The 128,498-nt window shown below is 44.5% G+C and overlaps 5 protein-coding genes across 18 annotated transcripts; 3 read left to right on the top strand and 2 right to left on the bottom strand.

Annotated features, from left to right (window-relative positions):
* Positions 1-15,089: 15,089 nt before the first annotated feature.
* LOC110521200 (ATP-dependent clpX-like chaperone, mitochondrial) lies at positions 15,090-57,460 on the top strand. Of its 8 annotated transcripts, none has more exons than XM_036968451.2 (15): positions 15,090-15,495; positions 15,954-16,022; positions 18,048-18,214; positions 19,409-19,526; positions 19,703-19,857; positions 21,347-21,503; positions 29,025-29,066; positions 31,535-31,711; positions 33,126-33,290; positions 34,316-34,404; positions 41,729-41,893; positions 47,687-47,986; positions 53,041-53,133; positions 53,392-53,498; positions 55,338-57,460. In XM_036968451.2, exons 2-15 carry the CDS (start codon positions 15,968-15,970, stop codon positions 55,417-55,419), a joined length of 1,872 nt encoding a protein of 623 aa, XP_036824346.1. In that variant the 5' UTR covers positions 15,090-15,495; positions 15,954-15,967; the 3' UTR covers positions 55,420-57,460. The 8 variants fall into 8 exon arrangements, with proteins under 8 accessions (XP_036824346.1, XP_090087138.1, XP_036824348.1 ...); XM_090231012.1 differs by having other exon boundaries at positions 15,138-15,495; positions 19,703-19,935; XM_036968453.2 differs by having other exon boundaries at positions 15,172-15,508.
* A 1,599-nt stretch (positions 57,461-59,059) lies between these two features.
* On the top strand, positions 59,060-77,604 carry LOC110522705 (uncharacterized). The gene is made up of 6 exons (XM_036968710.2): positions 59,060-59,311; positions 59,781-59,917; positions 60,096-61,137; positions 61,529-61,699; positions 62,194-62,295; positions 76,638-77,604. Exons 1-6 carry the CDS (start codon positions 59,123-59,125, stop codon positions 76,770-76,772), a joined length of 1,776 nt encoding a protein of 591 aa, XP_036824605.2. The 5' UTR covers positions 59,060-59,122; the 3' UTR covers positions 76,773-77,604.
* A 70-nt stretch (positions 77,605-77,674) lies between these two features.
* On the bottom strand, positions 77,675-93,895 carry LOC110521199 (protein regulator of cytokinesis 1). 6 transcript variants are annotated; one of them, XM_036968705.2, is made up of 16 exons: positions 93,703-93,860; positions 92,857-92,989; positions 92,497-92,619; positions 91,840-92,073; positions 89,147-89,317; positions 85,585-85,734; positions 85,028-85,175; positions 84,600-84,736; positions 84,308-84,403; positions 83,964-84,110; positions 82,684-82,794; positions 82,070-82,183; positions 81,209-81,367; positions 79,845-79,882; positions 79,684-79,741; positions 78,860-79,350 (listed from the first exon to the last, which is right to left on the bottom strand). In XM_036968705.2, the coding sequence occupies exons 1-15, from the start codon at positions 93,711-93,713 to the stop codon at positions 79,732-79,734; spliced, it is 1,782 nt and encodes a 593-aa protein (XP_036824600.2). In that variant the 5' UTR covers positions 93,714-93,860; the 3' UTR covers positions 78,860-79,350; positions 79,684-79,731. The 6 variants fall into 6 exon arrangements, 5 of the variants coding, with proteins under 5 accessions (XP_036824597.2, XP_036824598.2, XP_036824601.2 ...); XR_005040870.2 differs by having other exon boundaries at positions 79,254-79,350; positions 81,286-81,367; XM_036968702.2 differs by lacking the exon at positions 79,684-79,741 and having other exon boundaries at positions 77,675-79,350; positions 93,703-93,877.
* A 4,043-nt stretch (positions 93,896-97,938) lies between these two features.
* LOC110521197 (transcription factor PU.1) lies at positions 97,939-110,590 on the bottom strand. 2 transcript variants are annotated; one of them, XM_090231010.1, is made up of 5 exons: positions 109,954-110,590; positions 106,257-106,350; positions 105,789-105,988; positions 100,885-101,047; positions 97,939-99,463 (listed from the first exon to the last, which is right to left on the bottom strand). In XM_090231010.1, exons 1-5 carry the CDS (start codon positions 109,984-109,986, stop codon positions 99,144-99,146), a joined length of 810 nt encoding a protein of 269 aa, XP_090087136.1. In that variant the 5' UTR covers positions 109,987-110,590; the 3' UTR covers positions 97,939-99,143. The 2 variants fall into 2 exon arrangements, with proteins under 2 accessions (XP_090087136.1, XP_090087137.1); XM_090231011.1 differs by lacking the exon at positions 106,257-106,350 and having other exon boundaries at positions 109,954-110,292.
* Positions 110,591-112,745: 2,155 nt separating this feature from the next.
* On the top strand, positions 112,746-120,299 carry LOC110521191 (transmembrane protein 178B). The gene is made up of 4 exons (XM_021598631.3): positions 112,746-114,010; positions 114,924-115,037; positions 116,107-116,244; positions 119,122-120,299. The coding sequence occupies exons 1-4, from the start codon at positions 113,614-113,616 to the stop codon at positions 119,382-119,384; spliced, it is 912 nt and encodes a 303-aa protein (XP_021454306.1). The 5' UTR covers positions 112,746-113,613; the 3' UTR covers positions 119,385-120,299.
* Positions 120,300-128,498: the final 8,199 nt, after the last annotated feature.

Raw genomic sequence — 128,498 nt, 5'->3', positions numbered from 1 at the left:
ATTTACAACAGAATAAATGTTAATACATTTGCCCCTGTCTGTCAATAAGTTGGAGAAGGGAAAGACCTAGTCAGTTATACAACTGAATGCATCTTGAACCCAAACCCTGTGGGTCAGAAAGGTGCAGGGGGTGTCTTTCAGCACCCAGAGAACATTGGGTTAACTACAGAACTACAGATTTTTTACCTTGTCAGCTCCGGGATTTGATCCAGCAACCTTTCAGTTACAGGCCCCAATGCTCTAACCACTAGGCTACCTGCCGCCCTTAGATGTTGATAGTTACTCAGCGGTGATATACAAGCTATATACAGCAGGGCACAGAGACAGTCAATTGAAAGTAAAACACAGTTAAACAGAGAGCGAGAGAGACAGAGAAATCCATGTAGTCTAACCTGCAGGGTCATTCCAGTTCACTCCCTCTGAATGCCTGATTCTGTCACTGATTAAGACATGGTCTTAATGATGCTGGAGGCTTTTGTGTCATGGCCAGACATGGCACAATGGTGGAGAGGGAAAAGGTATTTGGCATCTTCCTGGTTGCCATAGAGACTAGGCATCAACTTAGAGAGGGCTTCTTGAGAGAATACACTTAAGAATGTTCCTATAGTTCTTGGCCCGTATTCACAAAACTTCTCAAAGGTAGGAGTGCTGATATAATCGTATTTAATATAATCTGAGGCTAAATTGATCATATCACATGTCATATTTTGTGATATAACAAAATAGAACTTCTACAATCCATAACCAAATTGCTTCAGAAGATAGTCATTTTTTTCACAACTTGTTTCTATTACTTTCTAGCATGTCAAGCTAACTTACAGAGTAGCTATAGCTAACTAGCCAGCTAGCTTTCTAGCCGTTCACCTTACATTGTTTAGCTTAGTAGCTAGCTGGTTGATGTTTTCCTTTGGTTACCAGAGCAGATGAAATCAACATTCACCTCCACAATTGCTGTTTACATTGATATCCATGCTGAATGAAGGAGTTATGGGACCTCATTGGCACCCTTAACTTTTTCACTTAATTTAAGAGGGAAAATTCACATCTAAATGCTTTGTGCAACTGACTTAGAGTTAAGGAAACTTTAAGGGAAAAGATAAGAGGAAAATGAACTTACGGTGTTTTATGCAACCTGGGCCATGATCCCGTATTGATGTCACTTTTTAAATCCACTTCAATCCGTGTTGATGAAGGGGAGGAGACATGTTAAAGAAGGATTTTTAAGCCTTGAGAAAGTTGAGACATGGATTGTGGTGGGGGTGGGGGGGTGGCATTCAGAGGGTGAATGGACAAGACAAAAGATTTAAGTGCTTTTGAACAGGGTATGGTAGTAGGTGCCAGGTGCACTGTTTTTTCACGGTCAACAGTTTCCTGTGTGTATCAAGAATGGTCCACCATCCAAGGGACATCCAAACAACTTGACACAACTGTGGGAAGCATTGGAGTCAACATGGGACAGTATTCCTGTGGAACGCTTTCGACAACAGAGTCCATGCCCTGACAAATTGAGGCTGTTCAGAGGGCAAAAAAGTGGGTGGGTGCAACTCAATATTAGGAAGGTGTTCCTAATGTTTTGTACATTCAGTGTAGCATACTAGACAACACAAATCATCTAAAAACACTGAGAAGGTGTTCCTAATGTTTTGTACATTCAGTGTAGCATACTAGACAACACAAATCATCTAAAAACACTGAGAAGGTGTTCAAATACAGCAAACACGTGTTCCAACCATTACTATGAGCCGTCCTTCCATCACCAGCCTCCACTGATATATATCACACCTCCAGGCTGTGTAAAGGCTATTTGACCAAGAAGGAGAGTGATGGAGTGCTGCATCAGATGACCTGGCCTCCACAATCACCCAATCTAAACCCAATTTAGATGGTTTGGGATAAGTTGGATCACAGAGTGAAGGAAAAGCCGCCAACAAGTGCTCAGCATATGTGGGAACTCCTTCAAGAATGTTGGAAAAGCATTCCAGGTAAAGCTGGTTGAGAGAATGCAATGAGTGTGCAAAGCTGTCATCAAGGCAAAGGGTGACTACTTTGAAGAATCTAAAATCTAAAATATATTCTGACACTTTTTTGGGGTTACTCCATGATTACATATGTGTTATTTCACAGTTTTGATGTCTTCACTATTATTCTACGGTGTAGAACATAGTAAAAATTAAGAAAACCCCTTGAATGAGTAGGTCTGTCCAAACTTTTGACTGATATTGTATATACAGTATCTTGGGAAAGTATTCAGACCCCTTTGAGTTTTTCACATTTTGTTAGGTTACAGCTTTTTCTAAAATTGATTAAATCGTTTTCTTTCCTCATCAATCTACACACAATACCCCATAATTTATTTTTTATTTTTTTTATTTTACCTTTATTTAACCAGGTAGGCAAGTTGAGAACAAGTTCTCATTTACAATTGCGACCTGGCCAAGATAAAGCAAAGCAGTTCGACAGATACAACAACACAGAGTTACACATGGAGTAAAACAAACATACAGTCAATAATAAAGTATAAACAAGTCTATATACAATGTGAGCAAATGAGGTGAGAAGGGAGGTAAAGGCAAAAAAAGGCCTTGGTGGCAAGGTAAATACAATATAGCAAGTAAAACACTGGAATGGTAGTTTTGCAATGGAAGAATGTGCAAAGTAGAAATAAAAATAATGGGGTGCAAAGGAGCAAAATAAATAAATAAATTAAATACAGTTGGGAAAGAGGTAGTTGATAGGGCTAAATTATATGTGGGCTATGTACAGGTGCAGTAATCTGTGAGCTGCTCTGACAGTTGGTGCTTAAAGCTAGTGAGGGAGATAAGTGTTTCCAGTTTCAGAGATTTTTGTAGTTCGTTCCAGTCATTGGCAGCAGAGAACTGGAAAGAGAGGCGGCCAAAGAAAGAATTGGTTTTGGGGGTGACTAGAGAGATATACCTGCTGGAGCGTGTGCTACAGGTGGGAGATGCTATGGTGACCAGCGAGCTGAGATAAGGGGGGACTTTACCTAGCAGGGTCTTGTAGATGACATGGAGCCAGTGGGTTTGGCGACGAGTATGAAGCGAGGGCCAGCCAACGAGAGCGTACAGGTCGCAATGGTGGGTAGTGTATGGGGCTTTGGTGACAAAACGGATTGCACTGTGATAGACTGCATCCAGTTTGTTGAGTAGGGTATTGGAGGCTATTTTGTAAATTACATCGCCAAGGTCGAGGATTGGTAGGATGGTCAGTTTTACAAGGGTATGTTTGGCAGCATGAGTGAAGGATGCTTTGTTGCGAAATAGGAAGCCAATTCTAGATTTAACTTTGGATTGGAGATGTTTGATATGGGTCTGGAAGGAGAGTTTACAGTCTAACCAGACACCTAAGTATTTGTAGTTGTCCACGTATTCTAAGTCAGAGCCGTCCAGAGTAGTGATGTTGGACAGGCGGGTAGGTGCAGGTAGTGATCGGTTGAAGAGCATGCATTTAGTTTTACTTGTATTTAAGAGCAGTTGGAGGCCACGGAAGGAGAGTTGTATGGCATTGAAGCTTGCCTGGAGGGTTGTTAACACAGTGTCCAAAGAAGGGCCGGAAGTATACAGAATGGTGTCGTCTGCGTAGAGGTGGATCAGAGACTCACCAGCAGCAAGAGCGACCTCATTGATGTATACAGAGAAGAGAGTCGGTCCAAGAATTGAACCCTGTGGCACCCCCATAGAGACTGCCAGAGGTCCGGACAACAGACCCTCAGATTTGACACACTGAACTCTATCAGAGAAGTAGTTGGTGAACCAGGCGAGGCAATCATTTGAGAAACCAAGGCTGTTGAGTCTGCCGATGAGGATGTGGTGATTGACAGAGTCGAAAGCCTTGGCCAGATCAATGAATACGGCTGCACAGTAATGTTTCTTATCGATGGCGGTTAAGATATCGTTTAGGACCTTGAGCGTGGCTGAGGTGCACCCATGACCAGCTCTGAAACCAGATTGCATAGCAGAGAAGGTATGGTGAGATTCAAAATGGTCGGTAATCTGTTTGTTGACTTGGCTTTCGAAGACCTTAGAAAGGCATGGTAGGATAGATATAGGTCTGTAGCAGTTTGGGTCAAGAGTGTCCCCCCCTTTGAAGAGGGGGATGACCGCAGCTGCTTTCCAATCTTTGGGAATCTCAGACGACACGAAAGAGAGGTTGAACAGGCTAGTAATAGGGGTGGCAACAATTTCGGCAGATAATTTTAGAAAGAAAGGGTCCAGATTGTCTAGCCCGGCTGATTTGTAGGGGTCCAGATTTTGCAGCTCTTTCAGAACATCAGCTGAATGGATTTGGGAGAAGGAGAAATGGGGAAGGCTTGGGCGAGTTGCTGTTGGGGGTGCAGTGCTGTTGACAGGGGTAGGAGTAGCCAGGTGGAAAGCATGGCCAGCAGTAGAAAAATGCTTATTGAAATTTTCAATTATGGTGGATTTATCAGTGGTGACAGTGTTTCCTATCTTCAGTGCAGTGGGCAGCTGGGAGGAGGTGTTCTTATTCTCCATGGACTTTACAGTGTCCCAGAACTTTTTTGAGTTAGTGTTGCAAGAAGCAAATTTCTGCTTGAAAAAGCTAGCCTTGGCTTTTCTAACTGCCTGTGTATAATGGTTTCTAGCTTCCCTGAACAGCTGCATATCACGGGGGCTGTTCGATGCTAATGCAGAACGCCATAGGACGTTTTTGTGTTGATTAAGGGCAGTCAGGTCTGGGGAGAACCAAGGGCTATATCTGTTCCTGGTTCTAAATTTCTTGAATGGGGCATGTTTATTTAAGATGGTTAGGAAGGCATTTTTAAAAAATATCCAGGCATCCTCTACTGACGGGATGAGGTCAATATCATTCCAGGATACCCCGGCCAGGTCGATTAGAAAGGCCTGCTCGCTGAAGTGTTTCAGGGAGCGTTTTACAGTGATGAGAGGAGGTCGTTTGACCGCTGACCCATTACGGATGCAGGCAATGAGGCAGTGATCGCTGAGATCTTGGTTGAAGACAGCAGAGGTGTATTTAGAGGGGAAGTTGGTTAGGATGATATCTATGAGGGTGCCCGTGTTTAAGGCTTTGGGGAGGTACCTGGTAGGTTCATTGATAATTTGTGTGAGATTGAGGGCATCAAGTTTAGATTGTAGGATGGCTGGGGTGTTAAGCATGTTCCAGTTTAGGTCGCCTAGCAGCACGAGCTCTGAAGATAGATGGGGGGCAATCAGTTCACATATGGTGTCCAGAGCACAGCTGGGGGCAGAGGGTGGTCTATAGCAGGCGGCAACGGTGAGAGACTTGCTTTTAGAAAGGTGGATTTTTAAAAGTAGAAGTTCAAATTGTTTGGGTACAGACCTGGATAGTAGGACAGAACTCTGCAGGCTATCTTTGCAGTAAATTGCAACACCGCCCCCTTTGGCAGTTCTATCTTGTCTGAAAATGTTGTAGTTTGGAATTAAAATGTCTGAATTTTTGGTGGTCTTCCTAAGCCAGGATTCAGACACAGCTAGAACATCCGGGTTGGCAGAGTGTGCTAAAGCAGTGAATAGAACAAACTTAGGGAGGAGGCTTCTAATGTTAACATGCATGAAACCAAGGCTATTACGGTTACAGAAGTCGTCAAAAGAGAGCGCCTGGGGAATAGGAGTGGAGCTAGGCACTGCAGGGCCTGGATTCACCTCTACATCGCCAGAGGAACATAGGAGGAGTAGAATAAGGGTGCGACTAAAAGCAATAAGAATTGGTCGTCTAGAACGTCTGGAACAGAGAGTAAAAGGACAAAGCAAAAACTGAATTTTTGACATTTTTGCTGATTTATTACCAAATAACCCTGGAAATATTACATTTACATAAGTATTCAGACCCTTTACTCGGTACTTTGTTGAAGCACATTTAGCAGCGATTACAGCCTCCAGTCTTCTTGGGTATGATGCTACATGCTTGGCACACCTGTATTTGGGGAGTTTCCCCCATTCTTCTCTGCAAATCCTCTCAAGCTCTGTCAGGCTGGATGGGGAGCGATGCTGCACAGCTATTTTCAGGTCTCTCCAGAGATGATTGATCGGGTTCAAGTCCTGGCTGGGCCACTCATGGACATTCAGAGACTTGTCCCGAAGCCACTCCTGCGTTGTCTTGGCTTTGTGCTTAGGGTCGTTGTCCCATTGGAAGGTGAACCTTCACACCAGTTTGAGGTCCTGATCGTTCTGGAGCAGGTTTTCATTAAATATCTCTCTGTACTTTGCTCAATCTTGGTTTCATCAGACCAGAGAATCTTGTTTCTCATGGTCTGAAACTCCAAGAGCGCTGTCATGTGCCTTTTACGGAGGATTGGCTTTCAATTTGATGTTATGGTGTGTAGATTGATGAGATTTTTTTTTATTTCATCCATTTTCAAATAAGGCTGTAGCGTAACAAAATGTGGGAAAAGGCAAGGGGTCGGAATACTTCCTGAATGCACTGTATATATATATATGTATATATATATATATATATATATATATATATATATATATATATATATATATATATATATATATATATATATATATATATATATATATAAATATATATATATATATATATATAAATAATGGTGTGTATGGACAGTATATGAATAGGAAAGGTGTGTACAGTACAGAAGTAGTATTTATATAGGATGAGCCTTGACTAGAATACAGTACATATGAAGTGGGTAAACCAGTACAGTGGGGCAAAAAGGTTCTCCCACTTAAAAAGATGAGAGAGGCCTGTAATTTTCATCTTAGGTACACTTCAACTATGACAGGCAAATTGAGAAAGAGAAATCCAGAAAATCACATTGTAGGATTTTTAATGAATTTATTTGCAAATTATGGTGGAAAATAAGTATTTGGTCAATAACAAACGTTCATCTCAATACTTTGTTATATACCCTTTGTTGGCAATGACATGAGGTCAAACGTTTTCCATAAGTCTTCACTTAAAGGTTTTCACACACTGTTACTGGTATTTTGGCCCATTCCTCCATGCAGATCTCCTCTAGAGCAGTGATGTTTTGGGGCTGTTGCTGGGCAACACGGACTTTCAACTCCCTCCAAAGATTTTCTATGGGGTTGAGATCTGGAGACTGGCTAGGCCACTCCAGGCCCTTGAAATGCTTATTACGAAGCCACTCCTTCGTTGCCCAGGCAGTGTGTTTGGGATCATTGTCATGCTGAAAGACCCAGCCAAGTTTCATCTTCAATGCCCTTGCTGATGGAAGGAGGTTTTCACTCAAAATCTCACGATACATGGCCCCATTCATTCTTTCCTTTACACGGATCAGTTGTCCTGGTCCCTTTGCAGAAAAACAGCCCCAATGCATGATGTTTCCACCCCATGCTTCACAGTAGGAATGGTGTTCTTTGGATGCAACTCAACATTCTTTGTCCTCCAAACACAAAGAGTTGAGTTTTTACCAAAAAGTTATTTTTTGGTTTCATCTGATCATATGACATTATCCCAATCTTCTTCTGGATCATCCAAATGCTCTCTAGCAAACTTCAGACGGGCCTGGACCTGTACTGGCTTAAGCAGGGGGACACGTCTGGCACTGCAGGATTTGAGTCCCTGGCGGCAGAGTGTGTTACTGATGGTAGGCTTTGTTACTTTGGTCCCAGCTCTCTGCAGGTCATTCACTAGGCCCCCCCCCGTGTGGTTCTGGGATTTTTGCTCACCGTTCTTGTGATCATTTTGACCCCACGGGGTGAGATCTTGCGTGGAGCCCCAGATCGAGGGAGATTATCAGTGGTCTTGTATGTCTTCCATTTCCTAATAATTGCTCCCACAGTTGATTTCTTCAAACCAAGCTGCTTACCTATTGCAGATTCAGTCTTCCCAGCCTGGTGCAGGTCTACAATTCTGTTTCTGGTGTCCTTTGACAGCTCTTTGGTCTTGGCCATAGTGGAGTTTGGAGTGTGACTGTTTGAGGTTGTGGACAGGTGTCTTTTATACTGATAACAAGTTCAAACAGGTGCCATTAATACAGGTAATGAGTGGAGAACAGAGGAGCCTCTTAAAGAAGAAGTTACAGGTCTGTGAGAGCCAGAAATCTTGCTTGTTTGTAGGTGACCAAATACTTATTTTCCACCATAATTTGCAAATAAATTCATTAAAAATCCTACAATGTGATTTTCTGGATTTTTTTTCTCATTTTGTCTGTCATAGTTGAAGTGTACCTATGATGAAAATTACAGGCCTCTCTCATCTTTTTTAAGTGGGAGAACTTGCACAATTGGTGGCTGACTAAATACTTTTTTGCCCCACTGTATATATACATATAATGGTGTGTATGGACAGTATATGAATAGAAAGGTGTGTACAGTACAGAAGTAGTATTTATATAGGATGAGCCTTGACTAGAATACAGTACATATGAAGTGGGTAAACCAGTATGTAAACATTATTAAAGTGACTAGTGTTCAATGACTCTATGCAAATAGGTCAGCAGTCTCTAAGGTGCAAGGTAGAGTACCGTGTGGTAGCCGTCTAGTAACAGTGACTAAGGTTCAGGGTAGAGTACCGTGTGGTAGCCGTCTAGTAACAGTGACTAAGGTTCAGGGCAGGGTACTGGGTGATAGCCGTCTAGTAACAGTGACTAAGGTTCAGGGCAGAGTACTGGGTGATAGCAGGCTAGTAACAGTGTCTAAGGTTCAGGGTAGAGTACCGTGTGGTAGCCGTCTAGTAACAGTGACTAAGGTTCAGGGTACAGTACCGTGTGGTAGCCGTCTAGTAACAGTGACTAAGGTTCAGGGTACAGTACCGTGTGGTAGCCGTCTAGTAACAGTGACTAAGGTTCAGGGCAGGGTACTTGGTGATAGCAGACTAGTTACAGTAACTAAGGTTCAGGGCAGGGTACTGGGTGATAGCAGACTAGTAACAGTAACTAAGGTTCAGGGCAGGGCACTGGGTGATAGCAGGCTAGTAACAGTGACTAAGGTTCATGGCAGGGCACTGGGTGATAGCAGACTAGTAACAGTAACTAAGGTTCATGGGGTGGGGGGGGTTCATGGATTGAGTATAGGATTTTCTCATGTGTGTAGATCATCTATGTCCAACTGTGAATGCAAATGAAAAGGATAGGAGATCAGGAAATTTCAAACTAATTACCGAACTTCCAGTTATTATAGAGTTGTCCAGCCTATATAAATGTCCGGGCCTATGCCAAGAGTAATCTCAATCCAAATTGCACTATAGGAAGTAGGGTTCCATTCACAGCCGGAGCGTTTTTCTAGACGGTATGTCATGGGGAAACTATGTGCAGTGGTGCTCAATGACACCCTACTTCATAAATAGTGCACTACTTTTGATCAGGGTCCATAGGGCTCTGGTCAAAAGTAGTGCCCTATATAGGGAGTAGGGTGTCATTTGGGACTCCTTCAGTGGCTTGGTTCTCTCTGCCATACTCATATCCTATCCCCTGGGCCTTGGCTCAACTACAGAGGGACCTACTTGGCTGAAGAAATGTAAAGTGACTCAGGAAATTAAAGTCAAACCACTAATTGGGTTTAGATTCAAAGCTCAATGAAAGAAAGACAAAATGTCCTTACGTTGATTACTTTTTGCAAATCTAATCAGTTTTCCACATTGATTCAACGTCATCACATAGATTTTTGGGGGTTGAAATGACGTGGAAACAACATTGATTCAACGTCATCACATAGATTTTTGGGGGTTGAAATGACGTGGAAACAACATTGATTCAACCAGTTTTTGCCTAGTGGGAACTGATTACCCTTAGAAAGTGAACTGAAGCTAATGGTTAAGTTGTTATTGTAATTTGATCCCACTTTTCCTCTTTTCTTTCTGTCTTTTAGATCAAGTTCCTGTTGGATCTACAGTATGCAACAGAACAAACGGAATTGGGTCCAGTTGGATCTACAGTATGTAACAGAACACAATGAATTGGGTCCAGTTGGATCAACAGTATGCAACAGAACAAACGGAATTGGGTCCTGTTGGATCTACAGAATGTAACAGAACACAATGAATTGGGTCCAGTTGGATCTACAGAATGTAACAGAACAAAAGATTATTTCTCATTGGACAGTTGGTGTTAAAAAATTAAAATATTCACATCGCCCCAGAAATATGTTTCCCTATTTTCATCAGATACCTTATCCAACATTTCACAAATTCCATCAAAATATTTAACATCAGCACTAGGTGGCTTATAGCAGAAACCAACTAGTATTGGTTTTGAATGTGGTCAATGCACCTATACCCATAGTGCCTCTAATCCATTAAACATTGAGTCCTTACATTGTTTAGCTGGAGTATGATGCTGGATGTAAACTGCAACTCCACCCCCCATATCTATTTCTGTCCCTCCTGAACAAATTGTATCCATGTATAGAGATCTCGGTATCTTCAAAAGTAGAGTCCAAGCGAGTCTCTGATATTGCCAATACATGAATATTGTTTGACTGCCCTAGACAGCATATGTCTTGTATTTTGTTCCTTAAACTGCATATATTCAAGTGAGTAATGAACACACCTTTCTTTGGTAAATATAAGTATTTATATATCCAAACATGAATCGGCAGTTGTAATCTGAGAGAGACAAACTCAGGCTGTGTGTGTGTGTGTGTGTGGGGGGGGGGGCTGGAATGACTTGTGTCTGTCGCTCCTCCTAACTCCTTGGGAGGGACAGTGAACAATCAATTTGTCATACCTCAGATATACAATGTCACCTCGTTCTCTTGTAGCCTTCGTGGCTGGTATTAGTTCCTTTCTTCTTTGACGGACTGAATCAGAGAAATCCTCATTGATGAAGATGAAAGACCCCTTTAAGGCGATTGGATTTTTCAAGGACTGCAAGCTTATCCTTGAACCTGAAGAATTTCACTACAATTGGCCCGGGTCTGGTTCCATTGGCACCACTATTGGCACCACTAGTGCCCCCTGGTTTCCCAGACCGGTGAGAACATTCCAGCTCAACCTGTCGATCCAATTGTAGCTCCTCAGAAAACAGCTTTCGAACTTTGTCCTCTGATTCAGCACGTCTCACTATTGGCTCTCCTGGATACCATCTATTACAAGATAATTTCTCATTGATTCTCCATCCAGGTAATCAGTCTTCCCAGACATGTTCTGTAGGCCCTCCCTGACTGTGGTGACCTAGTTCTGTAGGCCCTCCCTGACTGTGGTGACCTAGTTCTGTAGGCCCTCCCTGACTGTGGTGACCTAATTCTGTAGGCCCTCCCTGACTGTGGTGACCTTGTTCAGTAGGCCCTCCCTGACTGTGGTGACCTTGTTCTAGAGGCCCTCCCTGACTGTGCTGACCTAGTTCTGTAGGCCCTCCCTGACTGTGGTGACCTAGTTCAGTAGGCCCTCCCTGACTGTGGGGACCTAGTTCTGTAGGCCCTCCCTGACTGTGTTGACCTAGTTCTGTAGGCCCTCCCTGACTGTGGGGACCTAGTTCTGTAGGCCCTCCCTGACTGTGGTGACCTAGTTCTGTAGGCCCTCCCTGACTGTGGTGACCTAGTTCTGTAGGCCCTCCCTGACTGTGGCGACCTTGTTCTGTAGGCCCTCCCTGACTGTGGTGACCTTGTTCAGTAGTTCCTCCCTGACTGCCCTTAACCAACACAAAAACATCCTATGGCGTTCTGCATTAGCATCGAACAGCCCCTGTGATATGCAGCTTTTCAGGGAAGCTAGAAACCATTATACACAGGCAGTTAGAAAAGCCAAGGCTAGCTTTTTCAAGCAGAAATTTGCTTCCTGCAACACTAAGTCAAAAAAGTTCTGGGACACTGTAAAGTCCATGGAGAATAAGAAAACCTCCTCCCAGCTGCCCACTGCACTGAAGAAACACTGTCACCACTGATAAATCATCATTGAGCCAGTCAACACTGCCCCCTGAATTACAAACTTGGTCATCGCAACCAAAAAGTCTGGTGGAATCCGGACCTGTGTGGATCTCTGTGCCGTGAACAAGGCTGTTGTCCCAGATAAGTCACCCTTGCCTACAGCCGAGGAGCTGACCTCACAATTTCATGGCTCCACAGTCTCCACCAAGCTCGACCTGCGTCAGGGTTATCTTCAGGTGCCCCTCCACCCAGCCAGCAGAGACCTCACAGCCTTTGTCAAACATGCTGGTGTGTTCAGATACACACGCATCCCTTTTGGACTTAGCTCCGCCCCCAGCTGCTTCCAGAAGGTGATGAGCACCATCCTCGCTGGAATACCCGGGGTGGGTATTAAAAATCCTACAATGTGATTTTCTGTCTGTCATAGTTGAAGTGTACCTATGATGAAAATTTACAGGCCTCTCTCATCTTTTTAAGTGGGAGAACTTGCACAATTGGTGGCTGACTAAATACTTTTTGCACCATTGTATATCACTATATCTCCCCTCCCCCCAAAAAATAAAATCTAAATTAAGATTTACCAAAGGTACCTGAAAAGTGTTCAGCCATCCAAATATGGTAATCATTCACCTGGACTGCATCTTTCATCCAAACACCCAAATGTAGTTTCCATTTTAGTTACATTTCTAGAGCATGTTATGTTATGTTACCTTGTTCTGTAGTCCCTCCCTGACTGTGGTGACCTAGTTCTGTAGGCCCTCCCTGACTGTGGTGACCTTGTTCTGTAGGCCCTCCCTGACTGTGGTGACCTTTTTCAGTAGGCCCTCCCTGACTGTGGTGACCTTGTTCAGTAGGCCCTCCCTGACTGTGGTGACCTAGTTCTGTAGGCCCTCCCTGACTGTGGTGACCTTGTTCTAGAGGCCCTCCCTGACTGTGGTGACCTTGTTCAGTAGGCCCTCCCTGACTGTGGTGACCTTGTTCAGTAGGCCATCCCTGACTGTGGTGACCTAGTTCTGTAGGCCCTCCCTGACTGTGGTGACCTTGTTCTAGAGGCCCTCCCTGACTGTGGTGACCTTGTTCAGTAGGCCCTCCCTGACTGTGGTGACCTTGTTCTGTAGGCCCTCCCTGACTGTGGTGACCTTGTTCAGTAGGCCCTCCCTGACTGTGGTGACCTAGTTCTGTAGGCCCTCCCTGACTGTGGTGACCTTGTTCAGTAGGCCCTCCCTGACTGTGGTGACCTAATTCTGTAGGCCCTCCCTGACTGTGGTGACCTTGTTCAGTAGGCCCTCCCTGACTGTGGTGACCTAGTTCAGTAGGCCCTCCCTGACTGTGGTGACCTAGTTCAGTAGGCCCTCCCTGACTGTGGTGACCTAGTTCTGTAGGCCCTCCCTGACTGTGGTGACCTAGTTCTGTAGGCCCTCCTTGACTGTGGTGACCTTGTTCAGTAGGCCCTCCCTGACTGTGGTGACCTAGTTCAGTAGGCCCTCCCTGACTGTGGTGACCTAGTTCAGTAGGCCCTCCCTGACTGTGGTGACCTAGTTCTGTAGGCCCTCCCTGACTGTGGTGACCTAGTTCTGTAGGCCCTCCTTGACTGTGGTGACCTTGTTCTGACTGTGGTGACCCTGTTCTGTAGGCCCTCCCTGACTGCACTAGTTTGTGTTTACCTTGAAACTTTTGCTCACGAGCACCCCCCCCCCCCCCCCCCAGCAGAAAATATTGAAGTGTATATTTAAAGGTGTTTCATGCCATTTCAAACATTGCATCTAAATTGTAGTTCTATTCTATCCATATTTTCATTTCATACCCATAGAATGCATTATCAAAAACATAACATGCTCTAGAAATGTAACTAAAATGGAAACTACATTTGGGTGTTTGGATGCAAGATGCAGTCCAGGTGAATGATTACCATATTTGGATGGCTGAACACTTTTCAGGTACCTTTGGTAAATCTTAATTTAGATTTTATTTTTTGGGGGGAGGGGAGATATAGTGATATACAGTGGTGCAAAAAAGTATTTAGTCAGCCACCAATTGTGCAAGTTCTCCCACTTAAAAAGATGAGAGAGGCCTGTAAATGTTCATCATAGGTACACTTCAACTATGACAGACAGAAAATCACATTGTAGGATTTTTAATACCCACCCCGGGTATTCCAGCGAGGATGGTGCTCATCACCTTCTGGAAGCAGCTGTGGGCGGAGCTAAGTCCAAAAGGGATGCGTGTGTATCTGAACACACCAGCATGTTTGACAAAGGCTGTGAGGTCTCTGCTGGCTGGGTGGAGGGGCACCTGAAGATAACCCTGACGCAGGTCGAGCTTGGAGCCATGAAATTGTGAGGTCAGCTCCTCGGCTGTAGGCAAGGGTGACTTATCTGGGACAACAGCCTTGTTCACGGCACAGAGATCCACACAGGTCTGGATTCCACCAGACTTTTTGGTTGCGATGACCAAGTTTGTAATTCAGGGGGCAGCGTTGACTGGCTCAATGATGATTTATCAGTGGTGACAGTGTTTCTTCAGTGCAGTGGGCAGCTGGGAGGAGGTTTTCTTATTCTCCATGGACTTTACAGTGTCCCAGAACTTTTTTGAGATAGTGTTGCAGGAAGCAAATTTCTGCTTGAAAAAGCTAGCCTTGGCTTTTCTAACTGCCTGTGTATAATGGTTTCTAGCTTCCCTGAAAAGCTGCATATCACGGGGGCTGTTCGATGCTAATGCAGAACGCCATAGGATGTTTTTGTGTTGGTTAAGGGCAGTCAGGTCTGGGGAGAACCAAGGGCTATATATGTTCCTGGTTCTACATTTCTTGAATGAGGCATGCTTATTTAAGATGGTTAGGAAGGCATTTAAAAAAAATAACCAGGCATCCTCTACTGACGGGATGAGATCAATATCCTTCCAGGATACCCCGGCCAGGTCGATTAGAAAGGCCTGCTCGCTGAAGTGTTTCAGGGAGCGTTTGACAGTGATGAGTGGAGGTCGTTTGACCGCTGACCCATTATGGATGCAAGCAATGAGGCAGTGATCGCTGAGATCTTGGTTGAAGACAGCAGAGGTGTAATGAGAAATGTCACCATAAGCATGTTTCATGCAGACAGAGTACTACAATCCCTTTAGGCTCAGCTGATAGTGTGCACCACAACAGCACAGTAGTCTTCCACATTTATTTCCTCTACAATTCAGAATAGAACGCACTACATAGTACATTATAGAAGAGAGTAGGCCTAGAATGTTACGGTCCCGTCCTGAAACTGGTAAGTTAATAATCACCTTCACGGTAGATGGCAGCAGATGACCCTATGTGACGAAATGACCTCAAACCAATCCAAGGGAATAATCATTTTACACTTCCCCTCGACTTGGATTTATCTGACGCAGACAGACAACAACACTGTTCTGAAATACGTAATAACACAGGGGGGTTGCTGGCCTCGGTCTTGCAATTTGCCTGACCTACTAACATCAAACGTTATATCACACAGGGGTCCAGTCGTCCAACCTGTATCGGGACGGGGGGTAATATCGGTACGAGTTGAAGAGGGTTACACATGCTATCTGGACAGTGACATTGGTATGACACCGTTGACCTGCGACCATACACAGTTACAGTGTCAACGGAATTGTACTCCGGAAGAAACTGTCAAGACTTGTTTTGGTTCCATCGTGCTCTTTTACGAGTCGACAGGTAACGTTAGCTGGTTAGCAAACCATATATATTTTTTAAATTGTCAAGACACATTTTTTTGCGTCTTAAACATGTCACATAGTTTGCCAGTTTAACGGTTTAGTTCTCTTTGACCTGCTAACTATACCTCTCTTCCGGAATGCTCACTTGTTTTTCTATCGCTAGCCCGTTTGCTAAGTTGCTAGCTGCCCCACTCCAATCCAAATCAGACATTGCCAGGCCTACCAGCTCTAGGGGGTGTTCATTTTGTTTAAAAAATAGCTAGTTAGCACGTATCTACGTCAGCTACCTGTTGACAGGTGAACTTGAATGGCTAGCTAACTGTATTGTAAGTAAGGAGTTTAGTTTGTCAGATTTGTTTAACTTTGCTAGGTACTGTAGCTGTGGCCTGTGAAATCTAGCAGCTGTCCGAGATGATCCATGCTAGCTAATCCTGCTTCATTGTTTTTATTTGCTAGACCTTGACTAAAGTATGTCTTGCCCATGCACATCGGCCGCGAGGATATTCTTGAATTCAGCACAGAGAGGTAAGAACAGATTGCAATCTTGAGAAATTGTAATAACTACAGCTACTTATTCGCATTACATTTTAAACGCTTCTGCTAGCTAGCTAGCTAACTTGCTAACCAGCAAATTACAGTGCCTTCGCAAAGTATTCACACCACTTGACTTTTTCCACAATCTGTTGTTACAATGTGAGATTAAAATGGATTGAATTGTCCGTTTTTTTTGTCAACTATCTACACAAAATAGAAAGAACAATTCTAACTTGTTTTATTTTTTTTTAAAAAATAAAACACTAACCTTGATTAGATTCAAGTATTCAACCCCCTTAGTCAATACGTGTTAGAATCACCTTTGACAGCGATTACAGCTGTGTCTTTCTGGGTAAGTCTCCAAGAGCTTTTCACACCTGGATTGTACAATATTTGTCCATTATTCTTTAAAAATATATTTAAGCTCTGTCAAGTAGTTTGTTGATTATCTCTAGACAGCCATTTTTATGTCTTGCCATAGATTTTAAAGACCATTTAAGTCTAAACTGTAACTAGGCCCCTCAGAAACATTCAATGTTGTGTTGGTAAGCAACTCCAGTGTATATTTGGCCTTGTGTTTTAGGTTATTGTCCTGCTGAAAGTTGAATTTGTCTCCCAGTGTCTGTTTGCCTGTGCTTAGCTCTATTCTGTTTCTTTTTATCCTAAAAAAAAAAACTCCCTAGTCCTTGCCGATGACAAGCATACCCATAACATGATGCAGCTACCACCAGGCTTGAAAATATGAAGAGTGGATGTGTTGTGTTGGATTTGCCCCAAACATGATGCTTTGTATTCAGGACATAAAGTTAATTTCTTTGCTACATGTTTTTGCAGTTTTACCTTAATGTCTTTTTGCAAACATGATGCACTCTTTATTTTCACTCTGTCATTTATGTTAGTATTGTGCAGTAACTACAGTGTTTTTGTTACATCCTCAATTATCTCATATCACAGCCTTAAACTCTAACTGTTTTAAAATCACCATTGGCCTCTTGGTGAAATCCCTGAGTGGTTTCCTTCCTTTCTGGAAACTGTGTTAGGAAGGGCGTCTGTAACTTTGTAGTGACTGGGTATATTGATGCACCATCCAACGTATAGTTAATAACTTCACCATGCTCAAAGGGACATTCAATGTGTGCTATTTTGTTTTTGCGAACCATTGGAAAACCTCCCGGGTCTTTGTGGTTGAATCTGTGCTTGAAATTCACTGCTCGACTGAGGGACCTTACAGATAATTGTATGTGTGGGGTATAGAGATGGGGATGTCATTTAAAAATCACGTTAAACGCTATTATTGCACACAGAGTGGGCCCATGCAACTTATGTTACTTGTTAAGCACATTTTTACGCCTGAACTTATTTAGGTTTATCATAACAAAGGGGTTGAAAAGTACTTATTGACTCAAGACATTTCAGCTTTTCATTTTTAAAATATTTAAAAAAATGTCTAAACTTAATTCCACCCTGACATTGTGGGGTATTGAGTGTATATCAGTGACACAAAATATCAATGTAATGTAATTTTAAATTCATGCTGTAACAACAATGTGGAAAAAGTTATGGCGTGAAGGCACTGTAGCTAGCTCTATTTCAGTGGATAAGCTAAAGTTATGTGACGTTGACCTCGTGAACTATGCCGTGTTCATGTGATAGTCGGGAACTCGTGAACTGAATTCTCCCGACTTGATAACTGGTTGAACGCGGCACGTTGCATAACTACAACCAGTTAGCAAGTCGGAAATGTCAGACTTTCCTAGTTCCGACTAGCACGTGGACGCAGCACAAGTTTTGAAAACGGGTCACCTGTTGCATCCATTTATGATACATGTGGTGTGAGAAAATGTAGTGCGATGTCACAAATGCAGCGTTCATGAGGTGGCAGCTAGCTAGCTATATTTCCATAATACCAATGGTTGATGTTGACATTTTGGGGCGGGTTTGTTTTTTGAAATGTCAAAGTGAATGGATTATAACACTGGCCAAAACATTTGGTTGCCTGGTGTTTTTGTTGTACAGGGCTGTCTTGTTCTCGGGTTCAGCTCTATGCTTTGAGCAGACCTGGTTGGGGTTTTCGTGAAGCTCCTCTACCTCGCATAGTCCGAGTGAGATCCTTCCATGAAACTGCAGTATGTTTTGCCTCTAAAGATGGAACGACTAAGGATGGATCCGGTGATGGGGGAAAGGTAAACCTGATTCCACTGGATTGTGACATGTCTGTTTGACACCTTTTTCTTTCTTTCTGGTGACTAGCTTGGACCCAGATCAGTTTGTGCTGTCTTTCATTGCCAAACATGGCATAACAACGTGGAAGGACGGCATAAACAGATCTGGGAACAAGCTAAGTGATGACAGCCATAATTTTAATGACTGAACTGAAATGGAATTAAACCCTAAACCCTGACAAGACACAAGAATAGACTTTCTAATAAATCAAAATGTGCCGAATACAACAACTGTAGACTTTACCGTGAAATGCTTACTTAGGAGCCTTTTCCCAACAGTGCAGTGTTTAAAAGTAAGAAAATTAGCAAAATAAAAAAGGAAATAGGAACACAATAACACGGTAATATACAACGAGTACCAGTACCGAGTCAATGGGCAGGGACACAACAACAATAACAAGGTAATATACAAGGAGTACCAGTACCGAGCCAATGGGCAGGGACACGACAACAATAACAAGGTAATATACAAGGAGTACCAGTACCGAGTCAATGGGTAGGGACACGACAACAATAACACGGTAATATACAACGAGTACCAGTACCGAGTCAATGGGCAGGGACACAACAACAATAACAAGGTAATATACAAGGAGTACCAGTACCGAGTCAATGGGTAGGGACACGACAACAATAACAAGGTAATATACAAGGAGTACCAGTACCGAGTCAATGGGTAGGGACACGACAACAATAACACGGTAATATACAACGAGTACCAGTACCGAGTCAATGGGCAGGGACACAACAACAATAACAAGGTAATATACAAGGAGTACCAGTACCGAGTCAATGGGTAGGGACACGACAACAATAACAAGGTAATATACAACGAGTACCAGTACCGAGTCAATGGGCAGGGACAATACAACAATAACAAGGTAATATACAAGGAGTACCAGTACCGAGTCAATGGGCAGGGACACAAAGTGATTGCAGTAATATGTAAAGTCAGAGTAATGTAGAGTCAGTGTAATACATGCTATAACCCCAGTGGTTTCAATAAGTGATAGCTACTGTCCATAGAAACAAGTTTCCCCTGTGTCTAAATTATGTTTTTCTGCTGTGTTGCATTCATGATACAATCTCTCTCTCCCTCTCTCTCTCCCTCCCTCCCCCCCCCCCCCCCCCCCTTTGTGTCCATCATATATGCAGAAGAGCATCAGTGAAGGAAAGAGATTGGCGGGCTCTTCTGGTGGATCAGGGAAGGGGGGTAACCAGCTGCACTGTCCCAAATGTGGAGACCCATGTACACATGTGGAGACCTTTGTATGTGAGGACCTAAAAAATACTCCATTCACATGGGCTGTGTTTTCTAAAGACTCCAGTTGCAGAAAAAGCAGCCGTATAAAATGATCGACTTGTCACACAGTCACTACTGTTTTTATTAAATCAGAAACGCGATAAAGAAACATTTCAATATTCTCACTTTTGTTTGTTTCTCTTCAGCGTCGACACGTTTTGTGAAGTGTGAGAAATGCCATCACTTCTTCGTGGTTCTCTCTGAGACGGACTCTAAGAAGGGTCTGAATAAAGAAGCAGAGTCGCCCGCCGAGGCTGTCAAAATGGCCTTCGCACAGAAACCTCCCCCGCCACCCAAAAAGGTACGAGCACAGAAACCTCCCCCTGCCACACAGAAACCTCCCCCCGCCACACAGAAACCTCCCCCGCCACCCAAAAAGGTACGAGCACAGAAACCTCCCCCCGCCACACAGAAACCTCCTCCCGCCACACAGAAAACCTCCCCCCGCCACCCAAAAAGGTACGAGCACAGAAACCTCCCCCCGCCACACAGAAAACCTCCCCCCGCCACCCAAAAAGGTAAGAGCACAGAAACCTCCCCCCGCCACACAGAAAACCTCCCCCCGCCACCCAAAAAGGTACGAGCACAGAAACCTCCTCCCGCCACACAGAAAACCTCCCCCCGCCACCCAAAAAGGTACGAGCACAGAAACCTCCCCCCGCCACACAGAAACCTCCTCCCGCCACACAGAAACCTCCCCGCCACCCAAAAAGGTACGAGCACAGAAACCTCCCCCCGCCACACAGAAAACCTCCCCCCGCCACCCAAAAAGGTACGAGCACAGAAACCTCCCCCCGCCACACAGAAAACCTCCCCCCGCCACCCAAAAAGGTACGAGCACAGAAACCTCCTCCCGCCACACAGAAAACCTCCCCCTGCCACCCAAAAAGGTACGAGCACAGAAACCTCCTCCCGCCACACAGAAACCTCCTCCCGCCACACAGGAACCTCCCCGCCACCCAAAAAGGTACGAGCACAGAAACCTCCCCCCGCCACACAGAAAACCTCCCCCCGCCACCCAAAAAGGTACGAGCACAGAAACCTCCCCCCGCCACACAGAAAACCTCCCCCCGCCACCCAAAAAGGTACGAGCACAGAAACCTCCTCCCGCCACACAGAAAACCTCCCCCCGCCACCCAAAAAGGTACGAGCACAGAAACCTCCCCCCGCCACACAGAAACCTCCCCGCCACCCAAAAAGGTACGAGCACAGAAACCTCCTCCCGCCACACAGAAAACCTCCCCCCGCCACCCAAAAAGGTACGAGCACAGAAACCTCCCCCCGCCACCCAAAAAGGTACGAGCACAGAAACCTCCCCCCGCCACACAGAAACCTCCCCCCGCCACTCAAAAAGGTACGAGCACCAACGACAACAAACAACAACTGGTTCTAGTTTCTATGATGTAATGATTATCCTTAAACAGAAACTAGTATGGTAATGCTGCAGGTATACCTGGTGCTGTCATTAAGCAATAAGTTCAGAGTAGGTGTGGTGTATGGCCAATATACCACGGCTAAGGGCTGTTCTTAGGCACGACGACGCAAAGTGGAGTACATTGGCTATATACCACAAACCCCCGAGGTGCCTTATTGCTTTTATTAACTGGTTACCAACTTAATTAGAGTGGTATACGGTCTGATATACCACAGCAGTCAGCCAATCAGCATTCAGTGCTCGAACCACCCAGTTTATAATGCATTGTGATACAGTTCATGTATTGTTAGACTTGTCATGAAGAACAAGTATGACCACGTAATATTGTCTTATAGTCGATGAACCTGCCTTTCAGATCTATGCCTACCTGGACAAGTACGTAGTGGGACAGTCCTATGCTAAGAAAGTGCTGGCGGTAGCTGTGTATAATCACTACAAGAGAATCTACAACAACATCCCTGCTGGGAGCAGACAGGTGGAGGTGGAGAAACAGGCCTCGCTCACTCCACGAGGTCAGTAGTACAGTCTACTGTTAGTTAGAAACAGGCCTCGTTCACTCCGAGGTCAGTAGTACAGTCTACTGTTAGTTAGAAACAGGCCTCGGTCACCCCGAGGTCAGTAGTACAGTCTACTGTTAGTTAGAAACAGGCCTTGTTCACCCGGAGGTCAGTAGTACAGTCTACTGTTAGTTAGAAACGGGCCTCGTTCACCCCGAGGTCAGTAGTACAGTCTACTGTTAGTTAGAAACGGGCCTTGTTCACCCCGAGGTCAGTAGTACAGTCTACTGTTAGTTAGAAACAGGCCTCGGTCACCCCGAGGTCAGTAGTACAGTCTACTGTTACTTAGAAACAGGCCTCGTTCACCCCGAGGTCAGTAGTACAGTCTACTGTTAGTTAGAAACAGGCCTCGGTCACCCCGAGGTCAGTAGTACAGTCTACTGTTAGTTAGAAACAGGCCTTGTTCACCCCGAGGTCAGTAGTACAGTCTACTGTTAGTTAGAAACAGGCCTCGTTCACCCCAAGGTCAGTAGTACAGTCTACTGTTAGTTAGAAACAGGCCTCGCTCACCCCGAGGTCAGTAGTACAGTCTACTGTTAGTTAGAAACAGGCCTCACTCACCCCAAGGTCAGTAGTACAGTCTACTGTTAGTTAGAAACAGGCCTCACTCACCCGGAGGTCAGTAGTACAGTCTACTGTTAGTTAGAAACAGGCCTCACTCACCCCGAGGTCAGTAGTACAGTCTACTGTTAGTTAGAAACAGGCCTCGTTCACCCCGAGGTCAGTAGTACAGTCTACTGTTAGTTAGAAACAGGCCTCGTTCACGCCGAGGTCAGTAGTACAGTCTACTGTTAGTTAGAAACGGGCCTCGTTCACCCCGAGGTCAGTAGTACAGTCTACTGTTAGTTAGAAACAGGCCTCGTTCACCCCGAGGTCAGTAGTACAGTCTACTGTTAGTTAGAAACAGGCCTCGTTCACCCCGAGGTCAGTAGTACAGTCTACTGTTAGTTAGAAACAGGCCTCGTTCACCCCGAGGTCAGTAGTACAGTCTACTGTTAGTTAGAAACAGGCCTCGTTCACCCCGAGTTCAGTAGTACAGTCTACTGTTAGTTAGAAACAGGCCTCGGTCACCCCGAGGTCAGTAGTACAGTCTACTGTTAGTTAGAAACAGGCCTCGTTCACCCCGAGGTCAGTAGTACAGTCTACTGTTAGTTAGAAACAGGCCTCGTTCACCCCGAGGTCAGTAGTACAGTCTACTGTTAGTTAGAAACAGGCCTCGCTCACCCCGAGGTCAGTAGTACAGTCTACTGTTAGTTAGAAACAGGCCTCGTTCACCCCGAGGTCAGTAGTACAGTCTACTGTTAGTTAGAAACAGGCCTCGTTCACCCCGAGGTCAGTAGTACAGTTTACTGTTAGTTAGAAACAGGCCTCGCTCACCCCGAGGTCAGTAGTACAGTCTACTGTTAGTTAGAAACAGGCCTCGTTCACCCCGAGGTCAGTAGTACAGTCTACTGTTACTTAGAAACAGGCCTCGTTCACCCCGAGGTCAGTAGTACAGTCTACTGTTAGTTAGAAACAGGCCTCGTTCACCCCGAGGTCAGTAGTACAGTCTACTGTTAGTTAGAAACAGGCCTCGTTCACCCCGAGGTCAGTAGTACAGTCTACTGTTAGTTAGAAACAGGCCTCGTTCACCCCGAGGTCAGTAGTACAGTCTACTGTTAGTTAGAAACAGGCCTTGTTCACCCCGAGGTCAGTAGTACAGTCTACTGTTAGTTAGAAACAGGCCTCGTTCACCCCGAGGTCAGTAGTACAGTCTACTGTTAGTTAGAAACAGGCCTCACTCACCCCGAGGTCAGTAGTACAGTCTACTGTTAGTTAGAAACAGGCCTCGCTCACCCCGAGGTCAGTAGTACAGTCTACTGTTAGTTAGAAACAGGCCTCGTTCACCCCGAGGTCAGTAGTACAGTCTACTGTTAGTTAGAAACGGGCCTCGTTCACCCCGAGGTCAGTAGTACAGTCTACTGTTAGTTAGAAACAGGCCTTGTTCACCCGGAGGTCAGTAGTACAGTCTACTGTTAGTTAGAAACAGGCCTCGTTCACCCCGAGTTCAGTAGTACAGTCTACTGTTAGTTAGAAACAGGCCTCGGTCACCCCGAGGTCAGTAGTACAGTCTACTGTTAGTTAGAAACAGGCCTCGTTCACCCCGAGGTCAGTAGTACAGTCTACTGTTAGTTAGAAACAGGCCTCGTTCACCCCGAGGTCAGTAGTACAGTCTACTGTTAGTTAGAAACAGGCCTCGCTCACCCCGAGGTCAGTAGTACAGTCTACTGTTAGTTAGAAACAGGCCTCGTTCACCCCGAGGTCAGTAGTACAGTCTACTGTTAGTTAGAAACAGGCCTCGTTCACCCCGAGGTCAGTAGTACAGTCTACTGTTAGTTAGAAACAGGCCTCACTCACCCCGAGGTCAGTAGTACAGTCTACTGTTAGTTAGAAACAGGCCTCACTCACCCCGAGGTCAGTAGTACAGTCTACTGTTAGTTAGAAACAGGCCTCACTCACCCCGAGGTCAGTAGTACAGTCTACTGTTAGTTAGAAACGGGCCTCACTCACCCCGAGGTCAGTAGTACAGTCTACTGTTAGTTAGAAACAGGCCTCGGTCACCCCGAGGTCAGTAGTACAGTCTACTGTTAGTTAGAAACAGGCCTCATTCACCCCGAGGTCAGTAGTACAGTCTACTGTTAGTTAGAAACAGGCCTCGCTCACTCCACGAGGTCATTAGTACAGTCTACTGTTAGTTAGAAACAGGCCTCGCTCACCCGGAGGTCAGTAGTACAGTCTACTGTTAGTTAGAAACAGGCCTCGGTCACCCCGAGGTCAGTAGTACAGTCTACTGTTAGTTAGAAACAGGCCTCGCTCACCCCGAGGTCAGTAGTACAGTCTACTGTTAGTTAGAAACAGGCCTCGTTCACCCCGAGGTCAGTAGTACAGTCTACTGTTAGTTAGAAACAGGCCTCGTTCACCCCGAGGTCAGTAGTACAGTCTACTGTTAGTTAGAAACAGGCCTCGTTCACCCCGAGGTCAGTAGTACAGTCTACTGTTAGTTAGAAACAGGCCTCGTTCACCCGGAGGTCAGTAGTACAGTCTACTGTTAGTTAGAAACAGGCCTCGTTCACCCCGAGGTCAGTAGTACAGTCTACTGTTAGTTAGAAACAGGCCTCGTTCACCCGGAGGTCAGTAGTACAGTCTACTGTTAGTTAGAAACAGGCCTCGGTCACCCGGAGGTCAGTAGTACAGTCTACTGTTAGTTAGAAACAGGCCTCGGTCACCCGGAGGTCAGTAGTACAGTCTACTGTTAGTTAGAAACGGGCCTCGTTCACCCCGAGGTCAGTAGTACAGTCTACTGTTAGTTAGAAACAGGCCTCGTTCACCCCGAGGTCAGTAGTACAGTCTACTGTTAGTTAGAAACAGGCCTCGCTCACCCCGAGGTCAGTAGTACAGTCTACTGTTAGTTAGAAACAGGCCTCGTTCACTCCGAGGTCAGTAGTACAGTCTACTGTTAGTTAGAAACAGGCCTCGGTCACCCCGAGGTCAGTAGTACAGTCTACTGTTAGTTAGAAACAGGCCTTGTTCACCCGGAGGTCAGTAGTACAGTCTACTGTTAGTTAGAAACGGGCCTCGTTCACCCCGAGGTCAGTAGTACAGTCTACTGTTAGTTAGAAACGGGCCTTGTTCACCCCGAGGTCAGTAGTACAGTCTACTGTTAGTTAGAAACAGGCCTCGGTCACCCCGAGGTCAGTAGTACAGTCTACTGTTACTTAGAAACAGGCCTCGTTCACCCCGAGGTCAGTAGTACAGTCTACTGTTAGTTAGAAACAGGCCTCGGTCACCCCGAGGTCAGTAGTACAGTCTACTGTTAGTTAGAAACAGGCCTTGTTCACCCCGAGGTCAGTAGTACAGTCTACTGTTAGTTAGAAACAGGCCTCGTTCACCCCAAGGTCAGTAGTACAGTCTACTGTTAGTTAGAAACAGGCCTCGCTCACCCCGAGGTCAGTAGTACAGTCTACTGTTAGTTAGAAACAGGCCTCACTCACCCCAAGGTCAGTAGTACAGTCTACTGTTAGTTAGAAACAGGCCTCACTCACCCGGAGGTCAGTAGTACAGTCTACTGTTAGTTAGAAACAGGCCTCACTCACCCCGAGGTCAGTAGTACAGTCTACTGTTAGTTAGAAACAGGCCTCGTTCACCCCGAGGTCAGTAGTACAGTCTACTGTTAGTTAGAAACAGGCCTCGTTCACGCCGAGGTCAGTAGTACAGTCTACTGTTAGTTAGAAACGGGCCTCGTTCACCCCGAGGTCAGTAGTACAGTCTACTGTTAGTTAGAAACAGGCCTCGTTCACCCCGAGGTCAGTAGTACAGTCTACTGTTAGTTAGAAACAGGCCTCGTTCACCCCGAGGTCAGTAGTACAGTCTACTGTTAGTTAGAAACAGGCCTCGTTCACCCCGAGGTCAGTAGTACAGTCTACTGTTAGTTAGAAACAGGCCTCGTTCACCCCGAGTTCAGTAGTACAGTCTACTGTTAGTTAGAAACAGGCCTCGGTCACCCCGAGGTCAGTAGTACAGTCTACTGTTAGTTAGAAACAGGCCTCGTTCACCCCGAGGTCAGTAGTACAGTCTACTGTTAGTTAGAAACAGGCCTCGTTCACCCCGAGGTCAGTAGTACAGTCTACTGTTAGTTAGAAACAGGCCTCGCTCACCCCGAGGTCAGTAGTACAGTCTACTGTTAGTTAGAAACAGGCCTCGTTCACCCCGAGGTCAGTAGTACAGTCTACTGTTAGTTAGAAACAGGCCTCGTTCACCCCGAGGTCAGTAGTACAGTTTACTGTTAGTTAGAAACAGGCCTCGCTCACCCCGAGGTCAGTAGTACAGTCTACTGTTAGTTAGAAACAGGCCTCGTTCACCCCGAGGTCAGTAGTACAGTCTACTGTTACTTAGAAACAGGCCTCGTTCACCCCGAGGTCAGTAGTACAGTCTACTGTTAGTTAGAAACAGGCCTCGTTCACCCCGAGGTCAGTAGTACAGTCTACTGTTAGTTAGAAACAGGCCTCGTTCACCCCGAGGTCAGTAGTACAGTCTACTGTTAGTTAGAAACAGGCCTCGTTCACCCCGAGGTCAGTAGTACAGTCTACTGTTAGTTAGAAACAGGCCTTGTTCACCCCGAGGTCAGTAGTACAGTCTACTGTTAGTTAGAAACAGGCCTCGTTCACCCCGAGGTCAGTAGTACAGTCTACTGTTAGTTAGAAACAGGCCTCACTCACCCCGAGGTCAGTAGTACAGTCTACTGTTAGTTAGAAACAGGCCTCGCTCACCCCGAGGTCAGTAGTACAGTCTACTGTTAGTTAGAAACAGGCCTCGTTCACCCCGAGGTCAGTAGTACAGTCTACTGTTAGTTAGAAACGGGCCTCGTTCACCCCGAGGTCAGTAGTACAGTCTACTGTTAGTTAGAAACAGGCCTTGTTCACCCGGAGGTCAGTAGTACAGTCTACTGTTAGTTAGAAACAGGCCTCGTTCACCCCGAGTTCAGTAGTACAGTCTACTGTTAGTTAGAAACAGGCCTCGGTCACCCCGAGGTCAGTAGTACAGTCTACTGTTAGTTAGAAACAGGCCTCGTTCACCCCGAGGTCAGTAGTACAGTCTACTGTTAGTTAGAAACAGGCCTCGTTCACCCCGAGGTCAGTAGTACAGTCTACTGTTAGTTAGAAACAGGCCTCGCTCACCCCGAGGTCAGTAGTACAGTCTACTGTTAGTTAGAAACAGGCCTCGTTCACCCCGAGGTCAGTAGTACAGTCTACTGTTAGTTAGAAACAGGCCTCGTTCACCCCGAGGTCAGTAGTACAGTCTACTGTTAGTTAGAAACAGGCCTCACTCACCCCGAGGTCAGTAGTACAGTCTACTGTTAGTTAGAAACAGGCCTCACTCACCCCGAGGTCAGTAGTACAGTCTACTGTTAGTTAGAAACAGGCCTCACTCACCCCGAGGTCAGTAGTACAGTCTACTGTTAGTTAGAAACGGGCCTCACTCACCCCGAGGTCAGTAGTACAGTCTACTGTTAGTTAGAAACAGGCCTCGGTCACCCCGAGGTCAGTAGTACAGTCTACTGTTAGTTAGAAACAGGCCTCATTCACCCCGAGGTCAGTAGTACAGTCTACTGTTAGTTAGAAACAGGCCTCGCTCACTCCACGAGGTCATTAGTACAGTCTACTGTTAGTTAGAAACAGGCCTCGCTCACCCGGAGGTCAGTAGTACAGTCTACTGTTAGTTAGAAACAGGCCTCGGTCACCCCGAGGTCAGTAGTACAGTCTACTGTTAGTTAGAAACAGGCCTCGCTCACCCCGAGGTCAGTAGTACAGTCTACTGTTAGTTAGAAACAGGCCTCGTTCACCCCGAGGTCAGTAGTACAGTCTACTGTTAGTTAGAAACAGGCCTCGTTCACCCCGAGGTCAGTAGTACAGTCTACTGTTAGTTAGAAACAGGCCTCGTTCACCCCGAGGTCAGTAGTACAGTCTACTGTTAGTTAGAAACAGGCCTCGTTCACCCGGAGGTCAGTAGTACAGTCTACTGTTAGTTAGAAACAGGCCTCGTTCACCCCGAGGTCAGTAGTACAGTCTACTGTTAGTTAGAAACAGGCCTCGTTCACCCGGAGGTCAGTAGTACAGTCTACTGTTAGTTAGAAACAGGCCTCGGTCACCCGGAGGTCAGTAGTACAGTCTACTGTTAGTTAGAAACAGGCCTCGGTCACCCGGAGGTCAGTAGTACAGTCTACTGTTAGTTAGAAACGGGCCTCGTTCACCCCGAGGTCAGTAGTACAGTCTACTGTTAGTTAGAAACAGGCCTCGTTCACCCCGAGGTCAGTAGTACAGTCTACTGTTAGTTAGAAACAGGCCTCGCTCACCCCGAGGTCAGTAGTACAGTCTACTGTTAGTTAGAAACAGGCCTCACTCACCCCGAGGTCAGTAGTACAGTCTACTGTTAGTTAGAAACGGGCCTCGCTCACCCCGAGGTCAGTAGTACAGTCTACTGTTAGTTAGAAACAGGCCTCGTTCACCCCGAGGTCAGTAGTACAGTCTACTGTTAGTTAGAAACAGGCCTCGTTCACCCCGAGGTCAGTACAGTTAGTCATTTGGTTGAACACTTTTTAAAAATGTAGCTTACTTCAGAATAGTAGAATTTCATTAGGCAACAGTGTTATACTTTCATTATTATGACCAAAGAACTAACCACTGTTTTACTAGAATGTTCTGAAACTCCTGTTCAGATGTCAGTCACCTCCAAGGTGCTCTCGTCTGTATCATTTGGCATTTGCTCAATGATTTACTTTTACCCCCACGGTCAACATCTTAAATGGACGATGATAATGGATTTAAACAAGATGATAATGGATTTCAACAAGATGATAATGACAAGAATCCACAGTGGAATCTGATACTCTCTTACAAGGCTGCAGTGATAATAATAATGATGATGTCATCCTCTCTATAGAACTAGAGACGAGAAGACGGGAGGATGAGTACAGATTCACAAGTAAGTGATTTGATTGGTCCTCCTTGCCTGGCTTTCTCCGTATCATTGGCTATTTTAAACATGTCACTTTTTTTTAGATTTTCAAGAATTTGCTCAAATGCCAAAGTTTACCGACAGAACTCATAGTATCTTGTTGTCAATGACTTCGTCGTTTTGCGGGTGTGTTAGATTAATTATTTTAGAAATAATTTGCCATTTATGATTTTAAGTGTAATAAATAGTGGAGGTGGAAAAAATCGATAGTTACATATCAGGATATTATTTTGATGATATATTATATCTTATCGTTTTTTTTTTTTTTTACAAAATCGCAATATTATTTTTGCACTAGTTGGCTGTACCTGCACCAACACTTCATCATTTGTTCTCCATCTTTTGAAATGGGGAGCCAATTAGATTTCCGCACTGTTATTTCCATGACTGATCAAAACTCGGTCTTCTCATGACTCTCTCTTGTCTCTCTGCAGCAGACATAATATGATGACCAATATGTTTGGAACATCGAAGCACAGTATAATCACAGTGTCGAATCGAAATGCATATAGAATGGTGTGGTGATAATATGGTATGGTGATAATATGGTGTGGTGATAATATGGTATGGTGATAATATGGTATGGTGATAATATGGTATGGTGATAATATGGTATGGTGAGGTCCCTCAGTATGGTGATAATATGGTGTGGTGATAATATGGTATGGTGATAATATGGTATGGTGATAATATGGTATGGTGAGGTCCCTCAGTATGGTGATAATATGGTATGGTGATAGTATGGTATGGTGATAATATGGTATGGTGAGGTCCCTCAGTATGGTGATAATATGGTATGGTGATAATATGGTATGGTGATAATATGGTATGGTGAGGTCCCTCAGTATGGTGATAATATGGTATGGTGATAATATGGTATGGTGAGGTCCCTCAGTATGGTGATAATATGGTATGGTGATAATATGGTATGGTGATAGTATGGTATGGTATGGTTATAATATGGTATGGTGATAGTATGGTATGGTGATAATATGGTATGGTGATAGTATGGTATGGTATGGTTATAATATGGTATGGTGATAATATGGTGTGGTGATAATATGGTATGGTGAGGTCCCTCAGTATGGTGATAATATGGTATGGTGATAATATGGTATGGTGATAGTATGGTATGGTATGGTTATAATATGGTATGGTGATAGTATGGTATGGTGATAATATGGTATGGTGATAGTATGGTATGGTATGGTTATAATATGGTATGGTGATAATATGGTATGGCGAGGTCCCTCAGTATGGTTATAATATGGTATGGTGATAGTATGGTATGGTATGGTTATAATATGGTATGGTGATAATATGGTATGGTGAGGTCCCTCAGTATGGTGATAATATGGTATGGTGATAATATGGTATGGTGAGGTCCCTAAGTATGGTGATAATATGGTATGGTGATAATATAGTATGGTGATAATATGGTATGGTGAGGTCCCTCAGTATGGTTATAATATGGTATGGTGATAGTATGGTATGGTGATAATATGGTATGGTGATAATATGGTGTGGTGATAATATGGTATGGTGATAATATGGTATGGTGATAATATGGTATGGTGAGGTCCCTCAGTATGGTGATAATATAGTGTTGTGAGGTCCCTGGCAATTCCCAGCCCCAGTAATAAATAATCTGTGTGCACGTTGTGAACTCGATGTAGCTAGTCGCCATGCTGGACAGATAAGGTGTCCCAATGACCCAGAAAATACATTTGTAGTCAAATCAAATAAAATGTATTTATATAGCCCTTCGTACATCAGCTGATATCTAAGTGCTGTACAGAAACACAGCCTAAAACCCCAAACAGCAAGCAATGCAGGTGTAGAAGCACGGTGGCTAGTCTTGCTATCTATCCCAGCCTTCGGCCCTGCTCAGTGCAGGGTGCATGTATTTTTAGATTGAACTTGGACCTATTGCTGCAATGGCAGCAGGCAGCACCACAGATACCGATACTTCACATTATAACTAGAGAGCCTAGATTATGCAATATCATGCCTGGAAAAAAACACACAAAAAAACAAGACACAAACTTGTTATAAATATATAACACAATTCATTAATACATTACATACTTTTAATACAACTCAAGTTGCCAGATCACAGAGAGTAAGCCAACATTGCATAGCCTGTTTGGAAAAGTTACCTTTTATTGCCTGGTCATTGCTATGAGGGATGGGAAACATTGACCCAAAATGGATTCCCCTTAGCCTGGGTGCCAGTCTTTTTTTTTCTGCCCTCTCGCCAACTCCTTTATGGAATCGGTCATGTAGAAGAAGCTTGACAAGGATGGCAGTGGAGTTGACATTTGGCAAGGGATCAAACCGATCTGGGACCAGGCTAGAATTCACCACTGTCCTGCTGCCAAATCTGAACCCAAATATACAATACGACTGTTTTTTGTTTACGTTTGTCATCATAGAACTCCTTCAAATAGCAGGGATCAGTCCCCATGGCAACGCCCTGGGAGCCTCCATGCAGCAACAGGCCACTCAGCAGGCTCCTCAGGAGAGGAGGGGCGGAGACGTGTTAGACTCCACACACACCGACATCAAACTGGAGAAGAGCAACATCGTGCTGCTAGGCCCCACCGGATCAGGTTAGTAGACTACTCGTGACGTCATCAAACCGGTTCTGGCATCACTCGTGACGTCATCAAACCGGTTCTGGCATCACTCGTGACGTCATCAAACCGGTTCTGGCATCACTCGTGACGTCATCAAACCAGTTCTGGCATCACTCGTGACGTCATCAAACCGGTTCTGGCATCACTCGTGACGTCATCAAACCAGTTCTGGCATCACTCGTCACGTCATCAAACCGGTTCTGGCGTCACTCGTGATGTCATCAAAGCAGTTCTGGCATCACTCGTGACGTCATCAAACCAGTTCTGGCATCACTCATGACGTCATCAAACCAGTTCTGGCATCACTCGTGACGTCATCAAACCAGTTCTGGCATCAGTGTGAGACGAACTAAATGCGTTGTGGCTCGTACCTTCAATGTCCTGGGACAAAAAGCCAAGGCACTTCTAATTCATTTTTGGTGCCATTTTATTTTAGTTACAAACAGGGTACATTTCTATATACTGTACTCTATACCATCTACTGCATATTGTCTATGCCGTTCGGCTATCGCTCATCCATATATTTATATGTACATATTCTCATTCCCCCCTTTAGATGTGTGTGTATTAGGTAGTTGTTGGGGAATTGTTAGATTACTTGTTAGATATTACTGCACGGTCGGAACTAGAAGCACAAGCATTTCGCTACACTCGCGTTAACATCTGCTAACCATGTGTATGTGACCAATAACATTTGATTTTATTTGGGTAGTGTTCATCATTTTGAGGACCTTAAGCGAGATTTGGTTGGGGGGGGTCTGTCACAGACAAAGGCAGGACAGTTGAAACTGGATCAGTAGCGCGACCAGGTGGACTGGGGACAGCCATGGTCAGGCCAGGTAGTCCTGAGACATGGTCCTAGGGAGAGAGAAAGAATTAGAGGGAGCATACTTAAATTCACACAGGACACCAGATAAGACAGGAGAATTTCACCAGCTGTATCGGACTGACCCTAGCCCCCCGGCACATAGGCTATTGCAGCATAGATACTGGAGGCTGAGACAGGGGGAGTCGGGGGACATAGTGGCCACGTCCAAAGATACCCCCGGACAGGGCCAACCAGGCAGGACGTTATATGTGTAATCTGCTTGAAACATTAAAGTGACTTACCTTACAAGGCAGCCATTTTCCACTCCATTCAAATGCAAATCATTTGATTCATGCACTGGGTTGTCTGGCTGTCGTGGTTTTATTTAAACTTGCCCTTCCCTCATCTACACTGATATTATTTCAGTAGAACTCGAGTATGATAAAAAAAAATGATCTCCCATATCTATCTATCTATCTATCTATCTATCTATCTATCTATTTATTTACTAACAAACAAATAAACAGCAGTGAAATACATCCTTACTGTCCTTACACATTCTTTACTGTACTTTCCCAGGCAAGACATTGTTGGCCCAGACCCTGGCCAAGTGTCTAGATGTACCTTTTGCCATCTGTGATTGTACCACCCTGACCCAGGCTGGCTACGTGGGGGAGGATATCGAGTCTGTTATCGCCAAGCTGCTGCAGGATGCAAACTACTCTGTGGATAAAGCACAGCAAGGTGGGTGAATCACAAACTCTGTTTTCTGGGTTATTTTACGACTGTTTAAAGACATGCTCCGGTACTATGGCGACTAAGAAAATATTTGGCTTCTGGGGCTGAATGTGTCAATGTGCAGTTCATGGATAATCTATGAGGAGTTTTACCTCAATTAGCCACCAAATCAGTTAAAGTAACTGTATTCTTGGAGATGTGCCGTGCCATTTTCCCTACATTTCCCCCCGCATGGGCCAGCCCCCTAACAATTCAAGTTCTAGCCAATGAGCTTCAGCCCTTCGCATTTGAGTGAGCAAGAGGCCTGTGTTATCTAATGACGTTGCACGGCGAGCCCAACAGCTCAGTGGACACAGCAGAGAGAGAGCGAGAGAGCGCAATGACGTGGTGCATTTTTCTGTACATGATGTGACGTAGTACACCATTTTGGGGGACCAAAATGTGCTCGTGAGCACTACTTTCAGAACTACTGGCTAAAAACTATACAAAGTACCGGAGAATCTCTTTAATAGTCCTGTTTTACAAGCCCCAGTATTATGAAAATAGAACTGCATTTGGACTGTGTTCTGCAATTTTATTCTGCAACTTCCTAATTACATAAGCCCCTTTGAACAATATATGGTTTTGTCCTTACCCCTCCGAAAGACACCCAGGTTGGAGAGTTTCTGGGTGCCCAGTTTCTGGGTTGGAGCAGTTGTTGTGGTGGGTGCCTTGCTCAATGGACACAATGGCAGGCAATGGCATCTATGAGTTGATACCAGCAACCCTTCGGTTGCCAGCTCACTTCCCGACAGATTTTTCAACTACTTGTTTACTGAGCTAACCTGCTCCAGCGTGCTGTTCCACAGCTGACCCTGTGCTGTTTCCTGCCTCTTGTACTCTCTCTGTGTCTCTGTCTCTGTGTGTCTGTCTCTGTGTGTGATGTATAGAGAGAGGTTGGGAATAACCTAGGACAGAAAAAAAAGACCCATTTCTGATTCCCATTAGACGATAAAGTTGTCATTTTTTTCTGTGGTTTCCCTGTACAATAGGCATAGTGTTTCTGGATGAGGTGGACAAGATCGGCAGTGTTCCTGGGATCCACCAGCTCAGAGATGTAGGAGGAGAGGGTGTACAACAGGTCAGTACTGTTCTACGCTGTCCACAAGTCTAGTAGATGCCTCTAGTGTGTAGAGGGAGGTATTCAACTCTATCTTTAACACTACACTACCTCTAATAATGATACTTTAGTTAATGTTCAAACACTCGCCCTGTCATCTACGTACCTCTAATAATGATCAAGGATGCAAACTAGTCACCTTTAGCAGAAATTTGACATTTTTAATACAAAATAGGTGACCTACCTGATTCGTGTAGAGCCGATGGAGGGGGGGTGCTTTGGATCACTACTGGCTGTAAGTGAACAAGTGATGCGTGTTTACCGCTATACTGTCTGTATCCAAGTCTCAGCCAATCGTCCACATAACAACAGAATGCAGCACGCTACTGAAGAGGGAAGAGACAACCAATTTGATAGTTACAGCATCAGCGTGCACCTTGGGAAGACAGCAGAGAGTAGAAAGGCAGTTTGACAGTTACAGCATCAGCGTGCACCCTGGGAAGACAGCAGAGAGTAGGAAGGCAGTTTGACAGTTACAGCATCAGCGTGCACCCTGGGAAGACAGCAGAGAGTAGGAAGGCAGTTTGACAGTTACAGCATCAGCGTGCACCCTGGGAAGACAGCAGAGAGTAGGAAGGCAGTTTGACAGTTACAGCATCAGCGTGCACCCTGGGAAGACAGCAGAGAGTAGGAAGGCAGTTTGACAGTTACAGCATCAGCGTGCACCCTGGGAAGACAGCAGAGAGTAGAAAGGCAGTTTGACAGTTACAGCATCAGCGTGCACCCTGGGAAGACAGCAGAGAGTAGAAAGGCAGTTTGACAGTTACAGCATCAGCGTGCACCCTGGGAAGACAGCAGAGAGTAGAAAGGCAGTTTGACAGTTACAGCATCAGCGTGCACCCTGGGAAGACAGCAGAGAGTAGAAAGGCAGTTTGACAGTTACAGCAGCGCGTCCCCTGGACGGTAACGAAGAGGTAGGTGAGAAGCCTGACCACGGAGATGGGGGTGAGAAGGTGAGGAAGCGTACTTCATGAGCTGTAACCGAAAAGAAAAGAAAAAAAAAACTGCCATTTGGAAAGTTTGAGGTGAGGGAGAAAGTGTGGTGGGACAAGTATTGTTAGCATTTTTAATTAAGTAACGTTATCTTGTTAGCTGGGTCGAATTCTCCATTAGCTAGCCAGAGAAATGTTGAGCAACATCTGATCAAATAATTTAGTTTATAGTGTGAAAATGAACTGGCTAATAAAGTCACAGCTAGCGTTAGCTAGCTATCGTTACGACACCAGATAAGCTAACATTAATAACCTAACCAATTCACTATAGTATTAACTGGTATACGACTCCTTGCCCTTCCAAGTTATAACGCGTTAGTTGCTTACTGGACCCTGGCAATCTGTGTGAAATGTTGACTAGATAACTAGCTAACAAACTAACTACTATCTATGAACCAGTGTTTTCCCTCTACAGTGTGTGGTTAATTTTCAGAATGAGAGAATTAGGGTGAAAATGAGGCGTTGCTTGTTAAACAAGTGGATTCAGGGATGAAGTGTAGCTGGAGCTGGGCCTGGTTTAAACTGGTTGCCACTGTAGAGGTGAAAAGAACACCACACACTTTCCCTCTTTCTCACTTCTTCAATACAGTGGATACAAATGGGTATGTCAGGTGTTACTCTCTGCCTGAAAGAGATCAATTATGCCACAAAAGGGTATCATGCTCTGCTGGCACGTTGTAGAACAGATGTCCACAGGCAGAAAGTGTACAGTGTAATAATGTGCAGTGTGTAGCCCTATGATATTGCTTTAGTTGTGTTGAACATGACAGTAACACTTGTCTGTGAGTGAGGGGGAACTATTACATTTTTAACTCGGTGAATGTTATTTTTGCACACATGTAGCCTTGTGCACTTGATCGATGTCTACTATAGTGGCCAAATATTTTGAGTTAAAAATAGAATGCCTGTTTGTTTTATTCTATTTCTACTTTAAGATGAGTCGTCTTCGTCCCCCCCCCCCCCCCCCCCCAGTGCAAAATTTAGATGGGTGTGGCCACAAGCCTTCTATTGTAAAGGCTGTCATGGCTAACTGCAATATTAGTGTATTGTTTGGCTAACTGCAATATGAGTGTATTGTTTGGCTAACTGCAAAATGAGTGTATTGTTTGATTTGAGTGTCGTTTGCAGTAAAGTCTTGGCAACAAATAACATTGGATTGCTTTCTTTAAAAAAGTCCGATCATCATTCTGTGTTGTTTAAATAGTTAAAGCTCACATTTCCCCCTAGCAGGGATTTTTTTTTGCGTGTTTTGATGCAACAAAAACGTTTTTAGGCCCTCACCATTTTGCATCCCTGTATGACACTTTATTTAATGTTCAAACAGACGGCAGGTCTGATACATACCTCAAATGATTTTGGGGCGGCAGGTAGCCTAGTGGTTAGAGGGTAGGGGCGGCAGGTAACCTAGTGGTTAGAGGGTAGGAGCGGCAGGTAGCCTAGTGGTTAGAGGGTAGGAGCGGCAGGTAGCCTAGTGGTTAGAGGGTAGGTGCGGCAGGTAGCCTAGTGGTTAGAGGGTAGGGGCGGCAGGTAGCCTAGTGGTTAGAGGGTAGAGGCGGCAGGTAGCCTAGTGGTTAGAGTGTAGAGGCGGCAGGTAGCCTAGTGGTTAGAGGGTAGAGGCGGCAGGTAGCCTAGTGGTTAGAGTGTAGAGGTGGCAGGTAGCCTAGTGGTTAGAGTGTAGAGGTGGCAGGTAGCCTAGTGGTTAGAGTGTAGGGGCGGCAGGTAGCCTAGTGGTTAGAGGGTAGAGGCGGCAGGTAGCCTAGTGGTTAGAGTGTAGAGGTGGCAGGTAGCCTAGTGGTTAGAGGGTAGGGGCGGCAGGTAGCCTAGTGGTTAGAGTGTAGGGGCGGCAGGTAGCCTAGTGGTTAGAGTGTAGGGGCGGCAGGTAGCCTAGTGGTTAGAGTGTAGAGGTGGCAGGTAGCCTAGTGGTTAGAGTGTAGAGGTGGCAGGTAGCCTAGTGGTTAGAGGGTAGGGGCGGCAGGTAGCCTAGTGGTTAGAGTGTAGGGGCGGCAGGTAGCCTAGTGGTTAGAGGGTAGGGGCGGCAGGGTAGCCTAGTGGTTAGAGGGTAGGAGCGGCAGGTAGCCTAGTGGTTAGAGGGTAGGGGCGGCAGGGTAGCCTAGTGGTTAGAGGGTAGGGGCGGCAGGGTAGCCTAGTGGTTAGAGGGTAGGGGCGGCAGGTAGCCTAGTGGTTAGAGGGTAGGGGCGGCAGGTAGCCTAGTGGTTAGAGGGTAGGGGCGGCAGGTAGCCTAGTGGTTAGAGGGTAGGGGCGGCAGGTAGCCTAGTGGTTAGAGGGTAGGGGCGGCAGGTAGCCTAGTGGTTAGAGGGTAGGGGCGGCAGGTAGCCTAGTGGTTAGAGGGTAGGGGCGGCAGGTAGCCTAGTGGTTAGAGGGTAGGGGCGGCAGGTAGCCTAGTGGTTAGAGGGTAGGGGCGGCAGGGTAGCCTAGTGGTTAGAGGGTAGGGGCGGCAGGTAGCCTAGTGGTTAGAGGGTAGGGGCGGCAGGTAGCCTAGTGGTTAGAGGGTAGGGGCGGCAGGTAGCCTAGTGGTTAGAGTGTAGAGGAGGCAGGCAGCCTAGTGGTTAGAGTGTAGAGGTGGCAGGTAGCCTAGTGGTTAGAGTGTAGAGGTGGCAGGTAGCCTAGTGGTTAGAGTGTAGAGGTGGCAGGTAGCCTAGTGGTTAGAGGGTAGGGGCGGCAGGGTAGCCTAGTGGTTAGAGGGTAGGGGCGGCAGGTAGCCTAGTGGTTAGAGGGTAGGGGCGGCAGGTAGCCTAGTGGTTAGAGGGTAGGGGCGGCAGGTAGCCTAGTGGTTAGAGGGTAGGGGCGGCAGGTAGCCTAGTGGTTAGAGGGTAGGGGCGGCAGGTAGCCTAGTGGTTAGAGGGTAGGGGCGGCAGGTAGCCTAGTGGTTAGAGGGTAGGGGCGGCAGGTAGCCTAGTGGTTAGAGTGTAGAGGTGGCAGGTAGCCTAGTGGTTAGAGTGTAGAGGTGGCAGGTAGCCTAGTGGTTAGAGTGTAGAGGTGGCAGGGTAGCCTAGTGGTTAGAGTGTAGAGGTGGCAGGTAGCCTAGTGGTTAGAGTGTAGAGGTGGCAGGTAGCCTAGTGGTTAGAGTGTAGAGGTGGCAGGTAACCTAGTGGTTAGAGTGTAGAGGTGGCAGGTAGCCTAGTGGTTAGAGGGTAGGGGCGGCAGGTAGCCTAGTGGTTAGAGGGTAGGGGCGGCAGGTAGCCTAGTGGTTAGAGGGTAGGGGCGGCAGGGTAGACTAGTGGTTAGAGTGTAGGGGCGGCAGGTAGCCTAGTGGTTAGAGGGTAGGGGCGGCAGGTAGCCTAGTGGTTAGAGGGTAGGGGCGGCAGGTAGCCTAGTGGTTAGAGGGTAGGGGCGGCAGGTAGACTAGTGGTTAGAGGGTAGGGGCGGCAGGTAGCCTAGTGGTTAGAGGGTAGGGGCGGCAGGTAGCCTAGTGGTTAGAGGGTAGGGGCGGCAGGTAGCCTAGTGGTTAGAGGGTAGGGGCGGCAGGTAGCCTAGTGGTTAGAGGGTAGGGGCGGCAGGGTAGCCTAGTGGTTAGAGGGTAGGGGCGGCAGGGTAGCCTAGTGGTTAGAGGGTAGGGGCGGCAGGTAGCCTAGTGGTTAGAGGGTAGGGGCGGCAGGTAGCCTAGTGGTTAGAGGGTAGGGGCGGCAGGTAGCCTAGTGGTTAGAGGGTAGGGGCGGCAGGTAGCCTAGTGGTTAGAGTGTAGAGGTGGCAGGTAGCCTAGTGGTTAGAGGGTAGGGGCGGCAGGTAGCCTAGTGGTTAGAGTGTAGAGGCGGCAGGGTAGCCTAGTGGTTAGAGTGTAGAGGTGGCAGGGTAGCCTAGTGGTTAGAGTGTAGAGGTGGCAGGTAGCCTAGTGGTTAGAGTGTAGAGGTGGCAGGTAGCCTAGTGGTTAGAGGGTAGGGGCGGCAGGTAGCCTAGTGGTTAGAGGGTAGGGGCGGCAGGTAGCCTAGTGGTTAGAGGGTAGGGGCGGCAGGGTAGCCTAGTGGTTAGAGGGTAGGGGCGGCAGGTAGCCTAGTGGTTAGAGTGTAGGGGCGGCAGGTAGCCTAGTGGTTAGAGGGTAGGGGCGGCAGGTAGCCTAGTGGTTAGAGGGTAGGGGCGGCAGGTAGACTAGTGGTTAGAGGGTAGGGGCGGCAGGTAGACTAGTGGTTAGAGGGTAGGGGCGGCAGGTAGCCTAGTGGTTAGAGGGTAGGGGCGGCAGGTAGCCTAGTGGTTAGAGGGTAGGGGCGGCAGGTAGCCTAGTGGTTAGAGGGTAGGGGCGGCAGGTAGCCTAGTGGTTAGAGGGTAGGGGCGGCAGGTAGACTAGTGGTTAGAGGGTAGGGGCGGCAGGTAGCCTAGTGGTTAGAGTGTAGAGGTGGCAGGTAGCCTAGTGGTTAGAGGGTAGGGGCGGCAGGTAGCCTAGTGGTTAGAGTGTAGAGGCGGCAGGGTAGCCTAGTGGTTAGAGTGTAGAGGTGGCAGGGTAGCCTAGTGGTTAGAGTGTAGAGGTGGCAGGTAGCCTAGTGGTTAGAGTGTAGAGGTGGCAGGTAGCCTAGTGGTTAGAGGGTAGGGGCGGCAGGTAGCCTAGTGGTTAGAGGGTAGGGGCGGCAGGTAGCCTAGTGGTTAGAGGGTAGGGGCGGCAGGGTAGACTAGTGGTTAGAGTGTAGGGGCGGCAGGTAGCCTAGTGGTTAGAGGGTAGGGGCGGCAGGTAGCCTAGTGGTTAGAGGGTAGGGGCGGCAGGTAGCCTAGTGGTTAGAGGGTAGGGGCGGCAGGTAGACTAGTGGTTAGAGGGTAGGGGCGGCAGGTAGCCTAGTGGTTAGAGGGTAGGGGCGGCAGGTAGCCTAGTGGTTAGAGGGTAGGGGCGGCAGGTAGCCTAGTGGTTAGAGGGTAGGGGCGGCAGGTAGACTAGTGGTTAGAGGGTAGGGGCGGCAGGTAGCCTAGTGGTTAGAGGGTAGGGGCGGCAGGTAGCCTAGTGGTTAGAGGGTAGGGGCGGCAGGTAGCCTAGTGGTTAGAGGGTAGGGGCGGCAGGGTAGCCTAGTGGTTAGAGGGTAGGGGCGGCAGGTAGCCTAGTGGTTAGAGGGTAGGGGCGGCAGGTAGCCTAGTGGTTAGAGGGTAGGGGCGGCAGGTAGCCTAGTGGTTAGAGGGTAGGGGCGGCAGGGTAGCCTAGTGGTTAGAGGGTAGGGGCGGCAGGGTAGACTAGTGGTTAGAGTGTAGGGGCGGCAGGTAGCCTAGTGGTTAGAGGGTAGGGGCGGCAGGTAGCCTAGTGGTTAGAGTGTAGAGGTGGCAGGGTAGCCTAGTGGTTAGAGTGTAGAGGTGGCAGGTAGCCTAGTGGTTAGAGGGTAGGGGCGGCAGGTAGCCTAGTGGTTAGAGGGTAGGGGCGGCAGGTAGCCTAGTGGTTAGAGGGTAGGGGCGGCAGGTAGCCTAGTGGTTAGAGGGTAGGGGCGGCAGGTAGCCTAGTGGTTAGAGGGTAGGGGCGGCAGGTAGCCTAGTGGTTAGAGGGTAGGGGCGGCAGGTAGCCTAGTGGTTAGAGGGTAGGGGCGGCAGGTAGCCTAGTGGTTAGAGGGTAGGGGCGGCAGGGTAGCCTAGTGGTTAGAGTGTAGGGGTGGCAGGGTAGCCTAGTGGTTAGAGGGTAGGGGCGGCAGGGTAGCCTAGTGGTTAGAGTGTAGAGGTGGCAGGTAGCCTAGTGGTTAGAGGGTAGGGGCGGCAGGTAGCCTAGTGGTTAGAGGGTAGGGGCGGCAGGTAGCCTAGTGGCTGGAGGGTTGGACTTGGAACCGAAAGGTTGCAAGATCGTATCGCCCGAGCTGACAAGGCACAAATCTGTCATTCTGCCCCCTGAACAAGGCAGTTAACCCACTGTTCCCCGGTAGGCCGTCATTGAAAATAATAATTTGTTCTTAACTGACTTGCCTAGTTAAATAAAGGTCAAATAAACAAGGATACTTTAGTTAATGTTTTAAACACTGCCGTCCTCTACATACCTCTGATAATGATGCTTTATTTGTGTCCATTAGGAAAGTTTTTCTGTGTCTCTCCCTAACTCCCTCTGTCTCAGCTGTAATCGCTGCCAAAGGTGATTCTAACATGTATTAAATACTTACCTTATCAAGATATGAGTTTTTTTATTTTCCATTCATTAAAAAAAAATAATAATAATAATTATATATAATTTTGTTGATAGTTGACAACAACAACAAAATTACAAATCCATTTGAATCTCCTCACTTTGGTAACATAACAAAAAGTCAAGAGGTGTGAAATGCTTTCTGAATGCATTGTGTATGGTATGGGAGGCGTTAAGTGTTAGACAAGCGTTTTGTTTGTAGGGTCTGCTCAAACTCCTGGAGGGCACGATAGTGAACGTTCCAGAGAAGAACTCCAGGAAGTTGAGGGGAGAGACGGTGCAGGTGGACACCACTAACATCCTGTTCGTAGCGTCAGGGGCCTTCAACGGACTCGACAGAATCGTCAGCAGACGGAAGAATGAAAAGGTGAGTAAGAAATATAATTATTATTTTCCCTCTGTGTATCCACCCTGACCTGTAATAAGGCTGTAGTCCTCTGTGTATCCACCCAGACCTGTAATAAAGCTGTAGTCCTCTGTGTATCCACCCAGACCTGTAAAGGGCTGTAGTCCTCTGTGTATCCACCCAGACCTGTAAAAGGCTGTAGTCCTCTGTGTATCCACCCAGACCTGTAATAAGGCTGTAGTCCTCTGTGTATCCACCCTGACCTGTAATAAGGCTGTAGTCCTCTGTGTATCCACCCTGACCTGTAATAAGGCTGTAGTCCTCTGTGCATCCACCCTGACCTGTAAAAGGCTGTAGTCCTCTGTGTATCCACCCAGACCTGTAATAAGGCTGTAGTCCTCTGTGTATCCACCCAGACCTGTAAAGGGCTGTAGTCCTCTGTGTATCCACCCAGACCTGTAATAAGGCTGTAGTCCTCTGTGTATCCACCCAGACCTGTAAAAGGCTGTAGTCCTCTGTGAATCCACCCAGACCTGTAATAAGGCTGTAGTCCTCTGTGTATCCACCCAGACCTGTAAAGGGCTGTAGTCCTCTGTGTATCCATCCAGACCTGTAAAGGGCTGTAGTCCTCTGTGTATCCACCCAGACCTGTAAAGGGCTGTAGTCCTCTGTGTATCCACCCAGACCTGTAATAAGGCTGTAGTCCTCTGTGTATCCACCCTGACCTGTAAAGGGCTGTAGTCCTCTGTGTATCAACCCAGACCTGTAATAAGGCTGTAGTCCTCTGTGTATCGACCCTGACCTGTAATAAGGCTGTAGTCCTCTGTGTATCCACCCTGTCCTGTAATAAGGCTGTAGTCCTCTGTGTATCCACCCTGACCTGTAATAAGGCTGTAGTCCTCTGTGTATCCACCCAGACCTGTAAAAGGCTGTAGTCCTCTGTGTATCCACCCAGACCTGTAATAAGGCTGTAGTCCTCTGTGTATCCACCCTGACATGTAAACGGGCTGTAGTCCTCTGTGTATCCACCCAGACCTGTAAACGAGCTGTAGTCCTCTGTGTATCCACCCAGACCTGTAAACGGGCTGTAGTCCTCTGTGTATCCACCCAGACCAGTAATAAGGCTGTAGTCCTCTGTGTATCCACCCAGACCTGTAAACGGGCTGTAGTCCTCTGTGTATCCACCCAGACCTGTAAACGGGCTGTAGTCCTCTGTGTATCCACCCAGACCTGTAAACGGGCTGTAGTCCTCTGTGTATCCACCCAGACCTGTAAAAGGCTGTAGTCCTCTGTGTATCCACCCAGACCTGGAAACGGGCTGTAGTCCTCTGTGTATCCACCCAGACCTGTAAAAGGCTGTAGTCCTCTGTGTATCCACCCAGACCTGTAAAGGGCTGTAGTCCTCTGTGTATCCACCCAGACCTGTAATAAGGCTGTAGTCCTCTGTGTATCCACCCAGACCTGTAAAGGGCTGTAGTCCTCTGTGTATCCACCCAGACCTGTAATAAGGCTGTAGTCCTCTGTGTATCCACCCAGACCTGTAAAAGGCTGTAGTCCTCTGTGAATCCACCCAGACCTGTAATAAGGCTGTAGTCCTCTGTGTATCCACCCAGACCTGTAAAGGGCTGTAGTCCTCTGTGTATCCATCCAGACCTGTAAAGGGCTGTAGTCCTCTGTGTATCCACCCAGACCTGTAAAGGGCTGTAGTCCTCTGTGTATCCACCCAGACCTGTAATAAGGCTGTAGTCCTCTGTGTATCCACCCTGACCTGTAAAGGGCTGTAGTCCTCTGTGTATCAACCCAGACCTGTAATAAGGCTGTAGTCCTCTGTGTATCCACCCTGACCTGTAATAAGGCTGTAGTCCTCTGTGTATCCACCCTGTCCTGTAATAAGGCTGTAGTCCTCTGTGTATCCACCCTGACCTTTAATAAGGCTGTAGTCCTCTGTGTATCCACCAAGACCTGTAAAAGGCTGTAGTCCTCTGTGTATCCACCCAGACCTGTAATAAGGCTGTAGTCCTCTGTGTATCCACCCTGACATGTAAACGGGCTGTAGTCCTCTGTGTATCCACCCAGACCTGTAAACGAGCTGTAGTCCTCTGTGTATCCACCCAGACCTGTAAACGGGCTGTAGTCCTCTGTGTATCCACCCAGACCAGTAATAAGGCTGTAGTCCTCTGTGTATCCACCCAGACCTGTAAACGGGCTGTAGTCCTCTGTGTATCCACCCAGACCTGTAAACGGGCTGTAGTCCTCTGTGTATCCACCCAGACCTGTAAACGGGCTGTAGTCCTCTGTGTATCCACCCAGACCTGTAAAAGGCTGTAGTCCTCTGTGTATCCACCCAGACCTGGAAACGGGCTGTAGTCCTCTGTGTATCCACCCAGACCTGTAAAAGGCTGTAGTCCTCTGTGTATCCACCCAGACCTGTAAAGGGCTGTAGTCCTCTGTGTATCCACCCAGACCTGTAATAAGGCTGTAGTCCTCTGTGTATCCACCCAGACCTGTAATAATGCTGTAGTCCTCTGTGTATCCACCCAGACCTGTAAAAGGCTGTAGTCCTCTGTGTATCCACCCAGACCTGTAAACGGGCTGTAGTCCTCTGTGTATCCACCCAGACCTGTAATAAGGCTGTAGTCCTCTGTGTATCCACCCAGACCTGTAAACGGGCTGTAGTCCTCTGTGTATCCACCCAGACCTGTAAACGGGCTGTAGTCCTCTGTGTATCCACCCAGACCTGTAAAGGGCTGTAGTCCTCTGTGTATCCACCCAGACCTGTAAACGGGCTGTAGTCCTCTGTGTATCCACCCAGACCTGTAAAGGGCTGTAGTCCTCTGTGTATCCACCCAGACCTGTAAAGGGCTGTAGTCCTCTGTGTATCCACCCAGACCTGTAAAGGGCTGTAGTCCTCTGTGTATCCACCCAGACCTGTAATAATGCTGTAGTCCTCTGTGTATCCACCCAGACTTGTAAAAGGCTGTAGTCCTCTGTGTATCCACCCAGACTTGTAAAAGGCTGTAGTCCTCTGTGTATCCACCCAGACCTGTAAAGGGCTGTAGTCCTCTGTGTATCCACCCAGACCTGTAATAAGGCTGTAGTCCTCTGTGTATCCACCCAGACCTGTAATAATGCTGTAGTCCTCTGTGTATCCACCCAGACCTGTAAAAGGCTGTAGTCCTCTGTGTATCCACCCAGACCTGTAAAAAGGGCTATAGTCCTCTGTGTATCCACCCAGACCTGTAATAATGCTGTAGTCCTCTGTGTATCCACCCAGACCTGTAATAAGGCTGTAGTCCTCTGTGTATCCACCCAGACCAGTAAACGGGCTGTAGTCCTCTGTGTATCCACCCAGACCAGTAAACGGGCTGTAGTCCTCTGTGTATCCACCCAGACCAGTAAACGGGCTGTAGTCCTCTGTGTATCCACCCAGACCTGTAATAATGCTGTAGTCCTCTGTGTATCCACCCAGACCTGTAAAAAGGGCTTTAGTCCTCTGTGTATCCACCCAGACCTGTAAAAGGGCTTTAGTCCTCTGTGTATCCACCCAGACCTGTAAAAGGGCTGTAGTCCTCTGTGTATCCACCCAGACCTGTAAACGGGCTGTAGTCCTCTGTGTATCCACCCAGACCTGTAAACGGGCTGTAGTCCTCTGTGTATCCACCCAGACCTGTAATAAGGCTGTAGTCCTCTGTGTATCCACCCAGACCTGTAAACGGGCTGTAGTCCTCTGTGTATCCACCCAGACCTGGAAACGGGCTGTAGTCCTCTGTGTATCCACCCAGACCTGTAAAAGGCTGTAGTCCTCTGTGTATCCACCCAGACCTGTAAAGGGCTGTAGTCCTCTGTGTATCCACCCAGACCTGTAATAAGGCTGTAGTCCTCTGTGTATCCACCCAGACCTGTAATAATGCTGTAGTCCTCTGTGTATCCACCCAGACCTGTAAAAGGCTGTAGTCCTCTGTGTATCCACCCAGACCTGTAAACGGGCTGTAGTCCTCTGTGTATCCACCCAGACCTGTAATAAGGCTGTAGTCCTCTGTGTATCCACCCAGACCTGTAAACGGGCTGTAGTCCTCTGTGTATCCACCCAGACCTGTAAACGGGCTGTAGTCCTCTGTGTATCCACCCAGACCTGTAAAGGGCTGTAGTCCTCTGTGTATCCACCCAGACCTGTAAACGGGCTGTAGTCCTCTGTGTATCCACCCAGACCTGTAAAGGGCTGTAGTCCTCTGTGTATCCACCCAGACCTGTAAAGGGCTGTAGTCCTCTGTGTATCCACCCAGACCTGTAAAGGGCTGTAGTCCTCTGTGTATCCACCCAGACCTGTAATAATGCTGTAGTCCTCTGTGTATCCACCCAGACTTGTAAAAGGCTGTAGTCCTCTGTGTATCCACCCAGACTTGTAAAAGGCTGTAGTCCTCTGTGTATCCACCCAGACCTGTAAAGGGCTGTAGTCCTCTGTGTATCCACCCAGACCTGTAATAAGGCTGTAGTCCTCTGTGTATCCACCCAGACCTGTAATAATGCTGTAGTCCTCTGTGTATCCACCCAGACCTGTAAAAGGCTGTAGTCCTCTGTGTATCCACCCAGACCTGTAATAATGCTGTAGTCCTCTGTGTATCCACCCAGACCTGTAATAAGGCTGTAGTCCTCTGTGTATCCACCCAGACCAGTAAACGGGCTGTAGTCCTCTGTGTATCCACCCAGACCTGTAAAAAGGGCTATAGTCCTCTGTGTATCCACCCAGACCTGTAAAAGGCTGTAGTCCTCTGTGTATCCACCCAGACCAGTAAGCGGGCTGTAGTCCTCTGTGTATCCACCCTGACCTGTAATAAGGCTGTAGTCCTCTGTGTATCCACCCAGACCTGTAATAAGGCTGTAGTCCTCTGTGTATCCACCCAGACCTGTAATAAGGCTGTAGTCCTCTGTGTATCCACCCAGACCTGTAAAAAGGCTGTAGTCCTCTGTGTATCCACCCAGACCTGTAATAAGGCTGTAGTCCTCTGTGTATCCACCCAGACCTGTAATAAGGCTGTAGTCCTCTGTGTATCCACCCAGACCTGTAAAAAGGCTGTAGTCCTCTGTGTATCCACCCAGACCTGTAATAAGGCTGTAGTCCTCTGTGTATCCACCCAGACCTGTAAAGGGCTGTAGTCCTCTGTGTATCCACCCAGACCTGTAAAAGGCTGTAGTCCTCTGTGTATCCACCCAGACCTGTAAAAGGCTGTAGTCCTCTGTGTATCCACCCAGACCTGTAATAAGGCTGTAGTCCTCTGTGTATCCACCCAGACCTGTAATAAGGCTGTAGTCCTCTGTGTATCCACCCAGACCTGTAAACGGGCTGTAGTCCTCTGTGTATCCACCCAGACCTGTAAACGGGCTGTAGTCCTCTGTGTATCCACCCAGACCTGTAAAGGGCTGTAGTCCTCTGTGTATCCACCCAGACCTGTAAACGGGCTGTAGTCCTCTGTGTATCCACCCAGACCTGTAAAGGGCTGTAGTCCTCTGTGTATCCACCCAGACCTGTAAAGGGCTGTAGTCCTCTGTGTATCCACCCAGACCTGTAAACGGGCTGTAGTCCTTTGATTATTTCCTCTCTAAAATACTTGGTCAACAAAGAGTGTCTCTTATCTGAGCAGTTTAGTTATTTGTCCCTTTTTAATGTATTATTTTCAGGAATGTAACATGAATGTCTAGACCTGGCGATCTTCTCCAGACGTCTAATTTCTTCAGTGTTTTAGTGTTATCACTTTCTGTAGTTTTTGTCTAGTAGCTGGACTTCAACACACCCGCTAATCTTCTTCTCCTTTATAGTACCTGGGCTTTGGCACGCCCTCCAACATGGGTAAGGGCCGTCGTGCGGCGGCAGCAGCCGACCTGGCTAACAGTAGTGAACAGACCGACATGGTGGCAGAGATGGAGGAGAAGGACCGGCTGCTGAAGCTCGTGGAGGCCCGGGACCTCATTGAGTTTGGGATGATCCCGGAGTTTGTCGGGCGTCTGCCTGTGGTGGTGCCTCTACACAGTCTGGATGAAGAGACGCTGGTCCGCATCCTGACAGAACCACGCAACGCCGTCATACCCCAGTACCAGGCCCTGTTCAGCATGGACAAGGTAATTATTAGTAGAACCACTCAACACTGTCATACCACAGTACCAGGCCCAGTTCAGTACGGACAAGGTAATTATTAGTAGAACCACCCAACACTGTCATACCACAGTACCAGGCCCGGTTCAGCATGGACAAGGTAATTATTAGTAGAACCACCCAACACTGTCATACCACAGTACCAGGCCCAGTTCAGTACGGACAAGGTAATTATTAGTAGAACCACCCAACACTGTCATACCCCAGTACCAGGCCCTGTTCAGCATGGACAAGGTAATTATTAGTAGAACCACTCAACACTGTCATACCACAGTACCAGGCCCAGTTCAGTACGGACAAGGTAATTATTAGTAGAACCACCCAACACTGTCATACCACAGTACCAGGCCCGGTTCAACATGGACAAGGTAATTATTAGTAGAACCACCCAACACTGTCATACCACAGTACCAGGCCCGGTTCAGCATGGACAAGGTAATTATTAGTAGAACCACCCAACACTGTCATACCACAGTACCAGGCCCGGTTCAGCATGGACAAGGTCATTAGTAGTAGAACCACCCAACACTGTCATACCACAGTACCAGGCCCAGTTCAGTACGGACAAGGTAATTATTAGTAGAACCACCCAACACTGTCATACCACAGTACCAGGCCCGGTTCAGCATGGACAAGGTAATTATTCGTAGAACCACCCAACACTGTCATACCACAGTACCAGGCCCGGTTCAACATGGACAAGGTAATTATTAGTAGAACCACCCAACACTGTCATACCACAGTACCAGGCCCGGTTCAGCATGGACAAGGTAATTATTAGTAGAACCACCCAACACTGTCATACCACAGTACCAGGCCCGGTTCAACATGGACAAGGTAATTATTAGTAGAACCACCCAACACTGTCATACCACAGTACCAGGCCCGGTTCAGTACGGACAAGGTAATTATTCGTAGAACCACCCAACACTGTCATACCACAGTACCAGGCCCGGTTCAACATGGACAAGGTAATTATTAGTAGAACCACCCAACACTGTCATACCACAGTACCAGGCCCGGTTCAGCATGGACAAGGTAATTATTAGTAGAACCACCCAACACTGTCATACCACAGTACCAGGCCCGGTTCAGCATGGACAAGGTAATTAGTAGTAGAACCACCCAACACTGTCATACCACAGTACCAGGCCCAGTTCAGTACGGACAAGGTAATTAGGAGTAGAACCACCCAACACTGTCATACCCCAATACCAGGCCCGGTTCAGCATGGACAAGGTAATTAGTAGTACTTAGGGCTGGCACAATTAACGTATAACTGTGTAACCCATGATTAGGGATGAAGACTGTCATGAAACTAAAATAACTGTCATAACCGTAAAAAAATATATACACAAATGTATCTGGACACCCCTTCAAATGAGTGGATTCGGCTATTTCAGGTCTCGAGCACATACAGCCATGCAATGTCCGTAAACACTGGCAGTAAAATGGCCCTACTGAAGAGCTCAGTGACTTTCAACGTGCCACCGTCACCAACAAGTCAGTTTGTCAAATTTCTGCCCTGTTAGAGCTGCCCTGGTCAGCTGTAAGTGCTGTCATTGTAAAGTGGAAACGTCTAGGAGCAACAACGGCTCAGCCGCGAAGTGGTAGGCCACACAAGCTCACAGAAAGGGACTGCCGAGTGCTGGAGCACGTAGCGCGCCGAAATCATCTGTCCTCGGTTGCAACACTCCCTACCGAGTTCCAAACTGTCTCTGGAAGCAACGTCAGCGCGACAACTGTTCGTCGGGAGCTTCCACACAGAAGCCTAAGATCACCATGCGCAATGCCAAGTGTCAGTGAAAGTGGTGTAAAGCTCACCGCTATTGGACTCTGGAGCAGTGGAAATCTGTTCTCTGGAGTGATGAATCACGCTTCACCATCTGGCAGTCCGACGGCCGAATCTGGGTTTGGCGGATGCCAAGAGAACGCTACCTGCCCCAATGCATAGTGCAAAATGTAAAGTTTGGTGGAGGTCTGGGGCTGTTTTTTTTTCATAGTTTGGGCTTGTGTAAAAGCTTTGCTTCCGTCCCTCTCCTCGCCCCTACCTGGGCTCGAACCAGGGACCCTCTGCACACATCAACAACAGTCACCCTCGAAGCACCGTTACCCATCGCTCCACAAAAGCCGCGGCCCTTGTACAGCAAGGGGAACTACTACACTGTCGTTCAAAAGTTTGGGGTCACTTAGAAATCTCATAGAAATAACATAAAATAGATGAGAAATACAGTGTAGACATGGTTAATGTTGTAAATGACTATTGTAGCTGGAAACGGCAGATTTTTAAAAATGGAATATCTACATAGGCGTACAGAGAGAGGCCCATTATCAGCAGCCATCACTCCTGTGTTCTAATGGCACATTGTGTTAGCTAATCCAAGTTTATAATTTTAAAGGGCTAATTGATCATTAGAAAACCCTTTTTTTTTTCAATTATGTTAGCACAGCTAAAAACTGATTTTAAAGAAGCATTAAAACTGGCCTTCTTTAGACTAGTTGAGTATCTGGAGCGTCAGTATTTGTGTGTGTCCGTGTTCTTTTGGAAGGGGGAAAAAGTATAATAATTCTTAACCCTGCATTATAATTATATAAAAGCCCCTTAGATATTCTGTTTTTATTTACAGTAGTGATGGACAGCTGGAGGCATTTTGTTAAATAAAGGTTATATTTACGTTTTTTTTTTGTTAAACTCATCCAGCGAGGGTATCGTTTTCTTAGCAAGGGAGGAGAATTCCCCACGTGGGCGGACTGGGAAAGGCTCACGTTCAAACGCTATGATATCCTTGGGCAGACATGCTGTAGTCTTCCAATCTGGTGGAGAAGATGTCCCTCAGCTGCTTGATGAAATGTTCCATCAGCTCTGTGACGAGGCTGTGGCCTGGTCCCTCTGCCTGTCGTTTCTTCAGTGTTCTGAAGTCTTCCATCAGCTCTGTGACGATGCTGCGGCCTGGTCCCTCTGCCTGTCGTTTCTTCAGTGTGCTGAAGTCTTCCATCAGCTCTGTGACTATGCTGCGGCCTGGTCCCTCTGCCTGTCGTTTCTTCAGTGTGTTGAAGTCTTCCATCAGCTCTGTGACGATGCTGCGGCCTGGTCCCTCTGCCTGTCGTTTCTTCAGTGTGCTGAAGTCTTCCATCAGCTCTGTGACGATGCTGCGGCCTGGTCCCTCTGCCTGTCGTTTCTTCAGTGTGCTGAAGTCTTCCATCAGCTCTGTGACGATGCTGCGGCCTGGTCCCTCAGCCTGTCGTTTCTTCAGTGTGCTGAAGTCTTCCATCAGCTCTGTGACGATGCTGCGGCCTGGTCCCTCTGCCTGTCGTTTCTTCAGTGTGCTGAAGTCTTCCATCAGCTCTGTGACGATGCTGCGGCCTGGTCCCTCCGCCTGTCGTTTCTTCAGTGTGCTGAAGTGCAGTAACCTTCCAGAGGACAAGTCCAAATCCAACAACTCAAGCTTCCTAGTAAAGGCCTTTGCACCATGTCCACGACTGTTTTCCCTCTCCCTTGTAAACTGCAGATTTAACCCGTTTTAAGTTACGGAATATGTCCGCAAAAAAAAAGTGGTGTGTGCAGCTCTCAATTACCAATTCAATGTTTCTGCGTCGGGCCTCTATATGGGGCGGGAAGGCCACTGAAAGTTTCTGCGTCGGGCCTCTAAATGGGGCGGGAAGGCCACTGAAAGTTCTATGCTTCGATTCCTAATTAGTTTGAGATTGGAATTGTTTGCAAACAGCGATATTTTCATTGCTAATAAGACGCACTGGCTTGGCATTGGGAAAGATGAAGAGATGAACGCATATCTCTCTCTATACAGTCTTCTCTGAAACTTCGGTTTTCATTATCCGCCTTTCTTCTTGATACTTTTTGAGAGCGACATGATCTCTTGCCATCAAGCTAATTGTTCTGAACGAATGTTTACATTAAAAAAAGTAGTGGACTACAGTAGGCTATGTAGACGTGTTTATCCCCACCAATTAACGCACCGAGAAATAAACAACAAATTATAATAATTTGATAGAGACAGTGGTTTTGAGTGTAATCAGATAAATTCGGTGACAATAAGATAATTTATTATGTACCAATCATATGTGTTAAATCAATGAGATGTGTTATTTTCACTGAATCTTCATTTGGGTATTGGTTAGCCTACAATTGGAGTTTGGAAACAGTCACGTTGTACAGCGCCATATTTTCCTAACAGAAACCCTGAGGGTTTTGTTTTTCTAGAACCACCATAATATTAATCAAATTAATTAAGCTACATTTCTTAATCAATCCCATATACTATGTTCTTACTAAAAAAGGTTTTAAATTCTCTAGTACAGCCAATATTACAAAAAGTCAAATGCTTCTCAAAGATGCCCTCTGGTGGTCAAACTAGCACTAACGGCAACAATGGCTGACAATTAAATAACGTGCAATAGAATTCTGCGGCAGCCCGCAAGGTGTGCTGTAGTATGACGCAACTTTTACAGGAAGAATCACTGTAGTAGTAACACAAGGTAATAGCAGCAGCAGGCCCTGTTCAGCATGAACAAGGTGAGGAAGGAAAGGCCTTCTTTCTCGGGACTGGAACCACATCTCCCCTGCTGAGAATCTACTGGCTACCTACAGCTCACATACAAGTACTGCTGGCTACTACTTAGCAAACACACAGATAATATTGTCAATAATCAAGGATGTGTTTTTGTCATGTTTAGTCTAGTGTAGCAGGTATCCTAGTGGTTAGAGCATTGGACCAGTAACTGAAAGGTCGCTGGTTCGAATACCCAAGGTGACAAGGGGAAAAATCAGCCGATGCACCGTTGAGCAAGGCACTTAACCCTAATTTGCTCCAGGGGTGCCGTACTACTATGGCTGACGCTGTAAAACAACACATTTCACTGCACCTGTCCAGTGTATGTGACAATGAAACATAATCTTTTTTTTTTTTTGTCTTTTAGATGTGCGTATCACATTCACTCTTCCTGTGTCTCGGTTCCTGTTTTAACCCTCCAGTGTATTCCTCTCTCTGTCATTGTGTTCCAGTGTGAACTGAACGTAACCACAGATGCTCTGAGGGCCATCGCCAGACTGGCTCTGGAGAGAAAGACTGGAGCCCGAGGCCTGAGGTCCATCATGGTCAGTCAGTACAGAAAATGATGCACGATGACAATATGCTCAATACCTATAAGTTGGGTATTTGAGTATTTTATCAGCTGTCACAATATACACACAATGGCTTCAATTGATGACGATAAATATGAGTGATATTTCTATTATGGTGAGTGATTTCTGTGACCATGAAGGTTCATTTTAATTCATTAATATCCATGTCCTGTTTCAGTTTGCTGTGTGAAATGTCTCTCTTTTAAAAAATTTAAAAAAAAAATATTACAGGAGAAGCTTCTTCTGGAGCCCATGTTCGAGGTGCCATGTTCAGACATCATGTCTGTGGAGTTAACCAAGGACGTCGTCTTGGGCAAATCAGAACCACAATACGTCAGGTTAGTCAGCACCTGTTTGGTTCTAATTCTCACTTCTCAAATCATATTATACCATGGCAAGTGATTTATTTGTGGTAGGCTGAAAAAAAGAAGAGAGAAACACACTTTACACTAAAGAACGTAGGGGAAAAAAACAGGCCGTCATTGGAAATAACAATGATTCGCTGACTCGCCTGGTGGAAGAAGTATACAACAACCCCATCAGGCATGCAGGTCCTACCTGTTGGTTTCATCATGTCAGAACAGAACCCTGACCTGAAGTTCCCGTGTTATGGTCCCATGTGATGTGCCAAAGTGAAAACGCATCTCATCAAACCCTACCTCGGCTCCCCTACCACTAACTAGCAGTTATCCAGAGCGACTCACAGTAGTGAGTTCATACATTTTCATACTGGTCCCCCCTGTGGGAATCAAACCCACAACCCTGGCGTTGCAAGCACCATGCTCTACCAACTGAGCCACACAGGACCAAATAACTAACCCTGCCACTAATCCTGACCATAATCCTGACCCTGACTATAATCCTGACCCTGCCACTAATCCTGACCCTGCCACTAATCCTGACCCTGCCACTAATCCTGACCCTGCCACTAATCCTGACCATAATCCTGACCCTGCCACTAATCCTGACCCTGCCACTAATCCTGACCCTGCCACTAATCCTGACCCTGCCACTAATCCTGACCATAATCCTGACCCTGCCACTAATCCTGACCCTGCCACTAATCCTGACCCTGCCACTAATCCTGACCATAATCCTGACCCTGCCACTAATCCTGACCATAATCCTGACCCTGCCACTAATCCTGACCCTGCCACTAATCCTGACCATAATCCTGACCCTGCCACTAATCCTGACCATAATCCTGACCCTGCCACTAATCCTGACCCTGCCACTAATCCTGACCATAATCCTGACCCTGCCACTAATCCTGACCCTGCCACTAATCCTGACCCTGCAACTAATCCTGACCATAATCCTGACCCTGCCACTAATCCTGACCATAATCCTGACCCTGCCACTAATCCTGACCCTGCCACTAATCCTGACCATAATCCTGACCCTGCCACTAATCCTGACCCTGCCACTAATCCTGACCATAATCCTGACCCTGCCACTAATCCTGACCCTGCCACTAATCCTGACCCTGCCACTAATCCTGACCATAATCCTGACCCTGCCACTAATCCTGACCCTGCCACTAATCCTGACCATAATCCTGACCCTGCCACTAATACTGACCCTGCCACTAATCCTGACCCTGCCACTAATCCTGACCCTGCCACTAATCCTGACCCTGCCACTAATACTGACCCTGCCACTAATACTGACCCTGCCACTAATAGTGACCCTCCTACTAATATTGACCCTCTCTCTCTCTCTCTGCATAACTGACCCTGCCACTAATCCTGACTCTGCCACTAATACTGACCCTCCTACTAATACTGACCCTCTCTCTCTCTGCATAACTGACCCTGCCACTAATTTTGACCCTGCCACTAATTTTGACCCTGCCACTAATTTTGACCCTGCCACTAATACTGACCCTGCCACTAATACTGACCCTGCCACTAATACTGACCCTCTCTCTCTCTCTGCATAACTGACCCTGCCACTAATACTGACCCTGCCACTAATACTGACCCTCTCTCTCTCTCTCTCTCTGCATAACTGACCCTGCCACTAATACTGACCCTGCCACTAATACTGACCCTGCCACTAATACTGACCCTCTTTCTCTCTCTGCATAACTAACCCTACCTCGCTCTCGCTCTCAGTTTTAGTTATGCGCAGAGAATCTCCTAAATGACTCAATTGTGATGTAAATATATTTCCAGGGCTCCAGCAGAGGAGGACTACGACTCTGGTATTGAAGAGGAGAACTGGCCCAGACAGGTGGATGCGGCAGCTAACAACTGATCGGATATCCCTCCCCCTGTCCAGTCATTCATTTCAACAACTGTCACATCTACAATCATTTAGAACACATTCTAGAACATTTGGAAGCCAACTGTAGGTTCCTGGAATTCCAGCCCCTGAGCCATCTAAACAGACCTCCGTCAGGCTCTGTAGACCACTACTAAAACCACACGATAAAACCCTTTCTCTGAGGAAGTGTTTTCATAATGAACAACACGGATTTGAGCTCTAGAAGTACCTTCTTTTTTTTTTTGGTCCTGTGAATTGGACAGTAGGCTAATTCTTTAAGTTGTTAGAAAATGAAAATGGACCTGCTATAGTGTATATATTTAAAAATGGTTGGGGTAGGTAGTGTAATTTGTCTGTTCTCTCTCCTCTTGTGTTGTGGCGATTACAGATTGAAATGACAATGGAAACAAATTTAACATGACTGGGATCATATTTTACACTTGAAGACTTAACCAGGGCTAGGAATGTTCTGTTTTACTATCAAATCAAAGTTTATTTGTCACGTGCGCTGAATACAACACAATACAGTGAAATGCTTACTTACAGGCTCTAACCAATAGTGCAGAAAAAGGTATTAGGTGAACAATAGGTTAGTAAAGAAATAAAACAACAGTAAAAAGACAGGCTATATACAGTAAGTAGCGAGGCTACATACAGACACCGGTTAGTCAGGCTGATTGAGGTAGTATGTACATGTAGATATGGTTATCGTCAATGTTACATAACAATATACAACTAATGCCCTGACTGTCACCAGCAGACCGGGGTTCAAATACTATTTGAAATGGTTCACATGCATACATGCATACATACATACATACATACATACATACTTTGGAGTGTTTTCTCTGGCCTGCTTAAGAGTATCAGGTGGGTGAGATTTGTACTTTTGGTAATATGCTGTTAGTTCCATTGCAACAGTGAAGTTCAATTGAGCCCAGCTAAAGTATTTGATATGATTTCAAGTAGTATTTGAACCCAGCTCTCTAGATGTATGATATTCCATAATGAGCACGTCATCATTGTGATGTTTTTTTTTCTATGGAGTTAAATTGGTGCCAAAAGTTTTCTGTCAGTAATTTAACTCCGTATTTCGTCCTATCCGCTATTTTAACGGAATTTATAATGAACATAACTGGCCTGTACATTGTCGGTATTAAAGCTTCAGTTTAGAATCCGTTTGTATCACAGCAACACACCTGTCGTTAGGGGAAACATCATAACAGCGTACTACACACTACTCCAGCACACTAAACAGAGTGGAGATGCGTTCAAAATGGCACCCTATTCGACCAGGACCTCTGGTTAAAAATAGGGCACTATATAAGGAATAGGCTGCTTTTTCAGACGCTGACCGTTTGACTTTTTAGTGACTAGTGACTCTTTCTTTTTTTACGTTGAGAATGTTTATTTCTGCAGTGTTGTATCCTCCCCACCCCCCACCCCCTTCTAGAAACCCGCTCTCTAGGGAGTGTACCTGTCAGCTCTCTTTAACCTCACAGGGTTACCTACTGTTAGATCGTTATCAAGCCCTTGATATTCAAAAAGGTTTCAGAGTTGCTGACCTAGGATCAGGTGCTCCCGGTCCATACAATAGTATTCATTCTGATCTAAAAAGGATAAACTGATCCTAGATTCTTACTCTGATATTCTTTCTGAATGTTTTACTTTGCTCTGTCTGGGTCAAGCTTCACACCCGCCACCCCCACCCCCACCCGCCACCTCACCTGTAGTAATGCTCCAGTATGTCGTGTTACTAAAATGGTCCCTCAATCACTAGGCACTTCTTCTGCAATTAAGCCTTTTTAACTATTTCTCTCCACACTGAACCATGGCTGTTCCATGTCGTGTAATGCTGGTATGTGCTATTATAATACAATCATCATCACCATAATAATACAATTGTTTGTGTTCCTTTTCAGTTCCTTTTATGCTTCTCTTCTCAACGGGCAATCATAATAACATGTAAAATCTAAATTTATTGATGTGATTGTTTAAATATTATAAATAAAATGTATATCTCTGTACAGAATGATTTGTTGTCTTACATGTTTATAACACTCTCAATGTAGATTGTGTCAAAGCTTCTTCGCATTGTTTTGTTCAAACTCCATTTTGCAATGCAATGTGATACCACTGAGGGGCACCATGACTACCATTGCTATGGCACCATGACTACCATCGTTTACCTCCATGTTAGAGAGCAGAACGGGCCATGTAGTACCATGACTACCATCGCTATGGCACCACTGAGGGGCACCATGACTACCATCGCTATGGCACCACTGAGGGGCACCATGACTACCATCGCTATGGCACCACTGAGGGGCACCATGACTACCATTGTTTACCGCCACGTTAGAGAGCAGAACTGGCCATGTAGCTCATAAGCAGCTCATGTGTAATCTGTGTTGAAAGTGTGTTGTACAACATGTTCCTGTTTCTCAACACATCAGCATTTCTCTAATCCTCTCCTTCCCTCGGACTCCCTGTTACTTTCCAGGAAGACATTGCCAAGAACTGGAGGTTGGGTAAATCGATGGGGTTGGTTTCCCAGACTTGCCTTTTCGTTCTAGACTAAACAACATGTTAAATGGAGATTACAGGAAGTTTTGCTGAGAAGGAATTCAAAATCCCTTTTTAAACCTATGTTGATAAATCTCTCAAATGGTCACATAATGCACACATACTGTTACCAGGCTGGTTAAATAAGAATAGTTAAAGAGATCCTGTATACCCCTCCCCCCCAGGCCAACGTCATGACACCCCTCCCTGGAAAATAAACCATCATAGATATATACATCCTGGGTTCCAACCCAAAACGATCTGAATACTTATGTAAATATGATTATATATATATTTTTTTTTAGAAATTAGCAATTAAAAAAAAATCTAAACCTGTTTTTGCTTTGTCATAATGGGGTATTGTGATGTCATAATGGGGTATTGTGATGTCATAATGGGTTATTGTGTGTAGATTGATGAAGGGAAAAAAACAATTTAATCAATTTTAGAATAAGGCTGTAACATAACAAAATGTGTAAAAAGGGAAGGAGTCTGAATACTTTCCGAATGCACTGTACATCATTAAGACACATTTCAGTTGAATACGTTCAGGTTTACAACTGACCAGGTATCCTCATCTCCCTTCGTGGTTTCCACTCCATCCAAGGGTAGTTCTCAGTAATGAGGGTGTCAACAACAGCACATCTGATGATGTCAGACAGGACAGGGGCTTATAAGTGATCAAGAGAATTAGCTCGTGTGTTGATACTTAGGCTATTTATCCAGATATAAGTCATTCAGCGTACACCTGTCCTGTCAACACTTTACACACACACGGTGGACTGGCCAGACAACACTTTTCAAAAGGGGAGGTGAGTGAGTACTGCCTGTGAAAAATGTGTGTGATCAATAATTTAAGATAACTGCCATCGATTACTATTGATTGCTGCCTTCACTGGCATCATAACATTCACCTGACAGAATTTGCTATTTCAATTAATTTCACCAAGGAATTGAGTACTACTCTAGCTTTGCCCTATGCTGTGTGTGTGTGTGTGCGTGCATCTTTGTGTGCGTGCGTGCCTGTGACTGTGTGTGTTGTTTTATTTAAATGTGTGTTTGTGTGTTGTATATTTAAATGTGTGTGTGTGTGTGTGCCTTCATGTTGTTCCCTGAGTTTTCTGTGTAAATGTCTGTGTGTGTGTGGGGGTTTTCTTGTTCTGGGTATACAGACAGGATGACCAGTCTAGAGGAGGTTCCCTTTAAGAGCCCTCTGGGGCCACTACAGGAGCTGGGGCCCCTGGGAGGAGAGATAGAGCTGGTTACGGCCCCAGAGTTCACCATACCAGACCACCTCCAAATACTACAAGACACTGAGGTTAGTTATATGGCTATGGCGGGCTATGTGATATTGTTTTGTGATAATGCTGGCAGGTACCCTAGATATTGGGGCTTGGGGCTCCCCAATGGCGCAGCGGTCTAAGGCACTGCATCTCAGTGCTAGAGGCGTCATTACAGATTTCAGGCTGTATCACAACCGGCCGAAATTGGGAGTCCCATAAGGTGGCTCACAATTTGCCCAGTGTCGTCCGGGTTAGGGTTTTGCCGGGGTAGGCTGTCATTGTAAATAAGAATTTGTTCTTACCTGAGTTGCCTAGTTAAATAAATCAATAAAAAATATTATAGTTAGGCCAGCAACTGAAGCGCAGGGTTCGATTGCCGAGTCCAACAAAAACATATTTGGTGGGATTCTAGGTAGCCTATTTTAAAAATGTCCTGCCATTGTACCTTTTGAGCAAGACACTTAAACTGACAACAATGGACCAAAAAAAAGTGTTCTTCTTCAGTATGAGTTCACCTTAGAGAACTGGGTGATGTCTGCGCTCCATGGAGGATGCTGCCGACCCTGGGATGCCCCGCCCCCATCCTGTCCTCCGTACTGGCTCATGTTCTCTAGTCCCCAGGAGAGGCGCTCGGCCAGCAGGTGTTTTTGTGTTCTTCTTATATCTATTTTTCTTGTCTAAAATAATTAAAAGTATGTTTAATCACACGAATTTAGCCTGGGTCCCAGATTTGTTTGTGCTGTCTTAATTTATATCGTTTTACTGTAAAGTGTGTTGTAGTTTTAAATGCACTGTAAATAAAGTTTTATTTTATTTAAGGTGGAACAGTGATCTGCGGGGCTCTGCTCTCCGACCAAGGAGCCACAGCCTAAGCTCTGTGGACACACGTCACCTTAACCACCACCCTCAACCCCACCCCCACCACCGCTGCCAGCATAGCCACCGAAAAATCAAGTTAATGGTCTCCGACTCGGAAGACGAAGCTGGCTACTCAGAAGATGACGAGGGCTCCTCCACTGAAGATAACGCCTCAGACTCAAAGACACACCGTGGAGCCTATCACGGTGGTGAACGGCCTCGGTCGCAAAGCTCTGCACCAAAACACCCATTATCCAGAGTCAAAGACCACCATCTTGGATCTTCAGGATCTTCCTCGGCTCATCACCACTCTAACCAGCCTTCCACTGGTGGTGAACGACCACGGTCGCAAAGCTCTGCACCAAAACACCCATTATCCAGAGTCAAAGACCACCATCTTGGATCTTCAGGCTCTTCCTTGGCTCATCACCACTCTAACCAGCCTTCCACTGGAGGTCGAGGCTACCAGGGTCGCAACAGGAGGGCCAACTCTTCCTCCGTCCTGGACTGCAGAAGGCAAGGGTCATTCACCGGGCTCAAACAGGAGCAGGGGCGTACCATCAGCCCACTTTGCCATGGTCAGGACAGCAGTCCCCAGTGCCATGGCGATCAGAGGCCCTGCAGGAAGGATTTCAGAAGCCAGCAGCAGGTGTCATCGTCCTCTGGCCTGGAAGAGTCTTTTGTGCGGGCCGGTAGCCCTCAGTGCCATGGTCAGGCCAGCAGTCCCCAGTGCCATGGTCAGGCCAGCAGTCCCCAGTGCCATGGTCAGGCTAGCAGTCCCCAGTGTCATGGTCAGGCTAGCAGTCCCCAGTGCCATGGTCAGGCCAGCAGTCCCCAGTGCCATGGTCAGGCTAGCAGTCCCCAGTGCCATGGCGATCAGAGGCACTATAGCAGAAAGAGGCAGCGTTCTTTGTGGTCAACGGGAAGGAAAAACTCTGTGACCCCACAGCAGCCACAACGACCCGCTTCAGCTGGCCCTGAAATCAAGAACAACAGGCAGACTGTAAGTATAGCCTATTCCCAGGTCTGTGTGGCTAGTGTTGTTGTTAGGTCAAAACATGACATCCCTCTGCTCTGTGATAGACAGACACAGACACCTTATACGGTTGTATTAGGGGATAGGATTCCATTCCAATTCCATTTCAATTACACCTTGGGCTACATTTGACATTTTGGCAGACGTTCTTATCCAGATGGTTATCAACATACATGTAACATATCACACTTATAGTAAGTACTTTTTCCCTCAATAAAATAGTTAACATCAGTCAGTGCTATTATGGAAAGACAAGTGTGAGTGTTTTTTTTTGTTTGTTGGTCAATTCAGGAAGTAAACTAAAACCCCACCCGGGCTACTTAACCTTACTCTAGCCTGTCACTCTTCTTCCTTTTAGACTCTGCGTCCGCGTACCTCACACGGCATTGGCTGTGACTCATCTGCAGAGTTGCTGACGGCCCTAAGTCAGGAAGAGAGAGAGCTACTGGAGGCCATCACTGAGCAGGGCTACCCTCTACACACTGCCATCCTGGCTTTGCAGAAGACTGGCCACCGCAACCCACAACAGGTAGTTTTACTTACCCATGCTGTGACATGACAACAACCCTAGTGGTCTTGGAGGGAGGGGGGGGGGGGGGGGGGGGGTCAGTCTTGAGGTCAGAGAGTAATCAGATGGTTGAATTCCAGGGCTGACAGGAAAAATCTTGGCGGTGCCGCCTACCTACCCACCCACCCACCCACCTACCTACCTATTGCCCTATTGCGGTGCTACCTACCTAACTACCTGTTGCGGTGCTACCTACCTAACTACCTGTTGCGGTGCCACCTACCTATTGCCCTATTGCGGTGCCACCTACCTACCTATTGCCCTATTGCGGTGCCACCTACCTACCTATTGCCCTATTGATATCTGCCACCTACCTACCTATTGCCCTATTGCGGTGCCACCTACCTACCTATTGCATTTAACCCAGAGATAGATTTAAGAAGACCATGTTTTTATATTGTACTTGTTCACCCCTTCTGTCATATTCACCTCTAAGGTCCTGTTTTCCTTCACAGATCCTGAGTTACCTGGTTGCCAGTGACCGTCTGTGTGCGCTGGGCTACGAAGAGGCTCAGGTGGAGGAGGCCATGGAGATGTTCCAGAACTGTGAGAGCAAGGTGAGCTTGTCAATACATAGAACAAGGTGAGCTTGTCAATACATAGAACAAGGTGAGCTTGTCAATACATAGAGCAAGGTGAGCTTGTCAATACGTAGAACAAGGTGAGCTTGTCAATACATAGAACAAGGTGAGCTTGTCAATACATAGAACAAGGTGAGCTTGTCAATACATAGAACAAGGTGAGCTTGTCAATACATAGAGCAAGGTGAGCTTGTCAATACATAGAACAAGGTGAGCTTGTCAATACATAGAACAAGGTGAACTTGTCAATACATATTCTAAAGGATTCTACACATTCTAAATTATTGAATTTGAATTCCATTTCTGTTGCTGCTAATATCACTCCATAATATCAAAGCAACTGCAATTTCTTGCTGTGAAAGTATTGGGCCAGGTTTGCCTGACACAGATGAAGGGCTCTATTTATTATTATTTATGTTTTTACCTTTATTTAACTAGGCAGGTCAGTTAAGAATCAATTCTTATTTTCAATGATGGCCTAGGAAAAGTGGGTTAACTGCCTTGTTCAGGGGGAGAACGACAGATTTTTACCTTGTCAGCTGGGGGGGATTCGATCTTGCAGCCTTTCGGTTACTTGTCCAACGCTCTAACCACTAGGCTACTTGCCGCCCCTATTCAAGCTGAAGCATTACAGATTCCATGATATAAATGTAAAGGTAGTTTTCCGATTGCGCGCCGACATAAGCAGCGTTTACCTTGAATGCAGTCTCCGCTAAAGCGGGAACACTGCCTTTACATTTCCAACACGCCGTAGAGCTGAACGTCTGCGATGTGGATTGAATAGGGCTTGATTCAATCAAATCAAATTGTATTTTGTCACATGCTCTGAATACCATGAAATGCTTACTTTACAAGCCCTTAACCAACAATGCTTAAAAGAGTTTTAAGAAAAAAATAAGTGTTAAGTACAAAATTTGAAATAAAAGTAACAAATAATTAAACAGCAGTAGTACAATAACAATAGTGAGGCTATATAGAGTCGTGGCCAAAAGTTTTGAGAATGACACAAATATTCATTTTCACAAAGTTTGCTGCTTCAAGTGTCTTTAGATATTTTTTGTCAGATGTTACTATGGAATACGGAAGTATAATTACAAGCATTTCATAAGTGTCAATAGACAATTACATGAAGTTGATGCAAAGAGTCAATATTTGCAGTGTTTTCAAGACCTCTGCAATCCGCCCTGGCATGCTGTCAATTAACTTCTGGGCCACATCCTGACTGATGGCAGCCCATTCTTGCATAATCCATGCTTGGAGTTTTTCAGAGTTTGTGGGTTTTTGTTTGTCCACCCGCCTCCTGAAGATTGACCACAAGTTCTCAATGGGATTAAGGTCTGGGGAGTTTCCTGGCCATGGACCCAAAATATCGATGTTTTGCTCCCAGAGCCACTTAGTTATCACTTTTGCCTTATGGCAAGGTGCTCCATCATGCCACAAAAGGCATTGTTCGTTCTTTAAGAGGAGCCTCTTAAAGAAGAAGTTACAGGTCTGTGAGAGCCAGAAATCTTGCTTGTTTGTAGGTGACCAAATACTTATTTTCCACCATAATTTGCTAATAAATTCATTAAAAATCCTACAATGTGATTTTCTGGATTTTTTTTCTAATTTTGTCTGTCATAGTTGAAGTGTACCTATGATGAAAATTACAGGCCTCTATCATCTTTTTAAGTGGGAGAACTTGCACAATTGGTGGCTGACTAAATACTTTTTTTGCACCAATGTACATGTAGGTAGAGATATTAAAGTAACTTTTGCATAGATAATAACAGAGAGTAGCAGCAGCGTAAAGTGGGAGGGGGGGGGGGGGCAATGCAAATAGTCTGGGTAGTCATTTGATTAGATGTACAGGAGTCTTATGGCTTGTGGGTAGAAGCTGTTTAGAAGCCTCTTGGACCTGGACGTGGCACTCTGGTACAGCTTGCCGTGCGGTAGCAGAGAGAACAGTCTATGACTAGGGTGGCTGGAGTCTTTGACAATTTTTAGGGCCTTCCTCTGACACCGCCTGGTATAGAGGTCCAAGACAGCAGGAAGCTTGGCCCCAGTGATGTACTGGGCCGTTCGCACTACCCTCTGTAGTGCCTTGGTGCAGCTGTAGAACCTTTTGAGGATCTGAGGACCCATGCCAAATCTTCTCCTGAGGAGGAATAGGTTTTGTTGTGCCCTCTTCACGACTGTCTTTGTGTGCTTGGACTATGTTAGTTTGTTGGTGATGTGGACACCAAGGAACTTGAAGCTCTCAACCTGCTCTACTACAGCCCTGTCGATAAAAATGGGGATGTGCTCTGTCCTCCTTTTCCTGTAGTCCACAATTATCTCCTTAGTCTTGATCACGTTGAGGGAGAGGTTGTTGTCCTGGCACCACATGGCCAGGTCTCTGACCTCCTCATTTAATGCTGTCTCGTCGTTGTTGGTGATCAGGCCTACCACTATTGTGTCATCGGCAAACTTAATGATAGTGTTGGAGTCTAGCCATACCTGGCCGTGCATTCATGAGTGAACAGGGAGTACAGGAGGGGACTGAGCATGCCCCCCAGAGGGGACCCCATGTTGAGGATCAGCGTGGCAGATGTTTTGTTACCTACCCTAACCACCTGGGGGCGGCCTGTCAGGAAGTCCAGGATCCAGTTGCAGAGGGAGGTGTTTCATCCCAGGGTCCTTAGCTTAGTTATAAGCTTTGAGGGCACTAGGGTGTTGAACGCTAAGCTGTAGTCAATGAATAGCATTTCTCACATAGGTGTTCCTTTTTGTCCATGTGTGAAAGGGCAGTGTGGAGTGCAATATAGATTGCATCATCTGTGGATCTGTTGGAGCGGTATGCAAATTGGAGTGGGTCTAGGGTTTATGGGATAATGGTGTTGATGTTAGCCACGACCAGCCTTTCTAAGCACTTCATGGCTACAGATGTGAGTGATACGGGTCGGTAGTCATTTAGGCAGGTTACCTTAGTGTTCTTGGGCACAGGGACTATGGTGGTCTGCTTGAAACATGTTGGTAGTCAGTGTAGTGAGTCAAAACTTTTGGTTCTTGTCAAGATTCTAGCCGCCGTACTTAGCACCAACTGAAGTTTATTTAGTGCTTTATCCAGGTAGCCCAGAGAGTATAGCATTGTAGTAGTCTAATCTAAAAGTGATAATAGCATTGATTAGCTTTTCTGCATCAAAACGTTTCAGGTTTTAGCAATGTTACGAAGATGGAAAAAAACTGCCCTTGAAATATTATTGATATGTTCGTTAAAATATAGATCAGGGTCCAGAGTAATGCTGAGGTCCTTCAAAGTTTTATTTGAAACGACTGCATAACCATCAAGATGAATTGTCAGGTCAAACAGCAGATCTCTTTGTTTCTTGGAACCTAGAACTAACATCTCTGTTTTGTCCCGAGTTTAAAAGTAAAACATTTGCCACCATCCACTTCCTTATGTCTGAAACACAGGCTTCCAGGGCAGGCAATTTTGGGGCTTCACCATGTTTCATCGAAATGCACAGCTGTGTGTCGTCCGAATAGCTGTAAAAGTTGTCATTGTGTTTCCGAATGACATCACAAAGAGGTAGAATGTATAGTGAAGACAATAGTGTTCCTAAAACGGAACTTTGTCAGAAGACAAACCATTCACAGAGACAAACTGATATCTTTCCGACAGATAAGATCTAAACCGGGCCCAGAACTTGTCCGTGTAGACCAATTTGGGTTTCCAATCTCTCCAAAAGAATGTGGTGATCGATGGTATCAAAAGCAGCACTAAGGTCTAGGAGCACGAGGACAGATCCAGATCCTTGGTCTGATGCCATTAAAAGGTAATTTACCACCTTCACGAGTGTGGTCTCAGTACTATGATGAGGTCTAAAACCAGACTGGAGAGTTTCGTATACATTAGTTGTCTTCAGGAAGGCAGTGAGTTGCTGTGCAACAGATTTTTCTAAACATTTTGAGAGGAATGGGAGATTCGATATAGGCCAATAGTTTGAAAAAAAGATCTGGGTCAAGGTTTGGCTTTTTCAGGAGAGGCTTTTATTACTTCCACTTTTAGTGAGTTTGGTACACATCCAGAGGATAGGGAGCCATTTATTATGTTCAACATATGAGGGCCAAGCACAGGAAGCAGCTCTTTCAGTAGTTTAGTTGGAATAGGGTCCAGTAGGCAGCTGGAAGGTTTAAAGGCCATGATTATTTTTGTGAATGTGTCGAGAGATACAGGATTAAAAAACGTCTCCATTGCAGACTCAGGTCAACTGAGTTTTTGAGAAATATTTCAATTCAAAGAGGAGTCCATAATTTGCATTCTAATGATGATGATCTTTCTGTCGAAGAAGTTCATGAATATATCACTGCTGAATTGAAAGCTATTCTCTCTTGGGGAATGCTGCTTTTTAGTTACAGTGCCTTGCGAAAGTATTCGGGCCCCCTTGAACTTTGCGACCTTTTGCCACATTTCAGGCTTCAAACATAAAGATATAAAACTGTATTTTTTTGTGAAGAATCAACAACAAGTGGGACACAATCATGAAGTGGAACGACATTTATTGGATATTTCAAACTTTTTTAACAAATCAAAAACTGAAAAATTGGGCGTGCAAAATTATTCAGCCCCCTTAAGTTAATACTTTGTAGCGCCACCTTTTGCTGCGATTACAGCTGTAAGTCGCTTGGGGTATGTCTCTATCAGTTTTGCACATCGAGAGACTGAAATTTGTTCCCGTTCCTCCTTGCAAAACAGCTCGAGCTCAGTGAGGTTGGATGGAGAGCATTTGTGAACAGCAGTTTTCGGTTCTTTCCACAGATTCTCGATTGGATTCAGGTCTGGACTTTGACTTGGCCAATCTAACACCTGGATATGTTTATTTTTGAACCATTCCATTGTAGATTTTGCTTTATGTTTTGGATCATTGTCTTGTTGGAAGACAAATCTCCGTCCCAGTCTCAGGTCTTTTGCAGACTCCATCAGGTTTTCTTCCAGAATGGTCCTGTATTTGGCTCCATCCATCTTCCCATCAATTTTAACCATCTTCCCTGTCCCTGCTGAAGAAAAGCAGGCCCAAACCATGATGCTGCCACCACCATGTTTGACAGTGGGGATGGTGTGTTCAGCTGTGTTGCTTTTACGCCAAACATAACGTTTTGCATTGTTGCCAAAAAGTTCAATTTTGGTTTCATCTGACCAGAGCACCTTCTTCCACATGTTTGGTGTGTCTCCCAGGTGGCTTGTGGCAAACTTTAAACAACACTTTTTATGGATATCTTTAAGAAATGGCTTTCTTCTTGCCACTCTTCCATAAAGGCCAGATTTGTGCAATATACGACTGATTGTTGTCCTATGGACAGAGTCTCCCACCTCAGCTGTAGATCTCTGCAGTTCATCCAGAGTGACCATGGGCCTCTTGGCTGCATCTCTGATCAGTCTTCTTCTTTATGAGCTGAAAGTTTAGAGGGACGGCCAGGTCTTGGTAGATTTGCAGTGGTCTGATACTCCTTCCATTTCAATATTATCACTTGCACAGTGCTCCTTGGGATGTTTAAAGCTTGGGAAATCTTTTTGTATCCAAATCCGGCTTTAAACTTCTTCACAACAGTATCTCGGACCTGCCTGGTGTGTTCCTTGTTCTTCATGATGCTCTCTGCGCTTTTAACGGACCTCTGAGACTATCACAGTGCAGGTGCATTTATACGGAGACTTGATTACACACAGGTGGATTGTATTTATCATCATTAGTCATTTAGGTCAACATTGGATCATTCAGAGATCCTCACTGAACTTCTGGAGAGAGTTTGCTGCACTGAAAGTAAAGGGGCTGAATAATTTTGCACGCCCAATTCTTCAGTTTTTGATTTGTTAAAAAAGTTTGAAATATCCAATAAATGTCGTTCCACTTCATGATTGTGTCCCACTTGTTGTTGATTCTTCACAAAAAAATACAGTTTTATATCTTTATGTTTGAAGCCTGAAATGTGGCAAAAGGTCGCAAAGTTCAAGGGGGCCGAATACTTTCGCAAGGCACTGTAGCTTTGAGACAGTATCAAAAAATACATGTTGGATTGTTTTTATCCTCCATCAGGTTGGAAAAGTAGGCTGATCGAGCAGCAGTGAGGGCTCTTCGATATTGCACGGAACTGTCTTTCCAAGCTAGTCAGAAGACTTCCATTTTGGTGGAGCGCAATTTCCAGTCCAAGTTTTTGGAAGCTTGCTTCAGTGCTCGGGTATTTTCTGTATAGGATTTCTGTATTTCTTTTGACAAATGTTTTTTTGTTTTTAGAAGTGCGACTGCATCTAGGGTATTATGCAAGGTTGAATTTAGATACTCTGTTAGGTGATTAACAGATTGTTGTACTCCGATGTCCTTGGGTAGGTGGTGGAAGTCTGGAACGGCATCTCGGGAATCTTAGTGTTGTCTGAGAATTTATAGCTCAGCTTTTGATAATCCCTGGTTGGGGTCTGAGCAGATTATTTGTTGCTGCGATTGCAAACATAAGAAGATGGTGGTCCAGGATTATGAGGAAAAACATTTACATCGACATTATTTCATCCACCTCTCAAAACTAGATCCAGCGTTATGACTGTGTTAATGCGTAGGTCCGGAGACATGTTGGACAAAACCCACTGAGTCAGTGGTGACGCCGAAAGCCATTTGGAGTGGGTCTGTGGAATTTTCCATGTGAAAATTGAAGTCACCAAAAATGTTAATATTATCTCATATTTACTACTAGATCCAATCGGAATTCAAAGTGAATTGATTATGCTAAATAGATTTCATGACTAGAAGCTTAAAATATTAAAGTATTTTTTTTGTCAATTGAAATTTTCTTTCAGAAATATTAGCTACACCTCCGACTGTGGGATGCATAGGGGATATGATCACTAGTGTAACCAGGAGGAGAGGCCTCATTAAACACAGTAAATTCATCAGGCTTAAGCCATGTTTCAGTCAGGCCAATCACATCAAGGTTATGGTCAGTGATTATGACTGACTATAACGACCTTGGCAGTGAGTGATCTAACGTTAAGTAGAAGTCAGGGATCAAACATTCATTTGTCCTATTTTGAAATGTGAGTTATTATCACAATCTCTTTCAATAATGACAGGAAATGAAGGAGGTCTTTATTCCAGTGAGATTTCTAAGGTGAACACCGCCATGTTCGCCATGGTCGCAATTGTAAATGAGAACTTGTTCTCAACTTGCCTACCTGGTTAAATAAAGGTGAAATAAAAAATAAAATTAAAAAAATATATATATGTTAAGTTAATGGGGATAGCTGAGCTGACTACACTGACTGTGCTAGTGGTAGACTCCACTAAGCTGACAGGCTGGCTAACAGCCTGCTGCCTGGCCTGCACCCTACCTCATTGTGGAACTATAGGAGTTAGAGTCCTGTCTATGTTAATAAATGAGATGAGAACGCCTCTCGAGCTTGGATGGAGTCCGTCAGTCCTGAGCAGGCCAGACTTGGTCCTGTTTGTGGGGGAATCCCAGAAAGAGGGCCAGTAAATCTACACATTCTATCTATTGGGAGGATCAGAAAAACGTTTTCAACCAGCGATGGAGTTGTGAGACTCTGCTGTAGAGCTCATCACTCCCCCTAAATGGGAGGGGGCCAGAGACTCTGCTGTAGAGCTCATCACTCCCCCTAAATGGGAGGGGGCCAGAGACTCTGCTGTAGAGCTCATCACTCCCCCTAAATGGGAGGGGGCCAGAGACTCTGCTGTAGAGCTCATCACTCCCCCTAAATGGGAGGGGGCCAGAGACTCTGCTGTAGAGCTCATCACTCCCCCTAAATGGGAGGGGGCCAGAGACTCTGCTGTAGAGCTCATCACTCCCCCTAAATGGGAGGGGGCCAGAGACTCTGCTGTAGAGCTCATCACTCCCCCTAAATGGGAGGGGGCCAGAGACTCTGCTGTAGAGCTCATCACTCCCCCTAAATGGGAAGGGGCCAGAGACTCTGCTGTAGAGCTCATCACTCCCCCTAAATGGGAAGGGGCCAGAGACTCTGCTGTAGAGCTCATCACTCCCCCTAAATGGGAGAGGGCCAGAGACTCTGCTGTAGAGCTCATCACTCCCCCTAAATGGGAAGGGGCCAGAGACTCTGCTGTAGAGCTCATCACTCCCCCTAAATGGGAGAGGGCCAGAGACTCTGCTGTAGAGCTCATCACTCCCCCTAAATGGGAAGGGGCCAGAGACTCTGCTGTAGAGCTCATCACTCCCCCTAAATGGGAGAGGGCCAGAGACTCTGCTGTAGAGCTCATCACTCCCCCTAAATGGGAGGGGGCCAGAGACTCTGCTGTAGAGCTCATCACTCCCCCTAAATGGGAAGGGGCCAGAGACTCTGCTGTAGAGCTCATCACTCCCCCTAAATGGGAGGGGGCCAGAGACTCTGCTGTAGAGCTCATCACTCCCCCTAAATGGGAGGGGGCCAGAGACTCTGCTGTAGAGCTCATCACTCCCCCTAAATGGGAGGGGGCCAGAGACTCTGCTGTAGAGCTCATCACTCCCCCTAAATGGGAGGGGGCCAGAGACTCTGCTGTAGAGCTCATCACTCCCCCTAAATGGGAGGGGGCCAGAGACTCTGCTGTAGAGCTCATCACTCCCCCTAAATGGGAGGGGGCCAGAGACAATGACTTGATGCCAACACATCTTTCTAGCTAAGTTACACTCTGAAGTTATGTGGCGCTTGGTGACCTCTGACTGTTTCATCCAAACAGCGTTGGCGTTGACGCGGATAACAATATCCCTGTACCATCAACACCGCCAGTTTTAGCCTCAGCCAACACCATCTTCAGATTAGCCTTTACGTTGGTAGCCTTGCCCCCTGGTAAACAATGTATGATATTTTTGTATTGTCATATTGCGGGCAATGGAGTTGTCAATGACTAGTGTTTTCAATTAGTCAGAGCTAGTGGTGGGAGGCTTCGGAGGCGCAGACCCCGTAGCCGGTGGAGTAGAGACCTCAGAGAGCTAGGGAGAAGGTATAATGTGACTTAGCTTTTTCTTATTTTGGGGGAGGAGGTCCTGCCAGGGTTGCCAGGTCTAGCTAAAATTTCTCACCTAATGACCGCTCAAACCCCGCCCAAAAGGCTTGAAAAGTAGACCCATTTTTTTTTTCACAGCAAGAGAGTTGCCAAATTTAGACGACAAAGCCTTTTTCCATAACATTATTGAGCCAATTATAGAAGGAATACCGTAGTAACTCGTAACGGCGTTAGAAGCAAAATGAGGTTATCCTCAAAATAATAATTCTTGCGAGTTATGACATGAGAAAAGATCATTTGCCCTTATTAAACTCGCCAGATCATTTTCCATCAATGGAGGGCGATTTAACTCACTTGACTGCTATGATTAAGCAATAAGGCACACAGGGGTATGGTATATGGCCAATATACCACAGACTTTGTAAATACATTTGATTGATTGATCCAGGCACTTTGCTAGGGGCTGTTCTTATGCATGACACAACACGGAGTGCCTGGATACAGCCGTTAGCCGTGGTATATTGGCCATATACCACAACCCCCTGGGGTGCCTTATCGCTATTATAAACTGGTTACCAATGTAATTAGAACAGTAAGAAGTCATTTTTTGTCATACCCCTGGTATATGGTCTCATATACCACGGCCTTCAACCAATCAGCATTCAGGGCTCGAACCAGGTTTATAATTGTAAATAAATCCCCTTCGCGCATGTGCATAACTATATATATATATAAACCTGGTTCGAGCCCTGAATGCTGATTGCTATATATATAAACCTGGTTCGAGCCCTGAATGCTGATTGCTATATATATATATATATATATATATATATATAAACCTGGTTCGAGCCCTGAATGCTGATTGCTATATATATATATATATATATATATATATATATATATATATATATATATATATATATATATATATATATATATATATATATATATATATATATATATATATATATATATAATAAACCTGGTTCGAGCCCTGAATGCTGATTGGTATATATATATATATAAACCTGGTTCGAGCCCTGAATGCTGATTGGTATATATATATATATAAACCTGGTTCGAGCCCTGAATGCTGATTGGTATATATATATATATAAACCTGGTTCGAGCCCTGAATGCTGATTGGTATATATATATATATACACCTGGTTCGAGCCCTGAATGCTGATTGGTATATATATATATATACATCCAACAGAGTTTGAGTGATAAAAGTTGGACAGAGAAATTCAAAATCTCTGAAATGTTTTGCTATTTTCTGGCAATTGTGTTGTTATTATGTTTCAGATGTTAAGTTTGTAAACCGTTATAAAAGGCCCATTTGCAAGATGGACTTCTTATTTCAATAGGCTACAGATAAAAAAATCTGGGTTTATGATTGTAATTCAATTTTGCCATGGTTTGCTTAGATAAAGGCAGGGAACCTATAGCCCCTGATAGGCCTCTACATCTAATTGCAGATGGCCTGCAGTGGTCTAGAAAAGATTTAGGCTAGATGTGAACTGAAAAGATTTAGCAGCTTGCTTAGTTCAAATGAACATACTCATTTATTCAACATGAATAGCGATTGAAGTGCTTGTGTTTCCCAATAGCCTGCTGGAATAGGCTACTGAGGATGGGGTCATAATTTCAATCACTGAATAAAATATTAATTATATGTATTTGAACTGAATATGCTTGTCAACAACAGCCAGTGTTTTAAAAAAAAAAAAAAAAAAACGTTTTTACCTGTAGCCTAATCTGACTACTGTTACCTTCGATCTAATGCATTCTAACAACTGATCGGCAAATGTGATTAAGATTGGATAACTTCCCATGTAATTAACTAAACATGCCATTAATTATTGCATAATAACACTAGGCTACAACAACAAACTGAAGTTATAGGCTATTTATTTAAGTGTTTTGCCAACTCAAGGTAGGCTACACAAATTGATTTGCAATGACTCCAGTGATATCTTCATTTCAACATATGTATTGTATCAAATGGTAGCCTACGATGGCATATAAATGAATAAGCTACTTGATGGCCAACGGAGGCAAATGTGTCATTCTCCACATTTAATGTCAGTTTCATTCAGCACTTTTCCCCATAAAAAGAACCACGCGTGGGAGTTCCATAACTTCTATTTAAAAAATTCCACTCGGAAAGCCCCCAAAACCCAAGAACGGAGCATGCATAAAACACTTCGCTTGTTACCGTTTTCTTTAAGCAAAGTCAACATTAGAATCCACCTCAGAGGGAATTTATGTAATGCGCCCAGTCGTTTTCCAGCGCTCTGTCTCCATAATTTCTTGATGCACATCAGTTCTAGCGTATTAATATGTTTTATGGAAAAAGGGTTAGAAATAATGACAATCTAAATAGCCTAATTACCTACAACTGGTAAACAGTTGTCACGACGTGCTTCTTTCTCCCTCTCCTCTCGCTCAAATGACTCAGCCAAAAGCTGTAGTGCTCTCTCAACACACACACACACACACACACATTCACCCCTCTTATCTCCCCAACACTCACGCACTCTGCAACAGCCTGCCTCACCGCCTGACAGTCAGCGGCAGGTGACAGTGAATTATATATATTTTTAAAGAGAAATAACATGGCGGCCGCGGTGCAACTTAGAAATAACCCCAAAACCCGCAACCCTCGACCAATACATTTTCACCAGCAACTTCGTTTTCTAAATAGCCCAAACTCCAGGAAAACCACACTGGGTCCTGCAAAAGTCTAGATAATGTGTTCGGGGTGAAACAGTTTAATAATTAATCAAAGTGGCGTGTGAGGACAAAACTAAGACCTTGGTCAACTTGTTAAATACAGAGTTTAATTAAATAGTTAAGAGTAAAAAAGCATAGCGAATGTTTCGGCGGCATCGGAATGGTCAAATCCATACCGAAAGCAGACATTGGCTGCCATGATTCGCATTAACATAAATCCCATGCAGCCTTGTTTACACGTTTGAACACTGGACTGTGAGATGTGATCCATGACTCGATTAGGATGATATAAATCCTCATGATTTAATTTCATGATTTTTCAATTTGAGAATATTTATATAGCCAACACTGGGGCGGGGCGGGTGTGTGGCTTCGTGACAATGACATAATAGCAGCTGCTCGCCGATTTGATAGTTCCGCATCCTACGTCACAACATTCATTATGCAGGTGTCTGCTATCGCTTGATCCGATTAAATCTAGAAGCCTAAACCTGGTCTCGGACAAAAAGCACTTTCAATATAAAAGGCTACTCTCCTCGATGTTATCTTCACAAATAATCCTGATAGGTATCAGTCTGGTGTTTTCAGTAATGATCTTAGTGATCACTGTTTTACAGCCTGTGTTCTAACGGCTGCTCAGTGAAACGACCTGTCCTGATTTGTCATAGACACTTGCTAAACAACTTTAATGAGCAAGCCTTCCTTCATGAACTGGCCTCTGTAAAATGGTATAGAATCAGCTTAAGACCCTTGGACCTTATTTTTTTATATTTTCAGTGGTATTGTTACCAAACACACCCCCATGAAGAAAATGAGAGTTAAAAACAGGTTCAGCCCCTGACCTGGCAGAGTTACTCCACCTCAAGAATTACATTTGGCGAAAGGCTCTCACGCATACTAAGGTGACTGGCTCTCGTTCAGGCAAATGAGAAATAAGTGCACTCAGGCTATCCGGAAGGCCAACGTTAGTTACTTTAAGGAGCAGTTCTTTCTCTGTGGGTCTAACCCCAAGAAGTTCTGGAAAACAGTTAAAAACCTGGAGTATAAATCCTCCTCCTCACAGCTGCCTGTGTCCCTTAATGTTGATGATGTGGTTGTTACTGACAAGAAGCACATGGCTGAACTCTTTAATCACCACATTAAGTCAGTATTCCTATTTGACTTAGCCATGCCTCCTTGCCCGTCCAACATTTCCTCATCTCCCACCCCTTCTAATGTGGCTATCCCCCGATGCTTCTCCCTCTTTTCCCTCTGCCCCACTACAAAGTTTCTCCCTGTAGGCGGTCACTGAGACCGAGGGGCTAAAGAAGCTCCTCAAACTTGACCCCAAAAAACATCTTCTTTAAGGTTGCTGCCCCTATCGTTGACAGGTGCTGGTGTAGTACTAGTAGCAGTGATACCAGTAGAGCTGTTATGTGTCTCTATGGACGCGGGCCTTACTTTTTAATTTTTTTTTAACCTTTTATAAATTTTTGAGTACACGGAATGAGCAGTAGCTATGTTTGGCTACACACGGACCATTAGTGAAATTCCCGCGAGAGAGTAACGGTTAATGTGATTAGATGTTAATTATTTGACAATACTAGTTGGTTTTAATTTTATTTTTGGCAGTGAAACGAGGCTACTCAGGCGAGGGGGAAAAAAACTCACCCAAACGTATAGCCCTGACTGTATGGATTGTTTGAAAATGTAAAAAAATAAATATATTATTTTTTACACTTAAAAATAAATGTGAATAATTTTTATTTGGTGTACCCCCGACGACATTGTGAAACCCCAGTTTGAGAATACCTGCTCTATCGTAATCGCTCCTCTTTCACGCCAGCTGCCAAACTAACCCTGATTCAGATGACCATCCTACCCATGCTAGATTACAGAGACATAATTTATAGATCGGCAGGTAAGGGTGCTCTCGAGTGGCTAGATGTTCTTTACAATTCGGCCATCAGATTTGCCACCAATGCTTCTTATAGGACACATCACTGCACTCTATACTCCTCTGTAAACTGGTCATCTCTGTATACCCGTCTCAAGACCCACTGGTTGATGCTTATCTATAAAAAACCCTTAGGCCTCACTCCCCCCTATCTGAGATATCTACTGCAGATCTCCTCCTCCACATACAACACCCGTTCTGCCAGTCACATTCTGTTAAAGGTCCCCAAAGCACACACGTCCCTGGCTCGCTCCTCCAAACACTCAAACTGGACAGTTTCATCTCCATCTCTTCATTCAAAGACTCAATCATGGACACTCTTATTGACAGTTGTGGCTGCTTTGCGTGAAGTATTGTCTCCTCTACCTTCTTGCCCTTTGTTCTGTTGTCTGTGCCCAATAATGTTTGTCCAATGTAGTGTGTTTGGTCCTATATTTATTTATTTTTAATCCCAGCCCCCGAAGGAGGCCCTTTGCCTTTTGGTAGACCGTCATTGTGAATAAGAATTTGTTCTTAATAATTGACTTGCCTAGTTAAAGGTTAAATAATCGTTTTTCCATTGAGGATCTTTATTGCAAGACTAGGCATAAACTGGGTAGGGGAAACCAGCCCATAAATGCAAAATCTTGCAAACGTTAATTACATTTTGTTTAATGCCACTCCATAATGAATTCTTATTCCAGGCTGGTGAGTTCCTGCAGCTCCTGGCTCAGTTCAATGAGATGGGCTTCCAGCAGAGTGCCATCAAAGAGGTTCTACTGGTCCACGAGAACCACAGGGAGAGGGCCCTGGAGGATCTAATGACACAGCACAACTAATGGCTGTTATACAAGAGGTTCTACTGGTCCACGAGAACCACAGGGAGAAGGCCCTGGAGGATCTCATGGCTGATATGAGAGGTTCTACTGGTCCCCGAGAACCACAGGGAGAGGGCCCTGGGGGATCTCATGACACAGCACAACTAATGGCTGTTATACAAGAGGTTCTACTGGTCCACGAGAACCACAGGGAGAGGGCCCTGGAGGATCTCATGGCTGATATACGAGAGGTTCTACTGGTCCACGAGAACCACACGGAGAGGGCCCTGGGGGATCTCATGGCTGATATACAAGAGGTTCTACTGGTCCACGAGAACCACAGGGAGAGGGCCCTGGAGGATCTCATGGCTGATATACAAGAGGTTCTACTGGTCCATGAGAACCACAGGGAGAGGGTCCTGGGGGATCTCATGACACAGCACAACTAATGGCTCTACTGGTCCACAAGAACCACAGGAAGAAGGCCCTGGAGGATCTCATGACACAACGGAGGGCTCTATTTATTCCGTAATCGCAGAAATTCAAATTGAGGGCAATGTTCCCACATTCACGGTAAACGCTGCAGATTGTCGGCTTAATCGGAAAATACCGTGAAATAATGCTTCAGTGATACAGATTAAATAGAGCCCATTACACCGCTGATAAATGTGCAGCAATATAGTAACCTTTTAAATGGGTCATGTTCACTAGGGCACACTGTAGCAGAACATTTTGAAACACAAAACAAAAGTGTGTGGCAGTCCTTTTTATGAACACAGCCATGGGGTTTTACTCCATCAGAATATAGATGTGATGGATTATTGATTTGCGAGTAAACATTTATTTTCACCCCAACTGCCTTGACTTTTTTTCCCACTTGCATTCACAATACTGTAAAAACATTAAGACAACAGAAATGGATGCTCATTTGGAAATATTTAATTACGGTTTGTAAATCACCAACAGTCAAGGAGTATACCTTTGCGATGTCACAGTGGTACCCCCCCCCCCCCCCCCCCCCAAAATGGAAAAGGTGACTGAAAATATAGTGTAAAGCCAATGTTTATATGGCAGAATTATCATCGTTTGCTACAAGCCCCCCATAAGAAGTACAAAAATGTACTCTACTACCAACATGGATGATTAAAAAAATAATAAATTGGAGTGTTATATAGAGGATGTTAAAAGTTGAATGAAAACTGTTTTTCCATAGGTCTAGCAAGTCCTCCCAACGTTTCATTCAGTTCAGAGAAGCTTAAAAATCGAGAAGAATGAATATAATACAAATGAGTAGAGTTCAGTACATTCAGTAGGTGTTGACATCTCCATGTAGAAATGGGACACAGACAATATAAACTGGGAAGACCTGAGGCCAGAAAGTATAGTTCAGAGCCCTCCGAGAGATGGAGGAGTCGGGATCACGGTAGTAGTTCAGAGATGGAGGATTCAGGATCACGGTAGTAGTTCAGAGATGGAGGATTCAGGATCACGGTAGTCGTTCAGAGCCCTCAGAGATGGAGGATTCAGGATCATGGTAGTAGTTCAGAGATGGAGGATTCAGGATCACGGTAGTAGTTCAGAGATGGAGGATTCAGGATCACGGTAGTAGTTCAGAGATGGAGGATTCAGGATCACGGTAGTCGTTCAGAGCCCTCAGAGATGGAGGATTCAGGATCATGGTAGTAGTTCAGAGATGGAGGATTCAGGATCACGGTAGTAGTTCAGACATGGAGGATTCAGGATCACGGTAGTCGTTCAGAGATGGAGGATTCAGGATCACGGTAGTAGTTCAGACATGGAGGATTCAGGATCACGGTAGTAGTTCAGACATGGAGGATTCAGGATCACGGTAGTAGTTCAGAGATGGAGGATTCAGGATCACGGTAGTAGTTCAGAGATGGAGGATTCAGGATCACGGTAGTAGTTCAGAGCCCTCAGAGATGGAGGATTCAGGATCACGGTAGTCGTTCAGAGCCCTCAGAGAGATGGAGGATTCAGAATCACGGTAGTAGTTCAGAGCCCTCAGAGATGGAGGATTCAGGATCACGGTAGTCGTTCAGAGCCCTCAGTGAGATGGAGGATTCAGGATCACGGCAGTAGTTCAGAGCCCTCAGAGATGGAGGATTCAGGATCACGGTAGTAGTTCAGAGCCCTCAGAGAGATGGAGGATTCAGGATCACGGCAGTAGTTCAGAGCCCTCAGAGATGGAGGATTCAGGATCACGGCAGTAGTTCAGAGATGGAGGATTCAGGATCACGGTAGTCGTTCAGAGATGGAGGATTCAGGATCACGGTAGTCGTTCAGAGCCCTCAGAGATGACGACAAGTGAAACCTCAGCACGGCTAGAAGAACATTTGAGCTGAGAGACTCCGAGAGAGGGGTGCAAGTTCCTGTTCTCATTGCAGTTACATTCAGTAGGTGTTAACAGATTCCCTTCATCTGGACATGCAGAAATGGACCCGGACAGAAACCTGGAAATTCAGTCAGATGATTCAGGGTCAGGTGTGGTTCTGTCTGATCCTTCAGCTCAGAGACGAGTGCCAGTAGAGTTCAGATGTCCTGTCTTGACATTAGATTTGGAAGCTTTTGAGAGATCTCGCTGGAGGAGGAGGAGAATAAAAAGTTACTAATACAAAAACATACATGCGGTACATACTGGTCCTGTACGTTACATGAGGACAAAACACAGGAAGGAAAATCTGTCTTGGAGAAGGTGAGTGGAACATTCCTGTAACTTCCTGTGCAGTGTGCAAAAAAAAACAAACCCAGAAGGTTATTATAAATGTGAAGAGGGATAGAAGACACAGAATAACATGGCTAGGTGACAATAGTTTAACTAAAAACCTTGTGATAAAAGTCAATATGAAAACCCAGCAACACAGCCCAGTTCAACAGTGTACGTTTGATCTTCAATGTGAATATTGTTCCTCACAAGATGGTTAGGCCAACCGAACCGGACCAGGCTCTCGGTTGCACTCCGTTAGTCAAAGCTGAAAAGTAGGCATAACTTCAGCATGCAACCTTGGTTAGCAACTTAGCATGGTGAGCCTCACTGATTGTTACGGTGTCAAGTAAATGTCCAATCATACAGACCTGGTAATGGCGGTGGATTCAATGTTGACAAAATCCTTCTAAAATAGAATGTAGAGTTAGACGGTCAGAGGAAACCTATTCATGACAGCTTGCTTTCACTTAAAGGAACAATTCACCTAAAAACCACATTCCTCTAATTTAGTGTCAAATGTTTATTTATCTAGGCAAGTCAGTTAAGAACCAAATTCTTATTTAAAATGACGGCCTACCCCGGCAACGCTGGGCCAATTGTGCGGCCGCCCTATGGGACTCTCAATCACGGCCGGATGTGATACAGCCTGGATTCGAACCAGGGACTGTAGTGACACCTCTGAGATGCAGTACATTAGACAGCTGCACCACTCGGGAGCACGATTAAAGAATATAGCAAAAAAAAAAATGATTGTCTTATTGGAGAGAAGACATCTTCCCGAGTTATGACATCAGCCAGTATTGAAATCTGACATGTATGATAGACGTTTTAATGATCTAAGCGTTGTATTCCTATTAACTTCCTGTGTAGAGAGAGACTTCCTATTAACTTCCAGTGTAGTGAGAGACTTCCTATTAACTTCCTGTGTAGAGAGAGACTTCCTATTAACTTCCAGTGTAGTGAGAGAGAGAGAGACTTCCTATTAACTTCCAGTGTAGTGAGAGAGAGAGACTTCCTATTAACTTCCTGTGTAGAGAGAGACTTCCTATTAACTTCCAGTGTAGTGAGAGAGAGAGAGACTTCCTATTAACTTCCAGTGTAGTGAGAGACTCCCTATTAACTTCCTGTGTAGAGAGAGACTTCATATTATCTTCCAGTGTAGTGAGAGACTTCCTATTAACTTCCAGTGTAGAGAGAGAGAGACTTCCTATTAACTTCCTGTGTAGTGAGAGAGACTTCCTATTAACTTCCTGTGTAGAGAGAGACTTCCTATTAACTTCCTGTGTAGAGAGAGACTTCCTATTAACTTCCAGTGTAGTGAGAGACTTCCTATTAACTTCCAGTGTAGTGAGAGAGAGACTTCCTGTGTAGAGAGAGACTCCCTATTAACTTCCTGTGTAGTGAGAGAGACTTCCTATTAACTTCCAGTGTAGTGAGAGACTTCCTATTAACTTCCAGTGTAGTGAGAGACTACCACTGTGGTACGTTAATACAGGATGGATTTCTACCTGCTTGAACGCCAATAACTCAGATACACATGAAATGACCCAGGTAAATCGATAGAACATCAACTCTGAGATGCACAAAAACAATATGACATTGAAAAATGGGTGAATCTTTCCTTTAAGTGTATAAGACTGGTGCAATTCTCTCACTGTACAGACATGCATAGCCACGTATCTCTGACTGGATTGTGTGTTGCTGGGTAGGCGATGACCTATAGGGAAATTACCGAAAATTCCGAATAGGTGCTGGCCACAGAGTTAACGGTGATGTTACAGCGCGAGGCAGGGGTTCTCAGCGCCGTACCGTTCAGGTGGGAGACGTTCTCCTTGTTGCGTTCCACTGTGTGGGGGGTTCTTCCAACACGACCAGGGGTCCTCAGAGGAATCTGGGAGGGAGGGAGGGAGGGGGGGGGGTGTTACTGTTCTCTAACACTTCATGTGAAGCAGACGGGTATAATAGGGTCTGTTACTCGTTTTAAGCATGCCATGAGTCTCATGTTGTTACCATGTTTCCCCTCTTCAACTGACTCAACATGGCTGTTATTGAGACTGGATCCTTATGAGATGACAAGGACAAACAAACACGGTCGGTGATGATCATAAGGGGATCCGACCATGCTGACAGTCTGTGGTCTGAGGACCGGGGACTCTGTGTACTAACCATGCTGACAGTCTGTGGTCTGAGGACCGGGGACTCTGTGTACTAACCATGCTGACAGTCTGTGGTCTGAGGACCGGGGACTCTGTGTACTAACCATGCTGACAGTCTGGTCTGAGGACCGGGGACTCTGTGTACTAACCATGCTGACAGTCTGTGGTCTGAGGACTCTGTGTACTAACCATGCTGACAGTCTGTGGTCTGAGGACCGGGGACTCTGTGTACTAACCATGCTGACAGTCTGTGGTCTGAGGACCGGGGACTCTGTGTACTAACCATGCTGACAGTCTGTGGTCTGAGGACCGGGGACTCTGTGTACTAACCATGCTGACAGTCTGTGGTCTGAGGACCGGGGACTCTGTGTACTAACCATGCTGACAGTCGTAGGTGGTCTGAGGACCGGGGACTCTGTGTGTGTGTGTATACTAACCTTGCTGGCAGACATAGGTGGTCTGAGGACTGGCGACTGGCACATGGTTCCGCCGAAGGCAGAGCGGAAGGTGCTGTTAGGAGTAGAACTGGAGATACTGCTAGTTGCATTCAGCTGGGGAAAGGAGAAAACGACAATTCACACATTGCTCCGTTTTTAACCCAGACTAGACATTCCGGGTTGTGGTTTTTAACCCAGACTAGACATTCCGGGTTGTGGTTTTTAACCCGGACTAGACATTCCGGGTCGTGGTTTTTAACCCAGACTAGACATTATGGTTGTTGAGGAGGAACTGCCCCTCACTACCGTTAGGCTCTGCTCAAACCCAACATTCCAAGCCAATCAATGGTCTCTTTGCCCTCCCACCCATCCCTACGTGAGGCCAGTCAGCCCAGTCCAAGCGCTTCTCTGTCTTGTCACCCCAATAGTGTAACCAGCTTCCCCCTGAAGCTAGGACAGCAGTCTCTTCCCATCTTCCAAAAACATCTGAAACCCTACCTCTTCAGAAATTATCTTGAATAATCCCACAGCACCCCCCCCCCCCAACCCCCTCCCAAATTAGCTTGAATTTGATCACAAAAACAACCCCATTGGTGTCAAATCAACTGGTTTACCTTTCTTGCTTTGCCAGGCGTAGGGGTTTCTGCAAGACGTCTTTTGGAGGGGGTTCGTTGAGCAGTACCGTACAGCATGTCTTGTTCTATCTGCTGGTTCTTCTTCAGTTGCTGTTTGTTTCACAGATCACAGTCAGTATTTCTCATGGGAACCAGATTCACTCTATACTAGAAAAACACTGGAAATAGTCCGTGTTTGAATCGCACCCCCCCCCTCCCCAGAATAAATCACTGATCTGATTATGACATGGTTGGGGAAAGCTGTGTCGAGGAGACAGACAGTGATGAGATTGAAGTCAATCTAATCAAGTGAGATCAGTGATTGCCTCAAAGGGAGGAAGGAAGCACATTAAAAGTGCCCAAACAGGGCCGTTTGTCTCATCTAAAACCATTGAAACAGGGCCGTTTGTCTCGTCTAAAACAGGGCCGTTTGTCTCATCTAAAACAGGGCCGTTTGTCTCATCTAAAACCATTGAAACAGGGCCGTTTGTCTCATCTAAAACCATTGAAACAGGGCCGTTTGTCTCATCTAAAACCATTGAAACAGGGCCGTTTGTCTCATCTAAAACAGGGCCGTTTGTCTCATCTAAAACCATTGAAACAGGGCCGTTTGGTCTCATCTAAAACCATTGAAACAGGGCCGTTTGTCTCATCTAAAACAGGGCCGTTTGTCTCATCTAAAACAGGGCCGTTTGTCTCATCTAAAACCATTGAAACAGGGCCGTTTGTCTCATCTAAAACAGGGCCGTTTGTCTCATCTAAAACAGGGCCGTTTGTCTCATCTAAAACCATTGAAACAGGGCCATTTGTCTCATCTAAAACAGGGCCATTTGTCTCATCTAAAACAGGGCAATTTGTCTCATCTAAAAGCATTGAAACAGGGCCGTTTGTCTCATCTAAAAGCATTGAAACAGGGCCGGTTGTCTCATCTAAAACAGGGCCATTTGTCTCATCTAAAAGCATTGAAACAGGGCCGTTTGTCTCATCTAAAAGCATTGAAACAGGGCCGTTTGTCTCATCTAAAAGCATTGAAACAGGGCCGTTTGTCTCATCTAAAAGCATTGAAACAGGGCCGTTTGTCTCATCTAAAACGGGGCCATTTGTCTCATCTAAAAGCATTGAAACAGGGCCGTTTGTCTCATCTAAAACCATTGAAACAGGGCCGTTTGCCTCATCTAAAACCATTGAAACAGGGCCGTTTGCCTCATCTAAAACCATTGAAACAGGGCCGTTTGTCTCATCTAAAATCATTGAAACACGGCCGTTTTGTCTCATCTTACTCTCTCATTCTTCTCTCTCTCCTTCTCCAGCCGCAGTACTTCCCACTGTTCCTGTACATACTGGAGGAACCGTTGTCCGTTAACCAGGAACTCTCTGTACTGCTCCTCCTCCCATAGGTCTATCTGGGTCTTCAGGCTCTTCTCCAACTGGAACACACGAGAGAACATGTTTTAAGTTAACGTGCCTCTCTTTAATGGCCCCTGAGGTGTCACAATAAATAAATAAAAACACAGAAATATAGAACACATAAAGAAAAACAGGCCAGCTATTCAGGTCAGAGAGCCTTGTGGGTAGAGAAATAACCAATTAACATGACAATCTGAAGAACACTACTTAGCCTCACCTTCGGCAGGCTTTTCTGCAGCTCGGCCCTCTGCTTCTCCTCCTTAAGAAGGTTCCCTCCTCGGTTGTTAAATCTAGAAGGATCCGTTGCCTTTTTCTGTGGAGAATTCAACCATGATCTTGACAAATACAGTCACTTGAGAAACACACCCGAAACTCGTGCGTCAGTGGAAAAGTGAAGGGTGGGGTTCAGCGTGATGACAGATGGAAGGTGATGTCACGGACACAACATACTCAAAACAGACTGAGATTAAAGATTTGTAATCATATTCCTCACTAAAAAAAGTGCTCACCTCCAGTTGTAGGAACAGAGTCCAGCTGTCTTGCCACCTGGTTACTCCTTCAAACAGCTCCCTGTGGTCCTCGTAGTGCTTCTTCAGACTCCGGAGCTCCTCCTGGTGTAGGTTCAGCATCTCCTCAGTGTAGTCGTCTGAGGGAATAAAGTACCAGTGTGTTATTTATCAATCTCAGTCGGACAACCAGGGTTGTGTTCATTGGTCACCAAAATGGAAGACAACTGACAAACAAGGCGGGGACGACCTGGACTATTGTCTAATAAGAAACACCATATTAATTTGCAAAACGTTTCTCTGTGATGTACCAAATGAACACCACCCGGGACATTAGAGTCATAACAGGGACCAGGTTTCATGAGAAACCCAGTAGTACATTCCAATCAAAATGCGTAACTACGATACTGTATTTACAAACAACAACTGACCACCATAGTAGGGTGTGAAGGCTTGTCTCTGCTCCAGGCTGTAGAAACACCTCTCCCAGAGCAGAGCCACCTCGGCCCTGATGGCTTCTACCACATTCCTCATGTTCTTGATCTTCAGCTGCTCCAGACGCCGGCACTCAGCTTGTAACTGGGGAGCGGGGTAGCGGGGTGGGGATACAAAACCTACTGATTCATTCAATTCAGAAAAGGCAGTCCTTGCAAATGCAAAATGTAAAAAAATAAAAAAAATTGTAATAAGGGTCTGGATAGGTATAGCATAGTGCTGGAGGTTCCTCCACTTTGTTTCCACTTTACAGGACCCACCAAACAAGAATTATGTAGTGTTGCAAAATTCCAGTAACTTCCCCATAATTCCCTAGTTTCCCAGAAATCCTGGTGAGAAGATTCCTGGAATCAGGAGGGAATAAGCAGGAATCCCCCCCAACCAAAATTTAGAATTTTCAGAACACACGGTCCAGTCCAGGAATTCAACCTTAAAATGTATGTCAGAACACATTGGTCCAGTCCAGTAATTCAACCTTAAATGTTAAACTCACAGCATCCATGTTCTTCGTCCTGGACTGGGCCATGTGTTCTGACATGCCATCTCTCTCCTCCTGGGGCACCTGCAGCCTCTCCCACAGCTCCTGGATCTTAGCCCGGTAGGAGCTACACACTAGCTCGTTCTCCGTCTTGCGATCCTGCAGCTGAGAATAACACAACAATAGGTCAAGGGCGGCAGAGTAGCCTAGTGGTTAGAGCGTTGGACTAGTAACCGGAAGGTTGCAAGTTCAAATCCCCGAGCTGACAAATCTGTCATTCTGCCCTTGAACAGGCTTGAAAATAAGAATTTGTTCTTAACTGACTTGCCTAGTTAAATAAAGGTAAAAAATGTAAAGTGTTGTTTTGATGGACAAATGGGCTTCTGTGTTACATTTGTAAACATTTATCTGATCGTTATGTAGCTGTATCAAATACCACCCAACAAGAGTGAAACCATCCCAAGAGAAAGTTTAAACTAAAACGCAAGCCTAAAAACAGTCAGAAAATTGCTCTTACAATATCAAATTTTATTAGTCACAAGTGTAGACCTTGCAGTGAAATGCTTACTTACGAGTCCCTAAACAACAATGCAGTTAAAAAAATATGGATAAGAATAAGAAATAAAAGTAACAAGTAATTAAAGAGCAGCAGTAAAATAACAATAGCGAGACTATACACAGGGGGGGGGGTACCGGTACAGAGTCAATGTGGAGACTATACACAGGGGGGGTACCGGTACAGAGTCAATGTGGAGATTATACACAGGGGGGGTACCGGTACAGAGTCAATGTGGAGACTATACACAGGGGGGGGTATCGGTACAGAGTCAATGTGCGGGAGCACCGGTTAGTTGAGGTAATGTATACATGTAGGTAGAGTTATTAAGTGACTATGCATAGACGACAACAACAGAGAGTAGCAGAGGTGTAAAAGAGGGGGGGGGGGGAGGCAATGAAAATAGTCTGGGTAGTCATTTGATTAGATGTTCAGGAGTCTTATGGCTTGGGGGGATAGAAGCTGTTTTAGAAGCCTCTTGGTGATCCGGTACCACTTGCCATGTTGTAGCAGAGAGAACAGTCTATGACTAGGGCAGCTGGAGTCTGACAATTTTTAGGGCCTTCCTCTGACACCGCCTGGTATAGAGGTCCTGGATGGCAGGAAGCTTGGCCCCAGTGATGTACTGGGCCGTTCTCACTACCCTCTGTAGTAGAGGTCGACCAATTAATCGGAATGGCCGATTAATTAGGGCCGATTTCAAGTTTTCATAACAATCGGAAATCGGTATTTTTGGACGCCGATTTGGGCGTTTTTTTTTTTAATACCTTTATTTAACCAGGCAAGTCAGTTAAGAACACATTCTTATTTTTAATGACGGCCTAGGAACAGTGGGTTAACTTCCTTTTTCAGGGGAAGAACGACAGATTTGTACCTTGTCAGCTCAGGGATTCAATCTTGCAAACTTACGGTTAACTAGTCCCAACGCTCTATCCACCTGCCTCACGATGAGCCTGCCTGTTACGCGAATGCAGTAAGAAGCCAAGGTAAGTTGCTAGCTAGCATTACATTTATCATATAATAAACAATCAATCATAATCACTAGTTATCACTACACATGGTTGATGATATTACTAGTTTATCTAGCGTGTCCTGCGTTGCATATAATCGATGCGGTGCGCATTTACGAAAAAGGACTGTCATTGCTCCAACGTGTACCTAACCATAAACACCAATGCCTTTCTTAAAATCAATACACAGAAGTATATATTTTTAAACCTGCATATTTAGCTAAAAGAAGGTTAGCAGGCAATATTAACCAGGTGAAATTGTGTCACTTCTCTTGCGTTCATTGCACGCAGAGTCAGGGTATATGCAACAGTCTGGGCCGCCTGGCTCTTTACGAACTAATTTGCCAGCATTTTACGTAATTATGACATAACATTGAAGGTTGTGCAATGTAACAGGAATATTTAGACTTATGGACGCCACCCGTTAGATAAAATACGGAACGGTTCCGTATTTCACTGAAAGAAAAAACGTCTTGTTTTCGAGATGATAGTTTCTGGATTCAACCACATTAATGACCTAAGGCTCGTGTTTCTGTGTGTTATGTTATAACTAAGTCTATGATTTGATAGAGCGATGGTAGGCACCAGCAGGCTTGTAAGCATTCATTCAAACAGCACTTTCGTGCGTTTTGCCAGCAGCTCTTTATAACTTCAAGCCTATCAACTCCCGAGATTAGGCTGGTGTAACCGATGTGAAATGGCTAGCTAGTTAGCGGGGTGCGCGCTGATAGCGTTTCAAACATCACTCGCTCTGAGACTTGGAGTAGTTGTTCCCCTTGCTCTGCATGGGTAACGCTGCTTTGAGGGTGGCTGTTGTCGGTGTGTTCCTGGTTCGAGCCCAGGTAGGAGCGAGGAGGGGGATGGAAGCTATACTGTTACACCGGCAATACTAAAGTGCCTATAAGAACATCCAATAGTCAAAGGTATATGAAATACAAATGGTATAGAGAGAAATAGTCCTACAAATACTATATTAACTACAACCTAAAACTTCTTACCTGGGAATATTGAAGTCTCATGATAAAAGGAACCACCAACTTTCATATGTTCTCATGTTCTGAGCAAGGAACTTAAACGTTAGCTTTCTTACATGGCACATATTGCACTTTTACTTTCTTCTCCAACACTTTGTTTTTGCATTATTTCAACCAAATTTCATTATTTATTTGAGGCTAAATTGATTTTATTGATGTATTATATTAAGTTAAAATAAGTGTTCATTCAGTATTGTTGTAATTGTCATTAATACAAATATATAAAAATAAATCGTCTGATTAATCGGTATTGGCTTTTTTTTTGTCTGTCCAGTCATGAGTGAACAGGGAATACAGGAGGGGACTGAGAACGCACCCGAGGGGTCCGTGTTTGAGGATCCCCTCGTCTTACCAGACGCCGCTGTTCTATCCTGCCGGTACAGCGTATAACCAGTTGTTGATAATGTCGTCGTTCAGCCACGACTCCGTGAAGCATAAGATATTACAGTTTTGAAAGTCCAGTTGGTAATTTAATCTTCCGCGTAGGTCACCTATTTTATTGTTCAAAGAGAGCACGTTTGCTAGCAGAATAGAAGGAATTGGGGGTTTATTCGATCGCCTACAAATTCTCCAAAGGCAGCCCGCCCCCTGGCCCCCTTTTCTCCGCCTCCTCTTCACGCAAATCACGGGGATTTGGGCCTGTTCCGGAGAAAGCAGTATATCGTTCACGTCGGACTCGTTAAAGGAAAAAAAAGGATTCTGCCAGTGATGAGTAAATCGCAGTCCTGATGTCCAGTAGTTATTTTTGGTCATAACAAACGGTAGCGGCAACATTATGCACAAAATAAGTTATTAACAACCCAATTAAAATAAAAAAATAAAAAAAACACAATAGGTTGGGGACACGTGGAACATCAGCCTCTTCTCCTGCACCATTGTAATCAATATGGCACATCTTTAAATAATTGAAGCATTCTCACAGAAAATAACAGAAAATGGTGAATGTACATGAAAAGGGCTGTATGCCCAGGTCTCACCTGTCCCAGCAGCAGTTGGAGAGCTGTGATGTTGTCGCTGGACAGACAGAAGGCCTCCTCGTCCTCACACACCACGTCCCTCTCAAAGCTGGTGTCTGGCAGCTGGTCCAGCTCCTCCATACACACAATGATCTGACGCTTGATACCCACAAACTCACCGTGGCGACGATCCTGGAACATACAACGAAGAGCATAAATCTCAACTTACACAAAGATTGTCAGAATGAACATATAAAATGCAACATTTAAAGTGTTGGTCACGTGTTTCAAGAGCTGAAAATAAAAGATCACAGAAATGTTCCATACACACAAAAATCTTATTTCTCTAATGTTGTGCGCAAATGTATTTACATTCCTGTTAGTGAGCATTTCTCCTTTGCCAAGATAATCCATCCACCTGACAGGTGTGGCATATCAAGAAGCTGATTAAAACAGCATGATCATTACACAGGTGCACCTTGTGCTGGGGGACAATAAAAGGCCACTCTTAACATGTTCAGTTTTGTCACACAACACAATGCCACAGATATCTAAAGTTTTGAGGGAGTGTGCAATTGGCATGCTGACTGCAGGAATGTCCACCCGAGCTGTTGCCAGAGAATGTAATGTTAATTTCTCTACCATAAGCCTCCTCCAAAGTCGTTTTAGAGAATTTGGCAGTACGTCCAACCGGCCTCACAACCGCAGACCATTTGTAACCATGCCAAACCAGAAAAACTAAGCTCATAGAAAAAAATATAACGAAATGGAATTAGAATAATTTAACCTATGTCAGTCAATTTGTTGTTTAAAACTTCTTAGGGCTGAGATCCCGCTAACGGGATCGATATGACAACAGCCAGTGAAAGTGCAGGGCGCCAAAATCAAAAACAGAAATCCCATAATTAAAATTCCTCAAACATAGAAGTATTTCACATCATTTTAAAGATACCCTTCTTGTTAATCCCACCACAGTGTCCGATTTCAAATCGTCTTTACGACAAAAGCACCAAACGATTGTTAGGTCAGAGCCAAGTCACAGAAAAACACAGCCATTTTTCCAGCCAAAGAGAAGAGTCACAAAAATAAGAGAGCTAGAATTAATCACTAACCTTTGATGATCTTCATCAGATGACACTTGTAGGACTTCATGTTACACAATACATGTATGTTTTGTTCGATAAAGTTCATTTTATATTTTAAAAAATTGCAGTATACTTTGGCGCGTTATGTTCAGTAGTTCCAAAAACGTCTGGTGATTTTTGCAGAGAGCCTCATCAATTTACAGAAATACTCATTATAAATGTTGATGAAAATACAAGTGTTATGCATGGAACTTTAGATACACTTCTCTTTAATGCAACCGCTGTGTCAGATTTCAAAAAAGCTTTAAGGAAAAAGCAAACCATGCAATAATCTGAGTACGGCGCTCAGAAACCAAACCAGCCAAAAAGATATCCGCCATATTGTGCAGTCAACAGAAGTCAGAAATAACATTATAAATATTCACTTACCTTTGATGATTTTCATCAGAATGCACTCCCAGGAATCCCAGTTCCACAATAAATGTTTGTTTTGTTCAACAATGTCCATCATTTATGTCCAAATAGCTACTTTTGTTAGCACGTTTTGTAAACAAATCCAACCGAACGAAGCGCATTCACTAGGAGCAGACGAAATGTCAAAAAGTTCAGTTACAGTCCGTAGAAACATGTCAAACGATGTATAGAATCAATCTTTAGGATGTTTTTAACGTAAATCTTCAATAATGTTCCAACCGGAGAATTCCTTTGTCTGTAGAAAAACAATGGAACGCGAGCTACCTCTCACGTGAACGAGCGTCACGAGCTTGTGGCACTCTGCCAGACCACTGACTCAAAGAGCCCGTATGAGCCCCTCCTTTACAGTAGAAGCCTCAAACAAGTTTCTAAAGACTGTTGACATCTAGTGGTTAGCCTTAGGAAGTGCAACATGACCAATATCCCACTGTATCTTCAATAGGGAATGAGTTGAAAAACAACTAATCTCAGATTTCCCACTTCCTGGTTGGATTTTTTTCTCAGGTTTTTGCCTGCCATACGAGTTCTGTTATACTCACAGACATCATTCAAACAATTTTAGAAATTCAGAGTGTTTTCTATCCAAATATACTAAAAATATGCAAATATTAGCAACTGGGACTGAGTAGCAGGCAGTTTACTCTGGGCACCTTATTCATCCAAGCTACTCAATACTGCCCCCAACCATAAGAAGTTAAAACCAAAAAATTACAGAAATGTTGGTTAATCGCTCAGCACTATTAAATATGCATCCGAATTGTATCACTTCATGCCTCTTCAAACATACAATGCTGCAATTCTCAAATTAATCTAAAAGAAATCTGTGTATATTGGGTTTGCTGTGCTTAAGTGACAGGCCCCCTTTCCTATGTCTATTGTACATCATACTATTCTTAGGGCCATAAATAGTTAATTTTACTTTTATATTTTAGTCATTTAGCAGACGTTCTTATCCAGAGCGAGTTACATGAGCAATTATGGTTAAGTGCCTTGCTCAAGGACACAGACAGATTTTTAACCTAGTCAGCTCGGTGATTCAAAACATTGACCGATCGGCTACTGGCCCAACGCCATTAACCACAAACTGACCAAGAAAAAAAGGCCCCGCCCCCAAATGGACATGTATGAATACCATGAAGGATGATGCAGACGTACCTTCTCTTTAGTGAGATCATTCAGGTAGGAGTGGTAGCTGTCCAGCTGTTGCAGGGATGGGACAGAGTCCATGTCGATACAGAAGGGAACTGAACACATGATGTCACACAGCTCCCGGTCCTGCTTGTACAGAGTCTTCAGGTCTTTAACCCTCTGACTCTTCTGTTTCATCATCACCTCCAGCCGTGACCGGATGTCCTTCTCCAGCTGCAGCATCGTCTTCCCCTCGTCCTCCTATAGGGACATCGAGACGGGTTGAAAGGAACATTAACAAGCTGAAACATCAGGATAATGAAGTAACACACGGCGCTACGCTGACCTTTTTCTACGAGGAGCACATGTGAGCCTAATTTGGAAGATGTAGGCACACACACAAAAAAAAAATCAGGAGCACAATGAAAAATATTTGAGGTAATAAAGCTAGAATCCTTCATTTCTATAGTTAAAAAAAAATCCAGGTCACATAGCAAAAGATACAAGTAAAATATATTTACTGTAACAATATTGCGTGTACCAATTTGGATTCTAAAGACAGAAAAATGCATATTTTTCACGAGTTTGTTACCTCAAAATACAAAAATCTGGAGATGCACTCCGTAGGCTCATTGCCCCACTAGTAGCTAGAAGGAATAAGCTTAAGTCAAGAGAGAAGTGGACCTCAAAGGGGGATAGTTGAAGCTCCGTGCACAGAACATCCAGCTCTTTGCGACAGGACTCTATGCTGCTCATCAATCTCTTCCTTAAACTGTCCTCCTCTGCGATCATCATGTCCAGCAAGCCCTAGTAGAATAGAACACACACAGGTCAAAATACATCCCATTGGTTAATAAGTGACTTTACCGTCCTGGCTCCAGCTCATTTTGTACTGTCTTGCCATTTGTCAACTACTATGGTCATTGTCACAACAATGCATGGCAATGACCAAGGGAGTTTAGTAAGCCACAAGGCAGCACAAACAGATCTTGTAGCAGGCTAGCAAACTACAGTAATCATCTTTTGGAAAGAACCCAAACTCACTTTGATGTGTTTCTTGACTACATCAGTCCTCTGTAGTCGCTGGTCCTCTGGAATGCCTATTTCTTCCCAGATGTCCTTCAACTGGTTCAGGGCTCGATTCAGACATGCCACAGATTCTGCAGCATGGACTTCACTGTAGAGGAACATTTTAAGCAGGTGAAAGAAAGCATGTCACATAAATGTGTTTTGAATGCTGCAGCCTGCAACTATAGGAAAGAGTACAGATTAGGTTCACACTCTCCATATATTATTTTGTGTGCATTGCAGTGCTTGTTGTTGATCATCAGAGTAACTGAGCAGGTTCTCGACGGTGTCAGGTGACACGTAGCTACTGTAGCCAAGTTGTCATGGACATTTTGTCTGATCGGTAGCTGGTTGATTGACATTCCTCTTGGCAGGCTAAACAGGTTAGTCAACTAGGTTAATTGAGTTGCCAAAACAGTCCATCTAGTTAAACTATCCATTGTATTTAAAAACATATGTTTAGCTAACGTTAGCTCATCTTTACATACTTTACAGTAACGTTAGCTAGGTAGTTATGGCAGCTTATCATTTTAATATCAAGTTAAGGCGATTCCCAAACGGTTAGTTAGCCGTTTAGCCCAATTTAGCTAGCCAGATAAAGTTAACCAGTTAGGTACTACAGTAGTAACGGTAGCGTAACTAATGTTAGTTATTACAGACGTGATAACGTTAGCTACTGAAGCACTGTGTGCCAACATTCAATTATTTAACGTTGTTTAGTATGCTATGCTAGCTCTCATTATTAGTTAGCTAGCTAACGTTAACAACAGTCAAGGACACCATCTAAACACAGCAACCCACACACAATTTTGGGGGACTAACCTTCTCCTCATGGTTACGTTCCACCGGGGATTTTTTTTTTTTTTAAACGTGTTACCTCAACTAAATACGTCTCTTTTAACACAATACAACAAATGAAAGGTCTGTGTCCAAGCGTCGTTTTGCCGTCTGCGACTCTATTCAAATTCTGCACCGAAACGTGGCCTCGCTTTCTATTGGCCGATATGGAGAATACGTCAATAAACTGTTTTCTGTGGGCGTGGCCACAGCGTTTGACGACTTGAAGAGCTCTCACCTTTGATTTTTATTATTGAGGGGACAGCAATCATAGCTGAATATCTTATTACCTGAAAATAACATATATTAGCTGCTATAGTTATAATATGAATAGTCATTTTTATTTGAATATATGTCTATAAGCCTGTGCATTACTGTTGAGGCACTAACTAACTACTGTAATTTACACTCTAAATGAAACTAAAAGGGATTAAGACCTGCCATACCCTTTGTTTCAGAACTGTTTCCAAACCAGTATAGGCATACGCCCCAAAACTGACCTGAGATTGGTTCCCTTTTTATCATCTATTGAAGTGATCAGACCGAGGAGGAGATTGAAGGTAGAGCATGATAACAGAGGAAAAATAATGATTGCTGCCACTCTTCTGCTCCTTCTTTACTCATGATAGACTAGTGTTTCCATTGTCTATACTCATGATAGACTAGTGTTTCCATTCTTTACTCATGATAGACTAGTGTTTCCATTCTTTACTCATGATAGACTAGTGTTTCCATTGTCTATACTCATGATAGACTAGTGTTTCCATTCTTTACTCATGATAGACTAGTGTTTCCATTGTCTTAACTCATGATAGACTAGTGTTTCCATTGTCTTAACTCATGATAGACTAGTGTTTCCATTGTCTATACTCATGATAGACTAGTGTTTCCATTGTCTTAACTCATGATAGACTAGTGTTTCCGTTGTCTTTACTCATGATAGACTAGTGTTTCCATTCTTTACTCATGACAGACTAGTGTTTCCATTGTCTTTACTCATGATAGACTAGTGTTTCCGTTGTCTTTACTCATGATAGACTAGTGTTTCCATTGTCTTTACTCATGATAGACTACTGTTTCCATTCTTTACTCATGATAGACTAGTGTTTCCATTGTCTATACTCATGATAGACTAGTGTTTCCATTGTCTTTACTCATGATAGACTACTGTTTCCATTCTTTACTCATGATAGACTACTGTTTCCATTGTCTTTACTCATGATAGACTAGTGTTTCCGTTGTCTTTACTCATGATAGACTAGTGTTTCCATTCTTTACTCATGACAGACTAGTGTTTCCATTGTCTTTACTCATGATAGACTAGTGTTTCCATTGTCTTAACTCATGATAGACTAGTGTTTCCATTGTCTATACTCATGATAGACTAGTGTTTCCATTGTCTTTACTCATGATAGACTAGTGTTTCCATTCTTTACTCATGATAGACTAGTGTTTCCATTCTTTACTCATGATAGACTAGTGTTTCCATTGTCTATACTTATGATAGACTAGTGTTTCCATTCTTTACTCATGATAGACTAGTGTTTCCATTGTCTTTACTCATGATAGACTAGTGTTTCCATTCTTTACTCATGATAGACTAGTGTTTCCATTGTCTTTACTCATGATAGACTAGTGTTTCCATTGTCTTTACTCATGATAGACTACTGTTTCCATTCTTTACTCATGATAGACTAGTGTTTCAATTGTCTTTACTCATGATAGACTAGTGTTTCCATTCTTTACTCATGATAGACTAGTGTTTCCATTCTTTACTCATGATAGACTAGTGTTTCAATTGTCTATACTTATGATAGACTAGTGTTTCCATTCTTTACTCATGATAGACTAGTGTTTCAATTGTCTTTACTCATGATAGACTAGTGTTTCCATTCTTTACTCATGATAGACTAGTGTTTCCATTCTTTACTCATGATAGACTAGTGTTTCAATTGTCTATACTTATGATAGACTAGTGTTTCCATTCTTTACTCATGATAGACTAGTGTTTCAATTGTCTATACTTATGATAGACTAGTGTTTCCATTCTTTACTCATGATAGACTAGTGTTTCAATTGTCTTTACTCATGATAGACTAGTGTTTCCATTCTTTACTCATGATAGACTAGTGTTTCCATTCTTTACTCATGATAGACTAGTGTTTCAATTGTCTATACTCATGATAGACTAGTGTTTCCATTCTTTACTCATGATAGACTAGTGTTTCCATTGTCTATACTCATGATAGACTAGTGTTTCCATTCTTTACTCATGATAGACTAGTGTTTCCATTGTCTTAACTCATGATAGACTAGTGTTTCCATTGTCTTAACTCATGATAGACTAGTGTTTCCATTGTCTATACTCATGATAGACTAGTGTTTCCATTGTCTTAACTCATGATAGACTAGTGTTTCCGTTGTCTTTACTCATGATAGACTAGTGTTTCCATTCTTTACTCATGACAGACTAGTGTTTCCATTGTCTTTACTCATGATAGACTAGTGTTTCCGTTGTCTTTACTCATGATAGACTAGTGTTTCCATTGTCTTTACTCATGATAGACTACTGTTTCCATTCTTTACTCATGATAGACTAGTGTTTCCATTGTCTATACTCATGATAGACTAGTGTTTCCATTGTCTTTACTCATGATAGACTACTGTTTCCATTCTTTACTCATGATAGACTACTGTTTCCATTGTCTTTACTCATGATAGACTAGTGTTTCCGTTGTCTTTACTCATGATAGACTAGTGTTTCCATTCTTTACTCATGACAGACTAGTGTTTCCATTGTCTTTACTCATGATAGACTAGTGTTTCCATTGTCTTAACTCATGATAGACTAGTGTTTCCATTGTCTATACTCATGATAGACTAGTGTTTCCATTGTCTTTACTCATGATAGACTAGTGTTTCCATTCTTTACTCATGATAGACTAGTGTTTCCATTCTTTACTCATGATAGACTAGTGTTTCCATTGTCTATACTTATGATAGACTAGTGTTTCCATTCTTTACTCATGATAGACTAGTGTTTCCATTGTCTTTACTCATGATAGACTAGTGTTTCCATTCTTTACTCATGATAGACTAGTGTTTCCATTGTCTTTACTCATGATAGACTAGTGTTTCCATTGTCTTTACTCATGATAGACTACTGTTTCCATTCTTTACTCATGATAGACTAGTGTTTCAATTGTCTTTACTCATGATAGACTAGTGTTTCCATTCTTTACTCATGATAGACTAGTGTTTCCATTCTTTACTCATGATAGACTAGTGTTTCAATTGTCTATACTTATGATAGACTAGTGTTTCCATTCTTTACTCATGATAGACTAGTGTTTCAATTGTCTTTACTCATGATAGACTAGTGTTTCCATTCTTTACTCATGATAGACTAGTGTTTCCATTCTTTACTCATGATAGACTAGTGTTTCAATTGTCTATACTTATGATAGACTAGTGTTTCCATTCTTTACTCATGATAGACTAGTGTTTCAATTGTCTATACTTATGATAGACTAGTGTTTCCATTCTTTACTCATGATAGACTAGTGTTTCAATTGTCTTTACTCATGATAGACTAGTGTTTCCATTCTTTACTCATGATAGACTAGTGTTTCCATTCTTTACTCATGATAGACTAGTGTTTCAATTGTCTATACTCATGATAGACTAGTGTTTCCATTGTCTATACTTATGATAGACTAGTGTTTCCATTCTTTACTCATGATAGACTAGTGTTTCCATTGTCTTTACTCATGATAGACTAGTGTTTCCATTGTCTATACTTATGATAGACTAGTGTTTCCATTCTTTACTCATGATAGACTAGTGTTTCCATTCTTTACTCATGATAGACTAGTGTTTCCATTCTTTACTCATGATAGACTAGTGTTTCCATTGTCTATACTCATGATAGACTAGTGTTTCCATTGTCTATACTCATGATAGACTAGTGTTTCCATTGTTTGGGGTTAAGATCCATCTTCCATTCCACTCACTGATTTTCTAAGAAGTGCAGCATTTGCAAAGCATATAGTTGATTGCTTTTTTTCCTTCACAGCACCAAAGATAGAGAGTCAGGAGCAAGATGATGCAACGCAGAATGTGACGACGACATGTTCAATTAAGTCGAAACATAAACACGTTTAAGGCTACCTGATTTTCTCTAGAGTATCATTTTAATTGTGATGACATAGAACTACAGTAGACAGTCAAATCAAATCAAACTTTATTTGCCACATGCGTCAAAACACAACAAGTGTAGACTCTACCGTGAAATGCTTTACTTTACAAGCCCTCAACCAACAGTGCAGTTCAAGAAGAAGAAAATATTTACCAAGGAGACTAAAATAAAAAGTAACACAATAAGAATAACAATAACGCAGCTATATACAGGGGCACCGGTCCCGAGTCGGGGGAGGGGGGGGGGGGGTGTCAATGTAAATTGTCCGGTGGCGATTGAAAAAAATTGTTCAGCAGTCTAATGGCTTGGGGGTAGAAGTTGTTGAGTAGACTTTTGGTCCTAGACTTGGTGCTCCGGTACTGCTTGCCGTGCAGTAGCAGAGAAAACAGTCTATAACTTGGGGGACTGGACTCTCTGACAATTGTATGGGCTTTCCTCTGACACCGCCTATTATATAGGTCTTGGATGGCAGGAAGTTTGGCCACAGTGATGTACTGGGCCATTCGCACTACCCTCTGTAGCGCCTTACGGTCAGATGCCGAGCAGTTGCCATACCAGGCGGTGATGCAACCGGTCAGGATGCTCTCGATGGTGCAGCTGTAGAACCTTTTGAGGATCTGGGGGCCCATGCCAAATCTATTCAGTCTCCTGAGGGGGAAAAGGTTTTGTCCTGCCCTCTTCACGACTGTCTTGGTGTGTTTGGACCATGAGAGTTCGTTGGTGATGTGAACTTGAAGCTCTCAACCCGCTCCACTACAGCCCCGTCGATGTTAATGGGGGCCTGTTCGGCCCGCCTTTTCCTGTAGTCCACGATCAGCTCCTTTGTCTTGCTCACATTGAGGGAGAGGTTGTTGTCTTGGCACAACACTGCCAGTTCTCTGACCTCCTCCCTATAGGCCGTCTCATCGTTGTCACTGTTGTGTCGTCAGAAAACTTAATGATGGTGTTGGAGTCGTGTTTGGCCACGCAGTCGTGGGTGAACAGGGAAAAGTCATTATAACTTTTAGGTTTGTGTGTATTTTTGTGTATCGTTAGATACTACTGCACTGTTGGAGCTAAGAACACAAGCATTTAGCTACACCCGCAATAACATCTGTTAAACATGTTTATGTGACCAATCAAATTAGATTTTTGATTTGATTGTCCTATTTGCAATGCATATCAGTGAGGGTAGACCTAAACCCAAAGCCTGTATAAAGAGGCATTACATAAACAATCTCTGGTATCCTTAGTGAGGGAAGTGCCTCCTCTCTGTAGTTGAGACTTTCCTCAGTACCTCTGAACTGAACTGGTAGGTCAGTTTCTTCTTGACTTTTTTGATTTCTCCCGTCTTGCCGTAGTTCCGCAGGGCCCTGGCCATCTTCTGGTAGGTCATCTTCTTCCTGTTTCCTTTTTGCATGCCCCATCGATTGGCCAGAGTCTCCTTGTGTTTAGAAGAGAACTGGAAGATACCTTTCTCTCTTTCCACCCACCACACGCTATCTTTCATGTCTCCTTTCTTCAGCAGATCCAGGAGGAACTGGTACAGCCGGATCTTCCTCTTGCTACCTGGATAGGGAGATATCGTTGGGATATTGGAGATAAGGAATTCATATGGGATTCCATTTTCTTATAATTTCTCCATTTTCAACTAAGGGTACCTGCACCCTGGAGTAGTGGGCGTGTGGAAAGGAGTGAGTGTGTCAAAAGCGCTCTGCTATAGGTTAGAGGTTTTGACTAGATGGTATACAGTTTATGTCAGAATTGACTTTTCGTAGCTGGTTAGGAGAACTTCCGAAGCAGGTTAGGATAATTAACGTAGCAGGTCAGGATAATTAGGGTAAGGTTAGGAAAAGTTTTAGGGTTAGCTAAAAGGCAGATTGGTTAAGCAGAGCAGTAATATCTGACCAATTAGCTGCTTGCTTTTGAAACGCCCACTCCTTTCGACACACCCACTCGTTTCCACATGCCCATACTCCGGTTAAAATGTATTGTTGGTTATTTTTGGATTATAATTATTATAGTAAATCTTCTGCATTGACAGTGATCCCTGTACGGAATAGGACACTACCCAGACAACAACACTATTATGGCCCAAATCCAGCCCACATCTACCAGGTATTATGGCCCAGTTAGAATTATGGTCCAGAAGTGGGCCAGATTAGCCATATCAGTCAATCAGTCAGTCAATCAATCAGTCAGACAATTAGTCAGTCCATCAGTCAGTCAGCCAGATCAGTCAATCAGTCAGTCAGACAATGAGTCAGTCAATCAATCAGTCAGACAATTAGTCAGTCCATCAGTCAGTCAGCCAGATCAGTCAATCAGTCAGTCAGACAATGAGTCAGTCAATCAGTCAGACAATTAGTCAGTCAATCAGTCAGTCAGACAATTAGTCAGTCAGCCAGATCAGTCAGTCAGACAATTAGTCAGTCAATCAGTCAGTCAATCAGTCAGTCAGACAATTAGTCAGTCCATCAGTCAGTCAGCCAGATCAGTCAATCAATCAGTCAATCAGTCAGTCAATCAGTCAGACAGACAATTAGTCAGTCAGCCAGATCAGTCAATCAGTCAGTCAGACAATTAGTCAGTCAATCAGTCAGTCAGCCAGATCAGTCAATCAGTCAGTCAGACAATTAGTCAGTCAATCAGTCAGTCAATCAGTCAGACAATTAGTCAGTCAATCAGTCAGTCAGACAATTAGTCAGTCAGCCAGATCAGTCAATCAGTCAGTCAGCCAATCAGTCAGTCAGACAATTAGTTAGTCAGTCAGTCAGCCAATCAGTCAGTCAATCAGTCAGTCAGACAATTAGTCAGTCAATCCGTCAGTCAGTCAGTCAGACAATTAGTCAGTCAGTCAGACAATCAGTCAGTCAATCAGTCAGATCAGTCAGTCAACCAGACAGTCAGCCAGATCAGTCAGTCAATCAGTCAGTCACTCCGTCAATCAGTCAGACAGTCAATCAGTCAGTCAGTTAGTCAGGATTTACTGGAGTCTCCCCCAGAGGGGATATGGTCTCCGTAGTCCTCCTCTCCCTCAGACACCTCCAGGGTGGGGCTGTGGCCCCCAGGTCCCTCTTCCTCTGAGCAGTAGCGGCTAGGGGACACGGGAGCCTGCTGATGGTAATACACTGTACGGCTGCAATAAGGCATCTGTGGAGAAGAATGGACAGATCATTTGACGGATGGTTGTACTGTATGTTTTATTTAGCATCTATATGACATATAACACATTGGGGAGCCATTTTGAGCACAAGTTCTGGATGAAAGGTCGGAAACCCTCTTTATCTAGGCAGGCCCACTGAAATAGAAATATTTCAAATAAAATTGTATTTGTCACATGCGCCGAACACAACGGATGTAGACTTAACCGTGAAATGCTTGCTTACGTGCCCAACAATGCAGAGTTAAAAATAAAAAAACAAGACCTTGATTCTGTTAGGCTTAGTATTGTGTTTGCTTTTATTACTCTGTGATTTGGTGATCAACTACACACCTCCTGTATAAATAACCGTTGCTTTAGTAGACTGGCCTGAGAGACTGTTGGATTGTGTTACTTTGAAAATGACAAAATGGGCCGGCATCTCACTGAAAGAGGAAGTAGTGGAAGGTCAACTAAATATAATCTAAAAGCAATTGTCAAAAGCACAATGGACAGACAGTCGTAACTGAAAAATACCCTTAAAAGTCCAGGCCAAATGCTTTAGAGACTGATGTTTTTTACGTCATTCTGTGGGGATTCACTTCTTATCACAAATGCAAAGCCATTATCCTATAGCCCCCAAAGCCATTCTCCTATAGCCCCCAAAGCCATTCTCCTATAGCCCCCAAAACCATTCTCCTATAGCCCCCAAAGCCATTCTCCTATAGCCCCCAAAAGCCATTCTCCTATAGCCCCCAAAGCCATTCTCCTATAGCCTCCAAAGCCATTCTCCTATAGCCCCCAAAGCCATTCTCCTATAGCCTCCAAAGCCATTCTTCTATAGCCCCCAAAGCCATTCTTCTATAGCCCCCAAAGCCATTCTCCTATAGCCTCCAAAGCCATTCTCCTATAGCCCCCAAAGCCATTATCCTATAGCCCCCAAAGCCATTCTCCTATAGCCTCCAAAGCCATTCTCCTATAGCCCCCAAAGCCATTCTCCTATAGCCTCCAAAGCCATTCTTCTATAGCCCCCAAAGCCATTCTCCTATAGCCCCCAAAGCATTCTTCTATAGCCTCCAAAGCCATTCTCCTATAGCCCCCAAAGCCATTCTCCTATAGCCCCCAAAGCCATTCTCCTATAGCCTCCAAAGCCATTCTTCTATAGCCCCCAAAGCCATTCTTCTATAGCCCCCAAACCATTCTCCTATAGCCCCCAAAGCCATTCTCCTATAGCCTCCAAAGCCATTCTTCTATAGCCCCCAAAGCCATTCTCCTATAGCCCCCAAACCATTCTCCTATAGCCTCCAAAGCCATTCTCCTATAGCCCCCAAAACATTCTTCTATAGCCTCCAAAGCCATTCTCCTATAGCCTCCAAAGCCATTCTCCTATAGCCTCCAAAGCCATTCTCCTATAGCCCCCAAAGCATTCTTCTATAGCCTCCAAAGCCATTCTCCTATAGCCCCCAAAGCATTCTTCTATAGCCCCCAAAGCCATTCTCCTATAGCCCCCAAAGCCATTCTCCTATAGCCTCCAAAGCCATTCTCCTATAGCCCCCAAAGCCATTCTCCTATAGCCCCCAAAGCCATTCTTCTATAGCCTCCAAAGCCATTCTCCTATAGCCCCCAAAGCCATTATCCTATAGCCTCCAAAGCCATTCTTCTATAGCTCCCAAAGCCATTCTTCTATAGCCTCCAAAGCCATTCTCCAGGTTTTCCTCCCCCACTCATTGCAGTGCCTCAGATGATGTCTCAATAAGGAGGTTGAGTAACTGAGGTGTAGCCTAGACTATCCACAGCCCAGCGGTTGGTGAGTGTGCACTATTCTGCTGCTCTTTCCCCTGCTAGGCTAGTGGTCGTGGCTAAACGTACCCTCGCTCAGAAAAAAAGCGCATCTTTGAGCAACCCACTGTCAGCACAGACAACTGTGTAGACATAACATCACATAACATCCAGTCCCCTTTCTGTACTCCCTCTCAAATACAGAGAGTATTATCTCTAGATATTGTACATTGTTGATAGTAATCATGTATACCACTATACTAACTTCTCTAGATATTGTACATTGTTGATAGTAATCATGTATACCACTATACTGACCTCTCTAGATATTGTACATTGTTGATAGTAATCATGTATACCACTATACTAACCTCTCTAGATATTGTACATTGTTGATAGTAATCATGTATACTACTATACTGACCTCTCTAGATATTGTACATTGTTGATAGTAATCATGTATACCACTATACTGACCTCTCTAGATATTGTACATTGTTGATAGTAATCATGTATACCACTATACTAACCTCTCTAGATATTGTACATTGTTGATAGTAATCATGTATACTACTATACTAACCTCTCTAGATATTGTACATTGTGGATAGTAATCATGTATACCACTATACTGACCTCTCTAGATATTGTACATTGTTGATAGTAATCATGTATACCACTATACTAACCTCTCTAGATATTGTACATTGTTGATAGTAATCATGTATACCACTATACTAACTTCTCTAGATATTGTACATTGTTGATAGTAATCATGTATACCACTATACTAACCTCTCTAGATATTGTACATTGTTGATAGTAATCATGTATACCACTATACCATAAAAGGCCTTGGAATCTTTCATCATGGGCTGCATGTTAGGTCATCTGTCAGAGTTACTTTATGCCAATACATATTTTATATTTTTCACAACTTTGACACTGTTCTCCTCTGAAATGCTAATTTTATTATACATACAGCATAAGTTGCCAAGACAATCAGAGACAGAGTAGGACTAACCTGTGGGGAGATGGGTAAGGGTCCCATTCCTGGGTCTACTAGACTTGGACTAACCTGTGGGGTTAGGGGTCCCATTCCTGGGTCTACTAGAGTTGGACTAACCTGTGGGGTTAGGGGTCCCATTCCTGGGTCTACTAGAGTTGGACTAACCTGTGGGGAGATGGGTAAGGGTCCCAGTCCTGGGTCTACTAGAGTTGGACTAACCTGTGGGGAGATGGGTAAGGGTGGGGAGATGGGTAAGGGTCCCAGTCCTGGGTCTACTAGAGTTGGACTAACCTGTGGGGAGATGGGTAAGGGTGGGGAGATGGGTAAGGGTCCCAGTCCTGGGTTTACTAGAGTTGGACTAACCTGTGGGGTTAGGGGTCCCAGTCCTGGGTCTACTAGAGTTGAACTAACCTGTGGGGTTAGGGGTTCCAGTTCTGGGTTTACTAGAGTTGAACTAACCTGTGGGGTTAGGGGTCCCAGTCCTGGGTCTACTAGAGTTGAACTAACCTGTGGGGTTAGGGGGTCCCAGTTCTGGGTCTACTAGAGTTGGACTAACCTGTGGGTTTTGGGGTCCCAGTCCTGGGTCTACTAGAGTTGGACTAACCTGTGGGGTTTGGGGTCCTAGTCCTGGGTTTACTAGAGTTGGACTAACCTGTGGGGTTTGGGGTCCCAGTCCTGGGTTTACTAGAGTTGGACTAACCTGTGGGGTTTGGGGTCCCAGTCCTGGGTCTACTAGAGTTGGACTAACCTGTGGGGTTAGGGGTCCCAGTCCTGGGTCTACTAGAGTTGAACTAACCTGTGGGGTTAAGGGTTCCAGTCCTGGGTTTACTAGAGTTGAACTAACCTGTGGGGTTAGGGGTCCCAGTCCTGGGTCTACTAGAGTTGATCTAACCTGTGGGGTTAGGGGTCCCAGTCCTGGGTCTACTAGAGTTGGACTAACCTGTGGGGAGATGGGTAAGGGTCCCATTCCTGGGTCTACTAGAGTTGGACTAACCTGTGGGGTTAGGGGTCCCAGTCCTGGGTCTACTAGTTGGACTAACCTGTGGGGTTTGGGGTCCCAGTCCTGGGTTTACTAGAGTTGGACTAACCTGTGGGGTTTGGGGTCCCAGTCCTGGGTTTACTAGAGTTGGACTAACCTGTGGGGTTCGGGGTCCCAGTCCTGGGTCTACTAGAGTTGGACTAACCTGTGGGGTTAGGGGTCCCAGTCCTGGGTCTACTAGAGTTGAACTAACCTGTGGGGTTAAAGGTTCCAGTCCTGGGTTTACTAGAGTTGAACTAACCTGTGGGGTTAGGGGTCCCAGTCCTGGGTCTACTAGAGTTGATCTAACCTGTGGGGTTAGGGGTCCCAGTCCTGGGTCTACTAGAGTTGGACTAACCTGTGGGGAGATGGGTAAGGGTCCCATTCCTGGGTCTACTAGAGTTGGACTAACCTGTGGGGTTAGGGGTCCCAGTCCTGGGTCTACTAGAGTTGGACTAACCTGTGGGGTTTGGGGTCCCAGTCCTGGGTTTACTAGAGTTGGACTAACCTGTGGGGTTTGGGGTCCCAGTCCTGGGTTTACTAGAGTTGGACTAACCTGTGGGGTTCGGGGTCCCAGTCCTGGGTCTACTAGAGTTGGACTAACCTGTGGGGTTAGGGGTCCCAGTCCTGGGTCTACTAGAGTTGAACTAACCTGTGGGGTTAGGGGTTCCAGTCCTGGGTTTACTAGAGTTGATCTAACCTGTGGGGTTAGGGGTCCCAGTCCTGGGTTTACTTGAGTTGGACTAACCTGTGGGGAGATGGGTAAGGGTCCCAGTCCTGGGTCTACTAGACTTGGACTAACCTGTGGAGTTAGGGGTCCAAGTCCTGGGTCTACTAGAGTTGGACTAACCTGTGGGGTTAGGGGTCCCAGTCCTGGGTCTACTAGAGTTGGACTAACCTGTGGGGTTTGGGGTCCCAGTCCTGGGTTTACTAGAGTTGAACTAACCTGTGAGGTTAGGGTTAGGGGTCCCAGTCCTGGGTCTACTAGTGGCAGATGGAGGGTGTCGGTATCGGGGTAGCGATAGGGGTGGAGGAGTTGTTGGGAATGGACACTCTGGAGCTCTGTCAGGTGACTCTCTTGTGAGGAAGTGTCCAACAAGTCACTCTGGTGCATGCCTCTGTCAGAGTGGTAATCCCAACCGTTTTCTAAACCATAAGAGAGACACAACATATTATAAGCATTGATATGAGACATTATAAAGGCTCATACATACATGCTTACAACTAGTTAAAAAAGCATTTTACTGTCAGGCTTTAAGTAACGTAATTTATTTTCAATGAGGACAATTGGAATTTCAATTGTTTACTTGTGAAACTGACTGAATTGAATTGATCGCAACCTTATCGGACAGCTATTCAATATTTAACGAGTGAATCTTTATCACCATGTTCATAGTGTGTTTTTGCCACCCACCGTCGTGAAGTTCTCCAACATTGGTGAGATACGAGTATATCTCTACTGGTGATCTATAATTCTCGGGTTCATATGAGATTATTTCTTCGGATGCCTTTGGGAAAGAAAGATCTCATACATGTCAAAAATTAAGGTAGATTGCAAAAGATTGTGTTTCAAAGAATGGGTAATTCTATATACTGTAGGCTGAGTACATATCTTACTAGTGAGATATATCCTGTATATATACACTACCGCCACTTAGAAATGTCCTTGTTTTTGAAAAAATTAAATAATTTGGATCAGAAATACAGTGTAGACATTGTTAATGTTGTAAATGACTATTGTAGCTGGAAACGGCTGATTTTTTAAAATGGAATATCTACATAGGCATACAGAGGCCCATTATCAGCAGCCATCACTCCTGTGTTCCAATGACACGTTGTGTTAGCTAATCCTATTATATCATTTTAAAAGGCTAATTGATCATTAGAAAACCGTTTTGCAATTATGTTAGCACAGCTGAAAACTGTTGTTCTGATTAAAGAAGCAATAAAACTGGACTAGTTGAGTATCTGGAGCATCGGCAGTTGTGGGTTCGATTACAGGAAACAAAGAACTTTCTTCTGAAACTCGTCAGTCTATTCTTGTTCTGAGAAATGAAGGCTATTCCATGCGAGAAATTGCCAAGAAACTGAATATCTCGTACAATGCTGTGCACTACTCCCTTCACAGAACAGCGCAAACTGTCTCTAACCAGAATAGAAAGAGGAGTGGGAGGCCCCGGTGCACAACTGAGCAAGAGGACAAGTACATTGGATTGTCTAATTTGAGAAACAGACACCTCACAAGTCTTCAACTGGCAGCTTCATTAAATAGTACCCGCAAAACACCAGTCTCAACGTCAACAGTGAAGAGGCAACTCCGGGATGCTGGCCTTCTAGGCAGAGTTCCTCTGTCCAGTGTCAACGTCAACAGTGAAGAGGTGACTCCGGGATGCTGGCCTTCTAGGCAGAGTTCCTCTGTCCAGTGTCAATGTCAACAGTGAAGAGGTGACGCCGGGATGCTGGCCTTCTAGGCAGAGTTCCTCTGTCCAGTCTCAATGTCAACAGTGAAGAGGTGACTCCGGGATGCTGGCCTTCTAGGCAGAGTTCCTCTGTCCAGTCTCAACGTCAACAGTGAAGAGGTGACTCCGGGATGCTGGCCTTCAAGGCAGAGTTCCTCTGTCCAGTGTCAACGTCAACAGTGAAGAGGTGACTCCGGGCTGCTGGCCTTCTAGGCAGAGTTCCTCTGTCCAGTCTCAATGTCAACAGTGAAGAGGTGACTCCGGGATGCTGGCCTTCTAGGCAGAGTTCCTCTGTCCAGTCTCAACATTAACAGTGAAGAGGTGACTCCGGGATGCTGGCCTTCAAGGCAGAGTTCCTCTGTCCAGTGTCAACGTCAACAGTGAAGAGGTGACTCCGGGCTGCTGGCCTTCTAGGCAGAGTTCCTCTGTCCAGTCTCAATGTCAACAGTGAAGAGGTGACTCCGGGATGCTGGCCTTCTAGGCAGAGTTCCTCTGTCCAGTCTCAACATTAACAGTGAAGAGGTGACTCCGGGATGCTGGCCTTCAAGGCAGAGTTCCTCTGTCCAGTGTCAACGTCAACAGTGAAGAGGTGACTCCGGGATGCTGGCCTTCTAGGCAGAGTTCCTCTGTCCAGTGTCAACGTCAACAGTGAAGAGGTGACTCCGGGATGCTGGCCTTCTAGGCAGAGTTCCTCTGTCCAGTGTCAACGTCAACAGTGAAGAGGTGACTCCGGGATGCTGGCCTTCAAGGCAGAGTTCCTCTGTCCAGTCTCAATGTCAACAGTGAAGAGGTGACTCCGGGATGCTGGCCTTCTAGGCAGAGTTCCTCTGTCCAGTCTCAACATTAACAGTGAAGAGGTGACTCCGGGATGCTGGCCTTCAAGGCAGAGTTCCTCTGTCCAGTGTCAACGTCAACAGTGAAGAGGTGACTCCGGGATGCTGGCCTTCTAGGCAGAGTTCCTCTGTCCAGTGTCAATGTCAACAGTGAAGAGGTGACTCCGGGATGCTGGCCTTCTAGGCAGAGTTCCTCTGTCCAGTCTCAACATTAACAGTGAAGAGGTGACTCCGGGATGCTGGCCTTCAAGGCAGAGTTCCTCTGTCCAGTGTCAACGTCAACAGTGAAGAGGTGACTCCGGGATGCTGGCCTTCTAGGCAGAGTTCCTCTGTCCAGTGTCAACGTCAACAGTGAAGAGGTGACTCCGGGATGCTGGCCTTCTAGGCAGAGTTCCTCTGTCCAGTGTCAACGTCAACAGTGAAGAGGTGACTCCGGGATGCTGGCCTTCAAGGCAGAGTTCCTCTGTCCAGTCTCAATGTCAACAGTGAAGAGGCAACTCCGGGATGCTGGCCTTCTAGGCAGAGTTCCTCTGTCCAGTCTCAACATTAACAGTGAAGAGGTGACTCCGGGATGCTGGCCTTCAAGGCAGAGTTTCTCTGTCCAGTGTCAACGTCAACAGTGAAGAGGTGACTCCGGGATGCTGGCCTTCTAGGCAGAGTTCCTCTGTCCAGTGTCAACGTCAACAGTGAAGAGGCAACTCCGGGATGCTGGCCTTCTAGGCAGAGTTCCTCTGTCCAGTGTCAACGTCAACAGTGAAGAGGCAACTCCGGGATGCTGGCCTTCTAAGCAGAGTTCCTCTGTCCAGTCTCAATGTCAACAGTGAAGAGGTGACTCCGGGATGCTGGCCTTCCTGGCAGAGTTCCTCTGTCCCGTGTCTGTGTTCTTTTGCCGTCTTAATCTTTTCTTCTTATTGGCCAGTTCGAAATATGGCTTTTTCTTTGCTACTCTGCCTAGAAGGCCAGCATCCCGGAGTCGCCTCTTCACTGTTGACGTTGAGACTGGTGTTTTGCGGGTCTGTTTATCAAGTTGTGCTAACATAATTGCAAAAGGGTTTTCTAATGATAAATTTGCCTTTTATTAAACGATAAACTTAGATTAGCTAACACAACGTGCCATTGGAACACAGGAGTGATGGCTGCTGATAATGGGCCTCTGTGCACCTATGTAGATATTCCATTAAAAAATCAGCCGTTTCCAGCTACAATAGTCATTTACAACATTAACAATGTCTACACTGTATTTCTGATCAATTTGATGTTATTTTAATTTAAATTATTAAATTTTTTCAAAAACAAGGACATTTCTAAGTGGCGGTAGTGTATATATACAGTATATATCTCACTAGTAAGATATGTACTCAGCCTACAGTATATAGAATTACCCATTCTTTGAAACACAATCTTTTGCAATCTGTGTTTCTGATCAATTTGATGTTATTTTTAGTGGACGGAAAATGTGCTCTTCTTTCAAAAACAAGGACATTTCTAAGTGATCCCAAACTTTTGAACGGTAGTGTGTGTATATAATATATATATATATATATAATTTATTTATTTAAACTTTATTTAACTAGGCAAGTCAGTTAAGAATAAATTAATATTTACAATGACGGCCAAACAGGGGCGACGCTGGGCCAATTGTACAATGTAATACACATCTCATTGGATATAAATACAAAGTTTATTATATATTTAACAAAAATCATAAAGAACAGCTCGTAAATTGACAATTTACCCACATTTTGGCATATTTCACATGTACTTTTAACACATTTCTCAGCCACATTTGCAACAAACAAAATGCACACAAAATACTTACAGATGATATGATGTAGCTTTCCATCATATGCATGGAGATGACTTTAGAAGAGCCTTGTGAGTTTAGCGCTTTTAAAAAACACACAGTTACGATTACATGAACTAACTGAGAAATATCCTTTAGATTTAATTCCCTTGAATTTCTGATTGAAATTCTGATTGAAATCCTTTTTTTAAAAGTTTGTATACAAATGTTGACAGTTGACCACTATCAGATCAAACAGAGCTGAAAAACAATGCTGAGAGCATTAAAACCGACACCATTACTCTACTTCCACTTCTATCACCTTTATCCAATTCCTGACAGTTGCTGATTTGTCAGAGGATGTGAACCAATCATATTCACATTCATGGGTTTGGTCTCACTGCTTTTCTGACAAGATTTTAAACAATGACTCAACCTATCTTTCAGGATTTTAACTATTATATCTGGTAAATGCACTAAAATAACTGAACATAAAAAAACATGTTTTTTACTCGTGGGAGAGTTATAGCTACTGTTTATAACAGTGATATTGTTTATAATGGTATTGTCAGTAAATACGTCAAAACATTGACTTAGATAAGAGGTTATTGTTGAAGAGTTTTGAGAGAAGTCTGAACCAAAAGTGAAGTTGGGAAAAGCGCTTGTTCCCTTTTTTTAAAATTAAAGGTCCTGTCCTATATAATACATTGGAGGAAGTGACACAGTGACACATAGAGCTACAGATAAATAGATTGAATGAACACAGTGAATAAATAAATATAAATAGTCATTTACAACATTAACAATATCTACACTGTATTTCTAAACAATATGATGTTATTTTAATGGACAGAAAATGTGCTTTTCTTTCAAAAACAAGGAGTGACCCTAAACTTTTGAATGGTAGTGTACATACACACACACACATAAATACATACACACACATTTACACACAAACACACATTTACACACACACACACACACACACACACACACACACACACACACACACACACACACACACACACACACACACACACACACACACACACACACACACACACACACACACACACTCTTAAATGAGGAACTGTGATTGAACCAACGGATTCAATTCCTTATTAGATACATGAGTCATGACAATGAGAAAAACAACTGCAAGCCACCACAACCCAAAGATGCCTGGGAACCAAGATGCATGGATTGAATTGTATAGTTACGTACGTGATGGTACAGAAAGACATCATTATTCTCATGATTGGTGGAAACACAGTTTTTGTTTTGGACAGTTGCATCATATTGCTGGCCTCAGACCTGTTGTTACGTTGGTTGTTTTTGGAACCCAGATTATTATTATTTTTTTTTTTAAACTATATTTTTTGTCTAAATCTGCTTTTAAACAAGAGGCTAGTATCATCAGTAACAGAACCTCCTATTAATGCCAATGTGTGAAGATTCTTGTGTTTTTTTCCCCCCGACATGTTAGAGTGTATATTCTTGTCCCTGCAGGAAGGTTGTTAGATCTGCAGAAAACACCCGTCTCTCTCTTACACAACTCTCAAAGCATCTCCACAGCAACTGTCTCTCAGTACTCAATGGCACCCTATTCCCTATACAGTGCACTACTTTAGACCAGAGCCCTATGGAACCCTATTCCCTATGTAGTGCACTACTTTAGACCAGAGCCCTATGGAACCCTATTCCCTATGTAGTGCACTACTTTAGATCAGAGCCCCATAGAACCCTATTCCCTATGTAGTGCACTACTTTAGACCAGAACCCATAGGCACTCTTAGAGGGCTACGTTTGACCAGGGCCCTATCTCAGTCCCCAATGGCAACCGTTTCCCTGTACCGATGTAGGATCTTAATTTGGTCACGTTGCAGGAGAACCTTCCTGCAATGCAGGACATTTTAAAACTTGTCGTGTATTTGAGGTTTAAAAAAGCTTCTGAAATGTGGGAATTTCCACTTTAAAATTTCAGACTTTAATTTTCCTTACAAAAAAGTGTATCAACCCCTACAAATATGTCCAATAATTATAATTCACATAATAATTCACATTTCCTGTTGCTGCAGGATTATTATCATTTTGTAGCAAACTGGCTCAAATTAAGATCCCACGTCTGTATAATGCACTACTTTTGACCACGAGCAATAGGGCATTGGTCAAAAGTAGTGCATTATATAGAGAATAGGGTGCCATTTTGGATGAATAATTTGTCTCAGCTAAACTAATCTTAAATTATGGAAAAACACCTGATGAGGTCAGTTAGAGAAAACCCCTATATGTCTCTCTCTTTCTCTCATGACTCAAAGACACAAGGGTTGCAGCAGCCATTCCAACCAGACTCACCAACCACCAAACAAACTCAACACAGCTCATCTCCAGCCGGCCCCACAGAAACAAACATGGCTACCTGAAGGGTACAGAGAAACAAACATGGCTACCTGAAGGGTACAGAGAAACTAACATGGCTACCCGAAGGGTAGAGAGAAACAAACATGGCTACCTGAAGGGTGGAGAGAGACAAACATGGCTACGTGAAGGGTAGAGAGAAACAAACATGGATACCTGAAGGTTGGAGAGAAACAAACATGGCTACCTGAAGGGTAGAGAGAAACAAACATGGCTACCTGAAGGGTAGAGAGAAACAAACATGGCTACCTGAAGGTTGGAGAGAAACAAACATGGCTACCTGAAGGGTAGAGAGAAACAAACATGGCTACCTGAAGGGTAGAGAGAAACAAACATGGCTACCTGAAGGGTAGAGAGAAACAAACATGGATACCTGAAGGTTGGAGAGAAACAAACATGGCTACCTGAAGGTTGGAGAGAAACAAACATGGCTACCTGAAGGTTGGAGAGAAACAAACATGGCTACGTGAAGGGTAGAGAGAAACAAACATGGCTACCTGAAGGGTGGAGAGAAACAAACATGGCTACCTGAAGGTTGGAGAGAAACAAACATGGCTACCTGAAGGTTGGAGAGAAACAAACATGGCTACCTGAAGGGTAGAGAGAGACAAACATGGCTACCTGAAGGGTAGAGAGAGACAAACATGGCTACCTGAAGGGTGGAGAGAAACAAACATGGCTACCTGAAGGGTGGAGAGAAACAAACATGGCTATCTGAAGGGTGGCAATGTGCTGAGTTGTTTGGGTATCAGTCCTAACACTATTCTGTTAAATGTACTGTAAACTCTATCTCGTACTTTATTTATTTGACTATATGAACAGTGAACATACAATTATATTGTGCTGGCCCATGCATTATCAAATGTTTGCTCTGTCTCCATCTGCTGGCATCGACTAGTGGACTCGCTAATACATCCCTCGAGCAATATTGGACAGACCCACAGCAAGAGAGAAATGAACCAAAATACAGGCCCGTCCTGATATAAATCACCGAATGCTTTTAAAAAAACAAAACAATTTTATACAACGTAATGTTGGTATTTGGTCGTGCTGGGACAATTAACGATAGTATTTGTGATCCGTTGTCAATAATGGCCTAGCATTATATCGTTATACGGTCATCACAGTATTATAATCTTGGTGCTGCGGCAGAGAGCGACGACATCCCCCCCCACGAACCATTGATTGCTGTCCAGTGGAAGGAATTATCCAGGCGGCTGGAACCCTCCGGGCGTAGAACAGGAGGCATCTCTTCTAAACCGCGCGCCGTGGAACATCATGTCTGCTATGAGGACATTGACGGTGGCGGGACTGTTTTTGTCTTTTTGCGCTCTGGGGCTCATAGCAGTCGCAATATGTACTGACAATTGGTACGAGACGGATGCGAGGAGGCACAAGGAACGTTGTAAGAATTATTCCAACAAAAGAAACGACCCTGGATTCATCTATATCTCCAACCAGAATCTCCCACTACGTATGTTACCGAAGGAGAATAACGTGGAGAGGAAGGGGTCGAGTGGGGGAGTTCTCCTGCGGGCTAAGCGGCACTTTTTGCCCCCTGCCCCGGCCATGGAGTCTCTCTGCAGTCGGCAGTACAACTCCACCATCTCCGGGCTGTGGAGGAAATGCCATCGAGAGGGATTCGACCTGGAGACAGAGGATCTTATCTTTAAAGGTGTCATCATTTGATCACGTCACACACAATATATTGTTTATATATAATGTCAGTGGCATTGTAGTCTTGTAGTACAAGGCGTAGTACAAGGCGTATTCATGCTCATTGATGTGGTGAATAGAGCGAATCACCATCGGAATTTGAGCTCTGCATGAGGTGCTATCCGAGGTGCTGATCTAGCGGTTAGCGGTCCGCCCACATTCAAGGCCTACGCAGCAACAACAACAGCACGGCATTTCAGCCATCATTTCATAAAACAGTGACTTTAATTTATTTTTTAACAAGGCAAGTCAGTTAAGTATAAATTATTATTTACAATGACGGCCTACCGGGGAACAGTGTTGTAACTGCCTTGTTCAGAACGACAGATTTTTACCTTGTCAGCTCGGGGATTCGAACCAGCAACCAACCTCTCGGTTACATGGACCAACGTTCTAACCACTAGGCTACCTGCCGCCCCCAAACACGCCAATGTGACACAAATGTTGACGTTTGATTTATTTGTGTCATCTCAACATTGTGTCAGTGTGTTCATGGGGTCATATTGTACTAGAATAGGCCCCACTTGTCTGTTTGGTATTTATGGATTAAAACCTATAGGCTACAGAGCTGAAACTAAGACCATAGGCCAATGTAAAAACACTGCATACTAACACTGACACTGTATGTGAGTATATGTGGTGAAGCTATGGTTCATGCTGCTAGTCCTTAAAAAATAACAAAATAAATCTAGGTAGGCTACATATGCAAAAAGATGTGTCATTTCAATATGGCCTCTCCATTTTTTTTATTTAACCTTTATTTAAACAGGGAGTCACATTGAGATTTAAAAAAATATATATATATTTTCCAAGAGAGCCCCTGTACACATTGAAACTAACTACGTGTTGTTGTTTTTGTTCCTTCTCTGCAGGTTTGGTTCAACGCTGCACACCGATAAAATACTACTACTCTTCTTTAGCCCTCCCCAGACACCTGAGCGTCAATATAACCAAGACTATTGGTCAGGATGAGTGGCACGCACTCCGTAAGTTACCATCGTAAACCCCTCTTTCAATCTAGGTCTGGGGGAATTAGAAAGAGCCTACAAAATGGCGCCTGGTCGGTTGGAAACACAGTGGGGTTAAAGGGTGTCTGGGAAACCCCCAGAACACACCTGGGTCACACTTTATTTACAGAGTTTGTTGATAGCCCGGATAGCCATACTATCTGTTTATAAGCAACTGCTAACTAAGGTTAGGGTTGGGTTAAGAATATGGGTAAGGATAAGCAACTGCTTACTAAGGTTAGGGTTGGGTTTAGAATATGGGTAAGGGTTCGGGTTAGTAGATAGCCATACTATCTGTTTATAAGCAACTGCTTACTAAGGTTAGGGTTGGGTTTAGAATATGGGTAAGGGTTCGGGTTAGTAGATAGCCATACTATCTGTTTATAAGCAACTGCTTACTAAGGTTAGGGTTGGGTTAAGAATATGGGTAAGGGTTCGGGTTAGTAGATAGCCATACTATCTGTTTATAAGCAACTGCTTACTAAGGTTAGGGTTGGGTTTAGAATATGGGTAAGGGTTAGGGTTAGTAGATAGCCATACTATCTGTTTATAAGCAACTGCTTACTAAGGTTAGGGTTGGGTTTAGAATATGGGTAAGGGTTAGGGTTAGTAGATAGTTATTTGAAATTTTACTGCTGTTCTGTAGAGCATCTACAGATGGACTAAATCAAATCAAATCAAATCAAATGTATTTATATAGCCCTTCGTACGTCAGCTGATATCTCAAAGTGCTGTACAGAAACCCAGCCTAAAACCCCAAACAGCAAGCAATGCAGGTGTAGAAGCACGGACTATCCAAATAATGTTATCCAAATCAGCCCTTCCCCCATCCATTAGAATTGGAATATCAATGTGGGCCCTCCCACAATTGTCAAAGATTATTGACATCAATTACTCCCAAGAGACGTTGAGTACCCTCAACAGTCAATGTGTAATTCCAACCCTTCAGTCTTAACTAAATTGCCACCACCACAGCAAAATAAATGATTTTAATACTATGTCGACGTCTTGATTTCTTCATCCCAAATTCCTCTCTCCCCTCGCGTAGACCTGCAGAGAATGACAGCCAGCTTCATCGGCATGGCGGTGTCCATCATCCTGTTCGGCTGGGTGATCGGAGCTCTGGGCTGCTGTCAGCAGCATGACCTGATGCAGTACGTAGCTGGACTCCTGTTTCTCATGGGAGGTAGGTTCTGAGAGAACACACGCACACTATGGACTGCTCTTCCTCATAGGAGGTGAATGACAAATGATGTTTTCAGAATACATAGCAATACCATAAAGTACCACTGGGGGGGGGTACAGTGTTTGTTATGGAGAGTGAGGCATCGTCCTACTGGGCAGACATTTTCTGAATCTACCTCTGTTCTAGCCCCTATACTCACATCAGATAGGTGCAGTGAAATGTGTTGTTTTACAGCACGGCACCCCTGGAGCAAATTAGGGTTAAGTGCCTTGCTCAAGGGCACATCGACAGACTTTTCACGTTGTCTGCTCAGGTATTTGAACTAGCAACATTTTGGTTACTTGCCCAGCGCTCTAAATGCTAGGATAGGCTAGGCTACCTGCCCTGCCCTCTAATTGGCTTGGTGGGAATGTCACCATAGTGCTTCCACCTATCAAATCCTCTCAGATCTGCAAGAGTGGTTAGGGAGTAGGGACTAGGGTTCGATTTGGAATTCAGAAGTCACTCTAATATCAAATCAAATTTATTTCTATAGCCTTTCTTACATCAGCTGATATCTCAAAGTGCTGTACAGAAACCCAGCCTAAAACCCCAAACAGCAAGCAATGCAGGTGTAGAAGCACGATGGCTAGGAAAAACTCCCTAGAAAGGCCAAAACCTAGGAAGAAACCTAGAGAGGAACCAGGCTATGAGGGGTGGCCATTCCTCTTCTGGCTGTGCCGGGTGGAGATTATAACAGAACATGGCCAAGATGTTCAAATGTTCATAAATGACCAGCATGATCAAATAATAATAATCACAGTAGTTGTCGAGGGTGCAGCAAGTCAGCACCCCAGGAGTAAATGTCAGTTGGCTTTTCATAGCCGATCATTAAGAATATCTCTACCGCTCCTGCCGTATCTAGAGAGTTGAAAACAGCAGGTCTGGGACAGGTAGCACGTCCAGTGAACAGGTCAGGATTCAATAGCCGCAGGCAGAACAGTTGAAACTGGAGCAGCAGCACGGCCAGGTGGACTGGGGACAGCAAGGAGTCATCATGTCAGGTAGTCCTGAGGCATGGTCCCAGGGCTCAGGTCCCCCGAGAGAGAGAAAGAAAGAGAGAATTAGAGAGAGCATACTTAAATTCACACAGGACACCGGATAGGACAGGAGAAGTACTCCAGATATAACAAACTGACCCTAGCCCCCCGACACATAAACTACTGCAGCATAAATACTGGAGGCTGAGACAGGAGGGGTCAGGAGACACTGTGGCCCCATCTGATGATACCCCCAGACAGGGCCAAACAGGAAGGATATAACCCCACCCACTTTGCCAAAGCACAGCCCCCACACCACTAGAGGGATATCTTCAACCACCAACTTACCATCCTGAGACAAGGCCGAGTATAGCCCACAAAGATATCCGCCACGGCACAACCCAAGGGGGGGCGCCAACCCAGACAGGAAGATCACGTCAGTGACTTAACCCTCTCAAGTGACGCACCCCTCCTAGGGACGGTATGAAAGAGCCCTAGTAAGTCAGTGACTCAGCCCCTGTAATAGGGTTCGAGGCAGAGAATCCCAGTGGAGAGAGGGGAACCGGCCAGGCAGAGACAGCAAGGGCGGTTCGTTGCTCCAGAGCCTTTCTGTTCACCTTCACACTCCTGGGCCAGACTACACTCAATCATATAACCCACTGAAGAGATGAGTCTTCAGTAAAGACTTAAAGGTTGAGACCGAGTTTACGTCTCTCACATGGGTAGGCAGACCATTCCGTAAAAATGGAGCTCTATAGGAGAAAGCCCTGCCTCCAGCTGTTTGCTTAGAAATTCTAGGGACAGTTAGGAGGCCTGCGTCTTGTGACCGTAGCATAAGTGTAGGTATGTACGGCAGGACCAAATCGGAAAGATAGGTAGGAACAAGCCCATGTAATGCTTTGTAGGTTAGCAGTAAAAACCTTGAAACGGTCTTGTAATACCATCAATAAATGCATGAAACAGTCTTGTATATACTCTCTCCCTCCCTCTCTGTCTCTCTCTCTCCCTCTCTCTGTCTCTCTTCCTCTCTCTCACTCTCTCTCTGTCTCTCTCTCTCACCCTCTCTCTGTCTCTCTCTCTGTCTCTCTTCCTCTCTCTCACCCTCTCTCCCTCTCTCTCTCTCTCACCCTCTCTCCCTCTCTCTCTCTCTCACCCTCTCTCTGTCTCTCTCTCCCTCTCTCTGTCTCTCTTCCTCTCTCTCACCCTCTCTCTGTCTCTCTTCCTCTCTCTCACCCTCTCTCTGTCTCTCTCTCTCACCCTCTCTCTGTCTCTCTCTCCCTCTCTCTGTCTCTCTTCCTCTCTCTCACCCTCTCTCCCTCTCTCTCTCTCCCTCTCCCTGTCTCTCTTCCTCTCTCACCTTCTCTCTCTCTGTCTCTCTCTCTCTCTCACCCTCTCTCTGTCTCTCTCACCCTCTCTCTGTCTCTCTCTCCCTCTCTCTGTCTCTCTTCCTCTCTCTCACCCTCTCTCTGTCTCTCCTCATCTCTCTCACCCCTCTCTGTCTCTCCTCCTCTCTCTCACCCTCTCTCTGTCTCTCCTCCTCTCTCTGTCTCTCTCACCCTCTCTCTGACCCTCTCTCTCTCACTCTCTCTGTCTCTCTCCCTCTCTGTCTCTCTCACCCTCTCTCTGTCTCTCCTCCTCTCTCTCACCCTCTCTCTGTCTCTCTTCCTCTCGCTGTCTCTCTCACCCTCTCTCTGACCCTCTCTCTCTCACTCTCTCTGTCTCTCTCTCTCTCTCCCTCTCTCTTTCTCTCTCACCCTCTCTGTCTCTCTCACCCTCTCTGTCTCTCTCACCCTCTCTCTGTCTCTCTCTCTGTCTCTGTCTCTGTCTCTCTCACCCTCTTCTCTCTCTGTCCCATCAGGAACGTGCTGTATCATCTCTCTGTGTACATGTGTATCAGGGATCAACTTCCAACTGTCCCGTTATCCTCGCTACATGTATGGGATACCAGAGGACATCAGTCACGGATACGGTTGGTCCATGTTCTGCGCATGGGGGGGCCTAGGTCTCACCCTATTGGCCGGCTTCCTGTGCACCCTGGCTCCTTCCCTATACCCCCCTGTCCCTCACACCATGGTAGAGAGGCCGCAACGCAAGCCCCGACACGAGAACGGCTGTGTGTGACCCCATAGAAATCAACTACTATTTGAGTTGAATACAGGAGTTTGTGACATTCAGTGTCTGCCAGAATCTCCAGTGACAAGACTCTCATCCCTCCTAAGTCTTGTTTCTTCTATGAAAAAGAGATGTTTTTCTGTTCTGACTGGACAGGAGACGTTCCCCAGGGACTAAGAACTAAGATCTGTCAGTGCTGTGTGTCTGACTGCACAAAGAAAGAAACAGACAGAAAGACATTGGCTCTGGTTCTCCAGCTGGAGGGGGTCGGATGGTGACTGTTTACTGTGGAGGAATTCAGTTCTTCTTGTCTTCGGTCCTCCTCTTCCTCCTTCTTCCTCCAAAATGTCAACAGTTACAAAATGATATTTTTTGTCCCAATAATGAATTGTTCGGTGTTATTGCTTGCTATTAAAAGAGGAGAGAAGTTACTCTCCTAAAATATCTTCCTGTACCTTTGACCTTTTGATGCTGGTTCTAAAAAAAAAATAAAAGAACACAGAAGAACAATAATAGCCAAACTTTAAGGGATGAATTCTAACTTCTACTTAAGTCTATCTTTCACTGACTCTCCCATTGACGTCAATGCATGGCCAAGTGAAAGTTCGACACGAGTCCCAAAGTTAGGATATACCCCAAGCTAAGTTGTAATACATTAAAATAACAAGGATGTGTATTCTCACATTTTCAAAGGGCAATCGTGTAGTAGTTTTACTGTTTGTACCCATTGAAAACAAAATAATATGTAAATGTCGATTTAGAAAATGTATGTATGCAGGTTTGCTTTTGTGTGTATTAAAAAAACAACATGAGCATTAAGATACAAGATTGTATTTGATGGGAAATGTTTTGATGTTCTTGAAGTTTACTGATCATGATAGTACCATCAAGATATTTTTGAAAAATAAAATGATGATACAAACCGTTGCTCTTGTGGTTGTGGAATGTAACGATTATACAATACAAGATAGCCGGTCCATTCAGACTCTGACCCTCTGTGAGAGGAGACAGTGATACTGGCCGTGGCAGATCTATGCAACGTATAGATCTGGGCTCCCGAGTGGTTCAGCGGTTTAAAACACTGCATCTCAGTGCTAGAGGTGTCACTACAGACCCTGGTTTAGCGGTCTAAAACACTGCATCTCAGTGCTAGAGGCGTCACTACAGACCCTGGTTCAGCGGTCTAAAACACTGCATCTCAGCGCTAGAGGCGTCACTACAGACCCTGGTTCAGCTGTCTAAAACACTGCAGCTCAGTGCTAGAGGCGTCACTACAGACCCTGGTTCAGCGGTCTAAAACACTGCATCTCAGTGCTAGAGGCGCCACTACAGACCCTGGTTCAGCGGTCTAAAACACTGCATCTCAGTGCTAGAGGCGTCACTACAGACCCTGGTTCAGCGGTCTAAAACACTGCATCTCAGTGCTAGAGGCATCATTACAGACCCTGGTTCAGCGGTCTAAAACACTGCATCTCAGTGCTAGAGGTGTCACTACAGACCCTGGTTCAGCGGTCTAAAACACTGCATCTCAGTGCTAGAGGCGTCACTACAGACCCTGGTTCAGCGGTCTAAAACACTGCATCTCAGTGCTAGAGGCGTCACTACAGACCCTGGTTCAGCGGTCTAAAACACTGCATCTCAGTGCTAGAGGCGTCAATACAGACCCTGGTTCAGCGGTCTAAAACACTGCATCTCAGTGCTAGAGGCGTCACTACAGACCCTGGTTCAGCGGTCTAAGACACTGCATTTCAGTGCTAGAGGTGTCACTACAGACTCCCTGGTTTGAATCCAGGCTGTATCACAACCGGCTGTGATTGGGAGTTCCATAGGGCGGAGCACAATTGGCCCATCGTCGTTAGGGTTGGCCGGTGTTGTCACACCCTAATCTGTTTCACCTGTCTTTGTGATTGTCTCCAACCCCCTCCAGGTGTCACCCATTTTCCCCATTATCCCCTGTGTATTTATACCTGTGTTGTCTGTTGCCAGTTCGTTATGTTCGTCAGACCTACCAGTGGTTTTTTTCCCCTTTGCCTCTGGCTTTGCTATAGTTCCTGTTTTCTAGTTTCCTGGTTTTGACCATTCCTGTTTGTCTTGAGCCTGCCTGCCATCCTGTACCTTTGCCCCACCTATCTGAATTACTGACCACTCCCTGACCTGAGCGTGCCTGCCATCCTGTACCTTTGCCCCACCTATCTGAATTACTGACCACTCCCTGACCTGAGCCTGCCTGCCATCCTGTACCTTTGCCCCACCTATCTAAATTACTGACCACTCCCTGACCTGAGCCTGCCTGCCATCCTGTACCTTTGCCCCACCTATCTGAATTACTGACCTCTGCCTGACCTGAGCCTGCCTGCCATCCTGTACCTTTGCCCCACCTATCTGAATTACTGACCACTCCCTGACCTGAGCCTGCCTGCCATCCTGTACCTTTGCCCCACCTATCTGAATTACTGACCACTCCCTGACCTGAGCCTGCCTGCCATCCTGTACCTTTGCCCCATCTATCTGTATTACTGACCTCTGCCTGACTTCTGCCTGCCATTGACCTGTCCTTTTGCATGCCCCTGTTAGAATAATAAATGTTGTTACTTCGACTCTGTCTGCACCTGGGTCTTACCCAAAAGGTGATAGTACGACCTGGCTATGACTGACCCAGCAGACTCGGACCAGCTCAGCTGTTCATTTTGAAGCCTAAGCTGTGGAAATAATATGTTAATTTAGAAGACTAAGCTGTGGAAATAATATGTTCATTTAGAAGACTAAGCTGTGGAAATAATATGTTAATTTGGAAGACTAAGCTGTGGAAATAATATGTTCATTTGGAAGACTAAGCTGTGGAAATAATATGTTAATTTAGAAGACTAAGCTGTGGAAATAATATGTTAATTTGGAAGACTAAGCTGTGGAAATAATATGTTAATTTGGAAGACTAAGCTGTGGAAATAATATGTTAATTTAGAAGACTAAGCTGTGGAAATAATATGTTAATTTGGAAGACTAAGCTGTGGAAATAATATGTTCATTTAGAAGACTAAGCTGTGGAAATAATATGTTAATTTAGAAGACTAAGCTGTGGAAATAATATGTTAATTTAGAAGACTAAGCTGTGGAAATAATATGTTAATTTAGAAGACTAAGCTGTGGAAATAATATGTTAATTTAGAAGACTAAGCTGTGGAAATAATATGTTCATTTAGAAGACTAAGCTGTGGAAATAATATGTTCATTTAGAAGACTAAGCTGTGGAAATAATATGTTAATTTAGAAGACTAAGCTGTGGAAATAATATGTTAATTTAGAAGACTAAGCTGTGGAAATAATATGTTCATTTGGAAGACTAAGCTGTGGAAATAATATGTTCATTTAGAAGACTAAGCTGTGGAAATAATATGTTAATTTGGAAGACTAAGCTGTGGAAATAATATGTTCATTTAGAAGACTAAGCTGTGGAAATAATATGTTCATTCAGAAGACTAAGCTGTGGAAATAATATGTTAATTTGGAAGACTAAGCTGTGGAAATAATATGTTCATTTAGAAGACTAAGCTGTGGAAATAATATGTTAATTTAGAAGACTAAGCTGTGGAAATAATATGTTCATTCAGAAGACTAAGCTGTGGAAATAATATGTTCATTCAGAAGACTAAGCTGTGGAAATAATATGTTAATTTAGAAGACTAAGCTGTGGAAATAATATGTTAATTTGGAAGACTAAGCTGTGGAAATAATATGTTCATTTAGAAGACTAAGCTGTGGAAATAATATGTTAATTTAGAAGACTAAGCTGTGGAAATAATATGTTAATTTAGAAGACTAAGCTGTGGAAATAATATGTTAATTTAGAAGACTAAGCTGTGGAAATAATATGTTAATTTAGAAGACTAAGCTGTGGAAATAATATGTTCATTTAGAAGACTAAGCTGTGGAAATAATATGTTCATTTAGAAGACTAAGCTGTGGAAATAATATGTTAATTTAGAAGACTAAGCTGTGGAAATAATATGTTAATTTGGAAGACTAAGCTGTGGAAATAATATGTTAATTTAGAAATGTATAAAAAGAGCAGGAGATCAAAGTCAATTATCAGACCACTAGGGGTCAGTGTTTTTAGATGAGATGTGTTGTCTAGTATGATACACTAAATGCACAAAACATTTGGAACACCTTCCTAATTTTGAGTTGCACACCCCTTTTTCTGCCCAGTGAACAGCCTCAATTTGTCAGGGCTTGGGACTCTACAAGGTGTCGAAAGCCTTCCACAGGGATGCTGGCCCTTGTTGACTCCAGTGCTTCCCACAGTTGTGTCAAGTTGGCTGAATGTCCTTTGGGTGGTTTGACCATTCTTGATACACAGGAAACTATTGAGCATGAAATACCCAGGAGGGTTTCAGTTCTTGACTCAAACCGGTGCTCCTGGCACCTACTACCATACCCTGTTCAAAGGCACTTAAATATTTTGTCTTGCCCATTCAACCTCTGAATGGCACACATACACAATCCATGTCTCAATTATCTCACCCTCTGAATGGCACACATACACAATCCATGTCTCAATTATCTCACCCTCTGAATGGCACACATACACAATCCATGTCTCAATTATCTCACCCTCTGAATGGCACACATACACAATCCATGTCTCAATTATCTCACCCTCTGAATGGCACACATACACAATCCATGTCTCAATTATCTCACCCTCTGAATGGCACACATACACAATCCATGTCTCAAGGCTTATAAATCCTTCTTTAATAACCTGTCTCCTCCCCCTTCATCTACACTGATTGAAGTGGATTGAACAGGTGACATCAATAAGGGATCATATCTTTCACCTGGATTCACCTGGAGTCACCTGGAGTCACCTGGAGTCACCTGGTCAGTCTGTTATGGAATGTTCCTAATATTTTTTCCACTCGTTGTATCTCGTTGTATCTCGTTGTATGTCGTTGTATCTCTATCTCGTTGTATCTCGTTGGTCTGCGGTGCAGCGCAGCCACCTTGGGAGAGACATTCATCGACAGGATGAGATCAGAGATAGCAGGATCATTGGCTGCCGTCTGATAACAGGGAAAGTGGTCTAAACCTCTGAGTTATGACCCACTGTGGTTCCAGTAGTCCCTAACCCCGTTTAAACCTGGTTCTATGTCCACATTCTGATTGTGCCCACCTTTATAGACCGGTGTAGATGATGAAAAGACGCATTGTGATCCGATTTCATTCAGATCTTGTAAGTGTAAACGGACAGGATCAGGAGGAAGGACACGGCGTGTTAGTGGCAGGTATAAACAGGGCATTTGTGTCATTACATTCCCTGTCTAGTTATAGTCCAAAACATGGGAGGCAGGGTAGCCTAGTGGTTAGAATGTTGGGCTAGTAACCGGAAGGTTGCAAGTTTAAATCCCCGAGCTGACAAGGTACAAATCTGTCGTTCTGCCCCTGAACAGGCAGTTAACCCACTGTTCCTAGGCCGTCATTGAAAATAAGAATTTGTTTTTAACTGACTTGCCTAGTAAAATAAATAGTCCAACACAAATGGATGGAATGATTCAACTAGAACTGCTATTTAATATACTAGGCAATGCATGTGGTACTTTACAATCACACAAAGGCCATTTAGACAACCATTGATTATATGTACAGCATCAGTGAGAACCACACCGTTAATAATTAACTCATTATTGAATGACCTGGGAAGGAAAGTCTGCCATGTATTTACTGCAGTGGGTCTAACTTGTGGTCAGTATATCCAGCCCGGTCTCATTGACTAGAACTGACATAGTAAACGTACAGATGGTTATTTAATGGCTAGTCGTGGTGGATGGGTAGGCAGATAATGCCAGCATCTAGCAAAACAAAAGTTGCGAGTTCGAACCTCATCACAGACAACATTTGAACAGCTTGCTACTTTGCAACTACATAGCATAGCATAACCCTTCTCCTAACATTAACCCATTTAGCTACCCCTTCCACTAACCTTAACCCGTTTAGTTAACCCTTCTCATAACCCTAGCCCTGTTAGCTAACCCTTCTCCTAACCCTGTTAGCTAACCCTTCTCCTAACCCTGTTAGCTAACCCTTCTCCTAACCCTGTTAGCTAACCCTTCTCATAACCCTAACCCTGTTAGCTAACCCTTCTCATAACCCTAACCCTGTTAGCTAACCCTTCTCATAACCCTAACCCTTCCACTAACCTTCACCCGGTTAGTTAACCCTTCTTATAACCCTTACCCTGTTAGCTAACCCTTCTCCTAACGTTAACCCTTCCACTAACCTTAACCCGGTTAGCTAACCCTTCTTATAACCCTTACCCTGTTAGCTAACCCTTCTTATAACCCTAACCCTGTTAGCTAACCCTTCTCCTAATCTTAACCCTTCCACTAACCTTAACCCTGTTAGCTAACCCTTCTTATAACCCTAACCCTGTTAGCTAACCCTTCTCCTAATCTTAACCCTTCCACTAACCTTAACCCTGTTAGCTAACCCTTCTTATAACCCTAACCCTGTTAGCTAACCCTTCTTCTAATCTTAACCCTTCCCCTAACCTTAACCCTGTTAGCTAACCCTTCTCCTAATCTTAACCCTTCCCCTAACCGTAATCCTTTTAGCTAACCCTTTCCCTAACCTTATTAAAACAAAGATGATTAATGACTACGTGATAAGAGCAGTAACTCTCGTCTCCTACTCACCACCAGTCTAGTTCACTCTATTAAAACAAAGATGTTTAGTGACTACATGATAAGAGCAGTAACTCTCGTCTCCTACTCACCACCAGTCTAGTTCACTCTATTAAAACAAAGATGATTAGTGACTACATGATAAGAGCAGTAACTTCTGTCTTCTACTCACCACCAGTCTAGTTCACTCTATTAAAACAAAGATGATTAGTGACTACGTGATAAGAGCAGTAACTCTCGTCTCCTACTCACCACCAGTCTAGTTCACTCTATTAAAACAAAGATAATTAGTGACTACATGATAAGAGCAGTAACTTCTGTCTTCTACTCACCACCAGTCTAGTTCACTCTATTAAAACAAAGATGATTAGTGACTACGTGATAAGAGCAGTAACTTCCGTCTCCTACTCACCACCAGTCTAGTTCACTCTATTAAAACAAAGATAATTAGTGACTACATGATAAGAGCAGTAACTTCTGTCTTCTACTCACCACCAGTCTAGTTCACTCTATTAAAACAAAGATGATTAGTGACTACATGATAAGAGCAGTGACTTCTGTCTTCTACTCACCACCAGTCTAGTTTACTCTATTAAAACAAAGATGATTAGTGACAACATGATAAGAGCAGTGACTTCTGTCTTCTACTCACCACCAGTCTAGTTCACTCTATTAAAACAAAGACGATTAGTGACTACGTGATAAGAGCAGTAACTTCCGTCTCCTACTCACCACCAGTCTAGTTCACTCTGTAAAACAAAAAGTAATGAAGAGTGCCACAGAGCCAATTCTTTTCATTTGCTTCGTTGACTTTGTACTCCAAGCACCTAGAGTGCAAGATGAGGTGTGTGAATATGAAGTAACACATAGTAACATCCCGAGAAGCAGTTGATTTAAAAGAGCCATGATTTATTACAGGAAAAGGGTGATATCCACATCTGGTTATGTTACATCACACGATCATTTTCTTTGTACATCTTCTGGTATGCTTTTGCATAGGGGCGAGGTGATAACAGTGTGCAGTATTGACATACCTCATGTTAGAAAAACGGATGACATCGTGTAGATAGTAAATCTATGGTCTACTGTGCTTCCTCATCAAACACCTTTAGGGTCCGTTTCAGGGTTTAAGACTAAAACAGATTAAGACTAATCCTAATCCATAGTTTTATGGAGATTCTCCATTGATCTTGGTATTTAGTCCAGGACTAGTCTTAATAATCTGTGTCCTGGAAACCGTCCCCCTGAAGGTGCAAAAAAACATTTTTTTATGTGCTTTCCATGTGACCCACCAGATTATTTGATCTTTGTATTTATATATTTTTATTAATATATTTTTTTAACCAGGTGATTTCTCAAATAATATCAACAAAAACAATACTTCCACCCAGATTCCAATTGACAGTTTTAGGGCGTTATTTAATCCGCATCGTGGAAATTCATCTCAAATTCAGCTTTACAACGGCACCTCCGAAACATCGGCTATGCGGGTGTTGGCTATCGGCCGTTAACTCTTGGTCTGATTGGATCTAGGCCTGAAGCTTCAACCAAGGAAGGTTTCGTTGCGTCCGTCCCAGAAACACTAATAAGCATTATGAAAACACAAAATGCTCTTCTTCACAAAATGTCTCGGGAAGAAATATCAGCCTCGTACATCAATCAGGGTATTATACAATCAATCAACAATCCATTATCTTGACTGACAAACATCATGTACGATCAATCATGATGAAATAAGAAACTCTTTTTTTTGTAGGACAGAATAGTGACATGTTTTTCCAAGACACTAATCATTGATTTATAGACTTAACACAAGTAAGCTCTATTTAATGCAGACTCAGCACTAAAAAAAAACACGAATAATTAATATCTCCTTTGGACACTGTTCAAGATGGATGCTGTAGTCATGATTACGACATGCATAGATTTCAAATGACCAATCACATCGAAGGGAAGGTGTTTTTCAGTCCAATCACATCGAAGGGAAAATGTTTGACCATTCCTCAGCCAATCAGTGCCAAAACAAAACAATCCTCAAAATATGTAAATGTATGATGAGACTGTGTCTTGTACTTACAGAGTCTTCAGCAAGTAATGACAACATGAAAACATGTTTTCTAGACACTTTTCACAAATGTATTGAAAATGAAATACAGAAATATCTCATTTACATATGTATTCACACCCCCCGAGTCAATACATGTTAGAACCACCTTTGGCAGAGATTACAGCTGTGAGTCTTTCTGGGTAAGTCTCTAAGAGATTTGCACAGCTGGATAGTACAATTTTGCACATTATTCTTTTTTTTAAATGCTTAAATTATTCGAGCTCTTTCAAGTTGGTTGTTAATCATTGCTATGCAGCCATTTTCAAGTGTTGCCATTGATATTAAGGCAGATTTAAGTCAAAATTATAACTGGGCCACTCAGGAACATTCAACGTT

Source organism: Oncorhynchus mykiss, chromosome 4, assembly GCF_057628025.1.
Source record: "Oncorhynchus mykiss isolate SJ-2025 chromosome 4, ASM5762802v1, whole genome shotgun sequence".
NCBI lineage: Eukaryota > Metazoa > Chordata > Actinopteri > Salmoniformes > Salmonidae > Oncorhynchus > Oncorhynchus mykiss.
Note: the sequence above shows the minus strand (reverse complement) of the source record. Positions and strands in the feature narration are given on the sequence as shown.

Coding starts and splice junctions, on each gene's coding strand:
- LOC110521197 (XM_090231010.1), bottom strand. CDS start 109,986: ATGCATATGATGGAAAGCTACATCATATCATCT. Junction 105,989..106,256: donor TGTTGGAGAACTTCACGACG/GTGGGTGGCAAA, acceptor CTTATGGTTTAG/AAAACGGTTGGGATTACCAC. Junction 101,048..105,788: donor CCCTAACCCTAACCTCACAG/GTTAGTTCAACT, acceptor TCTTCTCCACAG/ATGCCTTATTGCAGCCGTAC.
- LOC110521191 (XM_021598631.3), top strand. CDS start 113,614: ATGTCTGCTATGAGGACATTGACGGTGGCGGGACTGTTTTTGTCTTTT. Junction 114,011..114,923: donor AGAGGATCTTATCTTTAAAG/GTGTCATCATTT, acceptor CCTTCTCTGCAG/GTTTGGTTCAACGCTGCACA. Junction 116,245..119,121: donor ACTCCTGTTTCTCATGGGAG/GTAGGTTCTGAG, acceptor CTGTCCCATCAG/GAACGTGCTGTATCATCTCT.
- LOC110522705 (XM_036968710.2), top strand. CDS start 59,123: ATGTCTGTGTGTGTGTGGGGGTTTTCTTGTTCTGGGTATACAGACAGG. Junction 59,312..59,780: donor AAATACTACAAGACACTGAG/GTTAGTTATATG, acceptor GTTCTTCTTCAG/TATGAGTTCACCTTAGAGAA. Junction 59,918..60,095: donor GAGAGGCGCTCGGCCAGCAG/GTGTTTTTGTGT, acceptor ATTTTATTTAAG/GTGGAACAGTGATCTGCGGG.
- LOC110521199 (XM_036968702.2), bottom strand. Junction 84,737..85,027: donor CTTCACACCCTACTATGGTG/GTCAGTTGTTGT, acceptor TTATTCCCTCAG/ACGACTACACTGAGGAGATG. Junction 84,111..84,307: donor TGCAGAAAAGCCTGCCGAAG/GTGAGGCTAAGT, acceptor CGTGTGTTCCAG/TTGGAGAAGAGCCTGAAGAC.
- LOC110521200 (XM_090231012.1), top strand. CDS start 15,968: ATGTCTTGCCCATGCACATCGGCCGCGAGGATATTCTTGAATTCAGCA. Junction 53,134..53,391: donor GAGGCCTGAGGTCCATCATG/GTCAGTCAGTAC, acceptor AAAATATTACAG/GAGAAGCTTCTTCTGGAGCC. Junction 53,499..55,337: donor TCAGAACCACAATACGTCAG/GTTAGTCAGCAC, acceptor ATATATTTCCAG/GGCTCCAGCAGAGGAGGACT.